The 119,137-nt window shown below is 37.9% G+C and overlaps 2 protein-coding genes and 2 pseudogenes across 5 annotated transcripts; 2 read left to right on the top strand and 2 right to left on the bottom strand.

The window, feature by feature from the left end:
• Positions 1-25,745: 25,745 nt before the first annotated feature.
• USP8 (ubiquitin specific peptidase 8) lies at positions 25,746-86,273 on the top strand. 3 transcript variants are annotated; one of them, XM_032622780.1, is made up of 21 exons: positions 25,752-25,869; positions 26,183-26,286; positions 38,067-38,235; positions 41,342-41,438; positions 41,886-42,030; positions 47,497-47,582; positions 49,233-49,395; positions 52,395-52,437; positions 54,562-54,706; positions 59,301-59,463; positions 62,728-62,872; positions 63,174-63,394; positions 66,770-67,354; positions 76,375-76,452; positions 76,864-77,126; positions 78,871-79,083; positions 80,101-80,311; positions 81,234-81,470; positions 82,196-82,338; positions 85,068-85,200; positions 85,369-86,273. In XM_032622780.1, exons 5-21 carry the CDS (start codon positions 41,971-41,973, stop codon positions 85,552-85,554), a joined length of 3,075 nt encoding a protein of 1,024 aa, XP_032478671.1. In that variant the 5' UTR covers positions 25,752-25,869; positions 26,183-26,286; positions 38,067-38,235; positions 41,342-41,438; positions 41,886-41,970; the 3' UTR covers positions 85,555-86,273. The 3 variants fall into 3 exon arrangements, with proteins under 3 accessions (XP_032478669.1, XP_032478670.1, XP_032478671.1); XM_032622779.1 differs by lacking the exon at positions 41,342-41,438 and having other exon boundaries at positions 25,749-25,869; XM_032622778.1 differs by lacking the exons at positions 26,183-26,286; positions 41,342-41,438 and having other exon boundaries at positions 25,746-25,869.
• LOC116748992 lies at positions 71,005-71,628 on the bottom strand (annotated as a pseudogene). The gene has a single exon (XR_004348460.1). The product of XR_004348460.1 is annotated as an ATP synthase F(0) complex subunit C2, mitochondrial-like (transcript).
• Positions 86,274-86,391: 118 nt separating the features above from the next.
• On the bottom strand, positions 86,392-118,885 carry USP50 (ubiquitin specific peptidase 50). Its single transcript, XM_032622781.1, has 7 exons — positions 118,680-118,885; positions 116,918-117,112; positions 116,239-116,434; positions 114,396-114,605; positions 112,999-113,141; positions 109,569-109,701; positions 86,392-87,472 (listed from the first exon to the last, which is right to left on the bottom strand). The coding sequence occupies exons 1-7, from the start codon at positions 118,730-118,732 to the stop codon at positions 87,281-87,283; spliced, it is 1,122 nt and encodes a 373-aa protein (XP_032478672.1). The 5' UTR covers positions 118,733-118,885; the 3' UTR covers positions 86,392-87,280.
• On the top strand, positions 98,494-99,708 carry LOC116748991 (annotated as a pseudogene).
• Positions 118,886-119,137: the final 252 nt, after the last annotated feature.

Here is a 119,137-nt window from a genome sequence, read left to right as displayed (position 1 = left end):
AAATCTATCAAGCATGAACAAATACAAATTCTATGTTAAAACTTTAAAACAAGCTTGAAGGTCACAGAAGTAGAAACAAATGGAAAACCATACTACCTTGTTCTTGGCTAAGAAATTTAACATCATAAAAACAATGTTATTTAACATGTCAAAACTACTAATAAGGTTCTGGGGGGAACAAAGGAAATGGGAGGAGGGGAGCTAGCCAAGCTGATTCTAAAGCTCATATGGGAGAAATAAAGCAAAAATGGGCAGAAAATTTTGGCAAAGAAGAGCGATAAAGGGAGATGAGCCTAAGTTTATAGGCTCAGATTATAAAGCCTAAGTAAGGGCACTAATCTACCCTTATGACCTAAACACCTCCCAAACATGCCACCTCCAAATACCAATACATTGGGGATTAGGTTTCAACAGAATTTTGGGAGGACACATTCATTCTGTAGCATCAAATGTCCATCGATAGGGACCTAGAGGGAAAAAAAAAAGCACAAAGTATAATATAAACAATATATCATTAAGGGCTTCCCTGGTGGTGCAGTGGTTAAGAATCCACCTGCCAATACAGGGGACATGGATTCGAGCCCTGGGCTGGGAAGATCCCACATGCCACGGAGCAACTAAGCCCTTGTGCCACAATTACTGAGCCTGTGCTCTAGAGCCCGCGAGCCACAACTACTGAAACCCATGCACCTAGAGCCCGTGCTCCACAACAAGAGAAGCCACTGCAATTAGAAGCTTGCACACTGCAATAAAGAGTAGCCCCCACTCGCTGCAACTAGAGAAAGCCCGCGGGCAGCAATGAAGACCCAATGCAGCCAAAATAAATACGTTATTAAAAAAAAAGTACACGCACATTTTCTAAAAATATATATATCACTAAGTTAAAAAGTAAGGTGCATAAAGTATACATAGTGTGCTACCTTTTAATAAAAAGAGAAGATATAGATATATGCCCATGGGGACAGTAGTGTGAGCAGGACCTTTTAGTGTACCCCTTTTGATACTGTTTTGTATTTGAACCATGTGAGTTAAATGTATTACCCTTAAAAGAGAAAAAAAAAAGATGCTTTCCCAACTATAAATAGAAATTTAAAAATTAAGAGTTGGGAAGGCCTTCAGAGATCACCTATGAGTTTCTTCATCTTAAAAGTGAGGAAAAAAAAAGAATATAAGAGGGAAATGTTCATGAGATAGCATAGCTAATTTGTTACAGAACTAGAATACAGGTCTCTTGAGTGCTTTTCTCTTAGGTTTCTTTGTAAGTGCTATCTACTCTAGCCCATGCTGATCTCCCTTTTTACTGACTCACTGATACCTTATTTGCTGATTTCATGGGTCTTAATTTTTTTCTCATAAATGTTTACATCTTTGAAGGTATTCCCCTGTATTTTCTATAGCACTGCACATGGTGTTTGGCCCATAACTACTTTGTTCATTTACTCAATATTTTATTGAGTGTTCACGGAAAATGCCAGACACACTGCTTGGTTTTATGGATAGCTGTCAATTGGGATACTGGAAGTAGAGGTAGAAGTTTTCATCCTTGTTCTAAGCATTGAACATAAAGTCAATAAAGCCTGTAATTCATTCACGTACTTATGTGAAGCCATATTTATGTTTACTTTCTTAATAATTCTTTTGGGTAGGGCCTAAGCAGCGGGTGATATACATCCTGCTGCTCATATGTAGGTGTTAGATGAATAAGATTACTGCTCATCAAGCCCAGAGTTAAGTAAACAGAGAAAACCTTTAGCCTGCTTGTGTTAGTCAGATTCCCCTTCCATCCTACTTCTGGGGACTGGATCACTCTGGGTTTTCAGAAACGTTTTAGAAAAGACTCTCTCCCCTGGTACCCAGTCTCCTATTTCTGTCAACAGACTGCCTATGCCAGACTTTCAGTGTCTTGAAAGCAGGAACTCTTTCTTTGTATTCCTAGTGCCCGTTAAAGTGCCGAGCACAATCATTGTTAGTTGAACTGAACCAAACCTCTAGAGCCATACACACCTATACTTAAAATACAAATGTGTCTCCTCCAGTGTGTTTCCACAAGACTGAATTTCGTTTCATTTCCAATCTATTTTAATGTTTCTGATTCCCAGCTATAAAACCTGGAGCCTCCATTCCCTTTTCCCATAACCATAACTGCCATCTTTCCTCTGTCCCTTCTGGAAAGTGCTGTAACCGTAAGTGCCCTAAGACTACTGGGAAGCATGTGTTTCCCTGGTGCTCAAGATAAAACTTGGCAAATAGCCAAAGTAATCTCAAGAAAGAAGAATGAAACTGGAGGTTTCACACTCTGTGATTTCAAACTATACTACAAAGCTACAGTAATCAAAACAGTATGGTACTGGCACAAAAACAAGACACATAGATTAATGGGACAGAATAGAAAGCCCCAAATGAATCCACACTTATTGACATATTTTGTTAGTTAATATATGTCAAAGGAAGCAAGAATATACAATGGGGAAAAGATTCCTCTTCAATAAATGGTCTTGGGAAAACTGGACCACTTTCCCACACCATATACAGAAATAAACTCAAAATAGGTTAAAGACTTAAATGTAAGACCTGAAACCATAAAACTCCTAGAAGAAAACACAGGCAGTACACTCTTCGACATCATTCTCAGTAATATTTTTTTGGATATGTCTCCTCAGACGAGGGAAACAAAAGCAAAAATAAGCAAATGGGACTACACCAAACTAAAAAGCTTTTGTACAGCAAAGGAAACTCAACAAAAGGAAAAGGCAGCCTACTGAATGGGAGAAAATATTTGAAAATCATCTGATAAAGGGTTAATATCTAAAATATACAAAGAACTTACACAATAGCAAAAAAAATTGTTTAATGGGCAGAGAATCTGAATAGACATCCTTCTAAAGAAGACATACAGATGGCCAGCAGGCACATGAAAAAATGCTCAACGTCATTCATCATCAGGGAAATGCAAATCAAAACCACGAGATATCACCTCACACCTGTTAAAATGGCTACTATCAAAAGACAACAAATAACAAGTGTTTGCAAGGATGTAGAGAAAAGTAACTATTGTGCACTATTAGTGGGAATGTAAATTGGTGCAGCCACTACCGAAAACAGTGTGGAAGTTCCTCAAAAAATTAAAAATAGAATTACCATATGATCCAGCAATTCCACTTCTGGGCATTTATCCAAAGAAAGTGAAAACACTAACTCGGAAAGATATATGTAACCTCATGTTCATTGTGGCATTATTTACAATAGCCAAGACATGGAAACATCTAGGTGTCCCTCAACAGATGAATGGATAAAGAAAAAGTGGTGTATATATATATATATATATATATATATATATATATATATATATATATATACATATATACAATGGAGCATTACTCAGCCATAAGATAAGAATGAAATTCTGACATTTGCAGCAATGTGGATGGACCTAGAGAGTATTACACTTAGTGAAATGTCAGACAGATAAAGACAAGTAATGTATTACTCCACTTATATGTGGAAAAAAGTAATACAAGTGAATGTATATGCAAAACAGAAACAGACTCACAAATACAGAAAACCAACCAATGGTTGCCAAAGGGGAAAGGGGAGGAGAAAGGGGGAAATTAGGGGTATGGAATAAAGAGATACAAACTACTATGTATAAATTAGGTAGGCAACAAGGATATATTGTATAGCACGGAATTATATTCAATATCTTGTAATAATTTTAAATGGAATATAATCTGTAAAAATATTGAATCACTATGCTGATAGATCTGTAACTAATACTGTAAATCAACTACACTTCAACAAAAACAAAACTTTTTAGAGAAAGACAAATATCATGTGATCTCTCCTATATGTGGAGTCTTAAAAAGAAAACTCAGATACAGAGAACAGATTGGTGGTTGTCAGAGGCAAGGAGTAAAGGGTGGGCAAAATGGATGAGGGGAGTCAAACAACTTGCAGTTATAAATAGGTAATGGGGATGTAATGCACAGGGTGGCAACTATAGTTAATACTGTATTGCATTTTGAAAGTTGCCAAGAGAGTAAATCTTAAAAGTTCTTACCACAAGAAAAAAATAGTCTTTATCTATGTATGGTGATGGATGTTAACTAGATTTATTTTAGTGATCATTCTGCAGTACATACAAATATCAACTCATGTTGCACACCTGAAGCTAATATAATATTGTATGTCAGTTATACCACAATTTAAAAAAATAAAACTTGGCAAGTTTATTTTTGTTCCTCAAGGATTTCCTCAATAAAAATTTCATAAAAGCCTGATCCTTGGTCCTGGCAGGTTATGCTACCCTAGATTCAAGTGTTTCTCTAGTGGTTTCTCCAAAAACCTTCTGAGTATATTACATAATGAAGTGAGAAAGAGCTTGTGCTTGACAGTCCCATATACTACCAGCCTTCAAATCTCCTTATTTGTAAATTTAGAAATAATAATGCTCATCTCATAATGTTATGGTGATGTAGAGATAAGGCATGTGAAAATCCCTGGCATATAGTAACTGCTCTAAACACATCCCCCTTCTTATCCACAAAGTCGTTTACAAATTAATGAAGAAACAAATGAGCAGCTTTCCCAAGCAGTAATATTTACCTTATTTCTAGAAACCTGTGCTACCAGTTCCTGAAGAAACCAGGTCTTCAGAAACCAGGTCTCTTAGTAGCTTGCCTTGGCCTGTCTCTAGCAGTTTAGTTTTGGAACATTGTGCTCTTGAGGTGTGTCATAGTATGTCCTGATCAAAGGACAAGCCTAGTTTTGTCAATGATATTGGTATGTAAGGATCCCTTTTACTAGGTTCCATGAGGTCCTCAGATATGACAAGGCAGAGTCTCTGCCCCTTAGGTGATAACCATCTATTAGAGAATATAAGGTATTTACATAAATAACAGTTACAAAGTAATGTATGTTTTAAGTATATAAAAGATATACAGATAAAAATGCTATCGCGATTTAATAAGGAAAAATTACAGCTGGAGAAGATCAAAAATGGGTTCACTCTGGGACTTCCTTGGTGGCGCAGTGGTTAAGAATCCGCCTGCCAATGCAGGGTACATGGGTTCAATCCCTGGTCCAGGAAGATGCCACATGCCGCAGAGCAACTAAGCCGGTGCGCCACAACTACTGAGCCTTCGCTCTAGAGCCCACGAGCCACAACTACTGAAGCCTGAGTGCCTAGAGCCTGTGCTCCGCAACAAGAGAAGCCACCACAGTGAGAAACCCCTGCACTGCAGTGAAGAGTAGCTCTCGCTCTCCACAACTAGAGAAGAAAGCCCACGCAACAAAGAAGACCCAACACAGCCAAAAAAATTAATTCATTTTTAAAAATGGGTTCACTTGGGCTTCCCTGGTGGTGCAGTGGTTGAGAGTCTGCCTGCCGATGCAGGGGACACGGGTTCGTGCCCCGGTCTGGGAAGATCCCACATGCCGCGGAGCGGCTAAGCCCGTAGCCATGGCCGCTGAGCCTGCGCGTCCGGAGCCTGTGCTCTGCAACGGGAGAGGCCACAACAGTGAGAGGCCCGTGTACCACAAAAAAAAAAAAAAAAAAAAAAAAATGGGTTCACTCAATCATTCAATAGACATTTATCATAGATGTGTCTCTGCAAGGTATTAGGCTAGACACTAGGGATGCAAGATTTAAATTATATCACACTTGTTCTGGGAGAGCTAAGAGCTTAGTAAGGGAGAAAGTCACAGAAAGAATAATTGCGGTACTATGTGGTAGGGACTGCTTTATAAGTGGGATGTTCAATGTGCTTTGGAAGTAGAGATCAAGAGTGATTAACTCAGTGTACAGAGACTGGGGAAGAAATGATGTTTGAGCTGGGTCTTAAAGGATAAAGAGGAGTTTCCCAGATAGAGAAGATTGGAAAGGGTATTTATTAAGAAGTTGCCTTTTTATCTTGAAAAATGGGAAGAATTTAGACATTCAGAAGTGGGGAGAATCCAGAATTGCATCAACAAAGATTGGAAAATCAGAAGAAAGCATGAAGTGAAATAGTTCTCATGGGTGAGTAGAAATGCATGAATTTGATCCAGTTTGTGGTGGGATTAAAGACAATGGAGAAAACTATTAAAGATCTTCAAACTGGGACAGGATAAGCTTAGAACTTTGGATTAAGAAGATTGAGCTTATAGTTTTGTACAGGATAGTTTGGATAAGGCCACACTAGGAGCAAGGAGGGCAAGTAGGAGACTATTAAAATAACTAGGTAAGAGGTAGCAAAATCATGTAGAAAGTGGCAGGAGGAATGGAAGGGAGAGGCCAAATGGCAGAAGTGTCGCAGACATGGGGTATGGTTATTGGCAACCTGAGTGCTTGAGAGGATGCTGTACCATTAACAGTAAGAAACGTAAGAGTTAAGGCTCGGGAGAAGTGAAAAGTAGACGCACTAATTTTGAGAATCTGCAATAGACTGGTAGAAACAATAGATAAGATGGGACAAGTGGTTAAGGAGAAATGGGAAGTGAGAAAGAGACAACAAATGTGACGACTTTTTGTGAACTTTGGCAGTGAAGGAAAAGAGTTTATGAGGCAAACCTTGAGGGTTTTCACTGTATGATGAACTGGAGAGATTGAGCTAATATGTAGGTGGAAAGGGAAAATGAAGAGCAGACCAAAAATTGAAAATGAAAGAGAAGGGGGTAAATGATGGAGCAAGGTCATAGTTTCAGAGGTATTAGTGGAGGATAGGATATGAACTATTTCTGTGACAATAATTTGTAGGCATAAGAAGTGAAGAATTTCAGTTTCTACTTAAGATGATGTCAGATGATTTGCAGATAATTTTTTTCCAGTATGGAAAATCTCACCCTGTTTTGTTTTTCCAGTCCCTTGTCAATTAAACCAATTTCTGACTGGCTAGCGACATGGCCTACTTAGTAAGAGACACTTTGCTGTAGTAGAGTGGGAGTTGTGTAATTGTTTTCCCTAGTATTCCTGCTGCAGAGAGCTGCTTGTTCAACCACTTCAGATTTGATATCACAATACTCTGTGACTGGCTCCTCAAAAAAAGCTCTTCAATTTGGATAAATGTTGATTTTCACAACTTTCTCAACTCAGACATTTTAAAAGTCAGGAGTAAAAGAATAAAGCTTCTAGAAGAAAACATAATAGAATAGCTCATGACCTTAGAATAGGCAAAGATTTCTTAAATAGGACAAAACCCCGCTAATTATAAAGGGGGAAAAAAGTGATAAATTGGGACTATTAAACAACTGTAAAGTCTTGTTCATCAAAAGACATCAATAAGACAATAAAAAAGACCAAGACACAGAGTGAAAGATGTTCTCAATATAAATAAAATAGACACACACTCAGAATACATAAAGAATGTCTATAAATCAGTAAGAAAAAGTTCAATCGCAAAATAGGCAAATAATTGAACAGGCATCTCATAAAAGAGATTATTTGAAAGACCAATAAACATTTTACAAGGTACTCAACTTCTTTAGTCATCAAAGAAATATACATTAACACCACAATAAAATATTTTAGCCATCAGAACTGCTAAAATGAAAACACAAAATATCAAGTGTTGGATAAGGATTTGGAGCAACTAGAACACTCATACACAGCTGGTGAGAGTGTAAATTGGTACAACCACCTTGGAAAATAGTTTGCTCTTATCTCATAAAGCTGAACAAATGCATACGCTGTGACCTAGCAATTCCAATCCTAGGTATCTACTCAGCAGAAACAACTGGATTCTATGCAAATGTCCTAGTAGAATGAATGAATAAATATGGTGTATTCATGCAGTGTAATACTACTCTACAATGAGAATGAATGAACCACAACTACACACAACAACATGGATGAATTATACTACATCATGATGAGCAAAAGAAGCCAGAGGCAAAAGAGTTCATGCTGTATGATTCCATTTGTATAGAGTGCAAAAACAAGCAAAGATAATCTATTCAGTTAGAAAAGAGGATAGTGGTTGCCCGTGGTGTTTGTGTATGATGGGGCGGGGCGGGGGCAATGGAGCAACTGAAAGGGGGAACAAGAGAAATTAATGGGGATGGGTAACGTTATCTTTCTTGATCTGACAATAGGTACACAGGTGCATTCAATTTGTGAAATTCATTGAGATGTACATTCATAATTTGTGCACTTTTCTGTGTGCTTGCTATACTTCAGGATTTTTTTTTTAGTCGGAGTTCTCAAGTCTGTCAACCTTGTTCTCATAATAGGCTTAAATCAAGACAAGATCAAAATTGTAATTTATCATTTTCCTTCTGATTTAATCTATGAATAGTTATTAAAATTATTCATGTTTCTCAGTTTCTACCTTCCAAATCTTTAACTGCCCAGTTCTCCACATCTTGAAACCCTTTAACGGTTTCCACACAAGAGAATATTACCCCAAGTTCTGTGCTTTGGTGTTATAGAGCACAGAGTATCTCCCTTAAAATACACAACTCTAATGAAATTGATGAAATAACCAAATGGATAATAACATCCATTTAGTTTGGAGTTCACAACCATAAAGTCCTCTCAGCACTACTACAACTATGGACATCCTCGGTTTGCTCAGTGCTTTTGATGCCTCTTGTTGCCACATGCTAGTCTTCTGGTCTCCTTGAGAACGTTTGGGATGTTAACACCAAGTTCAAGGGAAAATAATGATAATGGAGGGATATTAAGGTCAGGAGTTCCTTGTTTGGGGCAGCTTCCTGGTTTATTAGTTATTCACCATTCTGGAGAGACAACTAACTATGCAAAAATACCTTCAATATGAACATCTGGGTACTAGAGGGAAATAAATGAAACATGAACTAAGTTTTAAAGAATAAAAATAAGCTTAATATCATGGATTCCTGGGATTTTTTAAATAATGCATTACTGGTTCAGAGGGCATGAACATTTTGATTGGTATTGCATTTCACTGAAAATGTGATTTGCGAGAAATGACATTTTTAATAATGTTCCATTTTCTAATCCAGGAACATGATGTGTCTTTCCATTTATTTTCTTGTTCTAATATGTAAAGTTTTAAAGATTTCTCATTTAGGCCCTGCCCATTTCTTATTGTGTTAATTAATTTCTAAGTAAACACGAGTGATGACTCGTGTTTTTGACTTGAGTGATGACTTCCTGAGGACTCAGGGCTCCCAAGGGAGCCCAAATGAGCACAAAGTGAATCCTTTTACCTCTTTAAATTGTTTCTCTCCTAGTATAATTCAGGAAAGAAAGATTTCCTACTCATGTAGCCTCAGATAAATCTGTCTTTTTATTTTGGCTGGGACAAAGGAAAGAAGAGAAACACATGGTCGTGTTTTACCATTCTGTTGTTGGGGTGAAAATATTAATGTTATCTCTCTTTTTTTTAATTTATAAATTATTGGTTCACAGCTTTCATCCTCACGACACTGTGAAGAAAGGCAAATCATTCTTTTTTATTATTATTATTATTTATTTATTTATTTTTGGCTGCGTTGGGTCTCCGTTGCTCCATGCGGTCTTTCTCTAGTCGTGGTGAGCGGGGGCTACTCTTCGTTGCAGTGCACGGGGCTTCCATTGCTGTGGCTTCTCTTGTTGCAGAGCATGGGCTCTAGAGCGCAGGCTTCAGTAGTTGTGGCGCATGGAATTAGTCGCTCCGCAGCATGTGGGATCTTCCCAGATCAGGGCTTGAACCAGTGTCCCCTGCATTGGCAGGCAGATTCTTAACAACCGTGCCACCAGGGAAGTCCCAATATGTTACCTCTAATCAGCTAATTTTCTCATTATTATTGCCCTTCTACAGTACTGCCATTAGGCCCAGGAAAAAGTAAATTATTAAAGAACACAGAAGTGTCTCTGACACTCAGGATGGGATGAAACCCTTAACAATCACTCCCTTGATTATTTTCATTTACTTGTCAAGGAAGCACTTCACATCTCTTGCTCTGTCTTTGAAATAAAAGGCAACTATGTTCAAATGCCACAGAGCAGAGGTTCTCAAGCATTTTAACTCAAGACCCCTTTACATTCTTAAAAACTGACGGCCCTAAAGAGCTTCTGTTTATGTATGTTATGTCTATTGACATTCACTATAATATAAATTAAAACTGAAAAAAAGTATTAAATCACTTAGAAATAATAATAAACCCATTATGTTAACATAACTAATATATTTTATGAAAAATAACTGTATTTTCTCCAACCAAAAAAATTTAGTGAGAAGAGTGACATTGTTTTACATTTTTGCAGATCTCTTCAATGTCTGGCTTAATAGAAGACAGAGGGATTCTCATCTGCTTCCACACTCAATTTGTTAGAATATTACACATCATACAGCCTTTAGAAAATTCCATTGCACATTTGTAAGAGAATGAAAGTGAAAGTGCAAATGATGTCATAGTATTCTTAGGAAAATAGTTTTGACCTTGTGGACCCCCCAAATGGAATTGGTAACTTCCTGGGATCCCCAGACCACAGTTTGAGAGCCACTATCACATAGGGTTGGCAATTTCACATGGTTCAACCTCACATACCTCTTTCTTCAAAATATTCAGTGCCAATAAGTCAAATAAATACATCTTTTTAAACATGGTATTCACTGCTTCTTAATACTTGCCTTTTATAGTAATGTGTGGGTAGTGTGACACATGTATCCAACTTTTACCCACATAGATTTATGAAATCAGAAAATATACCAGTAGAAAAGTGCTAAAGGATAAATGATACATGTGGGAAATTCAGGAAAAAGACTAATATACATATAAAAACATTTTTTCATTACCGCTAGTCAAAGAAACCCAAATAAAGCAACACTGGGCACTATTCTTCAATAGTCAAACTGACAAACTCTTGGGGGTTTTATTGTAAAAATATGAATCCATATCTATCATCATAACATTTAATGTTATCAAGCTTTTGGGAAAATGCTTGATAACGGGGTATGAGCTAGTTCAACCTCACTAAAAGGCAGTTTGATAACAGGTATAAAAAAGCTTGGGATTTGCCCTGCCCTTTGTCCCAGAAATGCCACTTCTGAAAATTATTCTAAGGAGTTTATCATGGATATACACTAATATTTATATTACAAATCCATAAGAGTATATGTTTTTATATTCGGTGCTTTTTCTAATATTGTTAAATAGGAATAATCTAAGTGCCCAATGGTAGAGTTAAATAATTAAGAGATTATTGAATAATATTGTGCAGTTATTAAAAATATTTAGAATAATTCAATAATGACAAGGAGAAGTGTTCATGAAATATTAAGTGAAAAGGAGTATGACAAATCAGTATGTATAGCACAACACAATTGTGTAAATGTATGTGTGCCTTTGCAGAGAAAAGAGGTTAGAAGGCAGGTGTGCCATGTCCATGTTGCACGTTGAGCTCTCCAGAAGGAGCTTAACAGGGGAGTTAGAGCAGAGGTCAAGTTCTACTCCATTCGCCTAGCCCTGCACCTTGTGCACAGGGGCTGTCTACACCCAAGGGAAGGGGATATCTTTTTCTGAATTGTTCAGAAGCATCAACTGGACTATTGATAGCTCTGGGATTGTGACCAGTATATATTTTCTTCTCCTGGGTAATCTGTATTTTCTATATTTTCATCAGTGAATAAGCATTACTTTTGTGAAAGAAAAAATACAATTATTTTTAAAATTTATTTATTATTTATTTTTTTATTTTTGGCTGCATTGGTTCTTCGTTGCTGCACACAGGCTTTCTCTAGTTGCAGCAAGCCGGGGCTACTCTTTGTTGTGGTGCGGTGGCTGCTCTTGTTGCGGAGCACGGGCTCTAGGTGCATGGACTTCAGTAGTTGTGGCATGTGGGCTCAATAGTTGTGGCTCACAGGCCCTAGAGTGCAGGCTCAGTAGTTGTGGCACACAGGCTCAGTTGCTTTGTGGCATGTGGGATCCTCCCGGGCCAGGGATCAAACCCACATCCCCTGCATTAGCAGGCGGATTCTCAACCACTGCGCTACCAGGGAAGTCCCCAATTATTTATCTTTTTACAAACAGACAAGTGATAGTAGTTGAAGCTGGGGGAGGGGCACCTGGGTATTCATTATACTGTTCTTTTTTTTCATGTGATATTTCCTATAGTAAAAATATCTTTTTTGACACCCTTATGGACATAATACTTTATATAACCTGCTCTTTGTTAAAATATGAACCCGTATCTTGTCATAACTGGAGCTTTGGTCTCAAAATCTCTGAAAGACTTAATCTAACACCTGGAGAGTCTCTAAAAGATTAACTTTAAAGCTATGCAGCAAATACAAGTCTCTGCTAATTTAACCTGGAATGTTTCAGCAAGATTAATAGTGACCTTTTAGACTCCAGAAAGCACTATACTTACCTCACATATCCACTTAAAATCTAAGCCTGTGGGAGTTTTCAATTTGAAAAAGGTTAATAGGTCTTGGTTGATAGTTCTGACCTGTAGCAGAAAAGTATTCAAAACTAGACACAGAAACTCTCTGTCCTTTTTTCCCCTTTCTTTGAGTAAATAAAATAATTCTTAACTTGATGAGCTGTTTACTTGACAATTATCAAAAGCTAAATTGTCACTTTCTGAAATGCTTGCTTGAAATTCGGTCTTTTAAGTTGTCTAGTTGTCCCTTGTGCTTCAATCAAAAGTCATAGGAAAGTTTTTTCTCTCTTACCAAATGTACTTATTTGCTGATCACTATTCCATCCTTAACTGAAGTTGTCTACTTTAACTTGAATGAGAATTTCCTTTTTCACCTTGACTCTGTGAATTCAAGAGAGGTCAAGTCAAATTTTATCTCTAAACTCTGGACCCATGTATCCAATTTCTCTAAATATCTAACTCCATTTGGAGGTCTCCTAGCCACTTCAAATCCACATGTTCATGGCCGGGGGGAGATGGGGGACCGTGGCTGACTAAATTAAAATTTTTTATTTTTATTTTTTTAAGTATAGTTGTTTTATAATATTATATTAGTTTCAGGTGTACAGTGCAGTGATTCAGTATTTTTACAGATTATACTTTATTAAGTGTTATTACAAGCTAACACCTGTTCAACAGTGAGTCCTTCCCTTTTCTCCCCAAACCTGATCCTCTTCTAGTGTTCCCCATCTTAATGAATGGCTCTATCATCCACCCAGTGGCTCAAGTTAGAGTCCTGGCAGCATCATGTTTTTCCCCCTCCCCCGATCTCCCCACATTTCCTCTCACCTACTTCAAACTATTCTTTCCCACAATAGCAGGAGTTATCTGTAAAAAAGCAGATCGGATCATGCCATCCTTTTGTTTAAAAACCCTTGAGGGGTTTTTCATGGCTTTTAGGATAAAAACAAAACCCTAAATCCTACGTATGGTCTACAAGGCCCCAGATGATCTGGTCCCTGCCCACTCTAGCCACTCTCAGTTCCTATTAGTTCTCCCAAACACCCTGCACCTCCTTCCTGCCTCGGGACTTTAAATATAATGTTTCCTCTATATAGAAAGCTCTTTTTCCCCACTCCCAGCTGCACTTCTAATTAATTCCCATTAGCCATCTAGAATTAGCAACAGTTAATAGTTGGCTAATATTTAGAGGGAGCACTTCTTAGGTACTAAATAATTTAATCCCCAGAGCCACCCTGTGAGGTGTGTTATCATCTCCATTTTACAAATGACATAACTGAGGTTGCAGAGCAGTGAAATAACTTGGCCAAGGTCACATAATTATTAACTGGCAGAGCCCGGATTCAAAAACAGCCATCTGGTTCCAGAGCCTGTCCTCTCTTAAATATTACCTTATGCTGCTCTGCCATTTCATCCAGGAAATCTTTGCTCTAGACCTCGAATTATACTTGCTGAGTAAATGGGAGGAAGAAAGAAGGGAGGAAAGAGGAAAAAAAAAAGGAAAGAAAAGTGAAAAAGGATTCTCAGTTTATGCATGTCAAGTTGCACACTCTAGTTGATTTCAATCTTCTTTGGTTGGAGGTTTTCTGTTACAATTGGCCAAAGATTTAGTTTCTTCAGTTTGATACCATTTGCGTAGGAAAAATATTTCCTGGAAAGCCTAAGAAAAAGGCATAAGAAGAAACATTGAGTGTACAATATACTATTATGTAACAAGAAAGAATTGGCAGAGACACATGAAATTTAAAGACATTTTTAGTAAATGTTATGAAACTTCTGTAGACAATCTAGAGCACTTCTGTGTCCCAATAAGGGGAATGTGCACGTTGGGGTAAGACATAGACTTTATTAACAGAACGGTCTGGGTTCAAAGGCAATGTTTTTGAAGATTTTCAGAAGATCATCCATTATATTTTGCAAAGACCATCAGATCATCTGGCTGATAGACTGAGATAGCAAGATTCATTTTGATGGGAAGTATGGATTCCAAAAGGTCCATGAGAGGAATGGCCTTGGGGGTGGAGAGTAGGAAGGTAGGCTGGGTCAGCTGGGAATGACAGGGTGGCAGCATGAAAGCAGAAAGTGCCTGGTGAGAGGAAGGAGCTGCAGAATAGGAGGGGGAGTAGACTGTGATTTATAGGCTGCAGCTGGTAGACTAAGAAGCAGACAATCACGCTAACTAAGATAAGTATGCAATGCTAAGGGAACTCAGAGGCAAAAGCAAGGAGTTGGTGAGAGTAGTGTCCAGAGGAGAGAGAAAACTTGATATGAAGATTAAAAGGACAGTGGGAATTGCCAAATGGTTTCAGGGGAGGGAGAATATTCCAGGTGAACAAAGGGTACAGAAGTACATGCAAGAAAGCTAAGCTTATTGAGAGAACTGCAGCTAGTACAGCATGACTAGAAATTAAAGTGCTGTGGAGACCTGATGGGGAATAAGATTGGAGAGGGAGGAGTTCCCTGGTGGCCCAGTGGTTAGGATGCCACAGGTGTGGCCAAAACAAACAAACAAAGCCTCTTTGCTGCTGCACTGAGGGAGCTTTATCTTGAAAGTGATGGGCAGCCATTTAATATCTTAAGTAGAGAAGTTTTACTTATCAATTAATCAAATATTTTTTGATCACCAGTTGCCTACCATGTTCCAGACCCTACACTAGATGCTAGAAATTCAAACAAGATTTTTAAAAGAAGGGAAAAAAAGATTTATAAGGAATTATTTGATAAATAATGTGACCAGTGCTTAAAGGAACTATTATGTACAAGGTGCAATAGGAACATAGTTGCTTGTTCTGCCTGCCTCCTTCACAGCCTAGGTGAAGCTTGAGCTGCGTTCTGAAGGGTGAAAAGTTTTCTAGATGAACAGAATGCAAAGGTACAGAGGTATAAAAGAGTGTGGCAAGCTCTGGGAATGACCAAAGAGTCAGTATGAAAGGAGGAGAAGATGGATGTATAAAAATGGCAGGTGAGACTGAATAAGTTGAAGACAGTCAGATCATGAAGATTCAAGTGGGTGTGCTAAGGGATTCAGGCATGATATATAGATGATGGGTGTATTAGTCACTGTTCTCCAGAGAAATAGAACCAACAGGAGATAGAGAAAGAGAGAGAGAGGGAGGGAGGGGGGAAGGAAGAAAGAAAGAAAGGTGGGAGGGAGGGGGAAGGAAGAAAGGATTTTAAGGAATTGGATCATGTATTTGTGGAGGCTAGCAAGTCCAAAATTCATAGGACAAGCTGGCAGGCTAGAGATTCAGGTGAGTTGATGTTGCAGTTTTGAGTTTGAAGGCTGGAAACTCAGGCAGAGTTTCTATGTTGCAATCTAGAGGCAGAATTCCTTTTAGTTTCTTTGGGAAACCTCAGTCTTTTGCATCTAAGGCCTTCAACTGATTGGATGAGGATGAGGCCCACCCATATCATGGATTGTAATCTGCTTTACTTTAAGTCAACTGATTGTGTAAATGTTAGTCACATCTGGACAAACCATGACACCACTTATATGAAGAATCTAAAATAGTCAAACTCATGGTGATTGCCAGGGGCTGGTTAGGGGAGGAAGCAAGAAGGCACAAGGGTACCATGTACTCCTTTGATCAAAGGATATAAGGTTTCAGTTACATAAGATGAAAAAGTCCTAGAGATCTATTATACAGCATAGAAGCTGTAGTTAACAATATTGTGTTGTATACCTAAAATTTGACTCAGAGGGTAGATCTTATAATTGTCCGTATCATACACTAGCAAAAAGTTAATAATCATAAAGAAGGCAAGGAGAACATCTTAGAGGTAAGGTATGTTTATAGCATAGATTGTGGTGATAGTTTCACAGGCATATACTTATCTCCAAATTCATCAAGTTGTATACATTAAATATGTACTGTTTTGTATGCCATTCATACCTCAATAAAGTGGTTTAAAAAATGTTAATCACATCTACAAAAACACCTGTAATCTAGCCAAGTTAACAAATAAAATTAAATGTCACAATGGGGAAACATACAGTCATAGGTGACTAGTGAGCTGTTTATGTATTTATTTATGTATCTGGAGATCTGTAAGGAGTATTGGGCTGAATAACTTAGAGCCAAGGAGTAGTTGAAATTCTGAATGAATGAAATTTCCTGCAGAGAGTAACAGTGTGAGATGGGGAGAGCACTGAGGGTGGACCATGGGAGACATCAACATCTTAGGGAGGGGGTGGGTAAAGAAAGTGATATCTTTGAAGGTGACTGAGAAGGAGCTATCCACGAAGTTGGAGAGGTACCAAGAGAGCATAAAGTCACAGAAATCAAGGGAGGAGAGAGTTAGAATGGATGCTAGAGAAAGGCCAAGGGAGATAAGGACTGAAATGTCTCCCCTGGATCTTGCATTTAGGAAATCCCTGGTGACCTCAGCAAGAAGAGTTACTCCTGAGAGAGAGGTGAGGAAAGAGAGACCCTGAATTTAAGCATTCTATTAAGAATGTGAAGGAATCTTGCATGTGAAAGGAAAAAGGGTAAGAGAGTGATGGTAAAGGAGGATATGGGGTGGAAAAAGTTGGGGGGAGGTATGTGTTTAAGATAGAAGAACATGTTCATGTTCAGAGAGGAAAGGGCAATAAGAGAGAGACAGAGATAGAAGTTATAAGAAAAAAAGGGTAATTGACAAAGCAGGGTTCCTGAGGAGGCATGAGGGGATGGGATATAGAACACTAGTAGCCTAGGACTAAAAGAGAGATGGGTGGTGATAGATAACAACTCTCAGAGGAAGACATGGCGCTATGAGTGTTGGAGAATAATAAACCCTAGAGTTGGAATGGACTTCAAAATATCTTTAGCTTCAGTCAGGTAGTGCATTAATGTCTCCACTTTATAAATAAGAGGGCTGTGGCCTGGAGAAGTTCATAGTTTACCTATTCATATGACATTATCTTCAGAACCACTTTTTAAACCTTTGGGTAATAAGACTGCCAACTTGTGGGGCTTCCCTGGTGGCACAGTGGTTAAGAATCTGCCTGCCAATGCAGGGAACACAGGTTCAAGCCCTGGTTCGGGGAATTCCCACATGCCGCGGAGCAACTAAGCCCGTGTGCCACAACTACTGAGCCTGCGCTCTAGAGCCTGCAAGCCACAACCACTGAGCCCACGTGCCACAACTAGTGAAGCTTCCGTGCCTAGAGCCCATGCTCCGCAACAAGAGAAGCCACTGCAATGAGATGCCCGTGCACCGCAATGAAGAGTAACCCCCTGCTCACTGCAACTAGAGAAAGCCTGCACGCAGCAAGAAAGACCCAACAGCCAAAAATAAATAAATAAATTCATTTATTTTTTAAAAAAAGAAAAAAAAAGATTGCCCACTTGTGCCTTCCAGAAAGAACATTACTGCCTAACAGATCTGTGACAAAAATAGGCTCTGCCTTATTTCACTATTTTTCTGATTCCCTGTAAGAGAACCCACTTCTGTTCATAAGCTCTACTGACTCTTTTGCTGTATTTAAAATAAGATGCTAGTAAAGAGGTTCTGGGAATTCCGTGGCGGTCCAGTGGTTAGGACTCCATGCTTTCACAGCTGAAGGCGTGGGTTCAATGACCAGGAACAAAGATCCTGCAAGCCATGTGGCTTGACTACAAGAAATGAAGAGAGATTCTACTCTTACGTTAGTTATGAAGATGTTTACTTTCTTGTTATTGTTATGTATCACTTGTGAAAATATTATTTTAATTAGAAATAACTCCTTTTAAACATTTTTATAGAACCATGGCTATAAACAAAGTTTCTATTTTGCCAAAAAGTTAAATCCCAGTAAAATGTCCTTAAGTCGGTTCCTGACACATAAACTTAGAAAAGTGATAAATAGAACTCAAGATGCCCTTTAAAATTAAAAGTGTAATATTGTGTGTGCACCTTCTATATCCTAACAGGTCTTTCTTGCCTTTGAAATGCTGTAGGTGGTGTGACTTCCCTTCCAACTCAGCATTTTTCATGGGGGTTAGAGAATGTTTGAGCTAGACTCAGACCATCTCATCCTATAGACAAAGATTTTTAACCTACAGTTTGCATGTTATCAGCTGTGGAGTCTAATGTTTCTAATAATTGTGTAAGCAACAATTTTGTAGTGTTCAAGTGAGACCATTCATGAATTCATTGTTACCTGGCCCTCATAGACATAGCTTTTTGGAGTTTGTTTCCTATTTTTAACCATATTCCACTTCCTAAATCTGCCTTCTAAATTATACGTTCAATTAGGCATTAGCCAGCGGTGGATGACTCTTTTCCCAGAGGATAGCTAACTAGAGACACTTTCTTTTTTTTTTTTTTAATTAATTAATTAATTTATTTTTGGCTGAATTGGGTCTTCGTTGCTGCGCGCGGGCTTCTGTCTAGTTGCGTCGAGCAGGGGCCACTCTTCGTTGCGGTGCGGGGTCTTCTCATTGCAGTGGCTTCTCTTGTTATGGAGCACAGGCTCTAGGCGCATGGGCTTCAGTAGTTGTGGCACACAGGCTCAGTAGTTGTGTCTCGCTGGCTCTAGAGAGCAGGCTCAGTAGTGGTGGCACACGGACTTAGTTGCTCCGCAGCATGTGGAATCTTCCCAGACCAGGGCTCGAACCCGTGTCCCCTGCATTGGCTGGCGGATTCTTAACCACTGTGCAACCAGGGAAGTCCCAGAGACACTTTATTGATGTCATAAACTTTTCTGCACAAGATGCTGCTTTGGAAATAGCTGTTGTCACCTGAGAAAACTCTGTTATATATGTGAGACATTGAACATCAAGGCAGATGGCTTGAGGGTGGGAATTCAGGTAGGAATAAAAACAGGCAAGGAAGCACTGAGGGAGAAACATACAGGTTTTATCACTCTGTGGCCCACTGTTACTGGAATATTATAAAATTGTTGCTCACATGCTAGTATGTGACTTACAAAGCAACAACAGCTGAGATGCACGAGGACATGCATTCCATTTCTTTAATATCTGTTCCCCTGAAATCAATGAAATGATGTAGTGTTGAAGACATGCCTTGCAGTATGCCCAGATGTTAGAAGAAAGCAGCTGTCAGTAGCGGGACATTCGCCCACCCTTGGCTCAGGGTCTCTGGCCTGGTCTGACTCTGAAACCTTAGGGCTCTCTCCTTGGACTTGACCCTCAGTGCCGTGTAACCCCACTGGATCCTGTATTAACCCAGGAATACCTTGCTTGTTTCTGTGCATTTAGCTGTGAACTTAAGTACAATAAACTGAATAAATTGTTTATAAACAAAAAAAGCGGGGAGCTTTAGCCCATGTAACTTCCGTTGTGCACCCATGTGTTCTCCTTTGGTAGGGAGGAGTTCATATGTTCAAATCTTTTTGTGCTGCCTCTCAGCTGCCCAAAGCCTTCTATGAAACCTTGGTTCTCACAATACTCCCATCTTCTTATCTTCACTTTCCAAATCCTATCAAAATTTACCTGTCCTCTGTTTAATTCTCTCTTTAATAGAAGGCTGCCTGATATGGGAAACTAGTTTAACACTAGGAAGGAAGGTTTTTTCAGAGATGCTCCATTTTCATATGAAGAAATGAATCTTTAATGGTAGCATTTCAAATACCATGATAAGTCAGAGGGGGGATTAAAAATGACCTTGTCTGTCTGTCTTGCTACTACTAGATAGAAGAGCTAAATTAATTGTGGAAAACAAATTGCAGAAAGAAAGCAAGATTATTTAAAAGGCAACATGTCAGTGAGTCAGAGAGCCATTGGCGGTTCCACAGTTTGTGTACAGGAGGGAGCACTGGAACTGTTGGAAGGACAGGCTTAAAGTTGCTTTTACATGTCACTTTACCAAAATACTGATAAAAATGTTAACTGATCCCATTAAAGAACAAAGGGGGGTGGTTGCTGATGGAGTCTATTAAAGGGTATTAAACCATTCCTCAATTTTTCCTCTTAGGTGCCAGCCACCTTTACAGTCAGGTAACATATTCATTGAGGGCCAATTATGTACCAGGCATTAGTTATAATCCTTTAATTATACTTTTAAATCCATAAAAGTATAAATCATTTGATCTTTTCCATACAGTCCAATCATGAAGCAGTGGGGAAAAAAATCTACTTATGCATTTTTCCCTTATCCCAAATCATCACACTCCTAGACACAGACTGGTAAATAGGCTCATCCAGTCATCCCATTTTTACCTGTGAATATACTATACAAAGACAGGCAGAGACACTCACTCTATTACATTCTGAAATATGCTCACCTCTCTATAGAGGTACTGCATAATCACTGAGATATTTACCCAGTTCACAGACTAATATGACCCACTGAGAGGATGCATGTTCTTACTCTTTCTGCATATCTATATATGCAATATACTCACACCTTTGTAATAAAACTCTAGCAGAATAACTGACATGGAAGAAACATCAACCAGAATGGCACCCTGTTTTTACACATCTCAGCCACAAAAAGAACCATTAAAAATGGCTTGGGCAGGGCTTCCCTGGTGGCGCAGTGGTTGAGAGTCCGCGTGCCGATGCAGGGGACACGGGTTCGTGCCCCTGTCTGGGAGGATCCCGCATACCGCGGAGCGGCTGGGTCCGTGAGCCATGGCCGCTGGGCCTGCGCGTCCAGAGCCTGTGCTCCGCAGCGGGAGAGGCCACAGCAGTGGGAGGCCTGCATACAGCAAAAAAAAAAAAAGGCTTGTGCATTGTACCTCTGCACTTAGCAGATTATAGAATGACATACTGATGGATTTAGAATTTTAAAATATTGCAGAGACAAGATTATTTATATACTCCCCAGTAATGTATAAAGAATCTCATCCTCTAGTTAAAATCTCAAAAATCTTCCATACGATTTCTCACAGACAGCTATTACAAAAGTAAATTCAGATTAAAGAGAATGTTTTGTCATTTCTTCAGGGGGAATTCATGACCGCCAGCATCAGTATCACCACAGATATTTTTAAACGCAAATTTGTTGTTCCTTTTCCTTATCTACTAAATGTAAACTAGAGGTTGGTTCTTATGCACACTTGAGTAAAGATACACTAGTCTGTCTGCTGGATAACCTGGGTGCTCTCATTCTCTTTCTGCAGCCTAGCAACAAGCTAGCTCAGCAGGGTGGCTCTAAAGGCTCAGGCAGAAACTAGAATTGATAAGGAAAACTTCACAGGCGATTGGTCTCAAAAACCTTGTTTTTTAAACCGATAAAATTGTAACCCCAATAGAAAAGCTTAGTTTTCCAAATTGGCTGGGTGATCCCTGCTCCCTCTCCACTCCTCTAGAAGTATGTGATGAGGCAGGGGGTTGGGATCCCTCATCCAGAACATTTCCCAAAGTGCATTCCAGTTGTGCCACGCCCAGGCACAACTCTCCATGTGTTGGCTAGCAGCTGGGGCATCCCAAGCATTGGGCTAGCCCAGAGTCTGTAAATTTTTGTTTTGGGTCTGCATTGTTGTTGTGTTTATTCAAGCCACATATTGCTTGATAATACTGAAGTTTGAACCACTGGGCATGTATTATTTAATATATTTACCTATAATTTGGAAGACGTAAATACCACATCAAAAATCGTACTCCTGTTCCCATAGACATTACATCACTTTAGATAGTTAAGAGTTGTATAAATGGGAATAAATTACAGAAAGACTGTTTTGGAATTTTGACTTAAAAAGTATCTTCTTTAAATTAGGTGCTTCATTAAAATGTCGTTATATCGAAAGCTTAATAAGTTTTTTTTTGGTAAATATGTAGAAAAGGCTTAAGCATGTGTGTTGATTCTATGATCTCAATTCAATACACTGATAGCTCAACAGTTCCTATGGTTACTGAATGGGATTCTCTTTCTGCCAGTTAGAGTTAGCATGACAAAACTGCAGACAATTCTTAAGAAGTTTAAGTAACTCTTTGATGACCCCAGTCAAGTAGGTGAAAATTCTGTGATAGGATCAACAAACTGAAAACTTTATCTTTTTGGGATAAAACCATGTGCATCACCATTTGTAATATTGTATTCTGAGTATTACAAGGAAATATCTTTCTGCAAGGAAAATCTAATGGAAGCAGGAAGATCCAGAAGAAAACATTACAATGGGGAACCACTGAAGAACATAATAACCAGATTAAAACTTTTCAGTTTAGATAGAATATCAAAGCGAGAAAGGAAAGAAGACCTAAATCTGTAAAATCATTAAGGGTTGAAAAAAGTAAGTATAGTTGTTCATTAAACCCTGAAATCATAGAATGAGGATATATCTCTAAAACTTTATTAAGTTTAGGCCAATTAGATAGAAGTATAGGGACTTCCCTGGTGGTCCAGTGCTTAAGAATCTGCCTTCCAATGCAAGGGACGCAGGTTCAATCCCTGGTCAGGGGACTAACATCCCACATGCTGCAGGGCAACTAAGCCCACGCACTGCAACTACTGAGCCCGCACTCTTGAGAGCTTGTGTGCCATAACTAAGGGCCCACGCGCTGCAACGGAAGATCCCGCATGCCACAACTAAGACCCGATGCAGCCAAATAAATTCTTTTTAAAAAAGATAGAAGTATAACTTCACATTAAAAAAAAAAGAACTCAAATCACCTTAAGTGGTGATATAGCAAATTTTTTACAACTTAAGATAAACCAATCTGGTAGAGTCTTAGTGAAGTGCAAAGAGTGGTGACTGCCTAAACTTTGAAGTTGATATCCAGGAGAATAGCCAAGACTTACCACCCCTTTTCTGGTGATGCATTCCCTAGAGATAAAATGTTTGATGGGCCATGCAACTGGCCCAATGTGATGATCATTATGATTTTAGGAAATAAAACCCAGATGAATAGAAAAGAATAAGTGATTAATTAAAAAAAACCCACAAGACACTTGTGCTTTGGCTAAAAGATAATTGGGATGAACATTTGTACATAATGTTGTAAATTTTATTATATATATGAAAGCTAAATTTTCTCATAAAATATTAACTTGTGATTCACTTCTTGTGTTATTTTGGGATAAACATGTTTTATTGGCTTACAAGGCCTATATAATCTGTGCTCTATTCTCTCCCCACCCCTTTGAGATCATCTTCTATCACAATCCCACTCATTCACCCTATGCTAGCTATACTGTCCTCCTTGCTGTCCCTCCAGCACACTCTCCTTTTCCTCCCTCACTGCCTTCACCTGTGCTGCTCCCATTGCCTGGATGCTTTTCCCCCACACGTATCCATGGCTCTCTCCCTCTTTTCACTAAATGCTCTATGGAAATGTCACTTCGTCAGAGAGCTCTTCCCTATTTCACCAAAAATACCACTGTCTTTGCTGGCCGTTTATCCTGTTTTATTTTTCTTTTTACCACTTAACAACACCTAACATAGTATACAGTTGATCTTTGAACAACACAGGGACCAGGGGCACCAAGCCTCTGCAGAGTTGAAGATTCCAGTATAACTTAGAGTCGGCCGTCCATATCCCAGGTTCCTCCGGATCCGCCAGTTCAGTTCCGCAACCACAGATTCAATCAATGTCAGATTGTGTAGTACTGTAGTATTTACTATCGAAAAAAATTCACATTTAAGTGCACCTGGGCAGTTCAAACTCATGTTGTTCAAACTCATGTGTGTATGTATTTGCTTATCATATTTCTCGCTTATCTGAATGTAAGTCAGCTCTCTGTTGAGGAGGGACTTTATAACCCAAGTCCAAAATAATCCCTGGCATAGTATACATATTCATCATATACTTGTTGAATGGATGGAGGATGAATCAGGTTCAATACATTTTGGACTACTGCTTATGCTGGATGGCCTGGGTACCATAGATACTGCCACCTGGTTTGTTACAGTACAAATTTGAACAAGTGTTAGGGTTTATAATTCCATTCAATAAGCATAGTTTCATCTAGGTAACCCTGCTTCTTAAGAACTCTCATTCCACTAATTTTGAAAAGTCCAGAGCCCATCCCCAGATTTCTGTGAATTTCCCAGGAATGTTTTGTTTTTTCCTGCTTTCACCAACTCAGTTCAGTTTTGGAATCATCTTGTCATCTTGTGCCTGGATTCTCTCCCACACCTGTCGACCCACATGTGGGAACTTCTTAGTTTTCAAAAAATGCACGCAAATGACTTATGTTTTAGCAAACTTGACTGATGCTTTAGGGAAGTTGGGGAATTCCACTTACTGGGAGGATGGGATTGGGATTGGGGCAATTACATCAGAGCAAAAAAAACAACTAGGTGAATGTTAAAGAGTCCTATTTATTAAAACCTTTCTGCCATCCCACCATAGGAGACTCTTCACTGGTTGATTCATTCTTATGGGCTTCGATCTTTCTTTATCACCTCACATTCCTAGGATCCTCCCTCTCCAAGATTGTCTTCAGAGAACTTTTCTTCCTCTGTCTTTGTTTGGTTCCTACTCCCAAACTAAACTCTGGATTTTTCTTTGCATACTTAAATTCATCAGGATGCTCAGCAGACCAAAAACAAACAAACAAAAGCAAACAACCAATAACCAATTTACTTTCTTAAGATCCACCCTTGAAAGATGGATGCAATTTTTCCCCTTAGTTATGAAAAATTTGCTAAGGCTTCCTAGTTAGTAGTCTCAGGTAGTATAGTATATTTCATATTATATGTCTTAAATCCTTTGGGAAAATAGTGTATAGCATAGGTATAAAGAGCTACCATATTTTTGCAGGTATTCATTGTGATGGAAAGGAAATTACCATTAATGGAAAGACCACTGTATGTGAAACACTATTGGGTTAGGTCCTTTCATTTATTCATTACACGTTTACTGAACACCTGTGTGACACACACTTTCACTTAACGCATTTGCTAGACCTCGCCTTCCAGCTTTTCCATCCCTGAGACACTTGGACTGTCCCTGGGGACTTAGTGACCATGGCCCGCAACTCCATCCAAGCAACTTTATGTTTACAGATAATCGGAGCATTCAATCACCTACAAAGAATCACCTCGCGAGAAAGTTCAGACCTCTCGTTTTGTTTCTGTAAGATTGGGCTTTTAACTGTGTATGTGTATATATAATGTGCTTTAGAACTGTGTCTATTCTTCTCTTACCAGAGGCGTGGCTTCGGAGAACGTTAAACTTTTAATCAGAATTTGAGATTCAAATCCCTTTTCTAGTCTGCCTTAAATGTCCAACCTGAAGAGGAAGAGGCTTAGCTAAGGCGTTAAGAGCAGCCCTGCTTCCTTCACAGCAAGACCCAGGATGCGAGTAACACCAGGGTGACAGAACTAAGCCCGAGAAATGCAGGGTGCAGGGGACAGGCGGACAAGCTCGCCCCAGCTCAGCGTAGCCTGGACACTACCCAGACCGTCCATCCAAAACGTCCTCCTCGGCCCTCCTTCGCCCTCCCGCGCAGCCCTCACAGGCTGGGATGAGGCTGGGAAATAGCAAATAGTCAAGGGCACGCGCGCAGCCCCGCCCCTGCGTGACGTCAGAGACGCGACGCGTCGCAACGCAGTGCAAATTGGGAAAGAGGGATGAGCCGAGCTGACTTCCGTCGGGATAGAGATTTTTCTTCGGGTTGGTGGGAGATGGGCCTTTGGCGAGGAGGCCGGCATTAGCGCGCCCGGCGCCAAGGTGAGTGCGGGGCTGGGTCCTGGCCTTTGTTCGTCGGGAATCCGTCCTCAGTGAACCCCTTTCCTTCCACCAGCTGCTGGTCACCCGGGAGACAAGCCGTGTCCTCGGAGGGGGTGGGACCACCCCGAACGTAGAATCGGCTTTTGGAGGAAGGGCCCTACCTCGAGTCTTTCCCGCTACCCACCTAGGGTTGCCCAGCGAGTTCCGTGTGGGCTCCGGTTTTTCCGGTCTTAGAAGGTGGCCTTGACCATTCTTCCACCTTCTTGGACACTCAGACCAACTTTGACCTCTTTCCTCTTGCCTCCGTTTTCAGATTTTCTGCCCGTCGAGCTACATTCCCAGGCCTTAATACAACCTCTCAGAGTGTTTTCCAATCCCTCCTCTGATCCAGTCAAACTTGCTTGTAGTGAAGTCCAGGTATGAGTTTAAAGAACCTGCGAGCGCATCAGAGTTAAAACTGTGACTTCCCCAAATAAAAGCTTGTCTTTCCTAAAATGTGGCCTTTCTCCTAGAGTTGTGGGACAAGTTAATTTCACCTCGGAAATTATCAGAACCCTGAATTTGTACTTAAAGCTGCAGACCACACTTCTCGTTTTATTTCTTGCCTCCAGTTCATTTTGTGACCTTGGAGCAAGTCCCTAATCACTAACAAAATATTTACCTGAAGACAGAGGTGTTGCAGAGTCTAAGGAATTTAATATTTGTTAAGAGCCCTGAGGGTTTCAGCTGTAGGGGATGCCGAACTAAGGGTTTTACTCTCTCTACGTCAGCAAGCATCCTATGTACTTTCTACTGCAGCCATGAAAAATGTCAGGTGATTTTTGTTGGGGAAGTGTTCCTCTTCTAGGCTTGCTCTGCGGCTTTGCTATGTAAGCAGATTTTGCATTTCAGCAGATTCTGTTTAAGATTCATTGTTGAATGTGTTTCATGATGGATTTAGATCGTTTCTCATGATTCCAGAGTACTGGACCAGTCTGTCTGAAAGGTTCCATAGGTTGTGCTATGTCTTTAACATGTTGAAATGTGTATTCCTTTTCTTGTGACACATTAGGTGCATCTTTTAAATTAGATGGTAAGGACTCTATAATAAAAAACAACAATTTGTCATTAATGATATAAATTTATATTAGTTGCACATAGGTATGCATTGTTTTTGAGAAAACAATGCGTGAGAAAAACAAAAATATTTTAAAGATGTCTTTCTAGAATTTAATTTTTAATATATTTACTTGAACTTTGTCAGTCATTATGGTCATTTGTTTATTAGCGTGAACATAATGGGAAAGAACCAAAATGGCTTTTGTAAAGTAAGAGAGTCAGTACATCAGATTTTTTTCCCATAAAATGTCTAGCATTATATTTTATTATGAACATTTTCTACATAAAAATTACTTATTTTGTAGAGATGAAAGGGGAAAAAGTGTCTATTAAATATGAAGTGTTAAAAAATTAGATATTATTGAGTCCTTTTTGTTTTAATCTTGGTCATTGTCCCAGTTGCCTATTGCTATATAACAGATCACTCTAAAACAAAGTGGCTTAAAACTACAATTCATTATCTCATGTTTCTGTGGGCTGACTGGACTCAGCTCGTTGGTTCTCGGTGAGGGTTTCATGTATTTGTAGTCAGATATCCAGCTAGGGTTGGAGTCATCTGAAAGCTCAGCTGGGCAGGACATCTGAGATGGCTCATTCCCATGGATGGCAATTGATGTTGGCTGGGAGTTCAACTGGAGTGCCTACAACATAGCCTCTTCATGTGTCTTGGACAGATCATAGCATGGAGGCTGAGTTCCAAGACAAGTGTTTGAAGGGTCAGGAAGTGGAAGTTTTCTCTTAAAGTCTTTTAAAAGCCTGGACCCAGAAGTTGGCACAGCGTTACTTCCAACATTCTGTATTGGTGAGGGCAGTCAGAGCCCTCCCCCAACCAAATGATAGACCTTTTGAAGAGGAGAATGCTAAAGAACTTGTGGCCATCTTTAGCCTACCATAATTTTGTTGACTGATGTTTGGATATAATAGTAAATGCAGAATAAGTTACGCTTCTGATTTCTTTAGCCATTTCATGGCATGTTATAATTTTCGGAGCACTTTTTGTATATATTTTTTCATTGACACCTTTGAAAACTCTATAGAAGCAGATGAATTATTCCCATTTTGCAGATGATAATAAACTGAGCAGTGGCAGTGGTTGTGGTGGAGGATTTAAGGAATTTGCCCAGAGTTGTATGATAATAAGTGGAAAATGAGACTAAGACTTTTATAATACTTTTATAATATAAAATTTATTAGTAAATGATGAACTGTTATGTTAAACTTATTTGTAATAACATTTATAACCATACTAATTCAAGTAACACAGTACTCATGTACAGTGAATAAAGTTAGTGTTGAGATAGCTAAACTTTGCCTCTTCTAACACATTACAGTTTAGTCTTTCATAATACTAAATTCTCTGAAATGTACCAACAGTGATGTGAACCTGCATGTCTTTCTTGTTTTTTAAATTGAAGTATAGTTGATTTACAATGTTTCAGGTGTACAGTAAAGTGATTCAGTCATATATATATATATTTTTTCAGATTCTTTGGCATTATAGGATATTACAAGATGTATAGTTCCCTGTGCTATACCATAGGTCCTTGTTATCCTCATTGTTTATCCATTTTATATGTAGTAGGGTGTATCTGTTAACCCCAGATTCCAAATTTATCCCTCCGTACCCCCTTTCCTTTTGGTAACCATAAATTTGTTTTCTGTGTCTGTGAGTCTATTTCTGTTTTGTAAATAAGTTCATTTGTATCATTTTAGATTCTATGTGTAATATCATATAACATTTGACCTGATGTCTTTGTAATGTAGTAAAATGAAATTATTATGCATTATAATACCAATTTCAAAACAAATTGAAAAGCTGTGGGTGTAGGAATCCTGGGGTTTTTAATTTCTTAATTACAAAATATTAAAAATTTAAATGATTTCTCATAATTTTGGTAGGTTGGGCGTTATATAACTTAAGATGTTGATTTCATGTAAAGTAGATAACTAGTGGGAAGCAGCTGCATAGCACTGGGAGATCAGCTCAGTGCTTTGTGACCACCTAGAGGAGTGGGATAGGGAGGGTAAGAGGGAGGGGATATGGGGATATATGTATACATATAACTGATTCACTTTGTTATACAGCAGAAACTAGCACAACATTGCAAGGCAATTATAATCCAATAAAGATGTTAAAAATAAATAAAGTTTAAAAAATAAAATTCTACCTTAAAAAAATGTTGATTTCAGCTGAAAACTGTCATCTTCATAGTGTTTTATTGCTTCTATTAACATGCTTATATCCATTCTTTATGCCTATGTTTCCCTGTCTTGATTGCACGCTAGAATTCACCTGAGGAGCTTTATAGAAAAAGCTCCTCATGCAAGGAGCTTACCTATGTGCAAGTCTCACACTGAGAGATTCTGATTGAACCATTTAGGAATGGGTCCTGGGCATCAATATTTTTTTAAAGTTCTGTAGGTGATTCTAATATACAGCTAGGGTTGAGAACCATAGCTCTTTTTTTTGGTACTTACTAAGTACAGTTGGGTTCCCAGCTCATCAGTTTTGCATCTGCTAAAAAAAAAAATTAAAGAGATAAAGAGGAAGAGGAGATAGATCAAGGTTATATAGGTAGATAGACACCTATTGTGTAAAACAGTTACCCTCCTGTTTTTTCTGGGAATGGTCCTTAATAAAACCAAAATATTTGGGCATGGTACATTAGTGCCTGTAATATGATACTTTGCTTTGTATTACCACTGTGTACTCATCTTTCATCCTAAGAGGTAGAAACTCTGCTAGGAGGTATATTCTTTGTATCCCCTACAGCCCCCAGTGCTACACTTTGAACAGATGTAGGTATTCTAAATGTTTACCACATTGAAGCTGGTTTTTAATCACTCTTCAGAACTAGGGCTAGTTATTTTACTCTGTTTTTCTTTTTAGCATTGTAAGAACTTTGTAACTTTGGACTTCTCTTTTTCTTTGGTTTCCATGATATTGCACTTTCCTGGTTTTCCTTCATTCTGTGTTTCTTTCCTCCTTTAGGAACCACCCCCACCCCCCAAGTTCTGAGCCCTTCAGGTATCTTGTCAGCTGTAGAGAAACAAGATCTCATTTCCTTAGTGATTCATTCTCCTGATTTTAGTTACTAGTGTAAATGATGTTTATGTTTTTAAAACTATTACAAAAGTTTAAAAATATACATAAGTGAAGAGAATAGAATTATTTAAACTATATCCTAGATAGCATATTATTTCAATGTCAATACTTTGTTGTCTCCCAAAACACTGAGGATTATCGAAGTAACATTAACGCCTTAATAGTTGATTTAATATCTGGTCTTTCTGTAAACCTGATGTCTGATTACGTATTTACATCTCTATCAAGGCATCGTTCTTTAGATGTTATTCCTTTTGCATACACTCAACATGTTCAAATTTTTTTTTAAATCAGTGGTTCTTATTTGAGGGTAATTTTGACACAGACACCCCCCCACCCCACCCCTGCCCAGGGGACATTTGGCAATGTCTGGAAACAGTTTTGGTTGTCACAACTGGAGAAGGGTGGATACTACTGGCATCTAGTGGGTAGAGGCCAGGGATGCTGCTACACATCCTACAATGTGTAGGGCAACCCCACAACAAAGAATTATTCAGTCCAGCATGTGAGTAGTGCCCAAGTTGAGAAATGATGCTGTAAACTGATCAGTTTTTTAAACTTTTTATTTTTGTTAACAGCACTACCATTCTTCACATTTCTCAGGGTTGGAAGTGTGTGTGTGTGTGTGTGTGTATACTCGAGAGAAAATACTGTTTCAGTCAAAGCACATTTCTACCTTTCTGTGTTCTTTTTTGCCATGGCCTGCTAGTTATTCTTTTCTAAAGTATCATTCCCTTGTTCCTGTTTCCTTCAAATCTGTCTTGCATATCCCCACTTTGACCTGCCCAGAGATACCATTTTCCCTTCAAGATCTGGCTTCTTATTGCCTGCTGAATTAAATATAAACAATTTTGGGTGGCTTCAAAAGTCCTCCATCATGTAATTCCATTTCCTTACCTAATAGAATTTATTATTGTTAGCCAACAGTTATTAAGGGTTGACTATAAGGACTACTAAGGTAGATGTTAGAGATCTAGCACGTTAGAGTTATGACTTATAAAGACATGTTAGTATAATCCCTTGATCTTATTTGATTATTTCCTAACAATCCCTATAGCATTCTTTATTTTTCTTATTACCTTCCCATACTGATTCCTCATTTTGTTCGTGTTGATTTCCTCTTCTGGCATGCCCTCCTTTCTCACTCTATTCATAGCTAACTCCTATCCTTAGGGCCAGTTTCTGTCTCTATCACAGCATCATGAAACTGCATGCTTATGAGGTATGAGTATCTTAAAGCCTAGTCATAATTGTCATTTGATCCAAATTCTGTACTAAAGGAATGCTATATATAACAAATATTGATAGTATAGGATTTAGATCAAGAAATAAACTCCAGGGCTTCCCTGGTGGCGCAGTGGTTAAGAACCTGCCTGCCAACGCAGGGGACACGGGTTTGAGCCCTGGTCCGGGAAGATCCCACATGCCGTGGAGCAACTAAGCCTGTGCGCCAGAACTACTGAGCCTGCGTTCTAGAGCCTGCGAGCCACAAGTACTGAAGCCTGCACGCCTAGAGCCCGTGCTCCGCAACAAGAGTAGCCACCGCAATAAGAAGCCCTCTCACCGCAACCAAGAGTAGCCCCCACTTGCCACAACTAGAGAAAGCTCGCGCGCAGCAACGAAGACCCAATGCATCCAAAAATAAATAAATTTATATATTTTTAAAAAAGAAATAAACTCCAAGAACTGGGACCATCAAGGATGGAAGAGGTGGAACTTAAGTTGGTTTTTGCAGGACGAGGGATCAGCACAAAAGAGTACACTCTGGGATGGAAGAAGCTCCCCCCTCGCCCCAAGTTACAGTGAATTTTTCCCTCCTTTTGACTTCCCAGTGACTGGAGTCACGTATTAATGTACAGTGTAGGAATTAATTGTTGGCTTATTATTTAATGAGTATTAATTTGGTCTTGATAAACTAAGGTATTTGTGATCAGAAGCCCTGTGATACTCTATCTCCCTAGAGCAGTGTTACTCAAAGTAGCCAGTCTCTTATAGTCTTGCAGCTTGTGCTAGAATATAAATCAGTACATTGCTTTCTTTGTAAAGAAAGTCTTGCTGCTATGAAAAATTCAGTGTGCTTAATAGATTTACATTCTGTTATAAGCTTATTTTATCACAGGCTGGTAACCAACAGTTCCTCAACCAGCACTGGTCTGTGGACCACACTTGAGTAGCATTGCTCTGCAGGAGTTTTACACTTTCAGTTGTAACCTATAGACATTTCACATTTATACCCAGTGTTCTATATGTGCATACACAGGTACACAGCCAAAACTAAAGTTTTATGAAACAGTTTTAACCTTACTATGTGTGACATGCTCTGAAATTTTCTCTTCAGGTGTTTTTTGTTTTTGTTTTTTTAATGGTGATTGTGACCTTCCAAAGGGATTTTAAAAAAACACTGCTATTGTCACTAGACTCATAGTAGATACTCAGAAAATACTAGAGGTTTTTTTTAGCAGTGATGAATTCTTAAAAGGGTTGAGCCTTAACTTTAGGATTGCTTTAAAGCAGATTATTTCATCAGTACTTACTTGTCTGTGGCATTTTAACTAGAATGAGTATAGAATGGATTATATGAAATTTAAGATAGTCAGATGATGTAGTGAATACTGTTGCTATCTGAAGGCCAAAGATGGGGTGAGATGAGATGATGGATGGCCAACAAGGACAAACTGCTTTCCTTTCAGTGTTGCCAGTAACCTTGGCAGTGGCTGGTATGAGGCCCTAGTTAAGATATCAGGACCAGTTTGAATGACAACAAACTTCAATCTTTACTTTTTTGCTTTTTAGTCATCACTCTGTGGTTCAGGTCATCCAATCTCTACTCCTTTCTTTGGAAGGATCAGAAAAATGTCAGAAAGAGAGAGAGGGGTATATATGCCTTCCATTTTCTCCCTATTGTCAGCTCATTTTCAGCACTGCCTGTATTTCATTTTTGGAGCATTGCTGTTTGATTAAGCTGTTGTTCTTAAATCTTTATCAGGTTTACACATCTTAAATTTTTTTTTAGGAGAACTTTTTCTTACATATACTTAGTTATTTTATGTTTTGTACTTACAATCCTTTTTGAAGTATAACATAGTTTTAGTGGGTTATATGTTGTATTTAGTTCTAGAGGTAAACAAATAGATTTTAAAATTATTTGAGTTCTTTAGTTATTGAACATTCCTGTATAAGTATCAGTGGGTTTGTTTTTACTGTTGCAGCCAAAATAAGGAAATTGTAAATCCATTCAGTCATTCTGGCCTTAAGTTATTTTATGCCAGTCTCTTGAAATTTCTTTAATGGCAAAATGCAGCAGAATGACTTATCAAAAATTTAATACATTAAAGTTTACATACATTTAAGTTGGATATGTATTCTTTGGTTTCTCATATGATTAGGGAAAAATACCCTTTACCTTGTGCTTTGATTTCTGCAGAAGTATATGTGATTGTAGAGGCTAAAATAGCAATTAAGGCAATGCTGGAAGTATTTTTAACACCAGGCATCTTATTTGACAGCATAACATATAATTTAATGAAGGAAAATGGAAACAACTGTGGTCCTTTCATGACATTATCAGAGCAAGTTCTTTATTTCAGCTGTTCTCAAAAATCAAATAAGGACAGAAAAAGTAACTTTAAAAAAGCACAATCTTTTTCCTGGAAACCCTCATTAAAACTTTGTTGTATCATAATCTTATCCCTGTAGTTTCCATTGGTGTGTCTGATCGGTTGTCACTCAATCGGAGTCCTGTCATTCTACCTTTGCAGTGTCTCTAGTATCTGTCTGCCTCCTCCATTCCATCTCTACTGCCCTAGTTCTGACCTTCATCATCTTTCCTTAGGATCATTATTATGGGTAACTAATGTCTTCCTTATCTCCAGTCTTTTAAAGCCTAACCTTGTACTGTTAGTTTAGATCATATAACTCTGTTCTTAGAATCCTGCTCTGGTTCTCTGTTACCTTTAGAAAACAAAGTAAATGCTTTAATGTGACATTCACAGCCTTCCATTTATCTGTTCCTAGACTATTTTTCAGGCCTTACTGCCTAGCAAATCCTCGTTGATTCTGTATACTAGCTAGTTCCTAAAGATGTTCTTTACTTTTTTGACATTTTCCTCAAACTCTTTCTCATCTCTATCAAAAGCCTTCTCTCACCAAGACTCACAGAAATGCTATCTCTTCCATGATGCCTCACAAGATCCCTCTAGTCATACTTGATCTTGTTAATTTTTCTTATTGTACATTATTTGTAACTCTTTATAGTTTGATATAATACATGTTGTATTAACACTGCTTACAACTTTCTCTTTCACGTTAGTTTTTTAAACTTTGTGAGGAAATGGATCACATCTAATTTTTGAGTTCCTGGGAGCACAATGTCTTCTGTACAGTAGGATGCCTGTGAATGTTTGAATGGAATTTAACTTTGAAATAGCTAATGATTTATTATTTTAAGTTGCCTAGGTAGCATATATAGTTTTTATATTCTTTTGTCTTTTAAAGATCCAAGCTTTAAAGGTAATGATGAGAAAAAGATTTGACTGAGACATATTCTAGACCTTCATTTTAGAGGGTTCAAATAAATAGGTTTCTTTTCCCAACCAAGAAACCTAATTGTCATGAATCAACAAAATAGACTCTACCTGACTTTTTGAATATATGTCCTGTGGTTAGACCATTAATACTTAAGACGCAGGTAAAGGATAGAGTAGGAAAAACAGATACTGTCAGACTGGTACGAGGTCACTCTGCCTAACTCTGGCATTAATCCTTATCTTAGTACATTTAGTGTTGCCAGTAAAAAATCATTGGGCTTTTTGGATATTACATTTCAAGAGCTAGCCTATATCAGGGGAGCATATGTTGGCTTGTGGTTGAGTAAGCTTAAGATCCTAGCTGAGCTAGGTGGGGGCAGAAAAGTCAGGGATAACTCTTGTTACTATTATCTTACTGTCCTTTAGCCCTCCTTAGTAGTCCAAGCTCCAACATCCCCTGCCCTCTGCCACCATGGTGTCTGTTGTGGCATCAGTAGGGACTCAAGTTTCCTTAAGCACCTTCCTGAAAAGTTAGTTTCTTGGCCTTACTGTGCTTTCCCTTAGTCAAAAGTATTATTTCTCAACTGTTGCTTATGTTTCAGTAGAAATCATGTTCCTGAAGCACCACTCTATCCCATCATTTTCTTTTTCATTGCCAATTTTTTTTTTAGGTTATCTACAGTCTACTTCCATTTCTTTATTCCTTAATGCTTGTGCTCTTGCTTCCACTCACACCACTGTATGGAAGCTGTGCTCAACGAGGTTATATATACTAAGCTCTTAAAATATTCCAAATCTGTTTTTTTCTTAATGAGTATTTAAAAACATATATATTTTATGTTTGCTTGTTTCAGCCATAACTTTTACATCTCTCTGGGTATTCTTTTCATATTTGTAGACAATTTATTCATATTTGCATTGTTATATAATTGCTTTCTTTAAAAATTTTTGATGAAATACATTAAGTATATTACATATTATTTTATGTTATAAAAGCCTGATAATAAAATGATCATCTGTACAAACTATTATATGTAAAATAAGCTACAAGGATATATTGTACAACAGGGAATATAGCCAATATTTTGTAATAACTATAAATGGAATATAACCTTGAAAAATTGTGAATCACTATATTGTACACCTGCAACATATAATGTTGTACATCAGTTATACTTCAATAAATACATAAAACAAAACAGTCATCTCTGAGCATATGTGAACATGCCACCCAACTTGAGAAATAAAACCTTACATATCGCTGAAGCTCTTTGTGTGTTCCTCCCTTATTGTATCTTCTACCTCTCCAGAAATAGAATTTTATATTTACCATTTCCTACCTTTATAAATTTATCTGATTTGTATCCTTAAGCAATATGTTGCTCAGTTTAGTTTGTTTTAAAACTTCTTACAAATGGTGTCACGTGTCAACTTTTTCACTCAGCTTTAGGGGGAAAAGCAGGGGTTGAGGAGGTGGTGAGCATGGGGGAGTAGGTAATGTTCTCTTGTTAAACTGTTTATCCTGGAAGGTCAGGAACCATTTCTTATGTATCCTTCATGTCTTTAACATGTAACATAATAGTTTTTTACAAGGTAAGACACTCAATACTGTTGTCTGTATAAGTATGAGGAAATCCAGGGGATCCCTATCATATTCTGTAATGGATGCTCTTAGCTGTTTTGGTGGTGCAGTTGATGAATTATATACCTAATCAAGAAATGAGAAAGTATTAATATTTAATATAAAATGTGACAAGAATCAAAGCAAATTGGGGTGCTTTTGGAGTTTCACATAGGTGAACAGAAGCCTTTTCGCCCCTAAAGTTGTACCTTACTCAGCATTTTAGGATTCAATGTTCATTGATGTCCATTCATCTAATAATAGTGAACTGATAGAATGAAGAGCATTAAGGTAGTGGAAATAAGTGATAGAAAAAAAGTTGTAATCTCTCTTTTCTTTAAATTGGAAGTATAGATGATTTACAGTGTTGTGCCAAATGGTACAGCAAAGTGACTCAATTTTACGCATACATGCATTCTTTTTTTATATTCTTTTCCATTATGGTTTATCACAGGATATTGAATATAGTTCCCTGTGCTATACATTAGGACCTTGTTGTTATCCATTTAAAATATAATAGTTTGCATCTACCAGCCCCAAATTCCTAGTCCATCCCTCTCTCTCCCCCACTCCCCCTTGGCAACCACAAGTCTGTTCTCTATGTCTGTGAGTCTGTTTCTGTTTTGTTGATAGGTTCCTTTGTGCCATATTTTATATTCCACATATAAGTGATATCATATGGTATTTGTCTTTCTCTTTCTGACTTAGTTCACTTAGTATGATAATCTCTAGTTGCATCCATGTTGCTGCAAATGGCATCATTTTGTTCTTTTTTATGGCTGAGTATTCCGTTGTATATATGTTACCACATCTTTATCCATTCATCTGTCAATGGACATTTAGGTTGTTTCCATGTTTTGGCTCTTGTGAATAGTGCTACTATGAACGTAGGGGTGTATGTTTCTTTTTGTATTATAGTTTTGACCGGGTATATTCCCAGGAGTGGGATTGCTATATCATATGGTAATTCTATTTTTAGTTTTCTGAGGAACCGCCATACTGTTTTCCATAGTGGCTGTATCAAAAAATGTTGTAATCTCTTAAATGTATTAATGCAGCTATTTATTCAAATTGTAATTAGTTCTTTACAACTGAAGACCTTGTATAAATTTACGTGGGTTCCTGAAGTTTTCATTTGGTGACACTTATGATCTTGCCAAGATTCCCATTTAGTGTGCTCCGCTGATCTGCCCCATCTATATGCATCCCTGCATAGGTACACACACACACACACACACAACTTAATTGTTACTTACCTAGCCTTTCTTCTTCATTTTTTTTTTTTTACTACCTCAGTCTTCCCAGTCAGAATTTACCAGAGCAGATGAGAAAACAAAGAATGTCATGAAACATCAAAGACCTTTTCAAAGTAAACCAAAGTATTTGGGTGTATTCTACCAGAAACATGTTTATACATCCCCAGCTTCATATAATGTGCCCTGGCTATCCCTCCCCCCAACTTGTTTCCTTTTGTAAACTGATGAGAAAGAAATATTTTTAAATGAAACTTCCTTCTATTTGTAAACTATACGTTAATGCAGATTTAACAGAAGAAAAATATAAAACCTTTTATTATTCTGTTCCTTTGACAGGAAAGATTCCTAATACTTAATGCAAAATGATACAAACATTCATTTCGTTAATGAAAATTTGGAGGGGAAAGTAGATTGTTTATTGATACCCTGTATATTGAACTCCGAAAATAAATATTCAAGATAATTGAAAATTAACTCTGTTAGCAAAGGACACAGTTTAGGAGGTTTGTTTGTTTGTTTTTTAAACTGCTCACTTGTTTTATTGTTAATGAGGAAAACTAATGGGATTATTTGTGTTCATTTTGTTTCAGAAAAGAACTACTTTTAATGAAGTACACCATCCATCGTGAAAGTGGAGAAGTAAAGATTATTCATCATGCCTGCTGTGGCTTCAGTTCCTAAAGAACTCTACCTCAGTTCTTCACTAAAAGACCTCAATAAGAAGACAGAAGTTAAACCAGAGAAAATAAGCACTAGGAAGTGTGTATACTTTGCTAACTTGAGTCAGATACAGGTATCCCCCACTATTCAAAAGTAGAGTGTTCCTATGAAGCCTTTTGTAAGCCAAAATGGCATAAAGTGAGGAAACAACTTTTTTCATGAAAGCAAAAATCGCCTCTGTATTTCTTTTGATTAGTAAAAAAGGTACTTAGGTGTTCTGTAAAAGCAAAGTGGTGTAAAGTGAACTTTTGAAAAGTGGGGGATAACTGTTAACTTTTAGTTCATTTCCATTTTATTAAATGAGTTAGAGAAGTTCTTAATTTTATCTTGGCAGAATACATATATATTCTGCTAATAAGCATATTATCTGTTTTCTGGACAGTATGTTACATCATAAGTTTAAGAGGTGAAGACTGCAAGGATTCTACAAAACTCATTCAGCCACAGTTAATGTCTTTTCCTAAAACAGTGTAAAAGTACTTCTTAATTAAAGATCATTTTTATCCTTGTGTATTTCACATATAAGATCTGGTTCTAGCATAGTCTTTGATTAAAAAGGAAGAGATACGTATTTTTTATGCAGTATTCAGCAAAGTATTTATACCAATTTGACATGAAGTTTTAACCTAATTATTTTTTTTAATTTATTTTACTTATTTATGGCTGCATTGGGTCTTCATTGCTGCACACAGGCTTTCTCTAGTTGCAGTGAATGGGGGCTGCCCTTCGTTGTGGTGCACTTGTTGTGGAGCACAGACTCTAGGCACGCGGGCTTCAGTAGTTGCGGCATGCAGGCTCAGTAGTTGTGGCACACAGGCTCTAGAGTGCAGGCTCAGTAGTTGTGGCGCATGGGCTGAGTTGCTCCACAGCTTGTGACATGTTCCCGGACCAGGGATCAAACCCATGTCCCTTGCAATGGCAGGCGGATTCTTATATATCCTCTTTTTTTTTGTTTGTTTTATTATTTATTTATTTGGCTGTGCCGGGTCATAGTCGCGGTACGTGGGATCTTTGTTGTGGCATGCATGTGGAATCTAGTTCCCTAACCAGGGATCAAACCCAGGCCCTCTGCATTGGGAATGTGGAGTCGCTGCGCCACCAGGAAAGTCCCCTAATGATTTATGTATTTTTATTTTTGAGGGCATGTAGTCTATCTATATTGGGGTAGACTACATGTTGAGGTAGAGGCTAGAGATGATACTTTCCTGATAACAGTTGCAGAATTTGTCCTGAGATAAAATCTAATAGAGATGGAAAGGTCCAGCTATTTTGATATTTACTGGAAGTTATTTTGCTATAAAAATGGGATATCACTAAAACTGTTAACTTGTTGATAGTTTTATTTCTGTTAAGGAGGGACAGGAGACAATAGGGGAACTTTTCCTCTGAATTTATTTTGACCAACAAAGGAGAAGATTTAGAGATATATAACTATATTATTATAGAGCTGGGAGTAAGAGTTTCAGAAAGAAAGGTGGGTCTAGCCAGCCTTACACCCTACACTTGAGGTAAGCAGATTTTAGAAATCGGGGAAAACAGGTGTTCTGTGGCTGGAGATAAATGTGAGGCTCTAAAAAATGATATGTATGATCCCAAATGAACCTGTGAAGAGGCATCTTAAACCTGTGTTTGCACAGGAACATCTTTATGAGTCATTTTCTAGAGGAAATAAACAAGATGGGAAGGAAATAAAACATTAAGGATGAAGACAGGAGAGTAGTAAGAACTTTAAAGAAGGTCAGGAAAGAAAATCCCAGAATGAACTAATATTCGTAAACATTACTAAGTATAAAATGGGCTTTTGAAAAGATCTTTGGGTGGGGAAGGGATAGGAAGAGTAAGAGAGGGATTGGCCTACTTCTTGAGCTTAGTTGGTGATGTTGATGGGGTGATAGAGAAAGTAGTGCTGTTTAACTCACATTGAATGATTTTCAAATAGAAAATAGTGAGAAGGGTAAAACCACCTTGAAGCTTTCTCAGAGAGCTTCATCTAATCTTAAAACAGATAAATCTGTTTTAGCAATGTCTGGTTTAGCCCTAGGACTACCCTGATCCCACAGGAAGTGGTATGTTGGCCTAAACGTACCACCACAACATGTAGCACTATTCTAGAGAATGCTAGAATCCTTTTAGGATATTTGGCTGGTTCACTGGACCCACAGTGACATTGCAGCCATCTCAGCTGGGCCTGCTGCTACATATGGGCCCATGAGATATACATGCATCATGATGAAAGAAATTTGGAAAAACCTAAGGACTGTTGTACCCACTCCTAAACTCTTAGAGAATCTCCTTACTAGCTTTGGTTTGATTTACCTCTATCCTGGAACTTCGATGCCATGCTTAGCAGGGCATGCACACTGACTGAAATTGTCCTTGTGTAGGACCATCTTTGGTCTTAAAGACCAGTTTGGCCCTGTTCCTTTGTGTGGTGTTCTGTCTAGTTCCTTGGCCTGACCAACTTCATCACTAATCCATGTCTCAATCGTAGAGCACAGTTTGAAAAATATAGAAAACAAGATGCACTGATTTGTAGAAATAAGTTATTGATAAAGCATATTGTGTATTAGCATTGGCACTACAACTTAGTTGCCAAAACTTTAGTCCTAAGTAAATGAATTCCTCTTGCAGAAATGTCTGTTTTATTAATTTGCTTTCTGAAGACTGTTAAACCAGGAAAATGTCCTTAGAATGAATGCCGTAGTGGACTTCCCTAGTGGCGCAGTGGTTAAGAATCCGCCTGCCAATGCAGAGGACATGGGTTCGAGCCCTGGTCCAGAAAGATTCCACATGCTGTGGGGCAAGTAAGCCCATGCACCACAACTACTGAGCCTGCGCTCTAGAGCCTGTGAGCCACAACTACTGAGCCCACATGCCACAACTACTGAAGTCCACGCACCTAGAGACCGTGCTCCACAACAAGAGAAGCTACCACAATGAGAATCCAGCACACTGCAATAAAGAGTAGCCCACGCTCTCTGCAACTAGAGAAAAGCCCACGCGCAGTGAAGACCCAATGCAGCCATAAATAAATAAATTTATTTAAAGAAAAAATAAATGAATGCCATAGACCCCTCAAATTATTTTACTGAAGTGGAATTTTAAGATGACATGTTTTTAGACTTTAAATCTCTTCTCTTTTCAGGGCCAGTGAATCAGACTGCAGTTCAGCCATTGTGTAGAAAACTCTAAAAGATTGAACTCATGTCCCCTTTCCTGTCCCTAGTTTCTTGAGTTTTTAGGTGAGGAGAATTTTACATCGTGGTTAGAAAGGAGTAAGGAGAATTGAAAAGTATTTGTTTTAACATTAAAATAATAAATATTTTAGCTCCACTATTTCAGTACAAGTAGTATGCAGCTATGTTCTTTATAGAGTATGACTATTGTATGGATGCCGGAGGACCACTTGCCTCAGGATTATCTATTGTAGCAAATCTTTTAAAACTGAATTTAGAATGCATTTTGTACAGTTTGGTGATATACAAACAACTATTAATGAAACATAAGTATTTAATTGTAGTATAAGGGAAATTTTCATGTTGCATCCAAACTTATATCTAACTTTGTATAATTCTGAAGTAGTGCAACCTAAATTATGAAATGTATTTTATTGAGTCTCTGTGGACTTTATACATGACTTTTTTCCCCCAGATGTCAAGTGTTTTAATTACTTTTTCTCTAATTTTAAGTTATGTACAGAGTGCCCTGAAGATCTTCAAGACTGCAGAAGAAAGCAGATTAGATCGTGATGAGGAAAGGGCCTATGTGCTATATATGAAATATGTGACTGTTTATAATCTTATCAAAAAGAGGCCTGATTTCAAGCAACAGCAGGTACCTTTTATTTCTATGTTTTTATTTGCTAAGTTATTTTTACACAGTGGAGCTATTGATCTCTAAAATTTTTAACTAATACTGAAATTTAGATATTATGTAGCAGCAAGTTCAAACTTCTGCAGATAGAAAAAGCAAACTAAATATTTCGTTTCATTATTTGCAATATATGTGTATATGTATGGTTACACTCACACTATATACACATACTTAATTTGGTGTGGATTAGTACAGGTTTATAGCAACATACAGACTCATGATTAGTCTTCTGTTGTAATAGATCACTGCCAGGTCAAATAGAAGGATTCAGTTTACTCATGCATTCAATAAGAAAAATATGACTATAGTTTTACTTTTTCAAGGGTCAAGGTTTAGTCACTTGTTTTTTTTTTTTTTTTTTTTTTGCGGTACGCGGGCCTCTCACTGCCGTGGCCTCTCCCGTTGCGGAGCACAGGCTCCGGACGCGCAGGCTCAGCGGCCATGGCTCACGGGCCCAGCCGCTCCGCAGCACGTGGGATCCTCCCAGGCCGGGGCACGAACCCGCGTCCCCTGCATCGGCAAGCGGACTCTCAACCACTGCGCCACCAGGGAAGCCCCACTTGTTTTTATGTGACAGCTTTTTATATTTAATTGACACTAGCCATATTAAAGATCTCAGTTTGCAAAATTAATGTTGGTTAATTTATTTAATTTAGATATTCATTTTTATCTATTTATTATTTTTTGCTTTTAATCTTTTGAGCCAGGTGCCTTTCTTCCAATTTGCTGAAGTGTGAGGAGGGAGGGAGGATGGGAGAGGTGTAAATGGGTAAAGAGAACTGATGACTAGGATAAGTGTTGATAGAGAAGAGTTTGCATTTTTATTACACCAGAAACAGACAAAAGAAGAAAATAGAGAGTGGGTTAAAGAAATGGGAAGAATATTGTGTTGGTGTTTCCACCTTTACCTAGGAATGATCTTGCTACTAGAGAATAATAGCAAAATACTGCTTATAGATTTCTTACCTGGTAGACAAGCCATTTTATTTTTTTGGCCACAGCATGTGGCATGTGGGATCTTAGTTCCCTGACCAGGGATCAAACCCATGCCCACTGCGTTGGAAGTGTGGATGGAGTCTTAACCACTGGACTGCCAGGGAAGTCCAAGACAAGCCATTCTCAAGTTAATATTGAGATTTTTATTTAGTTCACTTTTGGCAGAATTGTCTTGCCTCATTCAAATTTTTTTTTTAATTTGTTTTATTTATTTATTTTTGGCTGCGTTGGGTCTTCGTTGCTGTGCATGGGCTTTCTCTAGTTGCGGTGAGCACGGGCTACTCTTCGTTGCAGTGTGCAGGCTTCTCATTGTGGTGGCTTCTCGTTGCGGAGCATGCACTCTAGAGTGCAGGCTCAGGAGTTGTGGCGTGTGGGCTCAGTAGTTGTGGATCACAGGCTCTGGAGCGCAGGCTCAGTAGTTGTGGCGCATGGGTTTAGCTGCTCGGCAGCATGTGGGATCTTCCTGCCTCATTTAAATTGACTTATAGAAGTGAAAAAAAAAGTTATCTTATTCTTCGAAATAACCTTTTTTTGTTCACAGTAGTGGGACTAATAAAATTTCTTTCGGTTGTTGGTTATGGGATAACTTTAATGTTTTATTTAATGGTGACGAATGATTGCTGGTGTTTCTTCTCACCAGCAAAATTATGCTGATAATTTTTATGGGGTTTTAGATCTAGCTTTGGAAAGGTAGTTCATTGCATTTGGAGATTCATCTTCCTGTCTACAAATGGCTGGGTTGGTCCTGCCCTTGGAACATTCTTGGACATGCTTATCTGCAGATAGAGACAGAGGCTTGTCCTGCTCACTCTTTGATGGTTTTTACAGTATCTGTTAAAAAGATACTGCTTAGAGCCAGGATATGGTTTATGTGTTTTCTTTCTGTCATCACTGATATTTTTCCTAACCCCACTGGAAGGTTTCAGAAAACAACAATGATGTAATGGTCATTTTACTCAGAGAGTCTTTGAGTCATGTTGTTTCTGCCCAACATAAAATTGAATAAAAGCTACTCTGCTATATACATGATCTATGGGATATGAAGGACTACCCACAACTAAAAGTTTGGCTTAGGGCTTCCCTGGTGGCATAGTGGTTGAGAGTCTGCCTGCCGATGCAGGGGACACGGGTTCATGCCCTGGTCCGGGAAGATCCCACATGCCGTGGAGAGGCTGGGCCTGTGACCCATGGCTACTGAGCCTGTGCGTCTGGAGCCTGTGCTCCGCAACGGGAGAGGTACCACAAAATTAAATTAAATTAAAAAATAGAAGTTTGGCTTATTTATGAGATAATAAAGAGAAACCCAGTGCCGGAAGACCCTGGTGGCATGACAAAAACATCACAGACTGGGGTAGAGTAGACCTGGGTTGGGAATGTGCTCTCTTACTTTGGGCTCTTACTTCATCTTTCCTGAGCCCCCCAGTACGTTCATCTCTAAAGGGAACCTCCTTGGTGGGTTGCTATAAGAATCGAAGATAAGGGGCTTCCCTGGTGGCGCAGTGGTTGGGAGTCCGCCTGCCGATGCAGGGGACGCGGGTTCGTGCCCCGGTCCGGGAAGATCCCACATGCCGTGGAGTGGCTGGGCCCGTGAGCCGTGGCCCCTGAGCCTGCGCGTCCGGAGCCTGTGCTCCGCAACGGGAGAGGCCACAGCAGTGAGAGGCCCGCGTACCGCAAAAAAAAAAAAAAAAAAAAAAAAAAAAAAAGAATCGAAGATAAGTCTTGTATTATCATTCCTGTCATACTATAAGTATTCTATAAATATTGAATGGGTGAATGAATGAATGGTGGCAATTATTCTGCTTATTACTATTGTAAATGTATATTTTATTTATTAAAACATAAATCTGAAAAAAAACATAAATCTGAACCCTGTGAGAAATTAAAAAAAAAAAAGATACTGCTTAAAAAGAAGTGTAAAAGTATTTACTGAAATAAATATTTTTGAAAGATTTGCGAATTTGGAGAACTTCGGAAGTTTTGGTGTTTCCTTTTTTGTCTGTTGTGGTAGGGCCAGTTTTTTATGTACTTATTTAATTTTTGCTTTATTTTTCTAACTTACTGGTTACTTTTTTTCTTTGGCAAGATTGGGAGTGGTTTTGTAGCTACCTTTTTTTTTTTTAACTTGAGAAGGTTGGGAGTAAATTTTAATCAGTAAGAAATTTTTCCATTTCCACAGAGTATCTATTGCATTTCCAAAGAGAGTATCTAGTTGAAAGTGGCAGGAGTTGTTCAGGTTAGGAAGCTCCCTGCAAAGGCTCAAGTAACCCAGCCTGTTACTTCATACGCTGTAGATGTTCAGTTCCTGATATTAGTAAAGGGACTGTTTCCATTTGCTCTGTCCAGGGTACCACATCTGCTTCTGTCTTAGAACTGTTTTTTGTTTTATTTTATTTAGCTCAACGTCTCCAGTGCATTTTAAGTATGTGAAGTGTTAAATTTAGTAACTACATATTTTCTGGGTTTTACCCTTTAAATCAGGAAGTGACAGGATGTAATGTGACCAGCCTTCTTCAGAAACTTACATTTTTCACTTGTTTTACACTAAGATTTAGATAAAACTTGTTAATTTAGCAAGCTCACTAGTAGAAAACACATTACATTATTGTTTACTCATTGAAAAAATTAGTTTATGAACAATTTTTTTAGGGCTACTTGAAAAGGGGGAGAAGGCAAATATATTGAAAATATTAGTATAGCAAAGTCTAGATACAGTTAGAATATTTTTAAATATCCATGGCAATCATGATAATTAATGCTAAATATTATTAGTAGTGAACCATTTTGTTTGGGAAATCATGAGAATTGCTTGAATTTGTGTGTTCAGGAGTAGGAAAGTTCTAAGTAAACCTAAGAAGCAAATGTTTTCAGTTGTATAAGAATTGGACATTTTTTTTTCTGCCAATTGTCAATACTATTGAAAATTGGAAAAAAATTATACTTCAACTGTGTTCCTTTAAGAGCACAGAGAGAGGTAATTATTGACAAGAAACCTCATTAATATTAGAGGAGTGTCTTCTGGGAGTTTGTACCAGACATGCCCAATCATGATTTTTTCAGCATTTCAGCAGTGTTAAGCTAGACTTTTAAATGAGCTTATGTCAAAAAATTAATAAAACAAGTTATATAAAGCAACCATACTCCAATAAAAATTAATTTAAAAAAAGTTATAGTGTTTTTTGGTTTTACTTTGTATTTTGTTTTTATCAGAGAAATATTACAGTAATGGCTAATTCTGTTTTCTCTTAAAAAAGTATTGCATCAGAAGTCAGGACATTGTGATAATGGAAGTGATTACAGTTTCCACTGTAATTTTTAGTTGATATAATATTGAACAAACTATATACTTTTATTAAAAATTACATAATGAATGGCCCTTTTATATATTTTATCTCTAATCTAGAAGAATAAAATCAAATAAAACATGATCTACTTTTAGGCTAGATAGACAGACATAGGATAACTGTTATCAACAGATCTATCTTATCAGCTCTTCGTAACTGCCTCTCAAACAGCCAGAGATGGATATTTCTGGCCTCCTGGCCTTTCTTTTTATAACTTCTGATTACAGTATCATTTGTAATAAACTGTGTTAGTAGGCTCTATTTGCAAAGTCATAGTGATAAGTTGCGGCAAGTTAGATCCACTAGTCAGTTAGCTGAGTCTCACTACACTACTGTCATGTTAAACCAGGCTTGATTTGGAATTATCTCTGATTGCAAGATCTAATGAGCGACCCCTTAGGGAAGTGATTTATTTTTTTTTCAATTCATTATGCTTGTTAATAAATTATGTGCTAAATCTTTTGTGTACGTATGTGTGTGTTTTAACGTAGATCATACTATTGATTTATTTTCTACCATTTGATTTTTAGTTATTCAGGGTTTCCTCAAGTGTAAAACTTGTTTGATGTCTAAAGTGATTTGACTCCAGTTGGGAGGTAGGTAGGTATTATAAAATACAGGTGGAAGGAAACATCTCAGTTTAAAACAAGTAAAACAAAACAAATTCTATGCTGTGGATCAATACAGAATTTGCTTTACTGCTTCTGAGACTAAAAGAAAAAAACTAAGTAACATATTTACAGTAGGAAAATATATTTTGCTCCTAACATATATGGTTTGCTTTTTGGCACTTATTAAAAAACAATAATAGTATTTACACTTCGTAAAGGTGCCTTACAAATAAGCAAAATTATTACCTACCGGCTTTTTTTTTTTAACGTACTAATAGTATGAAAAAATATTTTTGAAACAATTGGAGAATAAGTTGTACACTTTTGTAGGTTAAAAGTTTTAAGAAATATTTCATTCAGTCATAATATTTTTATCTAAACTTTTGTTTATATGAACACCATAATTTTGTGTTTTTAGCATTAGTGCTATGTACAGTGGCTAGTACTAACAGTATAAGATGGTTTTCCTATAATTTTAGGACTACTTTCATTCAATACTTGGACCTGCAAACATCAAAAAAGCTATTGAAGAAGCTGAGAGACTCTCTGAAAGCCTTAAACTCAGGTACAGACACTATTATGAAATCTTTAAAAGAATGTAAATTTAGAAGATTAAAATTATATTTAGAATTTGTCCATTTATATATGACCATGCATATAAATCCCAATTCCTAAGGAGAAGTCTTATATTCATGTGTTACCATTAATGTTCTTTACTGAAAATTTTTAAATGTTTAGACTAATACATTGTTAAGATAAGCATTGGTCTATTAGATTATAGCTCAGGTCCAGTTTTTTCTAAGTTTCTGACAGGATTCTTCAGAAAAACATAATATTCTCATGTGCTTCATGTCATAATGTGCTACTGGACACTGGACTTGTGGGAATGAAGTATTTAATGTTAGTTTTGACTTGCCTGGTTGCAGAAGTTACATATTTAAAAAAAAAATCTAACTCTATATTTGCCATGACTGACTTACCAGGCTTATAAAATAATTAGAAATTAAAAACAGTATGTTTCAATTTTTAGTCATTAGTCACTCTTTAAATAACAAAATTAAAAGGGAACTATTTTTACTCCACTAGTTTTTTTAAACTTGGATCAGTTAACTGCTATAGTTACACAGGTTTTCCCCTGCTATCTGAAAGTAAAGTGTTCCTATGAAACTTTACCTAAGCCAAAATGGCGTAAGGCAAAGAAGCAACTACCTCAGGACACGTCTTGCTACAAGATGCACAAAATAAATCAAGATAAAGCACAGATGCTCACAGACACAGTTCAAAGCTATGGCAGCTTGATGCTGAGATGCTTGTGTAATTCCTGGGGAAGGAGCTTGGCGGTGCCACTCTCTGATCAGGGTGTGGCTACTTCTCTAACAGCTGGCTGCAAAACAACTGCTAAACGCTATTTTCATTTTTCACCTTTTTTCCATAAGTGAATATCCTCTTCAGATTTCTTTCGGTTAGTAAAAACAAGTACTAATGTAGGTCTTTTGTAAAAGCGAAGTGGCATAAAGAAAACGTCTGAAAAGCAGAGATACCTGTATGTATCATAGCCTTTACTTAGAAATTATCTTTTTCAACTAGTGTGTTCCTTGGTCCTTTCCACAATTACTAATCTTGGGGCTGGAATATGTTAAGGTGGATGAAGTCATTTAGAATTACTATTCTCTTTTTCCTTTAGCCAGTTAATCAACTAAGTAGAATAGAATTTCTCCTAATCTTTGGGTTACCCATTATTAACTGTTCTCTCTTAGATTGCCTAATTTTTCCCTAATCATACTACTGCTAGCAATAATCATGTTCTTTACTCCTCTATCTTTGTGGCTTTAGGTTCTTTCACTTATTTATTGTCTGTACTTTTTTGTATTTTGAGCTATTTTATAAGTAAATCGGGCTTTATAGTTAATTTTAGGATTTTAGGATTGTTGAAATTAGTGGGAGAGAAAGAGCAAAAAGAATATTGAACAACTTCAACTTGAGAGCATAGAGTTTCTTTTCAAGATTTTTGAGCAATTTGAAATAAATCTACAGAGGACAAATTTGTGAGTTGTGATTTATAATGGAACACTGGCAGAGTTGAATTTCAACTGGAGGGAGAAAGAATGCAGCCATAAAATACCTCATGGCAGGATATTAACTTTATACAACTGGAAATCCTTTACTTTCCACCATCATGCCAATAAAAGACATGCTGACTTCTTTTTTCAACTAGATATGAAGAAGCTGAAGTTCGGAAAAAACTTGAAGAAAAGGACAGACAGGAGAAAGAGCAGCTGCAGAAACAGAAAAGGCAGGAAACAGGAAGAGAGGATGGTGGCACATCAGCTAAAAGTTCTTTGGAAAATGTATTGGATGCCAAAGACAAAGCCCACAAGGTATTTCAGATTTATTCTGCTAGGTAAAAAGACTGGTTCTTTTTGTCAGATGATTTGCTTAAGAAGAGTTGAGATACCACTATATCATTCTTTTGGGCAAAAAGGATAAAATTTAATGTGTTTTTATTAGAAATTGAATTAATTATTCTAGCTTTAGTTGATTCCAGGTTTTTCTTGAAACTTCTAAAGAAATATGTTGTGTGTATTTGTTAGTTTTTAGCAGTCACTATAGACTTGACTGGAGCAGTGGAAAGAGCATTTGGGCTGTGATTCAGTATATCTGAGTTCTGGTCCCATATCAAGTCTTGCTTAACTGTTTGGGACTCAGTTTGGCCAATTAAGATCTTGAAATAGATGATCTTTAAGGTCTCTCCTTTCTAATAAATGTAATTTACATTAGGGAAAGATTTGGTACACTATTTATTTGGTGTGAAACTTTTTTTCTATTTCTGGCGTCTCATTCTCTCCCCTTTGCTTCTTACTCCTTTCTCTGCCTGTTTCCCCTTCCTCTTTCTCTCCCTCTTGTTCCATTTGTTCAGCGACAACTTGTAGTCTTTTCAGCTACATAATTCGTTTGCCAGAAACTGTTAATGACTCAACCTGTACCTGCTAGCTGTCACTGTATCTCCCTCCCTTCACCTCCTCAGAAACTATTCTTTCTAAAATATAATTTCTTCTGCACTGTTGAAATTTATGGAAAGATTTAATTTTTCTTAAGCATTTTGTAGCTTTCAACTATCACTTGTATGTGGGTTATCACTGATTTCATTAAGAAGTAGTAGTTGAATTGCTTGTGACATTGGGCTAGGCACTATGTAAAAGGAAGTGAAGAAATCGGTCTTTTGATTTTAGGAACTCATAATGTAAGATTAATAGTACTGCCTTAGAGACATGTTCATTTATAGGTCAAATGGCTGATATAAAAAAATACCAGGATTCCAAAGAACTGTATGAAAGGGACTTTTCAAATTCTTCATTTTGTTGCTTTTCCAAGAGCAGGGCCAACTACCTTTCATTACCTTTACTTTTTTGTTTAGCGTTTTTTTGTTTTGTTTTGTTTTTGCGGTACATGGGCCTCTCACTGTTGTGGCCTCTCCCGTTGCGGAGCACAGGCTCCGGACGCGCAGGCTCAGCGGCCATGGCTCACGGGCCTAGCCACTCCACGGCATGTGGGATCTTCCTGGACTGGGGCACGAACCCGTGTCCCCTGCATTGGCAGGCGGACTCCCAACCACTGCGCCACCAGGGAAGCCCTTGCTTAGCCTTTTTATGTTGAAAAGAGAATACAGTTAAATCCTGTCACCCAGCTTCAGTAATCAACTAACATTTGCCATGTTTTTTTATCTGCACCTCTCACGTCTTCAGTCAAATTCCAGACAACATATTATTTTACCCCTAAATATTTCAGTATGCATCTCAAAGAAAGGAGCATTTTTTTTAAGATTTTTTTTTTAATTTTATTTTTGGCTGCATTGGGTCTTTGTTGCTGTGTGTGGGCTTTCTCTAGTTGCAGCTCTTCGTTGTGGTGTGCGTGCTTCTCATTGCAGTGGCTTCTCTTGTTGCAGAGCATGGGCTCTAGGTGCACGGGCTTCAGTAGTTGCGGCTTGCGGGCTCTAGAGCGCAGGCTTAGTAGGTATGGCACGCGGGCTTAGTTGCTCTGCAGCATGTGGGATCTTCCCGGACCAGGGCTGGAACCTGTGTCCCCTGCATTGGCAGGCAGATTCTTAACCACTGTGCCACTAGGGAAGTTCAAAAGGAACATTTTATTAATAACCGCAGTGCTATTTTCCCACCTCACAAAATTAATAATAATTCCCTGATATAATCTAAAGCCCAGTCTATTCAGATATTTTACCCACTTGCTCATAATGATTTTTCAGAGTCAGTATGTTTGAATCAGGATCCAAACAGGGTCCACTCACTGTCTTTTGGTTGCAATTTCTCTGAAGTCTCTATAGCATTCTCTGATTGAGTTTCCTTCTCATTTTTCATTTCCTGCATTTGGCTTTTTAATACTGGATCAGTTCTGTAAAATCAGCCACATTGTAGGTTTGTCTGATTACTTCCTCCTTATGTCACTTAACTTGTTCTTCTGTCTCCTATATTTCCTGTAGGCTGGAAGTTCAATCTAAAAGCTTAATTAGATTGAGGTTCAGTTTTTGTTTTTTGGCCAGAATGCTTCATAGGTGATACTGTGTACTGCATACTGTATCATATTAGGAGGCACATAATATACATTTCTTTTCTTTTTTACTTTTAGTGATGTAGAAATTGATCAGTAGGTTCTAGTGGGGTCCTTAGTTTTCCCATCTATGAAATGAGTTAGTACCTTAGAGAATTATCCCATGTTATCTTGGTTAGGAAATGCAAATTTATAAAACTTTGTATCACTTCATTTTCCTTTAATTCTGTAATGGAGGACACTGAAGGGATTGACCAGAATTTTTATTTCATTATAAGAAGTGCTCTCGGGCTTCCCTGGTGGCGTAGTGGCTGGGCGTCCGCCTGCCGATGCAGGCAACACGGGTTCGTGCCCCGGTCCGGGAGGATCCCACATGCCGCGGAGCGGCTGCGCCGGTGAGCCGTGGCCGCTGAGCCTGCGCGTCCGGAGCCTGTGCTCCGCAACGCGAGAGGCCACAGCAGTGAGAGGCCCGCGTACCGCAAAAAAAAAAAAAAAAAAAAAAAAAAAGTGCTCTCTCGTTAAGTTAAACACTAAATTTCTCTAATAATCTGTGCTTTGAAATCATATTTGGTCTTTCACTGGAGAAAATTTTGAGGAAATGACATATGATTGTGATATGCTACTAGTTAATTTTAGTTATCAGAGTAATCTGTTAATGCCATTACTGTTCATCTGTATTTTTATAAAATGCCAGTACTCTGCACATTTCATTTCCTAGAAGGCTTTCAGTTTCAAAGAAGTATTAAAGTTGAACTTTTTCTTTCTATAAAAATGTGTGTTTCTATTAAAGTTGAAACTTTTTTTTCTTATGAAATAGATAAATGGTGAAAAGAGTGAAAAAAATGAGACTACAGAGAAAGGTAAGTGTGCCCAGAAAGAGGGAGTTCTTTTAGGCTATTATTGAGATCTCTTAATCAGAATAAGCTTCAGATTTTACACAATGAGATTCTTAGCATTGTGTTTAGTTTATGAGCTTTATCATTTTTCCTAACCTGTACAATAATATTGAAAATGTATTATATTCTGTATTTACATGTCATGGGGAATATTTATGGTAATATGCATTTGAAAACATGAAAACCACAGTTGGTACTTGTCATTGCTTTTTTTCAAGATATAGTTTAGCATAGTGGTTAAGAGCATGGACTCTCAGAAGTCAGACTTCCTAGGTTTGAATGCAGGCTCCTCTGAGTTTGCATGTCATCTTGAGCTTATTACTTCACCTTTCTAATTTAGTTTCGCCATCTGTAAGGTGGGAATAATAATCGCATCTATTTCATAGTGTTATTGTGAGAATTGACTGAGTTAATATATGTGACACTCTTAGAACACAGTAAACTTCATATAAGTAGCTGTTAGTACTTATGACTTTTAAGTGGAAAACTTAAATATTTAAAGGCTTTTTCACTCCCCTCAAAAAAAATCTAAACCAGTAATTTGGATGTTATCCGTAGGTGGTGTTGATGCTCCAGTAACAAGTACGTGACCTAAACAACAAGACTTATTAGGCAATTGCCTAAGTTTTCCTCTCTCAGAAAAGGTTTAATTTAAACATTAATTGTATGTAACACTAAAATTATCTATTTAAAATGTTTCCATACAACAATTTAAAAAATAAAACTGAGTGTAGTAAGGTACCTTCCTAAAAGCTGTTATCAATTCATTCTTAGTTGTTTTTTTTTTATATATACATTTATTTATTTTATTTATTTATTTTTGGCTGCTTTGGTTCTTGGTTGCTGTGCGCGGCTTTCTCTAGTTGCGGTGAGCAGGGGCTGCTCTTTATTGCAGTGTGCGGGCTTCCCATTGTGGTGGCTTCTGTTGTTGCGGAGCAGGGTCTTTAGGCACATGGGCTTCAGTAGATGTGGCACATGGGCTCAGTAGTTGTGGCTTGCAGGCTCTAGAGCGCAGGCTCAGTAGTTATGGCGCACGGGCTTAGTTGCTTCGCGGTGTGTGGGATCTTCCCGGGCCAGGGTTCGAACCAGTGTCCCCTGCATTGACAGGCGGATTCTTAACCACTGTGCCACCAGGGAAGCCCTAAGATTAGTTTTTATCCACATGTTCCTTTGTATCTCACCCTGCTTAGGTGTTGCACGTCTTGGTGGTTTGTTCTCCACTTTAGATTGTTTTGTTATCAGAATGATCTTGATGGTTAGAAAGGGAAGTAAGATGGTTATTAGCAGCTGGGTATTTTAGCTTAGGAGATGGTGTGACTGTGTTCTTCGTACAGCTTACTGCTGAAATAGTTCTTTCCATATTTAAGCTTCCTTTTAGTGCTTTTTAATCTTTCACTTCAGGTGGTAGAACCTGGAAGAGGAAAATAGCAACATAGGGAATATTTATTTTGGCTAAATATTAAAGGGCTAGATATGAAACATTTTAGGCTTGGGGGGCCCTGTTGTCCTTTCATGGAAGCAGCCATAGACAATATGTAAACAAATGAGTGTAGCTGTGTTCCAGTGAAAATAACTGGCCATAGTTTACCAACCCCAGATGTGGAACACAGATAACAAACTTTTGGCTTATTATTCTAGGAAACCTATAAGTTTTTCAGATAGCCCCCATAAGACCCCATGGAGACTTTTAAAAAAGAATTTAGAGCCTTTCAAGAACTTTTGAACCACAGGTATTTCTTCTGGTTGACATTTCTCAAATAGCTTGATTTTTTAAAATAGAATATTTTCATGAGACACCCATACTAATTTATTTTATACGGCAGCAGAGCCCACACCAGATGTAGTTGTAACATCACCAGCAAGTTTTGGTATTTAAGTCTTTATAAACAAAGCATTGAACTAGTTTTTTGATAAATGTCAAAAACATAAATTGTATTTAAAATTAGTTTAAAAGGTAATAAATAATATGACAGAATAGCAAGTATATGACACTTCTAGGAAAAGCTATGCTTGTCCTGTATTTAGTGATATAATAGCACACGGAACTAGATGTTTCTTGTCACTTACATTGTCTCTCTCGATTCCAAGGAGCAATCACAGCAAAGGAGCTTTACACAATGAGGATGGATAAAAACATCAGCTTGATTATAATGGATGCTCGAAGAATGCAGGATTATCTGGATTCCCATATTTCAAATTCTCTCAGTGTTCCTGAAGAAGCCATCAGTCCAGGGTGGGTCGCTGTATATTTAGATAAAATGGTAAACTGTGGACAGTAGTAAATATTACTACTTAGCATCCAAGCTAAATGTGATAAAAGTAGTCTTTTCTTTTCCTGTGGGCCTTTTCATTCTTTACTCCCTAGTGGCACACCTTACCCTTTCTGAAGGGTACTGTAAAGGACATTCCAGTTTGGCTGTTTTTTCTTATCTGTGGCATTTGGAGTCTTATTAGAAGAGAAATGAAACTCCCTTTTGTGTCCTCTTTCCCCAGGTGTTTGTTGACTAATTTCTCCTGCTATTTTTTATTTGAATTGCTTCCTATTTTGAAATTCCCCATACTATTATCTGTGGTAAAAGATTACACAAATACTTTTTCGAAGAAGAAGCAGGATAGCTAAGTGATTAAGAAAAAATACAGGCTCTAAAATGAAGGCTATATTTAGACTATATATTATAACTCCATCTCTCATTAGCTACATTACTTCTAGCTAGTGGCCTAACCTCTCTAAGCCCATGTTTCCATCTGTGAAATGGGAATAATGATAGTACCTATCTCAGAAGTTTTGAGAAGTTTAAATGACAAATTTTATTTATGCACACAGATAACACAGTGCCTGGCATTAGTAAGACTTACTAAAAAAAATACCTTTTTCTTTCTTTTTTGATAAGAAGGCCTTTAACCTATTAAATAATTTAAAGTTACTTGCATGAATATATGATATATTAAAAACTATCATAATAGCGATAGGGCTAAAACTCCAGTCCAGGGCTATTTTCAGCTATTATGAGTGTTATAAAAATTATATAACCTCTCTAGGTCTTAGTTTATGGGACTGGATTAGTTAAAATCTATGGTCCATTCCAGTACTAACTTAAGCAACCTTAAAAAGATATATTTTTAAAGTTAAGTAATAAAATTTGCATAGTTTTTAGCATATTGCCGAGGCTTATGAATGTTCGACCTGAAGAATAAAGTGCTTTGTAAGTATGCTATTTAAAAATGAGATTAGAAAGGAAAACAAAAAATAAAAAAAAGAATGACAAATTTTTTTTAAATAAAAATTTTAAAAGGAAAAAAAATGCGATGAGGGTGCATAGTCTAATCAAGTAGGTATGAATATATTTCCAGGATTTGAAAAGAGAAAGTTATGATTAATCTTTGATGCTCTAATCTTTACTGACAGAAAGCTGGTGACTTTTATTAACTGTTTCCCAAAATGTGAGAATTTGACTAATGTGAAACTCAAGGTGAGTTTAGGTTGAAGATGAATTGCCAAGAAATATGAAAAGATGAAATACCAAGAAAATTATTACCTTTGAATTTCTGTTTCAGTCCTTCTGAATTAGTTAAAAGAAGTTTCAATTTGGTGCTAGCATTCCTTTTTAGTATTTGATAATATCCCTTTCTTACCAGAGAGCAGGCCTCAGAGCTCACTGTAGGCAACAGTATCTTCAGCTAGCTGATGGTGAATACTATATTACTAGTTTTTCATTGTCTGTTTTAAAATTTTAATACAGCATAATATACACACAAAATCACTCGTATCCTCAGTATTTAGCCCAGTTTTCAAAAACTGAATGCATCCATTTACCTAGCATCTGGACCAAGAAACAGAACATTACCATCATTGCAGAAGCCTCTCTTATGCCACCTGTCAGTGGCTACACTTATCCCCACCCACCCAAGGGAACCACCAACAGAATAGATTTGTTTTTGTAGTTTATATAAACAGAATCATACAGTCTAAAGTCTTTTATGTCTGGCTTCTTGTACACAACCTTATGTTATGAGAGTCATGTATATTATTGTGTGTAGTTGTAATTTATTCTCATTGCTATATGGTGATCTATTGTGTGAACACAGCATAATTTACTGATCTGTTTTATTTACTTTTAGGATTATCCTTTATTTATTGGATATGATGCTATTTTCCATGTATATAGGAATATAAATTTTCCTGTTAAAACAAATTTAAGTAAAGGATCACTTTCAGTTAAATAATTAAATTAAAACGTTACACAGTAGACAAGGTAGAGCAGAGTTGCAGCAGCTTGTGAAGGGGTTACATGAAAGACTGAAGTTTGGGGAGTACTGACTGATATTATTGTTTCCCAAACTAGTATTCTGCAGAATACTAATGTTGAGTTTTTAGACAGAGTGATTTAGGCAAGTATATCCGTAGTGTCAGAAATTGTCCTTAAGAATATCATGTTTCAATTTTTCTCATTCTTTGTTGACCAAGCATCCTTCTAATCTCTACATATCAAGTGAGACTTATTACAAAACAGTATTTTTTTTTATTATTTTTTGCGGTATGTGGGCCTCTCACTGTTGTGACCTCTCCCTTTGCGGAGCACAGGCTCCGGACGCACAGGCTCAGCAGCCATGGCTCACAGGCCCAGCCGCTCCGCGGCACGTGGGATCCTCCCGGACAGGGGCACAAACCCACGTCCCCTGCATCGGCAGGCGGACTCTCAACCACTGCGCCACCAGGGAAGCCCCATGAAACCGTATTTTATATTTCTTTTTTTTCTTTATTTCCTAGAAGGTACAGTAACCAACATTATTATATAGGAACAGGATTTTTTCCCCTTCAATTAGTTAAACCATTTAGTTTTACTTAGAATACAAGTTTCTGCCCAGCTTGCCAATATCACCAGTTAAATACCTGAAATACCTAGGTGCTTTGCTAGGAATAATATGGAGTTCCTTTCCTGGAGGAGCAAATCTGTATTATTCATTCCATCATTCAGCAGATATTTACTGAGCACTTATTATGGGCTGAGTTACTGTGGTTCTAAGTGCTGGGGCTAAATGATTGGACAGACAAAAATTTTTGCTTCATGGAGCTTCTATTTTAACAGGGAGGTGGGATAGGTGAGACAGGCAATAAATCTGTTGTTTTTTTTTTTTTTTTCTTGCGGTACGCGGGCCTCTCACCGCTGCGGCCTCTCCCGCTGGGGAGCACAGGCTCCGGACGCACAGGCTCAGCGGCCATGGCCCACGGGCCCAGCCGCTCCGCGGCATGCGGGATCCTCCCAAACCGGGGCACGAACCCGTGTCTCCTGCATCGGCAGGCAGACTCCCAACCACTGCGCCACCAGGGAAGCCCAATAAATCTGTTTTTTTTTCGCGGTACGCGGGCCTCTCACTGTTGTGGCCTCTCCCATTGCGGAGCACAGGCTCCGTACGTGCAGGCTCAGCGGCCCTGGCTCTCGGGCCCAGCCACTCCGCGGCATGTGGGATCTTCCCGGACCGGGGCACGAACTCGTGTCCCCTGCATCGGCAGGCGGACTCTGAACCACTGTGCCACCAGGGAAGCCCCGGCAATAAATCTTAAAATGTGTATCTGCTGTTGATAAGTGTATGGAGATGGTTATGTCAAGTGTGTATGTTGGGGTGAGCATTGAAATTTTTAATCCATGAAGCCTTCATGGAGAAGTTATTCCTGAGCTAATCTTGAGATAAGGGAAATGAGTGATGCAGTTATCTGAGGGAAGAGGGTTCCAGACAGAGGGGACAGTAGGAGCAGAGGTAATTAGGCAGGCGCATACCTGCATAAACCAGGAATTACAAGGGAGCCAAGGGTGGAGTGGAGAAAGGGGGAGTAAGTTAGTAACTAGTGATGAGGAAGTTGAAGTAATAGGACTGGAGAGTGGGGCCATGCATCGGGCCATGGGAAGGCCTTTAGGTAAGAACTTAAGCTTTTGTGTGAGTGAAGGAGAACGTGAACAGCATGCTTTAGTGTAGAGTTGGTATTGTTCACAGGTGATGATGTAGAAGGCAGCACAGCACAACAGCTAAGAGCATAGACGTGAGCCAGGTTGCCTGAATTTGAATTCTGGCTCCACTTGGCAACTGTAACCTTGGGTAGGTTACTTAACCTCTTTGGGCCTGTTTCCTCATCTGTAAAATGAGGATAATAATGCCTGTTTTATAGGAGTGTAGTGAGGATCTAGTGAGAGTCAATGAGAATAAAACATTTAGAATAGCACCTGGCACATAGTAAATGCTGTATGTGTTTGTTAATAAGCATTTTGTTATTTGGTTAACTATTAATTATAGGTATAAGAGAACTGAAATATAAACAGTGTTACCCACGTGCCCCCCCCCCACCATTTATTTATATTTGGCTGAGACATACTCAGATGACTTCCTGTGTTTTCATTTTTGGCCCTTTTTTTTTTTACATAAAGGGTCAACTGAGTCTATTTATTTCAGTCTTTAATAATTACTAAAATATATTCCAATATTATGCAGTGGTAAAGGTGTTAAACACTTTAGGCCATATACTGTCTTAACATACAGTCTGACCTTAGAAAGGAAGCTGTCTTAAAGTTTGCTATGGTATGGGGAAATTTCCTGGCAGTCCAGTGGTTAGGACTTCAAGCTGTCACTGATGAGGGCCCTGGTTTGATCCCTGTTCGGGGGACTAAAATCCCATAAGCCCCGCAGCATGGCCAAAAGCAAAAACAAAAACAACAAACAAAAAAAACGTTTGCTATGGTATGATAAAGACTGAAGAACAAAACTCAGTGTCTTATATTAGTATGTTAGGACCTCTCATCTACTTTTGCCCCAATACAAATGTTAATACATTTCAGAGTCACTGCTAGTTGGATTGAAGCAAACCTCCCAGATGATTCTAAAGACACGTGGAAGAAGAGAGGGAACGTGGATTATGTGGTACTTCTTGACTGGTTTAGTACTGCAAAAGATTTACAACTTGGAACAACTCTGCGGAGTCTGAAAGATGCACTTTTCAAGGTTAGCAAGTTTCCTTGTTAGTTTACTGTAATTGCAAGACTTCTCTGGTTGTTAGAAAGGTATGTCAACTAGTTGATTATCTTAAGGACATGAAGATCCGACATGCTTTGGTTGTAGACTTTTAAAAAATTCAGATTTAAAAGACCAGTTTTGACTCACCCAATAACAATAAACTGATCTTTATAAAGTAGGATATTCGAATTTTCCGAAACTTAAATTGTCTGGAAAAAAGTGTTATTTTTTGTTATGAAACATAAAGGCAAAGAAAAAGCCACTAAGGAAAAAGAGATTGATAAGATTTGACTTAATAAAATAAAAACTTAGGTGTGCAAAAAAATACCAGATTTGAAGGCAGAAGACAAAAAAAAATATTTGCAACAAATATGGCAGTGATTTAGAACACCTGAAATCTGAAGAGCTTTTGCAAATAAATAAGAAAATTACTTAAGATAAAATGTTGAAATAAGCAGTGGACACAGATAGACGTGAACAGAAGAAGATATGCAAGTGACAAAAACATAAAAATGTCAACTTGACTAGTAATCAGAGAAATGCAGATTGAAACAGTAAATGCCACTTTCATGATCAAATTAACAAAGATAAAAAATAATACTCGGTTTAATTTGTTAAATTATTAAACAATAATAGCACTGAATGCTGGTGAGCATGGGTAAGTATAAAACTCAGTCTGCTGGTAGGAGGGTCAATTGATGGAACATTGCCCTCCAGGAGAGTAATCTTAAAAGCCTTGAAACAAATCATGCTTCAAAGTAAGGAATCTAGAAATATACCCAGATATAGGCCAACACGTGAGATTGCCAATATTCAACTACAGTTAAGTCCCCTACATACGAACGAGTTCCATTCCAAGAGCGTGTTCGTAAGTCCAATTTGTTTGTAAGTCCAACAAAGTTGGCCTAGGTACCCAACTAATACAATTGGCTATATAGTACTGTACTGTAATAGGTTTATAATACTTTTCACACAAGTATTACATAAAAAACAAACACAAAAAAATGAAACATTTTTAATCTTACAGTACAGTACCTTGAAAAGTACAGTAGTATAACACAACAGCTGGCATACAGGGGCTGGCATCGAGTGAACAGGCAAGAAGAGTTACTGACTGGAGGAGGGAGAGGAGGTGGGAGATGGGAGAGCTGAAGAATCGTCAGCAATAGGAGACGGCGGACAAGCTGCAAGTTCACTCATGCCTGACTTTGATGGAATGCACATTTATATCTTTGAAAATTCGCAACTTGAAGGTTCGTGTGTAGTGGATTTGACCTAAAAAAGTGGCAGCTTCATAAAGTTACCTGAAAGTTTAGTGTGTGATAAAGATGACATAACAGATCAGTGAGGAAAAGATGGATTGAAATAACTGGTTTGAGGACAGCTGGCTAGCCAGCAAGTAAAAGAAAGGGGATCCCTACCTTATTTCTTAGACCACACTAGATTCCAAATGGGTAAAAGATATAAATATGTTGATTCAAACAATGAACTACTAGGAAAAAGCATTGATAAGTTGTTTTTTTTTTTTTAATTTATTTATTTATTTTTGGCTGTGTTGGGTCTTCATTTCTGTGCGAGGGCTTTCTCTAGTTGTGGCAAGTGGGGACCCACTCTTCATCGCGGTGCGCGGGCCTCTCACTGTTGCAGCCTCTCTTGCTGCGGAGCGCAGGCTCAGTACTTGTGGCTAATGGGCCTAGTTGCGCTGCGGCATGTGGGATCTTCTCAGACCAGGGCTCGAACCCGTGTCCCCTGCATTAGCAGGCAGATTCTCAACCACTGCGCCACCAGGGAAGCCCCTGATAAGTGTTTTTATTACCTTGATCCTGAACCAAGAGGCTAATATTTTTGACGGTGTTAAAAATACCACAAATAAAGTAAAAAGTCAATTAAGGGAAAATATTTGTAACAAATATGACAAAGACCTATTTTCTTTAATATTCAGAGTACATTCACTGTTTACCAAGAAAATAGCAAATTCTATAGAAAAATGGGCAAAAGATGAGATAGACTATAAAGGGTTAATAAACATTAAAATATGTTCAGCTTCACAAATAAGTACTAATTAAAACAACCTGGGCTTCCCTGGAGGCACAGTGGTTAAGAATCTGCCTGCCAATGTAGGGGACACAATTTCAAGCCCTGGTCCGGGAAGATCACACATGCCACAGAGCAACTAAGCCCATGCGCCACAACTACTGAACCTGTGCTCTACAGCCCACGAGCCACAACTACTGAATCCCACGCACCTAGAGCCTGTGCTCCGCAACAAGAGAAGCCACCGCAATGAGAAGCCCGTGCACCACAACGAAGAGTAGCCCCCACTCGCCGCAACTAGAGAAAAGCCGGCACACAGCAATGAAGATCCAACACAGCCAAAATAAATAAATAAATTAATAAAATAAAACAACCCACTTTATGTCCACCAGTTTGATAAAAATTATAAAGACTTAGAATGGGCATTCTCATACACTGTTGGTAAATGTGTAAATTGGTATTGTCTTTTTGAAGGGCAGTTTGGTGGCATCTACCAAACTTGTAAGCCACCAGTTCTCCTAGGAAATCATTGTACAGAATACACAAACATATTTTTAAAAGATCATTTCAGAGATTAGCAATATACATTAAAAGCCTTAAAATGTTCATGACCCTTGGCTTAGCAGCTCCACTTGTGGGGATTTTCCCTAATGGAGTTGATTGGGTATGTACATGTATGAGGATCTTTAGTTTTTATCTCACCATTGTTTATAATTAAATAGGAAAAATAATAATTGTTCAAATGATTGATTCAGTTTTGGCGTGTGTGTGTGTATGTATAAAATACAATATTTGTTCATTACAGATGATGAGACAGTTCTTTATTAATAACAGATGTTCATATAAGAGAAAAGCAGCATAAGTTTCATTGTTTTATAAAAATAAAATTTAAAAAGAAGTATGTCTATGTAGAAAACTAAAAATAAACTCTAAAATGTTAAAGTGGTATCTCTGGGTGATGAGGTTATAGAAGATTTTTATTGTATTTTAAGTTGTTTTCCTATTTTTCTTCTAAGATCATGGATTACTCGTGTGGTTTTAAAAACCTGATCTATCCATTTGTTTCACTTAATGCTGAATTTTGAATTCAGCTCTCTCTTTTTTTTAATCATTTAGAAGATGAATCTTTTAAGAGCAATTTTAATATTCAGTTTTGTTGTGTTTTTAGCTGTCAAGAGGCTGCCTCCATGTTAAACATACTATTTCCTTATTTTATAGTGGGAAAGTAAAACTGTCCTGCACAATGAGCCTTTGGTTTTAGAAGGAGGCTATGAAAATTGGCTCCTTTGTTATCCACAGTATACAACAAATGCTAAAGTCACTCCACCCCCACGAGGCAAGAATGAAGAGGTGTCTGTCTCATGTATGTATGTGAAAATTTTTGTTTAAAATTGCTTAGGTAAAATAAACTTTATTTATGTTCTCAGGGTAATGTTTTTGGTTGTGTGTGCATTTGTCCTGTCAGATAGCAGTTTACTTTTAGGCATAAAAATAAAAGATGTCCCCATCCTGGAAGTTAATGTTTATTAATTCTTTAAGGCTGTTGTGGCTGTCACCTCTTAGTTTACATTTAACTATCACATATAACATGCATGAGATATGAAGTACTGTTTATGGGGTTTGCTTTTCTTTCAAAAATATTTTTATTCTTTTGGGGATTTTAGTGGATTTTACTTACCCCTCCCTGGAAGAATCAGTTCCTTCTAAACCTACTGCCCAGATGACACCTCCTACAGAAGTCAATGAAAACATAGAATTGATAAACAATCAAGATGAGAGAGTGGGACCACTGAATATATCAACTGCAGTTGAACCAATTGCTGCTTCTAAATCTGATGTTTCACCCATAATTCAGCCAGTGCCTATTATAAAGAATGTTCCACAGGTATGTTCTTGATTTTCTTTTAACTTTTGTCTCTTTTTTTAATATTATATTAAATATATAGTATAGAAATATGTATCTAGCATATATATGCCTTCAGTATTTTAGAAAGAAAAATATTGAGAAATATCTATATGTTTTGGTACCTTTTTTGCTATAAAAAATTTTCATTGTAATTGTCTTACTGCCACAGCAATATTAGAATAACTAATTGGAAGGATTTTAAACCCAGCTGGGTCCATTTAGTACAGGCAGTACTAATGAAAGACAGTATTAGCACAGTGAAGTTGAACAACACTTTCAGGTGTTTTTTATTATAATTTAATTCGTAGTATTTTCCCAAATAATTTGGCTTATAGATGATAGGTATGTGATGTCAATATTTTGGTTTTGAAATAGTATTTTAGTTCCATTTCCTTAGAATTTGACACATAAATAACAAGCATTTTTTATCAATAATTATTTAAAAGAGTTTAAATAAAAGATGTTACAATAGGGGGCTTTTCTGGTGGCACAGTGATTAAGAATCTGCCTGCCAGTGCAGGGGACACGGGTTCGAGCCCTGGCCCAGGAAGATCCCACATGTCACGGAGCAACTAAGCCCGTGCACCACAACTGCTGAGCCTGTGCTCTTTAGCCTGCGAGCCACAACTACTCAGCCTGCATGCCACAACTACTGAAGCCCACGTGCCGAGAGCCTGTGCTCCCAACAAGAGAAGCCATCACAACGAGAAGCCCGCGCACTGCAACGAAGAGTAGTCCCCACTCACCGCAACTAGAGAAAGCCCGCACGCAGCAACGAAGACCCAACGCAGCCAAAAATAAAATAAATAAATTTATTTTTTAAAAAAAGATGTTACAATAAAAAACTTGTAGCATCTTTCTCTTCATTAGATTTTACTTAAAGGAAGGTTAACTGATTCTTCCCTGTGTGTTTTCCAACAAGATTTTTTAGCATTTACTTTTAATTTTTTTTCCTCAGGTATATTTAAATAGTATTTCACATTTGAAGTGGATGACATCTGGTTTGTGGAGCAGAAAATTAGTCATTTTTTTGTTGTAAAATGAAGTGGTTCATTTCTTCATTTTTTACGGCCTGCTTTTAATATTTCTGATTAAATCTTAAGACTAAATAGTATTTGAATAAATTATTCTTAAAATGGAAATTTAAGAAATTTTAAAAAGGGCTTCCCTGGTGGCGCAGTGGTTGAGAGTCTGCCTGCCGATGCAGGGGACACGGGTTCGTGCCCTGGTCCGGGAAGATCCCACATGCCGTGGAGCGGCTGGGCCCGTGAGCCATGGCCACTGAGCCTGCGCATCGGAAGCCTGTGCTCTGCAACGGGAGAGGTCACAACAGTGAGAGGCCCACGTACCGCAAAAAAAAAAAAAAAAGAAATTTTAAAAAGAGCTTATGATATTGCACTTCCTTTCAACTTAATCAACATGTTATTTGCACCCTAATCCCTTTGTGACTTTCCGAGATATGTACAATTTATCGAACACATTTTGAGGATTTCCTATATGAAACAAAATATGAAGGTTTACAAATATGGGTAATCCATGGATTCTGTCTGATGTTTAGGAGAGACATGGACAAAATCAACCACAGCATAATGCAGAATATCCTAACTGTTTTTAATAGTCACTAGAGCACACAGCAAGGAGAGAAATTCTGACTGAGAGTGGGTATCATCAGGGGGTCTTCATGGAGGAGGTAGTATTTTTATCTGAGTTTTAAGGATTGAATAGGATTTGAGAAACAAGTGGAAAATTGTATGACTGAAGGCACAAAGCATGTTCTGGGGTCAGTGAGTAGTTTTGACATGCTTGGGCACAGCTCTCAGTCAGAGACAGGTGAGTGTGATAGTAGATAAGATTGGAAAAGTGGACAGAAGTCATCAAGAGAGACTTGGATCTCTTGGAATTTTATCCTGTAGGCGAAAGGAAAGCATTTAAAAGAATTTTAAACTTGAAAGTAACAAGATCATAGCTATGCCTTTAATATGAGTGGAAAATGGATTGTTGCCAAAATATGGATGAAAACATTTATTTTGGTTCTTGTTCACCTTTTATTAACCTCATTCTCATAGTGGTCCTTCCACTTCATTCTCAAATAAATTTAGAAAAGGGGGCGGGGAATAGTTTCATTTTTATTTTAAGTGAAGAGGCAAAAAGAGAAGTAAGGAGCAAAGGAATGATTCCTTCTTCCTATGGTAGTGTTTCTAACGGAAAAACATAGTTCATTTTGTAAGAACACTACACAGGTTGTTACTGGCAGATATTCTCATTTTTGTTTCAGTAAACTTCATTCTCAAGAAATGATGTTAGGGTCCCTTTTAACAATTTTGTATGGTTAGTATGTTGTTACATTGAGATAATTACTCAGTTTGTCTTTAGTATCTTATCTCTTATGAAAGTTGTTATGGAATATTTTATTCATTTGCCCTGCAACTTTTATTTACTAAGTGTCAGGCACAATCTCTACCCTCCTGGAGCTTATGTGCTCAGAGGGAGGAAAGATTTTAAACAGACAATTATAGTTATTTAATCAGAATCCCAGTAAGTACTATGAGGGAAATAGGGTATTATGAGGGCATATATCAGGGGACTTGGCTAGTCTTAGGAATCAGGGAAGTGTTTAAGGAAGAGATATTTAAGCCAAGATCTAATGTTGTGGTGGGGATTATCTAGATGAATAGCTGGTATAAAGACCTGAGTTGGGAAGGAGCATGGCATCTTTGAGGAATTAAGTGGAGGGAGGCAAGTATGGCTGGTGTAACAAGTAGTATGAGATAAGACTGGGGAGATAGGCAGAAGTGAGACCACACAGGCATGGCAAGGATTTTAGATGTAATCTAAGTACAGTGAGTGGCTATTTAACATAAGGTTTTAAGTAGGTGGTTGGATTTGTGCTTTAAAATGATTACTCTGGTAACAGTGTGGAGAAATAAATTTTCTGGTTTGAGCAACTATTTGCATAGTGGTCACACCCATGTGTTTGTGGGGCGAAATCATGAATTCTCTTTTGTCTGTTTTAGGTTTGTGGTATATGTGAGACACTCACATGAAGATATTGAGTAGGCAGTTGGTTATGTAGAAATGGAACATTAGGTATGCCCAGGTCTGGGTTTTATGTTTTAGAGTGAACTCTTCATATACAGAACATATCAGTGTATTGAAAGTGTGGAATCAAGAGGACGTAAGTGCCAAGTGCCTTCTGAGAAATCTTGACATTGGATAATTTACAAGTAGATGTTTTGGTAGATGTTGTCTCCACACAGTGATGGTTCTTTTATCACAACTTGATATCAAGAACTGAGGTTACTATGTTCCTGGATTTTGACGAAAGTCTGTTTTTCTCTGTTTTTGTTGATATAGATTGATCGTACTAAAAAACCGGCAGTCAAATTGCCTGAAGATCATAGAATAAAATCTGAAATTACAGATCATGAGCAACAGTCTCCTCAGAATGGAAAAGTTGTTCCTGATCGGTCCACAAAACCGGTATTTCCCCTTCCAACTGCCATGTTAACAGATGAAGAAAAAGCTCGTATTCATGCGGAAACTGCTCTTCTAATGGAGAAAAACAAACAAGAAAAAGAACTTAGAGAAAGGCAGCAAGAGGAACAGAAAGAGAAACTGAGGAAAGAAGAAGAAGAACAAAAAGACAGAAGGAAACAAGAAGCTGAAGAAAATGAAATCACAGAGAAGCAACAAAAAGCAAAAGAACAAATGGAAAAGAAAGAAAGTGAACAGGTCAAGAAAGAAGGTAAAGAAACCTCAGCAAAGAAGGGCAGAGAAATAACAGGAGTAAAAAGACAAAGTAAAAGTGAACATGAAACTACTGATGCCAAGAAATCTGTGGAAGATAGGGGGAAAAGGTGTCCAACCCCAGAAGTGCAGAAAAAGTCATCGGGAGATGTGCCCCATGCCTCTGTGGCAGGAGATTCCAGTTCAGGCAAGGTAAGCAGAAACAAACAGTACAAGTTGCCAACTAAGTGTAATAAAATGTATATAAATAAATAATAAAATGTATATAAAAAGATGACACCAGTAGCATTCCATAAACAGGGCAGGCATTTTAAGTAATTTTCTTAGGAGATGATAGATTTGTACTGATCCACCTACATTTGCTTACCTACTCTTATTTGATTGGTTGGGAATGGAGTTGCTTTTTGTGTCTATGAAATGCAACATATTTTCGATAACTGAGATAAATAGCTACGTTCTTCATTATTTTTTTTTTTACTAAATTTATTTATTTATTTTTGGCTGCATTGGGTCTTCGTTGCTGCGCATGGGCTTTTCTCTAGTTGCAGCGAGCAGGGGCTACTCTTCGTTGCAGTGCTCGGGCTTCTCATTGTGATGGCTTCTTTTGTTGCGAAGCACGGGCTCTAGGTGCAAGGGCTTCAGTAGTTGTGGCGCATGGGCTCAGTAGTTGTGGCTCACGGGCTCTAGAGCACAGGCTCAGCAGTTGTGGCGCATGGGCTAAGTTGCTCCACGGCATGTGGAATCTTCCCAGACCAGGTCTTAAACCCATGTCCCTTGCATTGGCAGGCAGATTCTTAACCACTGCACCACCAGGGAAGTTCTACATTCTTTATTTTTATTCTTGATGTATGATCATCAAAAGACTAGAATGAAATATAATACGATCTCCGAATGGAGGAATTTGCTGCCAAATATTTATATAATGAAGTTTGTCTCTGCTTAGAATATGTCCAAAATCAGTGACCTCTGAATGAACCAACATTTATCTTTGTGTATAATGATTTTTTTTGTCAGGTCTATGTCATTTTGTTTGTTGAATCATCTAGTCAGTAATCTTGGCAATAACCCCATTAATGTTGCCTTTTTCTGCCCTTGGCTGTTCCAATTGATTTTCATAATTTTGGAGGAGATTTTTTTTTTCTTTTTTTTTTTTTTTGCTTCCCCATGCAGCTTTCAGGATCTCAGTTCCCAGACCAGGGATTGAACCTGGCCACAGCAGTGAAAGCACCAGATCCTAACCACTAGACCACCAGGGAAGTCCCCTGGAGATTTTTTTTTAACCTAATAATATCATGTATGCTTTTCATGGGCTTCTTTTTTGCCTTTTTGTTTTATTTTGTTGCTCTTGTTGTTGTCTTATGCAATTAACAATGCCTTTCCCTTTTGAACACTAAACTAAATAAGTGTTTTGGGTTTTTTTAATCCTACTTTATTTTTTTCCTTCTAGTTATATTGAGATATTAATGACATACAGCACTGTATAAGTTTAATATGTACAGCATAATGATTTGACTTACATACATCATGAAATAATTATCACAGTAAATTTAATGAACACCCATCATCTCATAGAGACACAAAATTAAAGAAACAGTAAAAAAAAAAAAATTGTGTGATAAGAACTCTTAGGATTTACTTTCTTAACATCTTTCATATGTAACGTACAGCAGTGTTGAGTATATTTGTCATGTTGTACATTACATCCCCAGTACTTACTTACCTTATAACTGGAAGTTTGTACCTTACAACGACCTTCATCCAGTTCCCCCTACTCCCACCTCCGATAACCACAAATCTGATCTTTTTTCCTATGTGTTTGTTTGTTTTTGAAGTATAAATGATTTATAACACTGTTAGTTCCTGTTACACAACATAGCAATTTGGTATTTCTATACATTTCAAAATGATCACCATAATAAGTCTAGTTATGATATGTCACCATACAAGGATACATAGCTATTGACTATATTCCCCACACTGTATATATTTCATCCCTGTGACATTTATTTTGCAACTGAAGGTTATACCTCCTAATCTCCCTCACCTATTTCTTTCCTCCCCACACTGTCCTCCCCTATGGCAACCACCTGTTTGTTCTCTGTATCTATAACTGTTTCTGTTTTATGTTTGTTCATTTGTTTTTTAGATTCTACATGTAAGCGAAATCATACAATATTTTATCTTTTTGGGGCTGACTTATTTCACTTAGCATACTACCCTCTAGGTCCATCCATGTTGTCACAAGTGGCAAGATTTCATTCTTTTTTTTTTTTAATGGCTGACTAATGGGCACCTGGGTTGCTTCCATATCTTGGCTATTATAAATAATGCTGCAATGAATATAGGGGTACATATATCTTTTCTAATTACTGTTTTTGGTTTCTTTGGATAAATAACCAGGAGTGGAATTGCTGGATCATATGGTAGTTCTATTTTTCAGTTTTTAAGGAATCTCCATACTGTTTTTCATAGCGACTGTACCAATTTACCTTCCCACCAACAGTGTTGTAGTAAGGCTCCTTTTTCTCCATGTTCTCGCCAATACTTGTTATTTATGGTCTTTTTGATAATAGCCATTTTGACAGGTGTGAGGTAATATCTCATTGTGGTTTTGATTTGCATTTCCCTGATGACTGGTGATGTTGAGCATCTTTTCATGTGCCTGTTGGCCATCTGTATGTGTTCTTCAGAAAAATGTCTATTCAGATCCTCTGCCCATTTTTAAATCAGGTTTTTTGTTTCTTTGATGTTGAGCTGTCTGAGTTCTTTGTATAATTTGGATATTAACCCCTTATCAGATACTATCATTTGCAAGTATCTTCTCCCATTCAGTAGGTGGCCTTTTCATTTTGTTGTTAGTTTCCTTCTCTGTGCAAAAGCTTTTTAATTTGATATAGTCAAAATTTGTTTATTTTTGCTTTTGTTTCCTTTCCCTGAGGAGACATATGCAAAAAAATATTACTAAGACCAATGTCAAAGAGTGTTCTGCCTGTGTTTTCTTCTAGAAGTTTTATGGTTTCAGGTCTTACATTTAAGTCTTTAATCCATCTTGAATTTATTTTTGTGCATGTTGATTTATTTTTGTGCATGTTGTAGGAGAATAGTCTAGTTTGCTTCTTCTCATGTAGCTGTCCAGTTTTTCCAACACCATTTTTGTTTTGTTTTTTGGGTTTCTTTTTTTTGTTTTACATCTTCTCTCTTGTTTTTTTTTGTTTGGTTGGTTGGTTTTGTTTTTGTTTTTTGGGGGGCTGCTTCACACAGCTTTCGGGATCTTAGTTCCCCGACCAGGGATTGCACCCAGGGCCACTGCAGTGAAAGCGTGGAGTCCTGACCATTGGAACACCAGGGAACTCCTGGCTTATTTTTAATATTAATAAAATGTCAGTGCTCTTTGAATGCTGAACTTTATAATGCATACATACTTTGAATTATTTCGTCCAATAAAAAGAAGTGTGGAAAAAAATTACTTGCTTCCTTATGTATCTCAAAGACCTGATCCATCAACACCACCATTTATTGAAGAGGTAGTCTTTTCCCCATTGTATATTCTTCCTCCCTTGTCATAGATTAATTTGACCATATAAGTGTGGGTTCATTTCTGACCTCTCTGTTCTGTTCCATTGATCTGTGTGGCTGTTTTTGTGCCAGTACCATACTGGTTTGATGACTGTAGGTTTGTAGTTGAAGTCAGGGAGCATGATTCCTCCAGTTCTGTTCTTTCCTAAGATTGCTTTGGCTATTTGGGGTCTTTTGTGTTTCTGTAAACATTTTAGATTATTTGTTCTAGTTCTGTGGAAAATGCCATTGGTGTCTTTTTTGTTTTGTTTTTATCTTTTTTCTTATTAATAAGGTATTTATTTGTCTTCCTTCTGTCAAACCCTGAGCCAACCCCTTTCCCCAGGCTGCCTGGGGTGGTACAGGAAAAGGAACATACAGGGCAGACAAGAAATGGGAGAAAGAACTGTGGGAGGTGGAAACAGCCCCTTCACATGGTGAAGAGGATGAGAAAGGCCACCATCAGGCAAAAGAGTCCCATGGCTTCCGAGAGGCAAAGCCCAGAATGGTGTAGGAGAAGAGCTGTTGCTTCAGAGAAGGGTTCCTGGCATAACCAATGATGAAGCTCCCAAACACAGTCCCAATTCCAGCCCCAGAGCCAGCCACCCCTACTGTGGCAGCCCCAGCTCCAGTGAACTTGTCTGCTGTGTCAGTGTCCCTCGAAATGGCACTGGTTTGGAAGCAGTGAGTAGGAATAAGTGAGGTGGTCAGGGGACTCGGGGCTGCCAAGCTGCTGTGGCGCTCATCTGTCAGCATCTCCAGTCGTTTCAGCACCACTGCAGACAGTGATCGGCTTATTAGTGGAGAGGTTCTCCTGATCAAGGAGGGGATGGAGACGAACTTGGCACACGTGTACATTTTCAGGGGCTGAAGGGCCATAGCAGGAGAGCTGCTCCCAGTGCAGAGAAGACAATAGAGAGCACCATTGGTGTTTTGATAGAGATTTCATTGAATCTGTAGATTGCCTTGGGTAGAATGGACATTTTAACAATATTAATTCTTCCAATCCATGAACACAGTATTATCTTTTCATCTGTTTGGGTCATCCTCAATTATCTTTCATCAGTGTTTTATAGTTTTCCAAGTACAGGTCTTTTACCTCCTTAGTTAGATTTATTCCTATATATTTTATTCTTTTTTTAATATTTATTTTATTTAAAAAAATTTTTTTTGGCTGCATCAGGTATTAGTTGTAGCATGTGGGATCTCTCATTGCAGCGCAGGCTCTTCGTTTTGGTGTGGGCTTCTTCTCTCTAGTTGTGGCATGTGGGCTCCAGGGCATGAGGGCTCTGTAGTTGTGGTGTGTGGGCTCCAGAGCACATGGGCTCTGTAGTTTGTGCCATGCGGGCTCTCTTGTTGAGGTGTGTGAGCTCAGTAGTTATGACACGCAGGCTTAGTTGCCCTGCGGCATGTGGGATCTTAGTTCCCCGACCAGGGATCAAACCCACATCCCCTGCATTGGAAGGTGGATTCTTTATCACTGGACCACCAGGGAAGTCCCTATTTTATTCTTTTTGATGCAATTGTAAATGGGATTGTTTTCTTAATTTCTTTCTGGTAGTTCATTATTAGTGTATACAAATGCAACAGATTTCTGTATATGAGTTTTGTATACTGCAACTTTACCAAATTCATTGATGACCTCTAGTAGTTTTTTGGTGGCATCTTCAGGATTTTCTATGTATAGTATCATGTCATCTTCTAACAAATAAGTTTTTATACTAGCAAGAACAGCTATAGCCCTTTTTACATTTCATATAAATGGAAATATATTTTTGGTAGTGTGAAAATGAATTCTAATTGGAGGCGAAATACTGTCTTTATTGAACATCAATTTCTATACTTCTCAAGCAGCAGTTTATGCATATACCAAAATTAACAATTCATATTAGTGCCACATTTATCCACTGAACACTTAACCTAGTAACTTTAATTATCAAAGATGTAGGTCCCATGCAAAAGCCTTCTAAACATCCAAAGTTAGGAAAATGAAGCTCATGTTCTAAAATTCTCTAACTTTATTCATAGAAGAATCAGAACTTAGGAGCTCTTACCATTTAAATATTATTCATTGTGTAGCTAGTATATGCCAGGTATTTCTACTATTGATACATAATCTTACTTATTCCTCCTAATGATAACTCTATGAGGAATTCAATTTACAGATGAAATTGAAGCTTAGAGGTTAAGTAAGTTGCCTGTGAATCACATATGCAGTTAAATTCCAAAGCCACCTTCTATCCAGAGGCAGGTAGTCTTAAGAACTTAAAGCATTCATATTTCTGGGGTCACTTAGTATAGGTGCCAAATATGCATACAAGTCTAAATAGCCCTGAGATGATCACATGTAGTTTTTTAATGTTTCCTATAATGTAACACACTGAAGGAAAAGTTAAGATTGCATTCATTGTATGATCCTTTTAAAAGTAGGCAAAATGTGTGATTTATTCTGGAATAAATTTTGTTTAAGTTATCACACTTTTAAGTGTTTACTGTAGTTATTTTTAAAATCTATAAAATTAAAGTGAATTTCTTAAAGCATCTATGAGAAGTTCTAAGAGGATATAAAATGAATTTTACACTCCTGAATATTGCTCTGTATGAAATTCTATAATCGCTTCATTCTGTTTAATACGTTAATGATTTTAGATCACTACCACTTTCAAGGTAGCCAAAATCATAATAGATTTAAATAAAAGGATTATGTTCACAAGAAGCCATGGTGTGTGTACACTAATGACCCAACATGTTATACTTGGCCATGTATTATGAATCAGTGCTTCATAATCCACTGAGATTGACATCTCTTCCCCACCACTGATTCATCAAAGTTTCTTAGTTCTTTACCTTTGGAGTTAGGAAATCCCACATAGGCCCTGCCACCTTTAATTTTAAGTGTCTAATTTGACAATAAAATCAAATAAACTTTTCAGAGCCTCATTTTTTTTTCTCTCTTTTTACATTTGCAGTCTGATGGATTTGCTTGTATTAGCTAGTGATAGGTAGGTTTTTGTTGGGGAAAAGTTAAAGGTTTGTTTCACTTCTGATTTTAATAATTTTATAGCCTGTTAAGATTAAAGGACAACCAGAAAGTGGAATTCTAAAGACTGGAACTTTTAGAGAGAATACAGAAGGCACTGAAAGAAATAAAGTAAGCAACAGTTCATTGGATAGGAAAAGAAAACATGGATTATAACCATGTGGTTATCTCTACCATATCATCCTCCTCCATCTTAAGATCTTCTCTCTGAGGGAATCTTTGCTATCTTTGGTAGCATTTTTTGCTTGTTTTTGCATGATGGATCCACTTATATGCTAAAGGGAATAGATCCTTATCTTCCTATTTAAAGTATGATGATGTGTTCTATTCATTTTATGAAATTAAAAGATACTTAGGCCTTATTGTATGATCTAGTAATTCTACTTCTGGTTATATACCCAAAAGAATTGAAAGCAGACTCTCAAAGAGAAATTTATACACCCATGTTCATAGAGTATTATTCATAATGGCCAAAGGATGGAAGTAACTCAAGTATACACTGACAGATGAATCTATAAAAAATGTGGTATGTACATATAATGGAATATTATTCAGCTTTTAAAAAAGAAATTCTGACATGGATGAACCTTGATGACATTACACTAAGTGAAATAAACCAGTCACCAGAGGACAAATGTTCTTTGATTCCATTTATATAGGGTACCTAGAATGGTTAAATTCATAGAGACAGGAAGTAGAGTGGTGGTTGCCAGGGACCTGGGGGTTGGGAGAAGTTCGGAGTTGTTTAAATGGGTACAGAGTTTTAGTTTTGCAAGATGAAGAGAGTTCTGGAGAGTGGTTGCACAACAGTTGCACAACATTAATATACTTAATGCCACTTACCTATACACTTAAAAATGTTCAAGATGGTAAATGTTATATTTCATCACAATTTTTAAAATATTTAGGCCTTTTATAAGATGTCTTTGCCTTTGTTTTTATTTAAGAGTTTTTTTGAGGTATAATTTGCATACCATAAAAGTAATCCATTTTTAATGTACAGTTCAGTGATTTCAGTTCAGAGTTGTGAAACAGTTTTAATGCAATCCAATTTTAGGACATTTCCATCACACCAAAAAGATCTCTGTGCCCAGCTATAGTCACTCCCCATTCCAGGCAACCATGAATCTAATCTTTGTCTCCACAGATTTACCTCTTCTAGGCATTTCATACAAATAATATATATATAGTCTTTTGTATATTTCTTTCACCTACCGTAATTTTTTGACATTCATCTATATTGTACCACGTATCAGTAGTTTATTCCTTTTGTTGCTGAGTAGTATTCCATTGTATGGATATACCACATTTGATGGACATTGGATTGCTTCTGCTTTGGGGCTGTTATCAATAATGCTGCTATTAACATTTGCATCTAAGTGTCTTTGTATGGAAATGTATTTTCATTTCTTTTGTGTTGACACCTAGACGTGAAATTGTCTTTCTGTTTTTTTTTTGTTTTGGGGTTTTTTTTTGATGAAGTCCAATTTATTATTTTTTCTTTTCTTCTTTTATAAATTTATTTTTTTCTTTTTGGCTGCATTGGGTCTTCGTTGCTGTGCATGGGCTTTCTCAAGTTGCAGAGAGCAGGGGCTACTCTTCATTGTGGTGGGCAGGCTTCTCATTGCAGTGGCTTCTCTTGTTGCGGAGCACAGGCTCTAGGGCACGCAGGCTTCAGTAGTTGTGGCACATGACTCACTAGTTGTGGCTCACGGGCTCTAGAGCTCAGGCTCAACAGTTGTGGCACACAAGCTTAGTTGCTCTGCAACATGTGGGATCTTCCCGGACCAGGGCTCACATCTGTGTCCCCTGCATTGGCAGGTGGATTCTTAACCACTGTGCCACCAGGGAAGCCTGTGTTTCTGTTTTTTTAGAGAAACTTTTAAAAGTCACCGTTATTATAGGCTTGTGCACACACACTCCTTCCCCTTGCTGTGATAATTTTAGGACTTTAAAAAAACATATATAAATGGAATATTACTCAGCCATAAAAAGAAATGAAATCGAGTTATTTGTAGTGAGGTGGATGGACCTAGAGTCTGTCATACGGAGTGAGGTAAGTCAGAAAGAGAAAAACAAATACTGTAATCTAATGCATATACATGGAATCTAAAAAAAGAAAAAATGGTACTGATGAACCTAGTTGCAGGGCAGGAATAAAGAGGTAGACATAGAGAATGGACTTGTGGACTTGGGGTGGGAGGGGGAAGCTGGGGCGAAGTGAAAGTAGCATCGACATATATACACTACCAAATGTAAAATGGGTGGTGGGAAGCAGCAATATAGCACAGGGAGATTGGCTTGGTGCTTTGGGATGACCTAGAGGGGTGGGATAGGGAGAATGGGAGGGGGGATATGGGGACATGTGTATGCATATGGCTGATTCACTTTGTTGTGCAACAGAAACTAACACAGTGTTGTGAAGCAATTATACTCCAATAAAGATCTATTTAAAAAAAGAAAGAAAACATGTATAGTTCTTCATCTTTGAACTTGTTTTAAAAAATATTAAGGGCAGCAACACAAGGCTTTTTGGTTCTTTGGTACAAGTAGCTTAAGTTTGTATATGGCAAAATGTAATTTAAAAAACTTTTACTTTTTTGTTTTTTTTCTTTAGTCTCGAGAGCCTTTGACAAGAGCACGAAGTGAAGAAATGGGGAGGATCGTACCAGGACTGCCTTCAGGCTGGGCCAAGGTAAAATTCAAAATTAGCACAGAAATAAATTACATGGTCACTGTTTTTTTAAAAAACAAAACATGTATTTGTTTATTCTGCATCTTCTCTAATGCAGAGTGGATTCTGTTTCTTCATTATAAAGGACATAACTCATTTCCCTAATTACAGCAGGGTTAGATTTTTCAGTATCCAATCTGGGATGATGGCTACAGTATATGAACATCCTGGCATTTGTCATTGAGAAACAGTGTATCACTTTAAAACCTAAAGTTGTTTGAAAGTTTAATTATAGAAGTGATTATCACCATTTTATTCAAATAATTTTAATCCAGAAGTAAATTCATCAGTGAAATACTTTTGAGTGATATTTTTGTTGTTGTTCCCTTGATGTTCATCATTTTTTGACCTTTTTTTTTTTCCCCATGTAAGTTTCTTGACCCTATCACTGGAACTTTTCGTTACTATCATTCGCCCACCAACACTGTTCATATGTATCCACCGGAAATGGCTCCTTCATCAGCACCTCCTTCCACCCCTCCAACTCATAAAGCCAAGCCACAGATTCCTGCCGAGCGGGATAGAGAACCGTCCAAGCTGAAGCGCTCCTACTCCTCCCCAGATATAACCCAAGCCATTCAAGAGGAAGAGAAGAGGAGACCAGCAGTAACTCCAACAGTTAATCGGGAAACCAAGTAAGTTTATCCTAACTCCTAGAAACAGAATCATCTGCTGTATTTGAAAACTTCTACTCTAAGCATGTCAGTTTATTAATATCAGGGCGTCAGAAAATTCTGTGGATGGCTGTCCCAGCCTTTATTTACTAAAGAGAAAAAAAGAAATAAATGGATTAAATGTCCTTGGTTTTTCTCCCAAGTGCTAACTTAAATATATCACAGAGGATTATCATACGTAATAATGTAGATATAAAAGTATACACCTTGTTAAGTTTTAAGGCAGTGTGCCATAGACTGCCTAGACGTGTTGTATAAACTTCCTGTGATCCCTAAGTCTCCTTTTGAGGACCATAATTTATGGAATTATTGAGTATGTCTTGTTGCAGCTCTTAAATTCCAAACTTTTTTTTTTTAACTCAGCCAGTAATGTGGGAGTAAACTTACATAGTATTAAAATAATGAGCATTATAGTGTGTATCAGCTTCTATTTACCACTTCTGATCATTAATTTTGGGGGATGTAGGACAGATGGAAGTGAAAATAAATGGATTTTTCTATTTATTAAATACAATCTCTTAATTGCTAAGGAATTCTAACTAGGCTGTCTTTTTGGCCTCTTCAGAATCACCTCCGCAAAAAGTAGTTAATATATTTTCCTCATGAGAACCTTCCCTGCCAGGTAGGACTTACCTGGAGGAGATTTTGTAAAATTGGTAAATCTAGTTATAGATTTTAGGGCTCACTATTAAAGTTGGTGAGGTGTAATTCCTTCTTGAATTATCATCCTTATGAAAGTTAGTTAATTTGACAGTTTTAAAAACTACAGCATATGCAGTTCATGTATTTTTTTATCTGTGTTGAACAGAGAAATAGCACATGAGTGCATACACCTGAGCCATGTGTAAAGAAAAGGTGGTTGAAAGATAATCTGTTCTCAGTATTCCTTTCAGAGGTGGAAATATACTTAGGATCAATAATAAAAGACAGACTTATCAATTAGGAGTTTTCTTAATGCTGTAGCAGTTCTAGAAGTTCCACATATACATCAAATACACTAAGTAACAAAAGTCTTGGAGGCATTCTCTAGTCTAGTGCTGTCCAATAGACATGTTGATAGAAATGTTCTGTATCTGTGCTGTCCAGTATGGTAGTGGCTATTTTGAATTGTGGCTAATGTAACTAAAAAGCTAAATTTAAAATTTTATCTTAAATTTATATAGCCACCTGTGGCTAGTGGCTACTACCATATTTGTCAGCACAGCTCTAGACTTTAGGTTATAGTACCCAAATAACCTCTGCCTGCTTGATAATATACTCCACAGTACCACATATATATATACACACATACACTTTTTTTTTTTTTTTGATTCCTTGTTTGGCATTCTGGTTGAATACAACATTTGGTAATGCTAAATTTCCTGGGATCATTTAAAGAAGTTTGAAAGAGCCTTCTCTACTAGAAGACTCTACCTGTTCATGAGAAGCCAGAGAATCTATCTCAGGGTATCTGTAAAAAACCATGGACTCACATAAGAGGTTAAAGGTGTTTGTTTCATGGGAGGGTCACAGAATATAACCAGTGTTAAACTAGATACTAAATGTCCTGTAAGACCCATTACCTTATGAGCTAACTTAATAACTATTTGCAAGATTACTGAATACACTGGTACAGATGCTGGAGTTTACTGCCCTTTGTAGTGTGAAAAGGGCAGTAAAGGTGCTGTGCGTTTTAAAGTATCTTGTACACTTTTTTCTTCCTTAGGCCAACAAGCTACCCTAAAACTGAGATCACAAGGCTTTCTGCTTCTCAAATTCGGAACCTCAATCCTGTTTTTGGAGGATCTGGACCAGCTCTCACCGGACTTCGTAATTTAGGAAATACTTGTTACATGAACTCAATACTGCAGTGCCTATGTAATACTCCACATCTGGCTGATTATTTCAACCGCAACTGTTATCAGGATGATATTAATAGGTAAAGAAATATCATACTTTTTGCAGTACAGTATTAAAAGGGTGATCTAACCACGCTTCCTTACCAGCCAGTTCCAGAGATGTCAAATTAGGAAAGAGGAAAATATTCTTAAGAACAGTGTAGAAATTGCCAGGACATGGAAGCAACCTAAGTGTCCATTGACAGATGACTGGATAAAGAAGATGTGGCACATGTATACAGTGGAATATTACTCAGCCATAAAAAGAAACGAAATTGAGTTATTTGTAGTGAGGTGGATAGACCTAGAGACTGTCATACAGAGCGAAGTAAGTCAGAAAAACAAATACTGTATGCTAACACATATATATGGAATCTAAAAAAAAAAAAATGGTTCTGAAGAACCTAGGGGTAAGACGGGAATAAAGACACAGATGCAGAGAATGGACTTGAGGACACAGGGAGGGGGAAGGGTAAGCTGGGACGAAGTGAGAGAGCGGCATGGACATATATACACTACCAAATGTAAATAGATAGCTAGTGGAAAGCAGCAGCATAGCACCGGGAGATCAGCTTGGTGCTTTGTGACCACCTAGAGGGGTAAGATAGGTAGGGTGGGAGGGAGACGCAACAGGGGGTTATATGCATACGTATAGCTGATTCACTTTGTTATACAGCAGAAACTAACACACCATTGTAAAGCAATTGTACTACAATAAAGATGTTTAAAAAAAAAAAGAACAGTGTAGAGAAAAGCCTCCTCTGATTGGTAAAGGACAGACAGGAAAGGAACAGTACAAGAAGGTGGAACCACACTGTCATAAACTGTAGCCTGTTGATAAGGAATAGGAGACCGTGCAGGGCTGGCAGCCAAAAGGAAGCAAGTTGGAGGGGTGTAATCAAAGATTCAGATAGGTATTTGGTAATAAACCTGTGAATAAGTATTTTAGTGTAGTGTAGGGTCACATATTACAGTATGTTGATGTCAAGAACCCACTGTACCTTGGCTTTTTATAATTCCTGTATTGCTTTTTTGTAACTTTAATTTTATTTGCAAAGGTCAAATTTGTTGGGGCATAAAGGTGAAGTGGCAGAAGAATTTGGCATAATCATGAAAGCCCTGTGGACAGGACAGTACAGGTATATCAGTCCGAAAGACTTTAAAATCACTATTGGGAAGATCAATGACCAGTTTGCAGGATACAGCCAGCAAGATTCACAAGAACTGCTTCTGTTCCTAATGGATGGTCTCCATGAAGATCTTAATAAAGTAAGAAAATTTTCTAAGTTGCACAGGCCCCTTAGGGTTGCTTAACATTGTACTCATTTTTATAGCAATTTAAAATTATAGTTGGTGATTGTTCAGTGCTGATTTATTGAAACCTAGTGACTCTGTACTATGGCATGGAAGTTTAAAACAAATATAACTGATAGGTCTAATATTTGAAAGGAAGTATATGCAATTTGTATTTACTTACGAAAATGTTAACAGGTTGTATTACTGCAAGAAGTTTGTAAATGCTGTAAATTTGTAAAAATAGTTGTCAGAGATGCTGTGTTTGTGACCCACATGACCAAATGATTCATGTGAAAAGTTATTACTGAGGCATCTTTGTCTGTGTACTGTGGCTTCTTTTTAGCACCAAGCTGTCCTCTTTCAGATACCTTTGGGGTCACCTTTCTTACCAGCAACCACAGACATACACAAATAGATACACACACTTATATATGTATATGTATGTGTGTGAATATATGTATGTTGTGTGTGTCTATATGTGTATATGTGTGTGAAGGTAGGTAGGTAGGTAGATAGATAGATAGATAGATATAGATAGATAGAATGTATCCATCCATGAGACTAGGACAGCAAAATAACATCTGTCTAGTTGTAGCCCTGACTCCCAGCTATATGTGGGATGTCTTTTCAAAACCAGACTTTTCAGCTCTTTAAATAAAAATTTGTTGAGCAATTGCAACAAGTTACATCTTTTGATAAAGTGGGTTTTGGTATTTTAGGAGGTTTTCTTGGCTAGAATATTTTTGTAGCACTTGATGAGATTAGAATTCCTTTCTGAAAAGAACAAGAAGTGTTTCTAAATCTGCAGAGTGTTTGTATTTAATATACTCTTTCAATTTTATATTTAAATGTTGACTTTGAGATATTAATAATAGAGTCTAAATTTTATTTCCAGGCTGATAATCGGAAGAGACATAAAGAAGAAAATAACGATCATCTCGATGACTTTAAAGCTGCAGAACACGCTTGGCAGAAGCACAAGCAGCTCAATGAATCTATCATTGTTGCCCTTTTTCAGGGTCAGTTCAAATCCACAGTACAGTGCCTCACCTGCCACAAAAAGTCTAGGACATTTGAGGCTTTCATGTATCTGTCTCTACCACTAGCATCTACAAGTAAATGTACATTACAGGTAAGTTTAGGATTGAGAGAAAATGATTTGTTGAAGAAAAATTCTGTTCATATGCACATAGAGGTGTACTTTATTCAGTAATTTGTTTCTCTTGTTTGCCCCATAAAACATTTTACAGGTTAAAACTTAAACAAAAATTTTGTTTTAATTAGGCCTCTGTAGATTAGGAAAAAACCAGCATTTTTAAAAAGAAATTTTCCTTTTTAAAAGATATTTTCCTATAAAATATTCTTTTAGAGTTAATAATTTTTTTTAAAGTTTGTATTTATTGAAGAAGTTTTAAAAGTTAATTTGGAAAATTGTATGTTGACTTTAATTTAGGTACAGTTTTATAGGAATTTGCTCTACATGGGTATATCAAATAAATATGTTTTGCAGACAACAGCGGTGTGATTTAGAGAGCTTGTTGACACCCTTTAGTGTTGGCTTCCTGTTAGTCAGAACTTCCGAGCCACCAGGTAGAAGTTCCTCAGTGCTCTCAGGGCATGCAGGACTTCTTCCCTCCACCATTGGCAGCACCACCACTCGCCACACTCTTTGTCACTGTCAGCTCCCATCTGGGTCTGCATCCCTCACTAGATCATAAACTTTGTGGGGGCAGGAACTGTTTTGTAATAGTTTACTGTTGTATTCCTCATGCCTGGCAGAGTAACTTATTGAATAGATGCTCAGGAATACTGTGTTGAAAATATTAACAAGTATCTACTACTTGTTTTTGCCTCCAGGATTGCCTTAGATTATTTTCCAAAGAAGAAAAACTCACAGATAACAACAGGTTTTACTGCAGTCATTGCAGAACTCGACGGGATTCGCTAAAAAAGATAGAAATCTGGAAGTTGCCACCTGTACTTTTAGTGCATCTGAAACGGTAAAAGGGACACATTTTTCTTAGTGTTTAGTACTTTTTAGATGAAGGACTTCTAAGTCTTTTATTCTAAACACTTTGTTTTACTACCTGCTTAGGATGTATAACAAAGGAAGATCATCTGCTTAGGGTATCTCTAGGGAAACTAGGCAGAAATGATGAGATTCTAGTTCACCTTAGTGTTTGTAATAACAGGGCAAAGTGACAGCATCACTCTTTCATATAATTCTGTTTTTAAAAATCTGTGGAACTAGCGGGGAGGGATAGATTGGGAGTTTGAAATTAACATGTACACACTGCTATATTTAAAATGGATAACCAAGAGAATTCCCTGGTTGCCCAGTGGTTAGGACTCTGCACTTTCACTGCCAAGGGTGTGGGTTCAGTCCCTGGTCGGGGAATTAAGATCCTACAAACCACACAGCACAGCCAAAAAAATTAAAAATAAAAAATAAATAAAATAGATAATGAGTAAGGACCGACTGTATAGCACAGGGAACTCTGCTCAATATTCCATATATTCCATAATAACCTAAATGGGAAAAGAATTTGAAAAAGGATAGATACATGTATATGTGTAACTGAATCACTCTGCTGTACACCCAAAACTAACACACGTTGTTAATCAATGATAATCCAATATAAAATTTTAAAAATAAAATCAGCGAAACTAAATTATTGCATTTCAAATATGAAAATTTTAAATCATTACAAAGCATTCAGTGAAAATGTATAAAAATAATGTTATACAATATAACTAACACACTATTAGATAAAATTTATCATTCAAACAATATAGTAAACATAACAAAAAATACTGTGCTGAAAATGAAATATATGAGTTTTTTTAAAGTATAATTTTTAAAGATAAAACATTAAGGATGCCATTGTAGAGTGCAGACGTATTTTTGCCCATATTTTTCCAGCCAGTGAAAAAGATCTGGACCTATAGCAGTAGAAGAATAATGGCGAGAGAGTTGTAAAACATGTGCCAGGTCTTTTGCTCTGATTCTTTGTCTTTATGGTATCCATCTGTGGAGTGATAACTTTAAGTCAGTTTTTGGAAAAACTTTAAAAGGAAGTTTCATCTGTTTATTGAGAGCTCTAATTTTTGTTTCAAAGAAAGCATTTCTTTTTAATTTTTTGTTTCATCTTATATTATTGGAGATTCTTAGGCAGTTATTTATGTTAATTTCCACATTGATATATTCAAATTCCTCTTGTGTAAATTTTCTAACAAAAGCTTATATCAGTTGTCCTTTTCTGCTTCTTGCAGATTGTGGAGGTATAAACATTCTATAAATGATTACACATTTGTTCTGTTAAAATTTTTAATGCTGTGTATTACTCTTGGAGAATATCTAAAAGTATAAATGGTTCAGAGTTCATTTTTTTAAAAATAATTCTGAAATAACCAGTATTTTGGTGTTTAAAGAAGCAGAATATGTCAGGATAATGGAATGCCATTATTTCAGTCACTAATTTATGTGCTTGCAATTACCAGCTCTAGCGTCCCCAAAAGTACAAGCTTAAATCTAGACCAGCTCTCCTCTGTCATTCCTCTGTACTTTTGTGGTGATTAGCATTATAAATGGGGGTTTTCATAACTTTTTACCTTTGTAGAAGACTAATCTAATAGCTTTATTAGCTGGTCTAGGGATTAAGGGACCAAGGTATGGCCCTACCTCTACCACTCTAGCTGTTTGACCTGTGGTTAGACATTTAACTCATTATTGATGGGGGATTTTTGCAGAAACTAACGCCTGCGGCTGGCAATTTGTTATGTAAATGGATATTGAAATGCCTACAGTCAATACGTTCGGGTAACAAAAGACGTATTAATACGTCTCTGGTCAATAATGTGTTAATATCTGTGTACGACAGTTTCTTCATTTGTAAAACAAATGAAACCAAGTACAGCAAGTCCCCTATATACGAACGAGTTCTGTTCTGAGAGTGCATTTGTAAGTCCAATTCATTTGTAAGTCCAACAAAGTTAGCCTAGGTACCCAACTAACTCCACTATATAGTAATAGGTGTACTGTAATAGGTTTATAATACTTTTCACACAAATAATACATAAAAAACAAACACAAAAAATAAAACGGGGCTTCCCTGGGGGCGCAGTGGTTGAGTCCGCCTGCCGATGCAGGGGACACGGGTTCGTGCCCCGGTCCGGGAAGATCCCACATGCCGCGGAGCCTGCACGTCCGGAGCCTGTGCTCTGCAACGGGCGAGGCCACAACAGTGAGAGGCCTGCGTACCACAAAAAAAATAAAATAAAATATTTTTAATCTTACAGTATAGTACCTTGAAAAGTATAGTAGTACATACAGTACAACAGCTGGCATACACGGGCACATTCACGTCTTTGGAAGTTCACAATTTGAAGATTCGTATGTAGGGGACTTACGTTATCTTTTTCTTCTTTTTTTCTCTTTTTTCTTTTTCTTTTTTGGCTGCACCATGCAGCATGTGGGATCTTAGTTCCCCAACCAGGGATCGATCCCACGCCCCGTACATTGGAAGCGCCGAGTCTTAACCTCTGGACCACCAGGGAAGTCTGAAACCAGGTGTCTTTAACAGGTCCCTCCACTATTAAAATTCTGATTGTGTGTTTGAAATGGATTTTATGGTCTTGTCTAAAAATCTGGATTGTTAATGAATGAATTAGGGTTCATTCTGATGTCTTTGGTCTGTCAGTGTAATTGCTGTAATGTTATGCTCTACAGTTTTTCCTATGATGGCAGATGGAAGCAAAAATTACAGACATCTGTGGACTTCCCATTAGAAAATCTTGACTTGTCACAGTATGTTATTGGTCCAAAGAACAATTTGAGGAAATATAACTTGTTTTCTGTTTCGGTAAGTATCTCATTAAACTAAACACATTTTCTTTCGAAGCAAACTAAAAAACCCAGTTTCAAGTGGTTCCTTACCTCATAGGAAAGTAAGAACAACATAAGTCTTTGAAATTATTGACATATTTTAAATAATTCAATTTGATTTGATTTTCTGTCTTGTTTGGCACAGAATCACTATGGTGGGCTGGATGGAGGCCACTACACTGCCTATTGTAAAAATGCAGCAAGACAGCGGTGGTTTAAATTTGATGATCATGAAGTTTCTGATATTTCCGTTTCTTCTGTGAAATCTTCAGCAGCTTATATCCTCTTTTATACGTCATTGGGACCACGAGTAACTGATGTAGCCACATAAGGAGAAGTAGGTTATAAGCTAGTTATCTTTTAACAAACAGGCTGAGCAACACAATTCTTGAAATGCTTAAAGATTCTGGATAGCTATAGCTGGCCATTTAAAGGAATTCTAGGACAGTGAGAGTTGTGTTACTATACCATATACTTCAGGTCAGTGCTATTATCAAAAAACTGACCAAGAACATTTAACAAGTATTGCAGTAAGCATTCCTTACAGGTACCATTTATTTCAAAACAACTTTTTTAGTTTGCTCCAAAGTTAAAATAATTAGCTAAGCATAATTATTCTACTGGTCTAAAAACCATTGTATCCTTTGTTTTCGTTTTTACTGTTATGGCCTTTTCACATTTCTAAATCCCAGCTTCATCTATGAATACTCTAGAATACTCTAGAATACTCTAGAATGATGTAAAACAGACAGGAATGTATGTGTGTATATTTATTGCACATCAAATCGATGTACATAGTATAATATGTGGTCCTTTTGTGAAGCCTAGAACTCAGAGGATTGCTTTTTTTTTTTCTTTCTTTTTGGCCTATTCTGAGTAATTGCAGTGCTTTCTTAGGGAAATGACAGGGCAAAGCTATTTTTCTGTTGGCTTTGGGCTGTATTTGTGCACTAAATCTTTATTCTAAAAAAATAAATGGAAACTTTTCTTTAATTTTTTAAATGACAATTTTCATTTACACCTACATTAAAATCTTATTGAGAAAAATAATTTAAAACCCTTTAAGTGTTCTGTCTTTAATTTTATATTATTAAACATAGGACAATAGAATTACAGACTTTATACATACACTCTCTATACCACTACAATGACTTAAAATTTAGTACACTTATTCCTTTGCATCACTTGATTCCACTCATCCTTTACCTTGACCCTGAACTGCACATAGCACTTATGATGCTCTCAGAGTTGGGAGTCAGAGTAAAATATAAATAACTTAATGCCCAGACTCATTCTATTAAGAGTAGTAGAATTCTTAGGATTAAGATAAAAAGAGATGAGTCAGACATGACTGCAAAGTGAACTGCATTATAAACCACATCTTTACAAAGTGATGTATTAAAAGGGATAGAGGAGCTTAGAATTTATCATTTACCTCAGGGACTTAGTTGTTATAGGTAAAGTCAATATATAAATATAAAAACAAGATTCTAAAGGTGCTTCTGAAAGATGTCACCATTAGTGGACACTCAGGAAGAAGATGAAAGGAAGGTGCTGAATTGTGAAACTGACAACGTTTCATGTTCTACAATTAGTCTGAGAGATTATAGTTTCTTGCCTAAATTATCTGAACAATTAAATATTTTCAAATCACATTCCTAACCTCACAGAGCCACTTGAACAAAAGTTATTTTGGTTTAGCTCCATGAAGTATCTTTGGAAAATAATTTGTTGGATATATATAATTATTATGATAGTTTATGATAAAAATACACACTAATAAACACTGTACTTTGAAACCTGAACATAATACTTATAATCTGATTGCTTTGAAGGTCCCCATTCGTTAGCATTGCATCATTTTCATGCTGCCTTTTTTAGTGGGCCAGGACCCATCTTTTTATAGACTTACCTTGTGAAGGTTGCGTAACATGCCAGAAAGACTTAAAAATGTCAGTGACGCAAGTAAGTTGCAAGAGTTTTAATGACAAAGCAAAACTTAAGTACTAGGTTCTAATTGCTAGTTTTGCAATTTTCAGGAAACAAACACCATTTTCCTAGCTCTTGTGTTTTTGTATAGGTATAGAAAAGGGCTGGCAGCTATAGAACAGGAGATATGCTGTAGCGGTTTGAACTGAAGTATCTGGAATCTCTCTGACTCGTGTGTCATCAAAGTTATACCAGGCGTGAGTCACTGAGTTTTTGCAGAAAGCAGTGTAGTGGCCACCATCCAGATCGCCAGAGTGGTTCTAGGGGAGAAAGGAATGTCACGCAGTATTTACATTTGAATACTTTAAATATTAGAACCCAAACGATAGGGCCAAGAAATATTTTTATAATTGTCCCTTATACTGGATTAAAAGCTAAATCATACGTTATGTTAAATCATACATATAGCCTGACTGGTATATTTTTCATGTCACTGAAATGGTTATATATTGGGTCCATCGATTATTTAATAGACTATGAATGAAATAGGATAGTATTTGGCATCTTCTAATATTTATCAGTTAATACTTACTGAGCACCAACTATACATAGACTATTAAACATCAAAGGAAATTTTAAAATAATAGTCATGTTTCCTAAATGAGCTTATAATTTTGAAGACAGTCTAAGATAGACATGAAAAAAGACATTTAACATTGGAACAAGACATTAAAACAACTGCATACTGCTACCACACAATTTGAGGAGGTTGTACAGCAACAGCTCCCTTGGTCATCCAAGGCCCAAAAAAGAACCTGTTCTATTCTCTTTTTCCCATGTCTTCCCTAACCCAGTAAAGCAATGTTTGAAACAAAGGCATTGGAGAACCTCACTTCTCAGAAGGTGGTATGGCATAGAGCAGGGGTTGACAAACCATTTGCCCATGGGTCAAAGCCAGCCTGCTGCCTGTTTTTATATGGCCTGTGAACTGAGAATGCATTTTATATTTTTAGATGGTTGAAAAAAATCAGAAGAATAATATTTAGTGATGTGTGAAAATTATATGAACTTCAGATTTTTCAATGTCCTTAAATAAAGTTTTATGGGATCACAGCCATGCTCACTTGTTTATGTTTTTAAGTGGCTGCTTTCACACTACAACTCTAAAGTTGAATGGTTACAAGAGAGACTATAGAATACATGGCCTGCAAATCCTAAAATATTTACTATCTAGCTTTTTAAGTTTGTTGACCCCTGGGGTAGAGGGAAGAAAATGGATTTTTCTAGTCAGTTCTATGAATTCAGCTCTAATACTGCACAATGACCTTAAGGAAATTATTTAGCCTTTCTGAGCTTTAATTCCCCTATCTTTTAAAATGGGTAATAAGACCTTGTCTTATACAACTACTATCTCTCTTACAGTGCTAGCACATAGGAGGTACTTATTAAGTGTTCCCTTAGACCTTCATCTTCCCCACATCTCCTGTTAACTCTTAGAGAAATATCCCAAAGCTGACATTTTAAAGATTCAGACTCTGGTCCTGGTCTTGGCCATGTGACCTTAAGCTGATATGCTTAAAATTCCTTATTTATAAAATGGTGCCCATAATATTGTGATGTAATTTGAGGAAAACAAAACATCTGGTGGATCCAGATGATGAAGTAAGATTCTAAAGTGACTACACAGATTATGGCTGGAATATGTTCTGTTTTGATGACAATGTAAACAAACAGAATTGACATAGTAGAATAGGGTAGGGTGAAGCATCATTCTAGACTTCCATTCTCAGTAATTTTGGCAGACAATTAGCCTGAAAGCCTTAGTTACGAAACTGTGAAGAATGCTCGATAGGGACTTCCCTGGTGGCACAGTGGTTAAGAAACTGCCTGCCAGTGCAGGGGACACAGGTTCGAGCCCTGGTCCAGGAAGATCCCACGTGCCGCAGAGCAACTAAGCCCATACACCACAACTACTGAGCCTGCACTCTAGATCCCACAAGCCATAGCTACTGAGTCCACACACCTAGAGCCTGTACTCCGCAATAAGAGAAGCCACCGCAGTGAGAAGCCCATGCACCACAACGAAGGGTAGCCCCTGCACACCATAACTAGAGAAAGCCCATGCGCAGCAACGAAGACTCAACCAGCCAAAAAAAATAAAAAAGAATGCTGGATAAAACATGGTAAATACCCTTTGAAATATATGGCTAACTTTAAAGATTGTATAGTGAGAGTAATCTCCAGGGGCCACGAACAGAGGAAATAAAAGATAAGCATGATGTGTGATTAATGCTGTGACTGCCTGAGAGCAAAGACAGTTTCTGGTCCCTGGAACCACAGTGCTTGGGTTTTAAAGGTCACACAAGGGCTGGAGGTAAAGTCCTAAGTTCCTGCAAGGTGAGGAGTTGGATTGAAATCCACACACATAGCCACAACCTCTTAAAGAGAGGCACCCTCAATAAAAGAATAAACTAGGGGGGGACAAATCCACCCTCCAGTGCTTAGCTTAGCTTAGGCTTTGGGTACAAAGAATAAAAGTCATTCCTGGAAAGTCGTTACCACAGACCTGGCTTCTCTTTGGCTGGGGATTCAAATTTACACTACTGTGTCTCAGAATCCTGTGAATTTAAGGTGAGAATGAAAAGTATTTTGGGGTTGCTTGGCAAAAGAAAAAGAATTACTTTCTGATTGATGCACCTTAATTCAGGCTACACAGGATAACCACATATAAAAACCCAGTGATGCTGAACTCACAATTCAGTATTACAGAGCATACACGGAAACAATTCACCATGAGTAAGAGTTTAGAGGGCAATAAATAGCAAGATTAAAAACTCCAAGGGGACATGGAGAAGACGGCGGAAGATCACCTTCCTCCCCACAGATACACCAGAAATACATCTACACGTGGAACAACTCCTACAGAACACCTACTGAACACTGGCAGAAGACCTGAGACCTCCTAAAAGGCAAGAAACCCCCACGTACCTGGGTAGGGCAAAAGAAAAATGAATAAACAGAGACAAAAGAATAGGGACGGGACCAGCACCAGTGGGAGGGAGCTGTGAAGGAGGAAAGGTTCCCACACACTAGGAAGCCCCTTCGCGGGCAGAGACTGTGGGTGGTGGAGGGAGAAAGATGCAGAGCCGTGGAGGAGAGCGCAGCAACAGGGGTGCGGAGGGCAAAGCGAAGAGATTCCCTTACAGAGGATCGCTGCGGACCGGCACTCACCAGCCCGAGAGGCTTGTCTGCTCACCCGCCGGGGCGGGCGGGGGCTGGGAGCTGAGGCTCAGGCTTCAGCTGGAGCGCAGGGAGAGTCCTGGGGAGCGCAAGGAGAGAGGCCTGGGGTTGGCGGCGTGAACACAGTCTGCAGGGTGTTAGTGCACCACGGCTAGCCGGGAGGGAGTCCGGGGAAAAGTCTGGACCTGCCGAAGATGCAAAAGACTTTTCCTTCCCTCTCTGTTTCCTGGTGCGCGAGGAGAGGGGATTAATAGTGCTGCTTAAAGGAGCTCCAGAGACGGGCGCAAGCCGAGGCTAAAAGCGCGGACCCCAGAGACGGGCATGAGATGCTAAGGCTGCTGCTGCTGCCGCCACCAAGAAGCCCGTGTGCGAGCATAGGTAACTAACCACAACCCCCTTCTGGGGAGCCTGTGCAGCCCGCCACTGCCAGGGTCCCGTGATCCAGGAACAACTCCCCCAGGAGAACGCTCTGTGCGCCTCAGGCTGGTGCAACATCACGCCGGCCTCTGCCGCCGCAGGCTCGCCCCGCACTCCGTACCCCTCCATCCCCCATGGCCTGAGTGAGCCAGAGCCCCCGAATCAGCGGCTCCTTTAACCTCGTCCTGTCTCAGCGAAGAACAGACGCCCTCCGGCGACCTACACGCAGATGCGGGGCCAAATCCAAAGCTGAGCCCAAGGAACTGTGCAAACAAAGAAGAGTAAGGGAAATCTCTCCCAGCAGCCTCAGAAGCAATGGATTAAAGCTCCACAATCAACTTGATGTACCCTGCATCTGTGGAATACATGAATAGACAACGAATCACCCCAAATTGAGGAGGTGGACTTAGAGAGCAAGATTTATGATTTTTTTCCCCTTTTCCTCTTTTTGTGAGTGTGTATGTGTATGCTTCTATGTGAGATTTTGTCAGTATAGCTTTGCTTCCACCATGTGTCCTAGGGTTCTGTCTGTTTCTTTTTCTTCTTTTTTTTTTTTTTTTTTTTTTTTTAATGCGTTACGCGGGCCTCTCACTGTTGTGGCCTCTCCCGTTGCGGAGGACAGGCTCCGGACGCGCAGGCTCAGCGGCCATGGCTCACGGGCCCAGCCGCTCCGCGGCATGTGGGATCCTCCCAGACCGGGGCACGAACCCGTGTCCCCTGCATCGGCAGGCGGACTCTCAACCACTGCGCCACCAGGGAAGCCCTCTTTTTCTTCTTATTTAAAAAAAAATTTTTTTTCTTAAACTTTTATTTTAATAACTTTATTTTATCTTCTTTTTTCTTTCCTTCCTTTCCTCCTTCCTTCCTCCCTCCCTCTCTCTCTCTCTCTCTCTCTTTATTTTTCTCTCTCTCGCCCTCCCTCACTCACTCAAGCCCTCCCTCCCACACTCTCTATCTCTCTCTCTCTCTCTCTCTCTCTCTCTTTCTTTCTTTCTTTCTTTCTACTTTTTCTCCCTTTTATTCTGAGCCATGTGGATGAAAGACTCTTGCTGCTGCAGCCAGGAGTCACTGCTGTGCTTCTGAGGAGGGAGAGCCAACTTCAGGACACTGGTCCACAAGAGACCTCCCAGCTCCACATAATATCAAACGGCAAAAATCTCCCAGAGATCTCCATCTCAACACCAGCACCCAGCTTCACTCAATGACCAGCAAGCTACAGTGCTGGACACCCTATGGCAAACAACTAGCAAGACAGGAACACAACTCCACCCATTAGCAGAGAGGCTGCCTAAAATCATAAGTCCACAAACACCCCAAAACACACCACCACACATGGACCTGCCCACCAGAAAAACAAGATCCAGCCTCATCCACCACAACACAGGCACTAGTCCCCTCCACCAGGAAGCCTACACAACCCACTGAACCGACCTTAGCCACTGGGGACAGACATCAAAAACAACGGGAACTATGAACCTGCAGCCTACAAAAAGGAGACCCCAAACACAGTAAGATAAGCAAAATGAGAAGACAGAAAAACACACAGCAGATGAAGGAGCAAGATAAAAACCCACCAGACCTAACAAATGAAGAGGAAATATGCAGTCTACCTGAAAAAGAATTCAGAATAATGATAGTAAAGATTATCCAAAATCTTGGAAATAGAACAGACAAAATGCAAGAAACATTTAACAAGGACCTAGAAGAACTAAAGATGAAACAAGCAACAATGAACAACACAATAAATGAGATTAAAAATACTCTAGATGGGATCAATAGCAGAATAACTAAGGCAGAAGAATGGATAAGTGACCTGGAAGATAAAATAGTGGAAATAACTAATGCAGAGCAGAATAAAGAAAAAAGAACGAAAAGAACTGAGGACAGTCTCAGAGACCTCTGGGACAACATTAAACACACCAACAAGCGAATTATAGGGGTTCCAGAAGAAGAAGAGAAAAACAAAGCGACTGAGAAAATATTTGAAGAGATTATACTTGAAAACTTCCCTAATGTGGGAAAGGAAATAGTTAATCAAGTCCAGGAAGCACAGAGAGTCCCATACAGGATAAATCCAAGGAGAAATACGCCAAGACGCATATTAATCAAACTGTCAAAAATTAAATACAAAGAAAGCATATTAAAAGCAGCAAGGGAAAAACAACAAATAACACACAAGGGAATCCCCATAAGGTTAACAGCTGATCTTTCAGCAGAAACTCTGCAAGCCAGAAGGGAGTGGCAGGACATATTTAAAGTGATGAAGGAGAAAAACCTACAACCAAGATTACTCTACCCAGCAAGGATCTCATTCAGATTTGATGGAGAAATTAAAACCTTTACAGACAAGCAAACTGAGAGAGTTCAGCACCACCAAACCAGCTTTACAACAACTGCTAAAGGAACTTCTCTAGGCAAGAAACACAAGAGAAGGAAAGACCTACAATAACGAAGCCAAAACAATTAAGAAAATGGGAATAGGAACATACATATCGATAATTACCTTAAATGTAAATGGACTAAATGCTCCCAACAAAAGACACACATTGGCTGAATGGATACAAAAACAAGACCCATATATATGCTGTCTACAAGAGACCCACTTCAGACCTAGTGACACATACCGACTGAAAGTAAGGGGACGGAAAAAGATATTCCATGCAAATGGAAACCAAAAGAAAGCTGGAGTAGCAATTCTCATATTAGACAAAATAGACTTTAAAATAAAGACTATTAGAAGAGACAAAGAAGGACACTACATAATGATCAAGGGATCGATCCAAGAAGAATACATAACAATTGTAAATATTTATGCACCCAAAATAGGAGCACCTCAATACATAAGGCAAATACTAACAGCCATAAAAGGGGAAATCGACAGTAACACATTCATAGTAGGGGACTTTAACACCCCACTGTCACCAATGGACAGATCATCCGAAATGAAAATAAATAAGGAAACACAAGCTTTAAATGATACATTAAACAAGATGGACTTAATTGATATTTATATGACATTCCATCCAAAAACAACAGAATACACATTTTTCTCAAGTGCTCATGGAACATTCTCCAGGATAGATCATATCTTGGGTCACAAATCAAGGCTTGGTAAATTTAAGAAAATTGAAATTGTATCAAGTATCTTTTCTGAACACAACACTATGAGACTAGATATCAATTACAGGAAAAATTCTGTAAAAAATACAAACACATGGAGGCTAAACAATACACTACTTAATAACGAAGTGATCACTGAAGAAATCAAAGAGGAAATAAAAAAACACCTAGAAACAAATGACAATGGAGACACGATGACCCAAAACCTATGGGATGCAGCAAAAGCAGTTCTAAGAGGGAAGTTTATAGCAATACAATCCTACCTTAAGAAACAGGAAACATATCGAATAAACATCCTAACCTTGCACCTAAAGCAATTAGAGAAAGAAGAACGAAAAAACCCCAAAGTTAGCAGAAGGAAAGTAATCATAAAAATCAGATCAGAAATAAATGAAAAATAAATGAAGGAAATGATAGCAAAGATCAATAAAACTAAAAGCTGGTTCTTTGAGAAGATAAACAAAATTGATAAACCATTAGCCAGATTCAACAAGAAAAGAAGGGAGAAGACTCAAATCAATAGAATTAGAAATGAAAAAGGAGAAGTAACAACTGACACTGCAGAAATACAAAAGATCGTGAGAGATTACTACAAGCAACTCTATGCCAATAAAATGGACAACCTGGAAGAAATGGACAAATTCTTAGAAATGCACCACCTGCCAAGACCGAATCAGGAAGAAATAGAAAATATGAACAGACCAATCACAAGCACTGAAATTGAAACTGTGATTAAAAATCTTCCAACAAACAAAAATCCAGGACCAGATGGCTTCAAAGGCGAAGTCTATCAAACATTTAGAGAAGAGCTAACACCTATCTTTCTCAAACTCTTCCAAAGTATATCAGAGGGAGTAACACTCCCAAACTCATTGTACGAGGCCATCATCACCCTGATACCAAAACCAGACCAGCATGTCACAAAGAAAGAAAACTACAGGCCAATATCACTGATGAACATAGATGCAAAAATCCTCAACAAAATACTAGCAAACAGAATCCAACAGCACATTAAAAGAATCACACACCATAATCAAGTGTGGTTTATTCCAGGAATGCAAGGATTCTTCAGTATACACAAATCATAATCTACGTGATACACCATATTAACAAACTGAAGGAGAAAATCCATATGATCATCTCAATAGATGCAGAGAAAGCTTTCAACAAAATTCAACACCCATTTATGATAAAAACCCTGCAGAAAGTAGGCATAGAGGGAACTTTCCTCAACATAATAAAGGCCATATATAACAAACCCACAGCCAACATAATCCTCAATGGTGAAAAACTGAAAGCATTTCCACTAAGATCAGGAACAAGACAAGGTTGCCCACTCTCACCACTCTTATTCAACATAGTTTTGGAAGTTTTAGCCACAGCAATCAGAGAAGAAATGGAAATAAAAGGAATCCAAATAGGAAAAGAAGAAGTAAAGCTGTCACTGTTTGCAGATGACATGACAGTATACATAGGAAATCCTAAAGATGCTACCAGAAAACTACTAGAGCTAATCATTGAATTTGGTAAAGTAGCAGGATACAAAATTAATGATGAAAAATCTGAAAGTGAAATCAAGAAAACACTCTCATTGACCATTGCAACAAAAAGAATAAAATAGCGAGGAATAAGCCTACCTAAGGAGACAAAAGACCTGTATGCAGAAAACTATAAGACACTGATGAAAGAAATTAAAGATGATACAAACAGATGGAGAGGTATACCATGTTCTTGGATTGGAAGAATCAACATTGTGAAAATGACTCTACTACCCAAAGCAATCTACAGATTCAATGCAATCCCTATCAAACTACCACTGGCATTTTTCACAGAACTAGAACAAAAAATTTCATAATTTGTATGGAAACACAAAAGACCCCGAATAGCCAAAGCAATATTAAGAACAAAAAAAGGAGCTGGAGGTATCAGGCTCCCTTACTTCAGACTATACTACAAAGCTACAGTAATCAAGACAGTATGGTACTGCCACAGAAACGGAAAGATAGATCAATGGAACAGGAAAGAAAGCCCAGAGATAAACCCACGTACATATGGTGACCTTATCTTTGATAAAGGAGGCACAAATGTACAGTGGAGAAAGGACAGCCTCTTCAATAAGTGGTGCTGGGAAAGCTGGACAGGTACATGTAAAAGTATGAGATTAGATCACTCCCTCACACCATACACAAAAATAAGCTCAAAATGGATTAAAGACCTAAAATGTAAGGCCAGAAACCATCAAACTCTTAGAGGAAAACATAGGCAGAACACTCTATGACATAAATCACAGCAAGATCCTTATTGACCCACCTCCTAGAGAAATGAAAATAAAAATAAAAATAAACCAATGGGACCTAATGAAACTTCAAAGCTTTTGCACAGCAAAGGAAACCATAAACAAGACCAAAAGACAACCCTCAGAATGGGAAAAAATATTTGCAAATGAAGCAACTGACAAAGGATTAATCTCCAAAATTTATAAGCAGCTCATGCAGCTCAATAACAAAAAAACAACCCAATCCAAAAATGGGCAGAAGATATTTCTAAATAGACATTTCCCCAAAGAAGATATACAGACTGCCAACAAACACATGGAAGAATGCTCAACATGATTAATCATTAGAGAAATGCAAATCAAAACTACAATGAGATATCATCTCACACCAGTCAGAATGGCCATCATCAAAAAATCTAGAAACAATAAATGCTGGAGAGGGTGTGGAGAAAAGGGAACACTCCTGCACTGCTGGCGGGAATGTGAATTGGTACAGCCACTATGGAGAACAGTATGGAGGTTCCTTAAAAAACTACAAATAGAACTACAATATGACCCAGAAATCCCACTACTAGGCATATACCCTGAGAAAACCATAATTCAAAAAGAGTCATGTACCAAAATGTTCATTGCAGCTCTATTTGCAATAGCCCGGAGATGGAAACAACCTAAGTGTCCATCATCGGATGAATGGATAAAGAAGATGTGGCACATATATACAATGAAATATTACTCAGCCATAATAAAGAGAAATGAAATTGAGCTATTTGTAATGAAGTGGGTGGAGGTAGAGTCTGTCATACAGAGTGACGTAAGTCAGAAAGAGAAAGACAAATACCATATGCTAACACATATATATGGAATTTAAGAAAAATAAATGTCATGAAGAACCTAGGGGTAAGACAGGAATAAAGACACAGACCTACTAGAGAATGTACTTGAAGATATGTGGAGGGGGTAGGGTAATCTGTGACAAAGCGAGAGAGTGGCATGGACATATATACACTACCAAACATAAAATAGATAGCTCGTGGGAAGTAGCCGCATAGCACAGGGAGATCAGCTTGGTGCTTTGTGACCACCTAGAGGGGTGGGATAGGGAGGGTGGGAGGGAGGGAGATGCAAGAGGGAAGAGATATGGGAACATATGTATATGCATAACTGATTCACTTTTTTATAAAGCAGAAACTAACACACCATTGTAAAGCAATTATACTCCAATAAAGATGTAAAAAATAAATAAATAAGAAAAAAAAAACTCCAAGGACTTTAGGTAATAGAGACTATACAGAGAGTATACAGACATTTAAGAAAAGGAAGCAAACTGAACACCTAAAAAGAACTTTCAGAAATGATAAATACTTGAAATTAAAAATTTAATGTAGCGAGTAAATAGTACATAGAATTGAAGAGAGAATGAATAAACTATAGAAACAAAACAGGAAATTACCCTGAGTGTAGTAGCAACGAGACGCTGAATGAGAGACTTCCCTGGTGGCACAGTGGTTAAGAATCCGCCTGGCAGTACAGATGACATGGGTTCAAGCCCTGGTCCAGGAAGATCCCACATGCTGCAGAGCAACTAAGCCCATGTGCCACAGCTACTAAGCCTGCACTCCAGAGCCCACAAGCCACAACTACTGAAGTCTGCACGCCTAGAGCCTGTGCTCCACACAAAAGAAGCCACCACAATGAGAAGCCTACACACCGCAACAAAGAGTAGCCCCCACTTGCCGCAACTAGAGAAAGCCTGTGCACAGCAACAAAGACCCAGTGCAGCCATAAATAAATAAATAAAGTTGAATGAGAACATTCAGTATATGCCTTGTAGAAGTTCTAGAGAATATAGGAGCAAAACAGTATTGAAAGTGATAATGACTAGAAATGATTAATGAAAGGCATGAATCTTCAAATTTAGGAAATACAGTGAACCAAGGATAAATAAAAATAATACTGCAAGACAACAAATACAAAGAGAAAAGTTTTTAAAGCAACAAGAAAAAAAGATTACCTACAAAAGAATAACATGATGGTAGAACTCCATGGCAGCCTTATAAACAGAAATAATAAAATAGTTTCAAAATGATCAAAGAAAATCATCTAGAATTTGGTCTCTAGTTAAATTATTCAAGAATCAAAGTAAACTAAAGACTTTTTCAGTCAAAGACTTGGGAGACTTCAGGATAAGAGACCCTTGTTGAAAAGTCTACTGAAATATGTCCTACACAAATAAATAAAATTGAATACAAATGAAAAAGTAATATATAAGAGAGATTAGTTTGCAAAAAGGTTGGTAAAGATTCTGGTAAATCTAGCCTGCCCCTGCCCCCTTCCATGGCCACACTGCAAGGGTGCAGTCCTGGAGAGCAAGGTCCAGTCTGGTACCTGCTATCCTTCTCCCTCTCCTGCCATCCATTGCCTCAACTTCCCTCCACCGACCGGCACGCAGAGCCCAGGTCTGTGGTCATGTGCATGGCGGCAGGCAAGCGTGATGAGGCGGGCAGTGCTGCAGCTTTGTACGCTGAGTAAAGGGCTCCTCGCTCCCATCAGAGAACTGACTCAAGGATCTCAGAATCCCAAGAAACAGAGAGTCTTCCACATTCATGAAATTCCAGATAAGTTGCGGTAGATAGTAGGAGCATCCACAAACTGGAGAGACCCCGTGAAAGCAATGGAGGAAAGAAAATTACTTAATAGTTTTTTTGGCTAAGTCACAGAAAGGACTGCCACCTAAGGAGAATGAAAGACAGTTACACTGAAGTTCTCTTACCTTTGGGCAGTCAGCCTGAATTACAAGAGAAATATCTCACTGTTCAAAACACTGTAAGGTTTGGCAGGATTCTTGAGGATCTTGACAGCTTAGGAGTACTTATTTGCTACATGCACAACAAAAATCATTCAGCTAAGATGTCTCCTTTATCAATAGTTACAGCCTTGGTGGACAGGATTGATATGTGTAAGAAGAGCTTAATTACGCCCAGAACAGGACATCAAGTTCAGTGGCCATGTTAGTTGGGTTGGGAAGACGTCCATGGAAGTGAGGATGCATATGTTCCAGTTACACCACGATGAATTTTCCCCTGTTTTGGATGTGACATTTGTAATGGTGGCCCGTGATTCTGAAAACAAAGGGTGGGCATTTGTAAATCCACTCACCCTTGAAAGCCCAGAGGAAGAAGAGCTCTTTAGACAAGAAGAATTGAACAAGGGGAGAAGGGTCGCCTTCAGCTCTATGTCATTACTGAAAATGGCTCCCACTGCTGAGGAGAGGACAACCATATGTGAGATGTTTCTTAACATGCTGGATCCAAAGACTATAAGTTTTTGAAGTTGAGTTTTGCCTCCTAATGCAGTGTGTATGGAGAAACCTTTAGAGAGAGTCATCAAGGAAAAAAAGAGAGAGGGCCCAAATCAATAAAATCACAAATGAAAAAGAAGTTACAACTGACACCACAGAAATACAAAGGATCACGGGACTTACCTGGTGGTTCAGCGGGTAAGACTCCATGCTCCCAATGCAGGGGGCCTGGGTTTGATCCCTGGTCTGGGAACTAGATCCCGCATGCATGCCACAACTAAGAGTCCACGTGCTGCAACTAGGATGTCTGAATGCCGCAAATAAGAAGCCCTCGTGGTGCAGCTACGAGCCTGCATGCCACAACTAAAAGATCCCGCATGCCACAACTAAAGATCCCACGTGCAGCAACTAAGATCCCAAGTGCCACAACTAAGACTTTTCACAGCCAAAAAAAAAAAAGAAGAAGTACAAAGGATCATAAGAGACTACTACAAGCACCTATACACCAATACAATGGACAGCCTAGGAGAAATGGACAAATTCTTAGAAAGGACAACCTTTCAAGACTGAACCAGCAAGAAACAGAAGATATGAACAGACCAATGACAAGTACTGAAATTGAAACTGTGATTAAAAATCTTCCATCAAACAAAAGTCCAGGACCAAATGGCTTCATAGGTGAATTCTATCAAACATTTAGAGGACAGTTAACACCTACCCTTCTGAAACTCTTCCAAAAGGTTGCAGAGGAAGGAACACTCCCAAGCTCATTCTATGAGGCCACCATCACCCTGGTATCAAAACCACACAAAGATAACACACAAAAAAGAAAATTAAAGACCAATATCACTGATGAACATAGACACAAAAATTCTCAACAAAATAATAGCAAACTGAATCCAACAACACATTAAAAGGATCATACAACATGATCAAGTGGGATTTATCCCAGAGATGCAAGGATTCTTCAATTTATGCAAATCAGTCAATGTGATACACATATTAATAAATTGAATAATAAAAACCATATGATTATCTCAACAGATGAAGAAAAAGCTCTCAACAAAATTCAACACCCATTTATGATAAAAAAAAAAAACTCTCCAGTAAGTGGGCATAGAGGGAACCTTCCTCAATATAATAAAGGCCATATATGACAAACCTACAGCAAACATCATTCTCAATGGTGAAAAATTGAAAGCATTTCCTCTAAGATCAGGAAGAAGACAAGGATGTCCACTCTCGCCACTATTATTCAACATACTCTTTGAAGTCCTAGCCATGGCAAGCAGAGAAGAAAAAGAAATAAAAGGAATCCAAATTGGAAAAGAAGAAGTAAAACTGTCACTATTTGCAGATGACATGATACTATGCATAGCAAATCTTAAAGATGCTGCCAGAAAACTACTAGAGCTCATAAATGAATTTGGTAAAGTTACAGGATACAAAATTAATACACAGAACTCTCTTAACACATTAAAAGGAACGCTCCTAAGCTCATTCTATGAGGCCACCATCACCCTGATACCAAAAACAAAGATATCACACACAAAAAAATTAAAGGCCAATATCACTGATGAACAGAGACATAAAAATCCTCAACAAAATAATAGCAAACCAAAAGATTAGAAAGAGAAATTCCAGAAACAATCCCATTTACCATTGCATCAAAAAGAATAAAATACCAAGGAATAAACCTACCTAAGGAGGCAAACGACCTGTACTCAGAAAACTATACGATACTGATGAAAGAAATAAAAGATGACACAACCAGATGGAAAGATATACCATACTCTTGGATTGGAAGAATCAATATTGTGAAAATGACTATACTAGCCAAAGCAATCTACAGATTCCATGCAATCCCTATCAAATTACCAATGGTATTTTTCACATAATTAGAACAATAATTTTACAATTTGTATGGAAACACAAAAGACCATGAATAGCCAAAGCAATCTTGAGAAAGAAAAACGGAGCTGGAAGAATCAGGCTCCCTGACTTCAGACTATACTACAAAGCTACATTCATCAAAACAGTTGGTACTGACACAAAAACAGAAATATGGATCAATGGAACAGGATAGAAAGTCCAGAGATAAACCCATGCACCTATGGTTACCTTATCTATGACAAAGGAGGCAACAAAGTACACTGGAGAAAAGACAGTCTCTTCAATAAGTGGTGCTGGGAAAATTGGACAGCTACATGTAAAAGAATGAAATTAGAACGCTCCTTAACACCATACACAAAAATAAACTCAAAATGGATTAAAGACCTAAATGTAAGATCAGACACTATCAAACTCTTAGAGGAAAACATAGGAAGAACACTCTTTGACATAAATTGCAGCAAGATCTTTTTTGATCCACCTCCTAGAGTAATACAAATAAAAACAAAAATAAACAAATGGGACCTACATAACATTAAAATCTTTTGAACAGCAAAGGAAACCATAAACAAAACAAAAAGACAACCCTCAGAATGGGAGAAAATATTTGCAAATGTAGCAACTGACAAGGAATTAATCTCCAAAATATACTAACAGCTCATGCAGCTCAATATCAAAAAAAGAAACAACTGAACAATATATGGGTGTAAGATCTAAATACACATTTCTCCAAAGAAGACATACATATGGCCTAAAAGCACATGAGAAAGATGCTCAAAATCACTATTAGAGAAATGCAAATCAAAACTACAATGAGGTATCACCTCACACTGATCAGATGGCCATCATCAAAATATCTACAAACAATAAATGGTGGAGAGGGTGTGGAGAAAAGAGAACCCTCATACACTGTTGGTAGGAATGTTAATTGGTACAGCCACTATGGAGAACAGTATGGAGGTTCCTTTAAAAACTAAAAATAAAGCTACTGTATGATCCAGCAATCCCATTCCTGGGCATATATCTGGAAAAAGCCATAATTTGAAAAGATACATGCACCCCATTGCTCATTGCAGCACTATTTACAATAACCAGGACATGGAAGCAACTTAAATGTCCATCAACAGAGGAATGGATAAAGATGTGGTACACATATACAATGAAATATTACTCAGTCATAAAAAAGAATGAAATAATGCCATTTGCAGCAGCATGGATGGACCTAGAGATTGTCATAATAAGTGAAGTAAGTCAGACAGAAAGACAAATATCATATGATATCGCTTATATGTGGAAACTAAAAAAAGGGTACAAATGAACTTATCTACAAAAAAAATAGAATTACAGATGTAGAAAACAAACTTATGGTTACCGGGGGGTAAGGAGAGGGGCATAAATTGGGAGTTTGGGACTGACATATACACACTACTATATATAAAATAGATAACTAATAAGGACCTACTGTATGTATAGCACAGGGAACTCTACTCAATACTCTGTAATGACCTATATGGGCAAAGAAGCTTTAAAAAAGGGTCTATATATGTATATGTATAACTGATTCACTTTGCTGTACAGCAGAAACTAACACAACAATTAACTTACTCCAATAAAAGTTTTTAAATAAATAAATAGCATTAAAAAAAGAAAATCCTAAGATCCCATCAAAGAACTACTAGAACTCATCAATGAATTCGGTAAAGTTGCAGGATACAAAATTAATATACAGAACCTACTGCATTTCTGTACACTAACAACAAACTATCAGAAAGAGAAATTAACACAAAAACAGACACATGGATCAGTGGAACAGAATAGAGAGCCCAGAAATGAACCCACATTTACATGGTCAATTAATCTATGACAAGGAGACAAGAATACACAATGGGGAAAAGACAGCCTCTTAGAGAAATGGTGTTGGAAAAGTGGACAGCTACATGCAAAAAAATCAGACTAGATTGCTCTCTCACAACATGCACAAGAATGAATTCAAATGGATTAAAGATTTAAATGTAAGACCTGAAACCAGAAAACTTCTAGAAGAAAACATAGGCAGTATGCTCTTTGACATTGGTCTTAGTAATATTTTTTTTGCATATAATCTCCTCAGGCAAGGGAAACAAAAGCAAAAATAAACAAATGGGACTACATCAAACTAAAAAGCTTTTGGACAGTGAAGCAAACTATCAGCAAAACAAAAAGGTTGCCTACTAAATGAGAGAAGATATTTGCAAATGATATATCAGATAAGGGGTTAATATCCAAAATAATAAGTAACCCATACAACTCAACATCCAAAAAACAAAAACCCTATTAAAAAATGGGCAGGGGCTTCCCTGGTGGCGCAGTGGTTGAGAGTCCGCCTGCCGATGCAGGGGACACGGGTTCGTGCCCCGGTCCGGGAAGATCCCACATGCTGCGGAGTGGCTGGGCCTGTGAGCCATGGCCGCTGAGCCTGCGCGTTGGAGCCTGTGCTCCACAACGGGAGAGGCCACAACAGTGAGAGGCCCGCATATGGCAAAAAATAAATAAATAAAAATAAAATAAAATAAAAAATGGGCACAGGAGCTGAATAGAATTTTTTCCAAGGAAGACACACAGATGGCCAACAGGTACATGAAAAAATGCTCAATATCACTAGTCATCAGAGAAATGGACATCAAAACCACAATGAGACATCACTTCACACCTGTTAGAATGGCTATTATTAAAGAAGATAAAGTGTTGGTGAGAATGTGAAGAAAAGGGAACCCTAGTACACTGTTGGTGGAAATGTAAGTTGGTGCAGCCACTATGGAAAACAGTATGAAAATTCCTCAAAAAATTAAAAATAGAACTACCATATGATCCAGCAATTCCACTCCTGGGCATATATCCAAAGAAAACCAAAACACTAATTTGAAAAAATACATACACCCTTATGTTCATTGCAGCATTATTTATAATAGCCAAGATATGGAAGCAACCCAAGTGCCCATCAATAGATTAATGGATAAAGAAGATGTGTGGCATATATACACAATCGAATACTAGTCAGCCATAAAAAAAAAAAAAGAATGAAATCTTGCCATTTGTGACAACATGGTTGGACCTAGCGGGTAGTATGCTAAGTGAAATAAGTCAGCCCGCGAAAGACAAATACTACACAATTTCACTTTTATGTGGAATATGAAAAATAAAACAAATGAACAAACAAAACAGAAACAGAGTTATAGCTACAGAGAGCAAACAAGTAGTTGCCAGAAGAGAGAGGCATAGGTGAAGGAAAAATAGACATGAGGGAAATTAAGAGGTACAAACTTTCAGCTGCAAACAAATGAGTCACAAGGATGAAATATACAGTGTGGGGAATATAGTCAATAACTATATAATATCTTTGTGTAGTGATATAGCATAACTAGACTTACTGTAATCATTTTGAAATGTATAGAACTATCAAATCACTCTGTTGTGTGACAAGAACTAACATATTGTTTTAAGTCAATTATACTTGAAAAACAAACAAACAAACTCATAGAAAAAGAAACCAGATTTGTAGTTACCAGAGGCGGGGGGGTGGGTGAAGGAGGAATTGGAGAAAGGTGGTCAAAAGGTACAAACTTGCAGTTATAAGATAAATAAGTACCAGGGATGAAATGTACAACATAAATATAATTAACACTGTTGTATGTCATATATGAAAGTTGTTATGAATAAATCCTAGGAGTTCTCATCACAAGGAAAACTTTTCTTCTATTCCTTTAATTTTGTATTTAAATGAGATGATGGATGTTCATTAAACTTACTGTGATAATTTCATGATTAAATAATTATGCTGTACATCTTATACAGTGCTGTATGTCAATTATATCTCAATAAAACTGGAAGAAAACAAAAGAAAAGAAAGAAAGGGACAGAAAAAGAACAAATAATATCATCCAAAAGAAAGCTGGAATAGTTTTTTCAATATCAAACTAGACAGACTTTAAGTGAAAAGGTATGGCTAAGTATAAAAGATTCCCCTACCATGATAAAAGGAACAATTCACTACAAAGATACAAAATTGCACACATAGCTTCAAATTATGACAATTACTGGAAAATTTTGGCAAAATCACAGTCTTTTTTTATCATATATCTTTCAGTTATTAATCTTGTTAAAGCAAACTAAAACTTATTAAGAGTATATATTCAAACAACACAATTAATGCATTATATTTAATAGACATATGGAACCCTGAACCTAATTTAAAAATTCTTTTCAAGCACACACAAAACTATGACACAAAGTGAGTATCAACACGTACCAAGAATAGATAACATTTGGACCATATTTTCTGATAAGAATGCAGTTAAGTTAGAAATTAGTAACAAAAAGACGACTAAATAAAATTATGTTTGGAATTTTTCAAATGCACCTCTAAATAACATGTTGATGGAAACTCAAAGAAAGTATAAGAAGGGAAATAAAGACCAGAAATTAATGAAATAGAACACAACGGAATAAAGAATCAACAAAACCACAATAAAAGTTTTTATTCTGGTTCTGGTTATCTGGTTCTTTCAGATAACAAAATAGATAAACTTTGGCAAGACCGACCAAGAAAAAACAGATTAGACACAGATAATATTAACAATAAACAAAAGGAGAACTGAGAATTCAATAGAGATATTAAAATGTCAAGAGTATAATGTGAGCAATTTTCTGCCAATAAATTTGAAAATATAAAAAGTTGGAAGTTTTCAATATAATTTTTTAAACCATGCTAAAGTAAAACAAAGCTTTTATAAGATAGAATAGGTAAGTGTCTTCATGATCTTTGGGTAGAGCAATTTGTGGTATTTTCACACAGTGTAATACTATACAGCAATGAGAAGGAACAAACTACAATACATGCAACAATATGAATGAATGTTGCATAATTTTGAGTAAAAGAAGCCAGGCACAAAAGAGTACACACAGTATGATTCCATTTCTATAAAGCACAAGAGCTGGCAAAACCTATTCTGTCAGCAGCCAGTGGTCTCCTGGACTATAAGGGGGCACAAGGGCAGTTAGGGTGCTGGTAATATTCTACTTGAACTGTTTTCTGGTTACATGGGCAGGTTACCTTTACGAAAATTTATTGAGTTTTACATTCATGGCTTGCATTCTTCTATATGTATGTTTTATCTCAATAAAAAGTTTATTTTTTCAAAAATGAAGAAACAGAAACTCCTAAAATAGTCTCATCCTGGCTAAAGCAAATTGAGCAAATATTTTAAAATCTACCCACCAAGAATAAAAATTTCAGGACCAGATAGTTTTTTTGTTTAATTCTACCAGCCTTTCAAAAAACAAGTTATTTTTATCTTCTGCAGACTGTGCCAAAGAATAAAAAAGAATGGCCAGCTTATTTTATGAGGCTAGAAACAGCCTGAGCCTCAAGACAGAAACAGAAAAGAACAGTATGAGAAAGTTACATGTTAGTTTCTCGACTGTGAAAATAGATATAAAAAATGTGAAAACATTTTTAGCAAAGAAAAAAGAAATTAAGTGTTTTATGTTAATAGATTAAAGGAGAGATTCAGGTCAGTTATCTTCAAAATGTGATCTGGGAGAACACACACACACACGTATATATAAAGTTTCATGTGTTAGCACATGACAATGCATTATACAAAGTTGTAGGAGCAGAATGCTGGAAACAACCTAACTATCCAGCAACAGGAGAAATGATAAATAAATAGACACAACGAATTAGTAAATGCAGGTAAATGTATGCACTAAAGCTAATATATCAGTATGGATTAATATCATAAAAATAATGCTGAGGAAAAAAGTTACAGAAGGATATGTACAGTTAATGATACTAGATTTATAAAACATGCAAAACACATTATATCACACATGTGTGATAAAAGTATGAAAGTATAGTATAGACACATAAGAAAGAATGCATGGATATAATTCCCTCCAAATTCAGGACAGAGAAGGGGGGGAGTGGGGTTGTTAAAGATACACAGGGGCTTGATTTTTTCTACAATATTCTATTCTTAACATCTGTGTGCACACTTACTGTATTCTGTTTTCTGTGCCTGAAATATTTCATAATTTTAAAAAGTTTTTCTAGAAACCAATCATCTGAAACGGGTTGAAGGAGGTAAACATTGTTGGTGTATGATCACTATTTTCAAATATTTGAACGGTCATCATGTATAAGAAAGAAGAATGTGTTCTGTTTAACTAACACATATGTACAAGCATTTGTTAACCAAAAAGCCACACACATATTACTATTACTACCTCAGAAGACAGAATTAGGACAAATGGAAGGAGTTACAAGGACGAAGGTAGATTTGTGCCCCATACAGAGAGACAAGTTAACAGTCAGAGGCAGCATAACATGGCAGTGCGAGCAGGACTGTTTGGAGCCAGCCTGCCTGGCTTCAGGTCCTGGCTCTGCCCTTTGTAGGCAGTAGATTGGAGCAGATTATTTAACCTCTGTTCCTGTTTCCCATTCTGTACACTTCACAGGGCTACATAAGGATTAAATGATTGATTATTCATAAAGTGCTTGGTACATAGCAAGCACTATATGTTTGTAAAATAAATCAAACAAATCTGGCAGATAAAGAGCCTTCCTTGTAAAGCAGGAAGCTCTTTAAGGGCTTATTCAAAAGCTGGATAAATCTCTGTTAAGGGTGGTGTGGAGGTAATCCTTCTCTTCTGGTCTGAGTACTTCTCAAACTTCCATATGCATTCAAATCACATGGGGATCTTGATAAAATGCAAGTTTCTAGTCAGTAAATGTGGGGTGGAGCCTGAGATTCCTTATTTCTAACAGGTGTCTCCTGGGGACGACACCTTGAGTAACTGAGCTATGGCTGGCCTTTCCCTAAGACCATACATCTTAGTTTCTAAGATGCTTAGTTCTTGTTTCTGATCAATCATCAATTTGCAGCAAATTCTAGATATATTTCTCTTTCAAAACCAATTTTTACCCTTCAATTAACAAATAATTTAAACACTAAAAGGATTAAGAATTTATAGGAAGCTTGGGTGACTCTTTTTATGTAACTGTAGATAATTACCACGTAATTTTTTATAAATTCTGCTTTTGGATTTTTTTTGGAAGCAGAAACACTTATAATGAGATGTTAAAACAGTAAAATATGGGGGGGCATATCATTTTGGAATTCACATTAGAGTTTATTATGATAGGGAAGAGGATGTCACTCTAGATCTCCAAATTGGCGAGTGAGAGAAGGAAAATCATATTTAAGGGCAGGATAAATTAGAAAGGAGAACGTGAAGGTTTGAAGTAAAAAGGAAAAAGTAAAGAAGGATTTTTTTTTTAAAGTTTGAAGTATGGTTCTGAGAGATGTTAAAGAGAAAGACCAGTGGGATCAACATTTTATATTAATTCAGTGATAAGCCCAAAAGGGAAATTAGACTTCAGTACACTGGAGGGCTCTGGTGAATCATACTGGGCTCCAGTGGGAGCCCTGCCCATCTGACACTGGACACAACTGGACCTCCAGGTTCAACGGAAATCTGAATGTTCTGAAGCAGATCTTTAACACTGTGATCCAGAATAGAAACCCAGAAAATGTCCTGTTGCTTGGGGTGGTTGATGTTGTGGGAAGTTCTAGATGATTTGGTCTGAATTATACTCCATGCTTTCTTTCCTTCAGGGAACCCTCAATGATGACAGTTGATTTACAGCCAAAGGGAACCCCCAGAGTTTCCTTAGGACTGACACACACAGGTAGTGAGTCTATGACTACCGTGTCCCTAGTGTTTGGGGCTTTCACCATAGAGGGGCTCATGATTATTCAACATAAAGCTACTGGAACCGACTTCTGCTGCCCCCAGAGCACAGCTCACAAATGTCCCTAGATCTGAAATAGCCTGTCTCTACTATTGTTACAGTATTATTTATTAGTATAAATACTAATAAATAAATACTCTGTAATATTATAGAGTAGAGGGACAGTGGGGAGGCAGCATAGAGGACATTGTATTCTTTGATGTATTCTTTCACTGCTCTACTGTTCAAGGTCAAAGCAGGGAGTTTCCAGGCTCTATATTTTGCTTTAAAAAGGACAGTATAGGAGAAGTCAGGGAGAGATAGAAGTAGTAGTCATTCAAACAGATAATTCTACAGTTTTCTTTAAACCTGTGTTACTTTAAATAGTTTCAGTATTTTACTCACCACCACTGCACAGAGGTTATATTTAGGATGTTTCCGAAAAATTGGACAAATGTAAGGAGTAAGGTCCAAGTTAGTGAGCGGGTAATGAATATCTGTCCTCAGTTTCCTTTTCGTTGTACCCAGAATGTCAAACCTGCAGAGATATAATAAATGTGTAAAATAGAAAGTAAGTTTGTGAACCACTCATGAATGAAGTCCACATACCTTCACAAGTTCTAAGTATAGTTAAAAGTAATTTCTTGGAAAGATTATTTGGTGTAGACTTATACATAAATTATTTTTTTCTTATCTACATATATTTGAATCTCCACAGCCAAAACTGAGGCTGAAGTGGGCCAAGAGCCTGAGTCAGGGAGTGAGACAGGGTAGAGTCAATCCAGCGGGAGAAAAAGAAAGGGATAAAGCCAAGCTCAGCATCGGGGGGAGTAGAAATCACATTGATAACTTCCAGAAGTCTTCCCTCCGTCTGATGCTGTTCACTCTAACCAAGCTGACTCAGCTTTTCCTTATGCTGATTTCAGCACACACTGTCTTCGCAGTGTCCTGTTTTCCAACTTGGAGGTTTTAATATATCTTTAATAAGATAAAATTTTGTGAAAATCTTGTCACATTCTCTATGTGTTATACAGATCAGCAATTCCCAAACCTGAGTTCGTATCAGAATCACCCCAGAGCTTTTTAAAGAATAAATTATGTTCATTTTGGAAAAACAGCTGGTTTAGGTCAGGGGAAGGGAAATTACTGGGTGAGGCTGAGATATTCTTGTGCCAGAAAGCAAGAAATCTTGTTTGCAAAAACTAAGGGAATATCATATCATATGACCCAGCAATACCATGCCTAGGTATCATCTCAGAAGAAACAAAGACTTATATCCACACAGAAACCTATAAGCAAAATTTATAGCAGCTGTATTCATATCTGCCCCAAACTGGAAACAACTCAAATGTTCATCAACTAGTGGATGGATCAACAATTTTGGTACATTCATAAAAGGGTATACTACACAGCAATCAAAAGGAAGGAACCATGACTACATTCCACAACATGGGTTAATCTCATTGTGCTAAGTGAAAGAAGCCAAACTCAAAAGGCCATATATGATATAACATACGACATTCTGGAAAAGGCAATAAACATGGAAATCAGATCAGAAGTTTCTAGGGGCTGAGGGTGGGAGAAGGAATTGATTATAAAGGAATATGAGAAAACTTTTTGGGGTGATGGAAAGAATCTCTGTTGGCAGTGATGGTTACATTACATTTGTCAAAATTCATAGAACTATTTAAAAGAAGGATACATTTTATATATGTAAGTAAACTTAAATTAACTAATGGGGTCACAGGAGCTGGCTTGAAGGGGATCCCACTGGCCAACTTTGAACAATTTGAGCATGGAGAAGAATGATAATAGTAATGGATATTAAACCAATTAAGTTTAAAAATATCCACGAGTCCAGAGTGATACTAGTTACAGTGGGGAAAACTACTATACCTTTAAATGGTGAGATCGTATAGTCACTACCTTAACTAAGTGATCAAATTAACATTACCAGTAGTGGGACAAACTTTTACTATCTGCCTCCTGATGTAATGTAATGACAAGTCCATAACATCAGCTATGGCAAATTCTTGCTAAAAAAAAAAAAAAGTTTAGCCTAAATCTAACTATGGGGAAACAATTAGACAAATCCAGGATGGGTGACATAATCTAAACAAACTCAAAATGAGAAAAAATTGTTCAAATATGAAAAAAGAGGGAAGGAGTCTTCTAGATTAAAAGAGACTAAAGAGACAGCCAAATGCAATGTATGACCCTTGACTGGATGCTAGATTGGAAGAAAAGTTATGAAAGATATTTTGGGGATGGGGGAATTTAGATATGGACTGTATCTTGGGTGATATAAAAGTATTGTTAAATTTCTTGGGCTATATGATAATGGTGTGATTATGTAGGAGAATGTCCTATTCTCAGGTGATACCTGCTGAAGTATTTAAGCATGAAATGCCATGGTGTTTGCATCTTACTTTAGACGGTTCAGCTAATAAAATGGAAGGGAGGGCTGGAGGGAGAAACAGACAGGCAGGAAGAGCAAAAGGAAATGTGGCGAAGTGGCCCCAACTAATGAAGATTCTAGGGTATATGGGTATTCATTATATACCTTTTCAAACTTTCTGTAGATTTGTAACTTTTAAAAATAAATATTGGGACTTCCCTGGTGGCGCAGTGGTTAAGAATCTGCCCGTCAATGCAGGGGACACGGGCTCGAGCCCTGGCCCGGGAATATCCCACATGCCGCAGAGCAAGTAAGCCCACGCTCCGCAACTACTGAGCCTGTGCTCTGGAGCCCGCGAGCCACAACTACCGAAGCCCGTGTGCCCTAGAGCCCGTGCTCGGCAGCAAGAGAAGCCACCGCAATAAGCCTGCACACCGCAACCCACGCTCCACAACTAGAGAAAGCCCACACAGCAACTAAGACCCAATGCAGCCAAAAATAAATTTAAAAATACGGCTTCCCTGGTGGCGCAGTGGTTGAGAGTCCGCCTACCGATGCGGGGGACCCGGGTTCGTGCCCCGGTCCGGGAAGATCCCACATGCCGCGGAGCGGCTAGGCCCGTGAGCCATGGCCGCTGAGCCTGTGCGTCTGGAGCCTGTGCTCCACAACGGGAGAGGCCACAACAGTGAGGCCCGTGGACCGCAAAAACAAAAACAAAAAAATAAAAATAATAACTGAGTGCGGTGTGGGGGGGTGTTAAAATTTTAAATAGTGATTCTTAGATTCCACCTCAGACCTGTGCGAACAGAATCCCCAAGGGTGGAGCTAGGGAATTTATTTATTTATTTTATAACATCTTTATAGGAAATTTATTTTTTAAGAGCACTCAAAGTGAGTGCCAAATGTCCATCGACAGTTGAATAGACAAACAAAATATGATGTACATACATACAATAGAGTATTATTCAGCTATAAACAGGAATGAACTTCTGGTACACGTCACAACAAGGATGAACCTTGGAAACATGCTAAGTGAAATAGGCCAGCAAAAAAGACAAATGGTGTGTGACTACACTTATATGAAGCATCAGAACAGGCAAATTTATAGACACAGAAAGTAGACTGGAGGTTACCAGGGGCTGGGAGGGAAGAGGAATGGGGAGTTATTGCTTAATGGTTCCAGAGTTTCTGTTGAGGGTGATGAAAAAGTTTTGGAAAATCGATGCACAATATTGTGAATGTAATTAATGCCAGTGAAATTATATACTTAAAGTGGCAAATTTTGTTATATATATTTTACCACAGATTTTAAAAAATTAATGTAATATACTCAACACCATTGAATTGTACACTTAAATAGGTGAATTGCATGGTATGTGAATTATATCATGATAAAGCTGTTCAAAAAATCTTCTCACAAAATGTCAAAATCCATACCTTTTTAAGTGAAAGACAATTATTTTTGGTGCTTTAGAAATATTGGCCTTTACAGCTGTTTCTTGCTTGGTTTCGCAAAAGGAACAGTAAATTTGGTTGTTCCAGGTCAGTGTGTCTTGTTGAAAAAAACACTGGAGACAGTCCTGTTGAGGGAAGAAGCATTTGGTGACCAAACTGAATCCACTTCAACCTGGGGTCCTGTCTATATTAGAACTCTGAAAGAGCTGCGGAAATGTAATTCTCTGTGCTTTTCTCCAAGTCCAAGAGATGCCAGTGCTGCAAGCTGCAGCTTGGATATAGTCCACCTGGCAAAGGAGGTGCTGCCTTCTCACTGAGTTATTGAAATAGATCCAAATGTCCATCTCATTTCTAATCTCTGAATCAGCATTTTAACATTTCTGGTTTGTTTTGGAATAATACCAACTATGCAATTTCCACTAACCAAGTCAGGCAGCTGCTTTAAGTTATTCATCTCATCAGAAAAATGATCTGGGGACTGAAAAATGACCGTATCCCTGTATTTGGGGGTGGCCCATAATAAAGACAGCAGAACAGAGAGAATTAGATCTCATGCCCACAGGAGACATCCTCAACCAGCCAGGCTCCCTGCTCTGCAAACCATTAACCTAAAGAGGAAGACGAGCACAGATTGCCAGCACCTCACTTAGAGGCTTTGGAATTCATCTTCAGTAGTGTTTAGCAGTTTGATCTGAGAACAAAGCCCAGTTCTGAATAAGTAGTAGGATTATTTTCTCTAACTCTGGTATTTCAAGACTTTTAGCAATTTAAGAAGAAAAATATAAATGTGTGTTTTCCTGCAAGGAAACTTATTGCTCCCTCCCTCCTCACAGTTCCCTGGCTTTTACTGCCACCTACCACCCACCCCTGCCCCCGACTTCCACCACTCCTCTGTTTACAGATTAACTTTTGGTATTATGGTAAAGAAAACTCGAGAGGTAAACTAAGGCACTATTCCATTCTATCTTACCCCCAGATTCCTCAGCTTTTGTCCAAAACATAAGAGCTCAAGAATAAGAGTCAAACTCATTTCCTAATATGTACCTACAGACCTCTGGGATGAGAAAGGGCCATAAAATTTTTATAAGTATAAATTCGCTATATGCACCAAGCCATCTCAATAGACTGTATAAAGCCCACCCATCTTTCCAGTTTTACAGTGAGGCTCTTTCACTGAGCACATTTAGAGATACATCTGAATTCATAGTAACTTTTGGCTGTATGTCACTTTTCTACAAAATGTTCTCATCACGGGTTTCCAATTTTTTTAAGTTATAAAGTAGCTCCCCTCATACTAGAAAATGTAGGAAACAGCCTTGGAAAACCCAGGGCTGGGGTAGAGAAAGACAAAAGAAGTCTCATGGAGTAAGAATCCCTACCTGAAGAGAGCACTCGTATTTGGATGGAATGGGGAGGGAGAGGACGGTGAAGACTTCATTCTTGTAGGTACAGTTCTCACACTTTAAACATATGATGCTATAATTGAGCTGCCCTTCAAACAGCCGGGTGATGATGGAGGACTCGTTGGCAATCATCTTCCTGCAGAATCTCGGAATAGATCTTTTTTCATATGATCTTCTTCGGTGGTACTGAATAAAGGAACAAATTCACCCCAAATCAACTACTGGTTATCAAAATATTTTTAATAGAATGACCTGATTTTTCTAACAGAATGCTACCCAAAACCACTTAGTTTTGGATTCAGAAAATAAACAGAATAAGATCTTCTTAAGAGCATATAATATGTGTGATTTCTGATAATTCAGTTATTTCCCTCTTTAAGTGAACCTGAGGAACGAGGACACCCTAACCCTGGTAAAACATATATCCATGGTGCCATAAACTGACAGTAAATGATAATGTGATATAGGGTCCTGCAGGCAGTTTTTCCTGGGCTGAGGGTAAGCTGCAAACTAGCTTCTGGTCATGCAAGCTGATCTAGAGGTAAGATAAAGGAATTGGATCTCTCCTCCAGTCCCTTCAGGTTACGTTCCTTAGTCTCTTCTTTTATTGTTAGAAAATAATTTTTTAAAGAGCAAATCTTAAACTCCAAGGGCAGCCCAATTTCACTAGCCTTGTAGCCTGATTTGAATCTAGCTGATGCTCAGGAACAGTATTTCCGGGAGCATACCCTGACTGGTGATTCTACAGCCTCAGCAGAATATACATTCTGAAGGTGCTTTAGCTCCACAGTCAGCTATGTTTTGGAACTGTGCACAAAGCTCCGCTTTGGCTGCTTCTTTCATCACACCCACCTGCCCGTGTCTTCCCCCTGACAGTAGTTTGATGCCTCTAACTCCAAGTTTAACCTTGAGAACCAGAACGCTATTTATTTCAGACCGGTTGCAGATGAGGACCTCAGTGATTTTTACTGACCATCACCCTCCCCTCTGGCTAAAAAAAGTGCTGCTGTGAATATTTCAGTAAAAATTAAAAATGGAGCTGAGGATTGCAGATGAGAGGGGTTAACAGTAATAGTTTGTGGTCTTTCATGATAAGTGTCTCCTGGCTATGAGGTAAGCTAACAGCAGCACAAAGACACTGCATAAAGTCTAGGGCATATCTTTGGAGAGTGTGGTCTCAGATCAAGGCTGAAGGTAGTGAGTCTTATAAATAAAGGCAACCACCTTAGTAACTGGCAATTTCATGTTTTATTAAATGTATGTCCTAATCCAGTGAAGAACTCAGGTTAGACACATTTAGTATAAAGATGAAACTGCAGTTTACAGATCTGTCCTTTCACCTTACACCAAGCTTAATATATCCTCGTGTTTGTAGCTACCAAGAACACTTGTTTTAAATTGTAAATTTTATATATTATACCTCATGAGGAATATATTTTTATAAAAAAATGTAATTTTCACTCTAAAAAATAGTCAATGCAGATGTTACTGCCAAGGGAACTAGACCAGTGGTCCCCACACCGGCTGATTACTGGAAATCCCAAGTGAGTTTTCCCAGAAGACAACGCAGGCATTCTAATTCAATAACACCAGAGGGCCTAAGAAGCTGTGCCATAAAATCTCCCCAGGTGATTCCGATAAACAGCCAAGTTTGGGAAATACAGGCCCATTCAAATACTAACTTGAATGTTCCCCATAGTGACCCCAGCACCTGTGCTCAGCACAGAGTAGGCAATACTGACTGAACAAATAAAAGAATGAAAAGTGAAAGTTGCTGATAGAGCTAAAGGTCTATTTCAAGGCCATTAATTCTACTTACCTTTTTCAGAGTTTCATGAAGTTCATTCAGGACATAAATCAAGAATTCCTGAGCATCTTGCTGCGTTTTTTTCATAAATGCTGGGTAGAGTTTGCCAAAAGCTGACCAAAATATTTCTGGTGAGACACAGTCAGAGTCTCCAAGCCACATGTCTGTCATCACGTAGGCAAAAGCAGTGGCAACCTCACTGCAATCCCTTGGAAGAAGGAAGGGAAATGATTCCGGCTAAGCATGTGGCATCAGACCCCAAACAAAGCTTCATTCATTTCTTGGTTGACCTTCCCATTTTACACACCCTAGAAATGGGATCTGGGGCACTGCAGCCTCTCCTAACTGGTTTAGCCCTTCATAGGGATTCTAGAGGGTCCCTTCCCTAACCTCACCTTGGAGAGCAGGGGTGAGGGCCCGGCTGCAGGGATGGCAAATTGTCTTACTTTTTTTTTTTTTTTTTTTTTTTTTTTTTTTTTTTTTTTATGCGTTACGCGGGCCTCTCACTGTTGTGGCCTCTCCCGTTGCAGAGGACAGGCTCCGGACGCGCAGGCTCAGCGGCCATGGCTCACGGGCCCAGCCGCTCCGCGGCATGTGGGATCCTCCCAGACCGGGGCACGAACCCGTGTCCCCTGCATCGGCAGGCGGACTCTCAACCACTGCGCCACCAGGGAAGCCCAAATTGTCTTACTTTTGAAGAGCGGTAATGTACTTTCCAGAGAGAAAGTATTCCACCAGCGGTGAGATGCTGCAGAGACACTGTAAGATGGCATTCATGTAGCATGTGTTGCCCAGGTTCTGCAGACCAGTCACGCCCTGGAAATGGGGCTGGTTCTCATCAGCCCCATTAACTGGAAAGGGGTCATAGTGATCTGTGCACTCTGTGCTGTGTTGGTGCCACATGGAAAGAAAGGACAGCATTTTGAGGAAACAAAATACGTACAAATGAAATAAGGCCATCTCAACCTAATGACACAAAGAAGAGTCCTTCATAAGACTTCCACCAAACACATTCCCTATCAAAGACAGAAGGATTCGGACTTGGAGTCTAAAATTGCATTACTTTGTTTGGGACTCTTTGAACAGTGCCTGCGGCCAAATAAGCAGAGATAAAGTTTCTTCCTTAAACCAAAGCAAGAGGACAGAAAAATTTGGCCTTTCAGAGACCTAGAAGTGCTTTGCTAAAATGCAGACTTCCTCTCTAAATATCAAAGTATTTCCTTTTTTGCTGGGCAAGTAATTTAATTATTATTACCAGTAATAATAATAATAGATAGTAGTTAATAACAATAGCTATCTTGTATTGACCTGACACTATGTTAAGTACTTAACATGAACTTTCCCATTTAATTCTTTCAACAATTCTATGGGGTAGGTACCGTTATCTTTAAATCCTGTTTTACAGGTGAGATATCATGTGTAAATAAATGGTTTCGTCATTTGCCCACGGTAATATACTAAGGCATGTGCAGTGGCACACAGAGAGAAGGGATATCTATCTATCTATCTACCTACCCATCATCTGTCTGTCAAGAGTTATTTGGATTTATATATCAAATATTAGGAGTATATATGTGTGTGTATATACATATATATGCCATATATATATTTGAGAGCATAATATATACACATATTAAGAGAATATATACATATATTAAGAGCACATATGTGTGTATGTTATATATGTATATATAATACATACATATATAAACACACACACATACATAGAGGGGGGAGAGAAAGAGCATTTAGTTTAAATTTTGATGGTCACTTACCAGCTACATGATCTGGGACTCATATCTGTTTCTCATCTATAAAATAGGAATAGTGTTACCTGCCTTATAGGATTATTGGATTGTGAGGATTAAACAATGCAAGGAACGAGGCACAGATTACATAGTTAATGGTAACCTAAAAAAATTTCTTTAAAGAAATGACTGATCCAGGATGTCCTTAACAGTAGCTACGGAATTCGTGTGTCCATGTGGATCAACCAGACCTGCACAGAGAAGAGGGTCCTCTTCTTTCCACACAGAGCTTCCTTTTGTAATTTGGCTACTGTACCAGGCAGCCCAATATCTTCATCCTTTTAGGTTTTCTTTCCACATAGTATCTAAAATTGGGACTCCAAGAGACAGCTACCTCATGTCAGTACCTCTACTTACAATTCTGCCAGTTTGAAAAGTGCTTGCTTTTACACGGAGGGACACTTCCCCTTTTATTTACCAATGTCACAGGAGGCCCTGGGCTGTCACTCTTTAGGAATAACTATTGGCTAGATATTAAATAACATCTTCCCATCCCTTCCCTTTGGGAGACCTCCAATGGGTCAACCCTGAGGAATCCATTCAAAATTCGGCATGTACCTCATGACCCCTTTAAGCATGGCTTCCCCCCACCCCACCCCAGCCCAGCTAAACTTATCTAGAAAACTGTAGTAGATAGAGGCTCACAGGACATAGTAGATACCGAAGTCATCTGCAGTGAAAGGCTGTTGTGAAGCCATTTTAGTGAAACAATGTTGGTCTTTCACTTCTATTCAGGAGCTACATCTAATCCTTTTAACTTCATTTCTCCAAGCCTGTTACTTTGGTTCTTCTTGTTTGTAATAAACAACTTACATGTTCCTTCCTACTTTCAGTAGCTGCAAACTGATTTCATCTGTACTTCAGGTACAGATGGAAGGTACTACAGGTACCTTCCAACTTGGATTTCCCATACATCATAATCCCTTACATTACACTTCAAAATTCTAGAATGCTGCCTGAGATACTGTTACTTGGTTGCTTTAAAACTTAAAAGATTAGATTTCAGAGAATTAACTGAACATATAACCTCTCTTCATCTTTCCAAGTTTCTCTTGTATATATATATTACAGACACACACACACACACAAACACATACACAGAA

This window comes from Phocoena sinus, chromosome 2 (genome assembly GCF_008692025.1).
Source record: "Phocoena sinus isolate mPhoSin1 chromosome 2, mPhoSin1.pri, whole genome shotgun sequence".
In the NCBI taxonomy this organism is placed as follows: Eukaryota; Metazoa; Chordata; class Mammalia; order Artiodactyla; family Phocoenidae; genus Phocoena; species Phocoena sinus.
Note: the sequence above shows the minus strand (reverse complement) of the source record. Positions and strands in the feature narration are given on the sequence as shown.

Bases quoted from the DNA above. Each gene is read 5' to 3' on its own strand.
- USP8 (XM_032622778.1), top strand. From the start codon at position 38,132: ATGCCTGCTGTGGCTTCAGTTCCTAAAGAACTCTACCTCAGTTCTTCA. The intron at 54,707-59,300 runs GTGGGTCGCTGT...AATACATTTCAG, and splicing joins GAAGAAGCCATCAGTCCAGG to AGTCACTGCTAGTTGGATTG. The intron at 80,312-81,233 runs GTAAGAAAATTT...TTTTATTTCCAG, and splicing joins TCCATGAAGATCTTAATAAA to GCTGATAATCGGAAGAGACA.
- USP50 (XM_032622781.1), bottom strand. From the start codon at position 118,732: ATGGCTTCACAACAGCCTTTCACTGCAGATGACTTCGGTATCTACTAT. The intron at 114,606-116,238 runs GTAAGTAGAATT...TCCTTTATTCAG, and splicing joins TTCATGAAACTCTGAAAAAG to TACCACCGAAGAAGATCATA. The intron at 87,473-109,568 runs GTGAGTAAAATA...TTTCTCCCCTAG, and splicing joins ATAACCTCTGTGCAGTGGTG to AACCACTCTGGCGATCTGGA.